Source organism: Amblyomma americanum, chromosome 11 (assembly GCF_052857255.1).
Source record: "Amblyomma americanum isolate KBUSLIRL-KWMA chromosome 11, ASM5285725v1, whole genome shotgun sequence".
In the NCBI taxonomy this organism is placed as follows: domain Eukaryota; kingdom Metazoa; phylum Arthropoda; class Arachnida; order Ixodida; family Ixodidae; genus Amblyomma; species Amblyomma americanum.
Genome location: NC_135507.1, coordinates 28,154,803 through 28,288,263, shown reverse-complemented (window position 1 = coordinate 28,288,263; position 133,461 = coordinate 28,154,803). Strand labels below are relative to the sequence as shown.

At 47.7% G+C, this 133,461-nt stretch overlaps 2 protein-coding genes across 7 annotated transcripts in view; both read right to left on the bottom strand.

Moving 5' to 3' along the window:
- Positions 1 to 12,182: 12,182 nt before the first annotated feature.
- Positions 12,183 to 110,607, bottom strand: nompA (no mechanoreceptor potential A). Of its 2 annotated transcripts, XM_077643902.1 has the most exons (17): positions 110,456 to 110,607; positions 83,052 to 83,139; positions 66,292 to 66,392; positions 60,199 to 60,469; positions 57,913 to 58,188; positions 43,326 to 43,622; positions 38,488 to 38,736; positions 23,218 to 24,088; positions 22,654 to 22,811; positions 22,245 to 22,423; positions 21,364 to 21,512; positions 20,419 to 20,564; positions 20,254 to 20,347; positions 18,971 to 19,118; positions 17,671 to 17,971; positions 16,047 to 16,180; positions 12,183 to 14,919 (listed from the first exon to the last, which is right to left on the bottom strand). In XM_077643902.1, the coding sequence occupies exons 2-17, from the start codon at positions 83,119 to 83,121 to the stop codon at positions 14,716 to 14,718; spliced, it is 3,648 nt and encodes a 1,215-aa protein (XP_077500028.1). In that variant the 5' UTR covers positions 83,122 to 83,139; positions 110,456 to 110,607; the 3' UTR covers positions 12,183 to 14,715. The 2 variants fall into 2 exon arrangements, with proteins under 2 accessions (XP_077500028.1, XP_077500029.1); XM_077643903.1 differs by lacking the exon at positions 38,488 to 38,736.
- A 10,735-nt stretch (positions 110,608 to 121,342) lies between these two features.
- Positions 121,343 to 133,461, bottom strand: part of LOC144110405 (uncharacterized) — a 44,082-nt gene continuing 31,963 nt past the window's right edge. For all 5 annotated transcript variants that reach the window (XM_077643261.1, XM_077643260.1, XM_077643259.1 and 2 more), the window contains 4 exons: positions 133,117 to 133,207; positions 130,955 to 131,027; positions 127,121 to 127,300; positions 121,343 to 126,023 (listed from right to left, as the gene is read on the bottom strand). In XM_077643261.1, coding sequence (XP_077499387.1) covers positions 124,503 to 126,023; positions 127,121 to 127,300; positions 130,955 to 131,027; positions 133,117 to 133,207 — 1,865 coding nt within the window. In that variant the 3' untranslated portion in view covers positions 121,343 to 124,502. The remainder of the gene's footprint in view (positions 126,024 to 127,120; positions 127,301 to 130,954; positions 131,028 to 133,116; positions 133,208 to 133,461) is intronic.

Genomic DNA, 133,461 nt, shown 5'->3' with positions numbered 1-133,461 from the left:
TTCGAGCGCTCTCGGGCAAGCCCCTCTTAATAATTAATAATAATTGGTTTTGGGGGGAAAGGAAATGGCGCAGTATCTGTCTCATATAACATGGACACCAGAACCGCGCAGTAAGGGAAGGTATAAAGGAGGGATTGAAAGAAGAGATGCCGTAGTGGAGGGCTCTGGAATAATTTCGACCACCTGGGGATCTTTAACGTGCACTGACATCGCACAGCAGACGGGCGCCTTAGCGTTTTTCCTCCATAAAGACGCAGCCGCCGCGGTCGGGTTCGAACCCGGGAACTCCGGATCAGTAGTCGAGCGCCCTAACCACTGAGCCACCGCGGCGGGTCCCTCTTCAATGCACTTTCTCACGTGCGTTTCTCGCCGAGAAACACCACGTTTGTTTGCGCTGTCGTGAGAAGTCTGAGTGGCTGGCACCATTCCAATGCGGTGTGGAGCTGTGGTGTGCCCCAACACGCGGCGCCAGCGGTCATTCTCCATTGCCTTCCGAAGTGCGACCAGGCTCGTACACCCTAAACACGAATACGCCTATCTACACTCTAAACAAAAGGAGTAAAAAGGGAGTAAAACTGTCCTCTAACCCTTTTATACAAGGGTGTGCGCTAGAAGACAGTTTACACCCTTTTTTACTCCCATATAGGTGTATTTGTGTTTAGAGTGTAGGAGTAAAAAGAGTAAGCTGTCCTCTAGAGCAAAAATTACGAGACACTTTGGCAACTAAAGTGTTAAGAGGCGAAAGCCGACCATTCTGTGACAATCTTCACTAAACCGTGACGACTTCCGGTGGATGTGACGTCACACCGTTCCTGTGGCTATGTCAATAACCAAATTATAAATTTCTAGGAGATCTTAAGCGTTAATTACGCTTAATTACACATTTTTCTATCTTATCCGGCAAAAATCCGACGTTTTCCGACCATTCTGTGACAGTTTTCACTATGCCGTGACGAATTCCGGTGGATGTGACGTCACACCGTTTCCGTGGCTATATTTATGCCCAAATTATACATCTTTCGGAGATCTTCAGTTATTATTACGCTTAATTACACATTTCCCATCTAATTCGACACAAACCCGACGTTTTTCCTACCATTCTGTGACAATTTTCACTATGCCGTGACGACCTTCGTTGGATGTGACGTCACACCATTCCCGTGGCTATATCGACGTCCGCGCTATTTCGACGCAATTTCGACATTTTTGCAGATAATTAATTAATTAATTACCCTACAGTCATCAAACTTGGCTTCTGAGTTCATTTTTCCCTCCTCTATCCGTAGCTACCATTTTTTTTCTCCTATCTTTTTCAGTTCGAGTTAAATGTGTGACACCCTCTGCGAGCGGACGACAGTATGAGCCATTAAAAGCTTTCGACTTAATAAATTTTATAGACTGGACTGCGGTAGAGGACACGTTACTCCTTTTTATACTCCTTTGTGTTTAGGGGGTAATGTGTGACGCGGGTGAAAGATGTTCGACGCCTGCATCCTTTCTTAGGCGCACTTCAGTGCTCAGGGCTTTGTACGTGACGCATGTGCCGCTGCACATGTTCGAAATTCACAGGGACATCTCATTTAATTACGCGTTGGCAATGTTCTACCATTGGCAGATGTTGGTTACTTTATTGGAAGTTTGGTCGTTTATCGGGTTTTAACGTTACAAAGCAACTCAGACTGTGAGGGACGCCGCAGTGGATTGGTCCGGATAATTTCGACCACCTGGGGTTCTTTAACGAGCATTGACATCGCACAGTACACCGGCCTCTAGAATTTTGCCTCCGTCGAAACGCGGCTACCACGGCCGTGATCGAACCCGCGTCTTTCGGGACTCTAGCCGAGCACCATTAACACTGGACAACAGCGGCGGAGCTTTTTTGGCGTCACTTCCCTGTCTGGTGACGTCAGTTCCTTGATTTTATCTTTATATTAAAGTTTTTTCTAGCGTTTAGCTCCTTTTTTTTTACATTGGCTTTAAGCCCGTTAAACGTTGCTGGTCCGGGCTCTCTCTCTGTTTCATTTATGTTTTTTTTGTATTTTTTTCTGAGAGGACCAATAAAAGGGAATAGAGTTGAACCCCGTTACAACGAAATTCACGGGCCCAGCGAAAAATTTCATTAAAGCGGAAATTTCGTTATGGCGAGAGACACCCCAAAACACTAAGATCTGACTGCGCTGTTCAAAAATATCATTTATTTCCAAAAAATTCGGTCATCTTTGCTTGCGTCCTTTTAGTGGACATGAACATCGTGTTGCGAGTATCGCACTCAGCCAACAACTGCATCGCGATGTCGTCGTCATGTGCACCAATGAAATCACGAATGGCGTTAAATGCGCCCATCACATGCATTGCAGACGGCAGGGCTGGTGCATCTTGCAAGTCGCTCTCATCTTCGAAACCACGTGTAGAGAGCCTTCTCAAGGTCCTCGTGAGCCGCTTGCGTCAGCTTTTTACGCTTTGCGGATGTCCCCGATGAAAGAGCTTGGGCTATCGCGTCTTTCGACTTCAGGGTGGTTGACAGCGTGCTCTGCGAGATGCCCATTGGATTGGATTGGATTGGAAAACATTTAATTCGTCAGAAAAGGCAGAATGCAGACGATCTGTGCTAGGTGGCTATCAGTCCACGGCTGACAGCGACCTGGGTAGCCCATTCAATGACCCTGGTTTGAACTCCCAAGTCTGAGCTGACCAACACGGCCTCCCACTGCTCGAGAGTAGGAACCTGTATTAGAGATTTCGGGGGCGGCTCCTCTTTACAATTCCACAATAGGTGATCATAAGTGGCTAAATCACCACATAATGTACATGCAGGGTCGTATTCACCGGGGTAGAATTTTGACAACAGGTAAGGCGTCATGAAGGATCGCGTCTGGAGTCGCCTCCAAGTGGTCTCCTGCTCCTTATTAAAGGCTTTGTCTGGATTTAAAATGATTAGTAATATCGTGAAAAGATGATAGGCCGTCCTTCGAAAAACTCTCAGCAACGACAGCGTCCCCTGCTGGGCTGACGAATCCTCGAGCTGTTATGTGTGCCGCTTCGTTACCAGGGTTCCCCGAGTGAGCCGGGACCCATATCAATTCTATAATTCTTCTTCCTGCGAGATGCCCAAGTCCGCTGCAATATCTCTCCTTTTCCTACCGCTGGATGCCGCGCTGATGATTCGTGCCTTCTCTTCAGGAGAAAGGAACTTCTGCTTCCTAGAAAAAGTCGCCATGCTCGTGTCAACTGCAGCGCACAAGCACTGGTGAAAAAAACTAGGGCAATCGCGCTGCTGTTGTTGCCAGGCTGCTACGTCCTTTGGCAACGGATTGGTTGCGGCTCTGGCTTGGAAGAAATCGGGAGCTTGCACCCGCGCCTTGTCGCCAGGCAGACAGCCCGATTGTCATCACCACCAAGCAATGGCGGTCTTCATGTGCATTTGAATGAGTGGATCAATTGGTTCCAGCGAAAGTTTAGTGAAACAAAGCAGCGTGGACCTACGGAAGTACAAAGATGGGTGGCAATATGCTTCTTTTATTGTTTGATAGATTTTTAAACCCAGCTTCGCATAGCAAGAATTTGGTCGAAGCGGAAACGCGCCCCAAAAATGGTTCGTTGTGATGAGAAATTGGTTCCATTACTTTCTATGGCGAGCTGACGGGGAATTGGAAATACTTCGATGAAGCGGCGTTGGTTGTGCATTCTGGCCCCATGGGGATTCACATTTAAAAAAAAATCTATTCTATTGCTTGCTACAATTTAAGCTCATTGTACTTCCACATAGCCCTGTTTTCAAGAAGTGTGCAATAACAGAAGCACTCTGACCAGACATCCAAGATGGTTGCTTTGTAAAAATCAGCTTTCTGCGCCAGGCAGCCAAATGACTCCAATGTTTCCAGCACTTAACCATGAGGTTTATTTGTAACTTTTCTTTACATAAGTATTCAGTCACATATGTATTTCAATAAATATCCGTCTTAAGACTTCGCTGCATGTCTGTGAGGGCATGAAGACCCTAAGTACGGAGCACAGAGAAAGGTCATAAATAAAGGAACAACTGCTGGACCTAACAACTGCAAAGGTTGTGTAACATTCATGGGAACATCTAAACTTTAAACAATTATTTTCATCAACTCGTCAAAATCAAACATTTGCTCAAGTCTTAAGAGGACACAACGCTATATACTGAGCAGAGCACAGCGGAACTACCGCTAGCAGCACTGTGAATGAACCGCGTGGAACAAATGCTCTTGCGACATGTTCCAATCTGCGTCACTTGCAGCGAAGTGTGACGACAACCGTTCCTATTTTTCGGCCCTAAAAATTATCATTATAGAGGGTTGTGCTATATCTGCTAAAAATCGGAAAGGGGCATTTTGTACGCAGCATTCTCATATATGGCGCATCCTTTTAAAAGCCTTTGTACGGTGCAGAATATTCCTTTCAAATCGGCTTTTGGGAATTTACACGAAGCGACACGTAGCTGGCCAATCTGTCGAAAACGTCCATACTGCGAAGGCTGGTTGTCTTTCTGCTCGCATTTTCTGTATGCTCAAAATCTGTCCACCATTGTTAAGGATAACAATGACGCTAGTGGTATTTCCTTGGCTAGTCGCTAGAGTGCATGTATTCCTCGAGACCATTTGCGGAATATAGAAATCCACCGCTGAACATACGCAGCTCGGAGAAAACATGAACTTTATGTCGGCATGTCATTCTGAGAAAGAAATCAAAGCTCTCGCCAGCAGCTGTGATAGAAGCGGTGTTCCATGAACCGAAAAGTTCGCTGTCAGAAATGAATCGATTAACTAGGCTACATAGGAGAATCAAGCAGGCCTTGCTGGTCGCTGTGATGATGGGATGACTTTCACTCATTGCCTTTTTGCGTTTCGCGGACAGTGAGGGAGAGGGTATGGAGATGGAAAGAAGAGAGCTGACGCTCTTTCCTTCAAGTTTAGTTGGCGTCAGCATTTTCAAGGATAATCCGACACGCCGCGGTGACTCAGTGGTTAGGGCGCTCGACTACTGAGTCGGAGTACCCGCGGGTTCGAACCCGACCGCGACGGCCGCGCTTCGGTGGACGCGAAACGCAAAAGGCGCCCGTGTGCTGTGCGATGTCAGTGCACGTTAAAGATCCCCAGATGACCGAAATTATTCCGGAGCCCTCCACTACGGCATCTTTTTCTCCTTTCCCTCCCACCTTCCTGCCTTCCCTTACGGTGCGGTTCGTGTTTCCACCGCGATGAGGCAATTACTTCACCGTTTCGTTCCCTCGAAAATCAAGAAAACCAACTAATAATAATAATAATAATTGGTTTTGGGGGGAAAGGAAATGGCGCAGTATATGTCTCATATATCGTTGGACACCTGAACCGCGCCGTAAGAGAAGGGATAAAGCAGGGAGTGAAAGAAAAAAGGAAGAGAGAGGTGCCGTAGTGGAGGGCTCCGGAATAATTTCGACCACCTGGGGATCTTAAACGTGCACTGACATCGCACAGCACATGGGCGCCTTAGCGTTTTTTCTCCATAAAAACGCAGCCGCCGCGGTCGGGTTCGAACCCGGGAACTCCGGATCAGTAGTCGAGCGCCCTAACCACTGAGCCACCGCGGTGGGGCAAGAAAGCGAACTACTGACACGAAAAAAAAGTCACAAACAACGAACGCTTTAAACAGCGAGATAACACTCGAAGGACCCTGCTGACGGCTCACTTTTTGAAGAAAGTACGGCGCTACTCTCGCCATTTAGTTTCATCGGGTGGCCGAAATTTACCCGAGGCCAACTCTGAAGTGAACCTCCAGCGTTGTTATCGACACGTTTCTTTCTTCTTTTTCTTGCCACAGCTAATGACAGGGCGGACCGTGACCCTTTCCACAGATTGCGCGTTTCCATCGGCGAGTAAGAATGCGGTTTCACAGCTCGGAAAACTGAGCGAGCGAAGAGCGGGCTTGTTGCGTCGCGAACGGCGCGCTCATAACCCGGATAGCGCCGGAGCTACCAGCGAGCGACGGCGCTTGACGTAGTTGGGCGAGCTTTTGGATGCGCGCTCTGTGTAAACTACGCGCGGCATAGGCCGAACACGTGGCGAGTGTATAGCAGGTACCGCAGTGGCAGTTGTGTAAGCAGGCAAGAGCGCGCGGGGAGGGGGGGGGGGGCGCACGACAGTTGCTTGTAGGTGCCTTGAATTTCGAAACACAGTCAATAGAACAGACGTTTCGCGTCGACCATACGTCGGGTGGTGTAATAAAACGGCAATTACGGGAACTGAATTCTCAGCGCACCTGTCGAAAAATATGCTTTCGCTGCGGTACAGATACTATATGGCAAGCCGTTCTGACAAGTGTTATCAGCACAGAGAGCATTGGAATTAGGGACAAATAGGATTTTTTCTTTTGAGTAATTTTTCTTCGCAAGCGCGATCGGTATTCAGCTGTGGTCCTAAAAATCTACCATGAGTTTTACCCCTGCGTCGTATTGATAAAAATGCTGGTCAGGTTACGCAGCATGTTGCAGCCTCTAAGGTATTTGTATAAAAGTAAACTTGTTAAAAGTAGTTTTTCTCTTTTTCCCGTATCGTGCTGCACTGTTTTCTGCCAGTGAAGAACATTGTCAGATCCTTACCAAAAAAGCAGAAATGTTCTTGAGGGAGGGGGGGGGGGGGGGTACTCGGAGCAGTTCGCTGACCAGTGTGCTATGCTAAGAAAATGCTCAGCGTTGACTTCAAGCCAATCGTGCCACACGAAACGGCTTGTATTCGGCAAAGAAACTTTACAATGCCCCACTGTAAATCAGAAATTTTATACGCCTTTTAAGTGTCTTGAAGGCCTGGAGGCACTGCACTGGGAACTATAACATGATATGAATATAATATGAATATTTGAAAATCAAAATTGCCAAAAAATAACGAAGGAAAAATGTCACGCAACCATCAAACAAGCTGGAAGTGTCAGCACTTGATTGGTGCTTGACACCACCTCACTGTGACACTGCTAGTGAATGAGGCGGTGCAAGCATACAGCTTCCACTGAAATTTGGAGGAGTTCTGAGTGTTTTTCGCATACTGAACACGTAAAGCCGAGTGGCACTATCATGGCTGCTCAATTGAACTGAACTGAACCGATCCAAGGTGCACCTAACTGAACCGAACTGAAATGAACCGAACAGATCTCATCGGCGGCTTAGTGGTTCCAGCGGGAGTTGCGGGGTTCGATCCCGGGCGCCGATGGATACACACCGGTGATACAATGGGCACAAGCTTTACCCTCGCCTGATGTTCGACTTTTGAGGGGTGAAGCGCTTGGAAAATGGATATTTGGCCCCATCTTGTGTACCAGAAACATCTTGTGTTATGGCGCAAATTGGCCACGTCCTTGCGCCATTAAAGCAGACAATCATCAACAATGGAACTAATTGAAGTGAGATGAACTGGACTGAGCTGAGCTCAGTCACTTCTGAATGGAATTACGAATATAGGTATGTCAAACTCAACTGAATTCTGTATACCGATGTCCCAGGTAAATGTAACGAAGTTTTTAAAAATACAAAGCGTGCTGATCAAGCCAAGCCATTCCTGTGCTGTTGAGAATTGTGGGACCTAGTCTGTAATGTTGGTTAATTAGTTAAAACTAACAAATTAACTTTTTAAATACTGGCTTCGGATAAACACTGTCGGTTCGAAAGTTGCAGATCACCTCGAAAAATAGCCCACTGAAATATATCCAACAAGGTACCATTTACGATTTTTTTCTTTACCGGTCCTCAAAGAAATCGCGTGAAGTTAAAAACCGACCACTTAACAGCCAAGCTACTTGAGAGCCCTAAACGCGACGTGAAGAGATAAAAGCACGCTTATCTGCGGTGCTCGTAGAGTGATACGAGGCCCTAGTAAAACTACATGCGTATCAAGGACGTAACACGGAAAATCAGACAAGTTATCATTAATCCATTGACGCCGGAACATCAAACTAGCAGCGTGGACATTTGCTTACCATTCGTAGACTAGCAGTGTCGTCCTCACGGGCAGGTACCTCAGAAAACAACGTGCCATAAGGGCTCAGTTTTCGTAGCACTGCGACGGCAGCAGTGCGGGAAATTGTTGTAGACAGTGGTCAACGCACAGAACGAAGTCACAAAGTAGGCAGGGCAAAACACTTGTATAGAAAGCACGAACGGCGTGCTCCCGGCTACTCGTGGCTACACGCTCGCGACATCTAGCGATAACGCCTGGTTGAGACGGACCGCGACTGAGCGTGAGCGGCCAGGCTGCTAGCACTGCCCGTCTTCTTGAAGCTTGCTGGCTATATCCTAGACGCCGTCGGCTTGCCACCTCTTTTCGTCGTCAAAAGCGCTGTGTGCGGTGCCGGCTGCGAAAGGAAAATCAAGAGGCTGTAAGCGCACAATGCTTGGCTTCTGTGTTCTTTCGTTGTTGATTTTTTTTTAGTGCGTGGAACTGCGCCCTACGTTCCATCGCGTCATCACCATGACTAGCGCCTCTGACGACGGAAGATGGTAGCAAAGCTGCGTCAGTCAGCGAGCCGCGAAAAGACAGGCAATGCTATCAGTTTGGCCGCTCGTGCTCACACCCGAGCTGTCTTGAACCCAACGTTATCGACCCGCCGCGGTGGCTCAGCGGTTAGGGCGCTCGACTACTGATCCGGAGTTCCCGGGTTCGAACCTGACCGCGGCGGCTGCGTTTTTACGGAGGAAAAACGCTAAGGCGCCCGTGTGCTGTGCGATGTCAGTGTACGTTAAAGATACGCAGGTGGTAGAAATTATTCCGGAGCCCTCCACTACGGTACCTCTTTCTTCCCTTCTTGTTTCACTCCCTCCTGTATCCCTTCCCTTCCCTTACGGCGCGGTTCAGGTGTCCAACGATATATGAGACAGATACTGCCCCATTTCCTTTACCCAAAAACCAATTATTAACCGAACGTTATCGCTGGATGCTGCCATATGTCGCGCGCGTATCCTGGAGCGGCTCGGAGCATGTTGTTCGGGAGTTCAAGACAAACATCGTGCCCTCTGTACACTGCATAACTGCAGAAGTTTGGCGCTATCTGTGAAGGCTCATTGATTTACCATCTAGAGGAAACCTAAGCTGGTTCACTTCAAACTCGTTGCAAGTCATAATGCGGCAGAACGTTAGCGTGTTGTCACCAGCCGCGGTAACCTGTGACACCCTTGCACCCCAGGGTGTTTCGTCTCGTTGGTGACGCTTCTATCTCACTTTACGAGCGCTAACTGGCTGGAATGTGGCGCTCGGCTGCTGACCCGAAAGACACGGGTTCGATCCCGGCTGCGGCGGTCGAATTTCGATGGAGGCGAAATTCTAGAGGCCCGTGTGCTGTGCGATGTCAGTGCACGTTAAAGATGCGCAGGTGGTCGAAATTATTCCGGAGCCCTCCACTACGACACCTCTTTCTTCCTTTATTCTCTCAGTCCCTCCTTTATCCCTTCCCTTAAGGAGTGGCTCAGGAGTCCGCCGACATTCGAGACAGATACTGCGCCATTTCCTTTCGCCATAATAATAATTGTTTTTTGGGGGGAAAGGAAATGGCGCAGTATCTGACTCATATATCGTTGGACACCTGAACCGCGCCGTAAGGGAAGGGACAAAGGAGGGAGTGAAAGACAAAGGAAGGAAGAGGCGCCCGTAGTGGAGGACTCCGGAATAATTTCGACCACCTGGGGATCTTTAACGTGCACTGACATCGCACAGCACACGGGCGCCTTAGCGTTTTGCCTCCATAAAACGCAGCCGCCGCGGTCGGGTTCGAACTCCGGACCAGTAGCCGAGCGCTCTAACCACTGAGCCACCGCGGCGGGTAGTTCCTTTCGCCAATAATAATAATAATAATAATAATAATAATAATAATAATAATAATAATAATAATAATAATAATAATAATAATAATAATAATAATAGTAATAGTAATTGGTTTGGGGGGAAAGGAAATGGCGCAAAAACCAATTTTCAGGAGCGAGTGAAAGAAGAAAGGAAGAAAGAGGTGCCGTAGTGGAGGGCTCCGGGGATAATTTCGACCACCTGGGGATCTTTAACGTGCACTGACATCGCACAGCACACGGGCGCCTTGGCGTTTTTCCTCCATAAAAACGCAGAAACCCGACTGCGGCTGCTGCGTTTTTATGGAGGAAAAATGCTAAGGCGCCCGTATGCTGTGCGATGTCAGTGCACGTTAAAGATCCCCAGATGGTCGAAATTATTCCGGAGCCCTCCACTACGGCACCTCTTTCTTCCTTCACTCCCTCCTTTCCCACTTCCCTTACGGCGCGGTTCAGGTGTCCAACAATATATGAGACAGATACTGCACCATTTTTTTCCCCAAAAACCAATTATTATTATTATTTTCTGTGCGATGTCGGTGGACGTTAAAGATCTCCAGGTGGTCAGGAATTATTCCGGAGCCCTCCACTACGACACCTCTTTCTCTCTTTTTTCTTTCACTCCCTCCTCTCTTTCTTCCGCGATGCGAGACATTTACTGCGCCATTTCCTTTCCCCAACAACCAATTTTCAATTGCTTCTAGTAATTACACTAATAATTAGTGGTCCAGGCAGAGCGGCTTCACTCTATTTAGTGGGCACGAAAGGAATGCGCTTTAACTGTTTCTGGCTGCAGGGCATATGAAATGTGCGTGTTCGTTTTAAAGCGTATTCAGGAACACCAGAATACCTGGGCTGAGCACGTCTGAAGCGTAATAACGAGGGAGGTGCCCGCTATAAGACCTGCTGCGTATTTCGGCAGGTGTTTCCTCTGCGTACTGCCGGCGCACCTGTTACTCCCCAACGCGGAGCTTTCCGTTTACGCAAGAGCATGGAATGTCTGTGCGCTCTCTTTGTGATCGCTGATCTTTGCTTAATTCCTAGTTTTCTTTTTAATGTGCGCGTGCGAGAGGCGGCAGATTTGTTGTAAATACAATGGTAATAAGTGGAGAGTAGCGGTTGTAAGAAGGGATATACGAATGCTTATAGTCACAATGTGTCACCGGGACAATCCTGAAATGCCCCGCCGCGGTGGCTCATTGGGTAGGGCGCTCGACTATTGATCCGGAGTTCCCGGGTTCGAACCCGACCGCGGCGGCTGCGTTTTTATGGAGGAAAAACGCTAAGGCGCCCGTGTGCTGTGCGATGTCAGTGCACGTTAAAGATCCCCAGGTGGTCGAAATTATTCCGGAGCCCTCCACTACGGCACCTCTTCTTCCTTTCTTCTTTCACTCCCTCCTTTATCCCTTCCCTTACGGCGCGGTTCAGGTGTCCAACGATATATGAGACAGATACTGCGCCATTTCCTTCCCCCAAAACCAATTATTATTATTATTAATCCTGAAAGGAATACCTGATGTCATATTGTCACATGTATATAGTCGTTCATACATCTCAGACACCAGACTTCGGAGCGAGCTAGGGCCAGTAAAGCTTCTTACAGTTGCGAATCTCCATCAGATGGCACAAATAGTGTCGAGAAGGTATTATGTAATGAAAGCTCAGCAACAACAAAATAACATAGAGTTAAAATTTGCTTTTGGTAGCGGCCTGCGCTTCAGAACACCTGCCTTTAATGAAGTTCACATGATCAGCCCTCGTACCAAAACTACATTCACATCACTTGCGTGTCTCGAGCTATATCATACCCAAATACTCTAGACGAAAGTATTTTTGAACGCAAAAGAGTTATGGGCTCAATTTTTCCATATATTGTAAGATTTCACTGTAACACTCAATATATCCGCAGATCTCCCGTCGGCAGGCTTGCATTTTTTTTTCTGTTAGTGTTATTGCTACCGTGAAAAGCGTTTCTCATTGGTTTTTTATGACAGTTATAGATGCTTGATGCGAGCGATGGACTGGCTAAAAAAAAAAGAAATTGCTACACATCAGAATAATGGACCACTACTTTAAATATTTCCATAACAGTACCTTACAGTTGTCCAATTTTCAAAATTTTTGTCCGGGAATCTTGAACATGCCAAAGTTACGCTATTCTCGCCGCCTAGCGTAAGTGACAAGCTGCTTCTTCCCGAAAACGCTTCAAAGTGCTTGCGCAGAAATTGACCATTCCAGTGTGCCAGTTGTTGACACTGGCGCGCATCATAGGGTGCAAACGAAAAAAAAAACAGAACAAACACTGCTGAAAGCATTGTTAAGAAAAAGTGGCGAAAAAATGTAAACGCGAAGACGAAATGCTTTGTCAGAAAAAATTTATTCGATTACATCAAACAGTATTTCTCCATGCTCGTATAAAAAGAACGTATACGTCGAAGTAGGCCACGCTTCCGCCAGGTGCTCAGGGGAACAAATCAGTCCGTGCGAAAATTTACGTTCGAAGCAGACACGCTCACGTTGACACCGATTTGAACAATGGCTTGTTTCTCGTCACACGTGAAGCGCACTCCACAGCGGTCGAATGCAATCACACGGTACGTCCAGATACGAAACAAAATGAGAGACGCATGTCAGCAGTCCGGTACAGATAAGGGAGGTTGGGCACATATGAATGGTTCATGAAGTTTCGGGCGTCAATAGATTTCAGTTTCCGTTGTCAGTGAGTATTGTAGCCCGCTTCGCTTAATGGCAGAACGCCGCCGCAAACCGCTGAAAGCAAGTACTTGTCCCTCGTATGGGTCCACATTTCACACCTACGATCATACACAAAATAATAAAAGAATAATGCAGTAACGCGAAAAGCAGCAAAACGTACTCCTGAAACTATGTGGCTTTTAAGTGACGATTTATGTTCTGGACATTAACCCTTCTCAGTAGTGAAAAACATACAATAAATGTAGAGCCAAGCTTACCGCCTCAGTTCATGAATCAGCGAAAGCTGTTGCAGGTTTGGTTTAGCCGTTTAGGTTAACCCCGCCCTCTCTCTCGTCCATCTCACACCTACTCTTTCTCTCTCCTCTCATCAAATCTTGGAGAGATTTTCCTCTCTACAATTTGCCTCCTGCCAATGGCGGCGGCTATTCAATTTAATTGAATTAGGTTAAGTTAAATTATTCCATGAAGTAATTAAGGTCTCGGGGCTTACGCTGTAGGTTCCACGGAAGAAGGCAGGACTGTTAGGCTAATCCAAATCTATAACACCTTTTGCTTAAAAAAAAACGCTTTGGAGGTAAACATTACAGCAACGTTGGTCGTTAAGCTGTCTACAAGCGCTCCAGCAGTACGCTGACAACAACGACAACAACTGCGTCGACAACTGCTGTGTTTTCTTTACTGCGTTTATGTACAAACTACAACGGCAATGCATTCACCTTCCCCGCAAAAAGTACGAAAAGTGCCTAAAAACGAACATATTAAGAAAGCAGCGCGTCGACACAGTAGGTGTTACTCAACGGCGCCCGCGAAAAGCACTTCGAATGCAAAACCTTCAAATGTAGAATAAGTCACGCACTATGCTTATCTCTGCCGTCACTCGCCAACGGTGCCCCAGACGCACTGCACTCAATGCGCACGCATCATCGTGAATAAAAAAATAAAAGACCAAGGCCGGACGTTGTGGGCCGTTATTCTAATCAGCATGAGAACTCTGTGCCAGTGTGTATCTTATCGCCGACTTGGCCTACTCGTCTAATCAAATTGGGCGTGTCCTTTGAGTACTTCCGCTACATCCGCCCCTGTACTCTTTCACATTACTGAGTAGTCAGTCAAAGCATTCAGAACGCATGTGTAAGGTATTCGCCTTCTTTCTCGACCGCAGCTGGGCACGAGTCAGCAGTCAGATATAGGTATTGTCTACAAGACAGCCCAGTACTCCAGCTTTCGGGCTAAGAAAGTTATAAGTGCACTCCGACTAATCTATATACTATATAAAAAAGCGCGAGGAAACCTTACGGAATACGCCAACACTGATATTATTTTGCACAAACAGGATCACGCTAGATGAAGGTGCTTGCGAACGGTGTAGAATAAGCGTGAATTTAATCGATCAACAGCACCTTTCATCTAAAGAAGTGTCTAAGTAATTCGTAAGCCACACGTGATGTTACCCTTTTAATGTACAGAAAACTACCTACACAGACAAATGCAAAATAGCAGGTGCAGAAAGCATGGTAGAAACAACACATTCACCCTTATTAGACCGAAACACCGTGCGAGGGCCAACGACAGATGACAGTCCAATTCATATTCGAGACACCGGTAACACATGTGTTCTGAATATCGAAGGGTCGTGCTATTCTAATCGTACGGAAGTTCAAAGTAGGTCAAGCGGGGCTTGATTACCTCAGCCATGGTAATACATTGAGCTAAGGGCTTTCGAGTATTTGTCGAATGAGCACCGATTCGTAAACAAGTAAATTTATAAGGCTGAGGGCCTGAGTTCTCTGATTACTAATAATTGCGTGTAATTTTCTCAGTCAAGTGCAAGAGTTGACGCATCAGGCCTACGGGAAACAGAGGCACGTCTTAATGCGCGACGTCGCTTTACACAGATTCGCACGTATACATTTGCATAGAATATATTATTACTTTGTACAACACAAGCGTAGCGTTAGAAAACAAAGCGAATGCCACTGAAGCTGGTGCAAAATGCACTTCGTCCCGTCCATCTGGGCTTCTGGTATTGCACGTCCTTTACAGAAAGACATCTTCGCAATATAGCATACTCGCTTAGGTTATGACTCGGCGCTCTCAGCGTTTAGTCTCAGTGTCATCTCAAAAGCTGCCGTATTCTCTCAGGAAGCCAGCAGGTCATGTCACCGTCGCAGCCCCGTTCAGTCAAAGTCGCCCTTCAGTTTTCCGACATGCGACACGGTCAGGCTTCGCAGAGAACGAGAACGCTCGAAGAGGGACGGGTCGGTGTAGATGGGTTCACTGGGGTCCTCGAACTTGGAGACCGCGGGAGGCGCCGCCTGGAACTGGGACACGTACATACTGCAAGGACTGGGCGACGTCAGTCCGGCCTGGACGTCCTTCATCTTTGGGGAGAGAAGGAAAAGGTAATGCGAGAAGTCACTTTGACACTCGAATCGCTCACAAAGTGCGCTGTGGACAAACAATGCGTCACTGTTACGTCACAGTGCAGACTCTTCCAAGCAACCGCACCATTATTGCTCATGAGGCTCAATAGTTTGAAATCACTTGAGCATACTGCCATGTCCCTAGTACAGCGCTAAAGGGCTCCATTAAGAGTATGAAAGAAAATCGCACTGCTTAAGTATCAAATTCAAGCAGATGATATCGTAACTGAAATTTAGAGGAATAGTTGTAAGTCGTGAAGAGGGTTTCAAGGGAGGTGAACGTGTAGACGATTTTATCGGTTAGTGACGTAATTTAGGTACGAAAGTGAACGGCACAGGAATATGGCGCTGTGTCAATATTTTCGTTCCTCTTGCGTGTCCATTTAAATTTCAGAACGTATCATGGCAATCGTTGCGTAACCTACACTCAAACGGAAGCGCGATAGACCTAACAGACGCTCGTACAATCCTAAATGCTGCATCCACATTTGGTTCGAAGCTATTTCCGCACGACTAGAACCATCTATCACATTCAGTGGAACCTTAGAAATGATAAAAATAAATCCACAGAATGAGAAAGACCCTGGCAGGGCTTGCGTTCTACTCGGACAACTAGGTTCTGAGCGCTTCTGTGCACTTTGCGATAGCTTCGAAGTCATCCTGCAGCTGAATTTCCTTCATGTGAACCGAATTTGAGACGCTATCTCTGGCAATTTAAGTCGTTGCAGAGCCGCCGCGGTGGCTGAGTGGTTATGGCGCTCGGCTACTGGCCCGAAAGACACGGGTTCGATCCCGGCTGCGGCGGTCGGATTTCGATGGAGGCGAAATTCTAGATGCCCGTGTACAGTGCGATGTCAATGCACGTCAAAGAACCCCAGGTGGTCGAAATTTCCGGAGCCCTCCGCTACGACGTCCCTCATAGCCTGAGTCGCTTTGGAACGTTAAACCCCCATAAACCATGAAGTTGTTAGAGAAGGGACTCTGTGTACATGGGGGAAAGGATACCTCGTCAGAAGGGATAACTTTATACAAATTATAAGCTAAGACGGGAAGAAGTCGCGCAGGTAAGCGTTCAAAACGGTTACCTGGAGCTTGATTCTGCGCACGTAGAACGTGGCTCCCATGGCGATTCCGACGAGGGCGCAGATGAGGAGCGCCAGGACCACCACGAGGGCGTAGTAGCCAGACTGGGCGACGCACACGGTCGGCTTCTTGTACACTGGGGAAGACAATGCAAAGGATGCAAAATAAATGTACGCGAGAGCTGTGTTATTTTTCTTACATTAAATTAGTACACATGAACTTGAAAAATCTATCTGCTCAACTCTCTCTCTCGCTCTGATCGGTTCTAGAGCAAATAGCTCGTGTTCTCGGACACCGCTAAGGTACTGCCAATGGGCTCACCCGTATTGGCTTTCAACTGCACGACATTGGATCGTCTTTCGTCGCACTTCATTGCTCCTTCACCTTTATACCTCCTCTTCCCTTTCACCCAGTGCAGGGTAGAAAACCGGCACCTTCTCCTGTTTAGCCCTCTCACCTCTTCCCTCTCTCTCACTGCACCGTGATCGAAGTAGTTCACACAGCCGGTGGAAATGACAGAAAAGTGCGTCTGAACACAGTGCGCAGCACTTCTTTCGCGCTTCATGGCAGCGTGCGGTACCGTACTTTTAGTACTTTGAGTTGAACACACAGGATCTTCTATACAGACCGGAAAATTTGCTTGTATCAAGATATTAACTTAGCACCTATCCAAATGGCCTTGTACCTGGGGTATTAATTGTGTTGGTTTCCCTTCTATTCTCTATGTCCAGGACCCCCTTATAGTTCAGCCTTCTTAGGAGGGCCCTCCCTAACAAGGGAGGGTTATCGCACCAACAAATCTCTCACAATCATAAAAGATTCCCAAGAAGCGTGCAGACGCTACACGGTAGGAAGAATCAACAAGAAAGCACTAAGGATTCTCTTGGAAACGCAGCGAACCAACGAAAAGATCCAACATAGGATCTACTGGGTACCAGGACACGCCGGAGTCGAAGGCAATCTGAAGGCGGACAAGCTAGCTCGCGAGCTTACTATCCGAGCTGGTGCCTCAAACGCCTCGGACGGCCCGGAGATAACGGTAGAGCTCACGTACGCAGCTATCCTCAACCTCATTAAAAGCAGAAGACGCAAATATCTCCAGCCACATCCTCTGCTAACACAATATGACACGACATGTTGGAGAAGACTCCAAACAGGAGCCTTCCACAACCTTCACAGTATACATAAGATGTATCCGGAGCAGTATAGGGATACATGTCTGTGGTGTGGGGCAACCCCCTCCGCTGTATCATATCACATGGGAATGTACACACAATGTAGCGTTCCGAAATAATAAAGAGCCAAATGCGGAGCAGTGGGAGGACCGGCTAACCAGCAGCCAGCTCAAGGTCCAAAGAGACCTAGTGAGCCACGCATGCCGGATGGCCAGGGACAGTGGTGCCTTGGACTAGGGGCGCCAACCACGCTCAGCCTGGAAGACATCGGCAATCTTCGGGCAAGCAGCAAGACTCCTTTATTAGAGCAATAAAGTTCATTCATTCATTCATTCATTCATTAATTAATTCATTCATTCATTCATTCATTCATTCATTCATTCCCTCCTGTTATCGTTCCCAAGCCAACTTCCGTGCTCAGCTACAGCGTTGCATCGCGTTGGTGTCTTACGTGCAGAAGGGCCGTCGTGCGGGATGTCAGCCCGGGAGAGGTAGACGTGCAGCAGCTCGTGGACCTCCTCGGCCTCCTCGTCGCTGGCGTTGCCCTTGGTGGCGTTCTTCGTGGGTTTCGGCAGCTGGCTGCCGCCGTCCGCCGCGGCTGCTGGCGCCGTTGAACCCGGCTTGGTGTTGTTCATCTTCATAAGGGGAAGAGCCACGGCTGCGGGCGCGGCCTCTGGGTGCGGTGGCACGGCACGCTTGCGGCGACCCCACGACGGGAAGGTGCCGGGACGACCGCGGTCGCTGCAGATCACCTGGAGAGACACAGCCATCGCATCTTCAGCTGTGTGTGCTAAGAACAGAGCTGAGGCAGGGCTGCGCCAGAGTTGAGCACAGAGTTGTGCGCTATCATTGCTGCCATCAAAGATTATAACCTATTGAAGCGCGCTTTAACTTATATTGTATAATTAGCTTTTACACTTGAACAAAAACATCGCTCTCGGTTTCTGTTGTCCCATATCTCTCTTTTTTAGTATTTTCTTGCGGCTACTCCGTGTTTAGATATCTGTAGGCACTGAACTATTGTTAAGTAAATTAAAATTAAAAAAAACTCCCTGCATGCGTTCTACTTCTCTTCGATTTGGAATCACTGGTTCAGTGTGCCAGACTATCAAGTTGCGTATTGGTGCCTATGAGGAAGCGGCACATGCAGACAATTGAAGAAAACTGTCATTCCATGAACGAGCAGTTTTACAGTGCAATAGGTATTAGTTTAAGGTGTTATGAGCGAGGCTTCAAATGTTGAGTTAAAGTTTATTATGCAGATTTTCCCTGCTTGGCAGCGATTCGCAGTGCACACGGGGCATTTCGGTGCTGCGGGCGGATGCAAAATCATGGCCTCGTGATGTTGTGCGTTTTTTTATTCCTTCACATTTTCCTTTACAGTGCGTCATCACATCACAATGGGTAGTCGGCTGCAGCTTTCCGAGGCTGAGTAGGTTGTAATTCAAAAATATGTGGAAGATAATAAAATACCAGTGGCCACATATTATATTTTGCACATTTCTACCCATTTCACTAATGCAGGCTATTTATGGCGATCAAATACGTGTCACGTGTAAGTACTGGCCCCTTATGACATCCAGTGAGTCGGGAAGTTTTCAGTCATATTAGATAAGAACAGGTAAAGCGACATCCATGCCCGCTCAGACATGTTCTTGATTGAATCTAATTTCCTCCTGGACAAGAGATCGTCACAAAAATCACAAATTTCGGAAACGTGCGAGATGTGCGAAACCAGTCCGGATACTTGCCGGCTCACATGGACCGCGACACGTGCGAACTGTGGCTTGAAACACCAGCAGGTTTGAGTCCGGTATCTTGAAGGCGTAAAACTCGGCCTCCAGGGCGCCATCCGGAGCTTTGTGGAGCTCAGGGAACACATAGAGGTCCACGGGACACCTGCAGAAGAGCCATGCGGGACATCGAAATTTATACCATTGCTTGGCATAGTGGATTCGCAGAGAAATAGAAATTGAAGCGGCATTACTTTTCATGCAAAGCCATTTTGATACATTGATGTCTTGATGCAATACAACGAAAAATATAACAAAGTAAAAGCAGGGGTGCTAGCCAAGATACGGATTCGGCTGGTCACTCTACACAAAGGGGCCGGCGTGAGGGAAGGTAAATTGTATGGTCATGCACGTGGAGGAACAAAAATAGGGTCCAGAAGCCTCATGCCTGTAGAATCCTAATATCGCAAAATATGCTCAAAGGGCTCATGGAATCGATAAAAGTTGATGTCACAGATTCAGAATCTCTGCCTGTGTTGAGTTTCAAAGGCTATTCTCAATGGACAAGGAAATATGAGTACATAGTCATGAGTAGTCATTACATGATTTATCCGGTGTTCCGCCGATAAAGCAGCCCGTACACACTATACAGAAAGGTGTAAAAAGAAAGTAAGCTGTCCACCAGCACACTCTGTTCTATAAAAGTGAGTGCGCTAAGGACAGTTTACTCCATCTTTACTCCCTTATAGGTGTATTTGTGTCTAGAGTGCACGTGAGTTGCTGCGAGTGGGATTTAGTAAAACGTGCTGTCATGCGCGGACTGCAAATAAAATACGCCGTAGTCTACTGTTTAAAAAATAGATTTTGCATAACTAGGCATACCCGCCGCGGTGTCTCAGTGGTTAGGGCGCTCGACTACTCATCCGGAGAACCCGGGTTCGAACCCGACCGCGGCGGCTGCGTTTTTATGGAGGAAAAACGCTAAGGCGCCCGTGTGCTGTGCGATGTCAGTGCACATTAAGATCCCCAGGTGGTCGAAATTATTCCGGAGCCCTCCACTACGGCACCCTTTTCTTCCTTTCTTCTTTCACTCCATCCTTTATTCCTTCCCTTACGGCGCGGTTAAGGTATCCAACGGTATATGAGACAGATACTGCACCATTTCCTTTCCCCAAAAACCAATTATTATTAATTATTATTAACTACGCATTAGCACAACACGGAAGGCATTCATTTCGTGGATTTTTAATTCACATTCATTCGCCGTTATTCGTTCATTTGTCACCTGTTACAAGACATACCCTCTGGAATCGATGAGATGCACTTGTCGGCCCGAGTAGGGGTCCTTGGCGATGACGTTGGTGGCGAAGATGTCGCTGTAGAAGTCGAACTGGTCTGGGAGGATAATGAGGATGGCCGGGTTAGAAGCTTTCCTTTTCAGAGGCCACACAAAGCTAGGAACTTACATTTTCCCCTAGCCTCCAGTCGGAACGTGAGCAGGTCCCCTACAGCGATGGTGGTTGTTGGGGTCCCTCTGTACAGGATGCGCAACTGAACATTTGACGTCAGGATGTTTTGGGCCGGAAGATGCTCGATCTGTGTCGGGTACCGCCTGTGCCCGTTTCGACAAAAAAAACCGTTCGTGGATGCCAAGGCCAACTGCCTGTCAATGCACTTTTTTTGAGCACTGCTAATGAGAGGTGGCATTCATTTACTGATATAATTTCAAAATGATCCTGTAGTAAAGATTCCAACGTTTATCACAAGTTTGTACCCTTACTTACAACAACTTACAAGTTTGTAAGTTGGCGTCAGTCCTGTCTTTTGTGTGCCTTATGTGTCCCCGTTTCTTGCGCCATTACCAGTTTTTCTTTCAACATGAACCAACTCGCCCAAACTAAAGTTTTACTTGACCATAAGCACATAATTATCTCTTATGAAAATGATTACCCTGACGACCAGGCTAAGCACAGTAAACATTGCCAGGTCTACCTTACTGGTTACAGCTGCAAATAAATTTTGCGAAGTTTTCCTCTAGCCTTAACGTAATTGGTAGCCAGATTTAACATGAACCTTTAAGGTAATCGCATATAAATCCCCGCAAGATCTTTCACGACTGACAAGAAAATCTCCTACGAAGAACTGTTACTGCTGGTACGTTTTTCAATGTTCTTAAAATATACTTTTGCCCGGTTGCATTGCTCTGACAACACTGCTCAAAAAGCTAGGTAGTTGAATTACTGGAACCTTTTACCTTCACGAGGTTGAGGCTAGTCTATCAGCTATCGGGACTTGTCTTGCACGTGCTTCCTCTTCTTATACAAATAACAGTAGAGCCTTCGTTCTATTTCCCATAATCTATTAGCGTTACCTAACGAAAGTATTTCTTCGGAGTAAGTAGCAGATCTCACCCGTCTGTCCTCGTGTCGAGGTAGTTGGAAGTGACCACTGCTTCGCCAGGGCCCGAAAAGTAGCACGTGAGATTGTACTTCTTGTCCCTGCTTGTCTGCACGTAGTCGTTGAACTGCACTACGACAATGTTGGTCATGACGTCGCCATACTGAAAATGAACAAAAATGGACATGTGAGTACCCATGTGTCTGCTTTGCCGCACACGATTTTCAATAGATGACGTAGAGGGATGCTTGGTTTTATGAGGTCGATGTCTGACGAGCTTGTGATACACAGATGAACGAGATACACACGCGGAAACCACGTTCGTGTGTATATATATAGAACATATGACACTGCGACAAGGTATTTACAAAGAAACAAAATATGTTCTGGTATTGAAGAACTCGACAGAGCGTTCAGTAAGATTCCAGGCATACGAGCACGCCTTTTTCTCGGCGTAAAGGTGCAATAAAGCCGCAATATATATATATATATATATATATATATATATATATATATATATATATATATATATATATATATATATATATATATATATATATTGTGAACTGTCATAACATGGCTGGTAGCAGCGCCATGACATGGTACTACGTTCTGCTTATATATAGCTAGAAATACGTCCTAGTGGTACTCGCCTCAATGTCTGTGTTAAAAATATAGAAGTGTACACCTTAGAGTCTTGGCAACAGTTACTTCCTTACTGAAGACGTTCATAGAGAAAAAAACACCGGCTTCGCGCCCGTTAAACTTTAAAGACGTTGCTAGCAGGACAAAACTAAGTTACAGTAGAAATGCACTGGCAGGTATAGTCCAGTTGCACCCACCTGCATGACGATGAGACCGACCGATGCCTCCAGCATACAGAATTGTTACTCACCTGCTGTGTGCCGCAGCGAGGAAATCCGTTGGCTCTGCTTATCCGAAGGACGTTGACGCTTCCTCCATTGCCGTCGTAGAAGCACGAGTCGTAGAAGCCGTACGTGTAGATTCTGCCGTAGAAGCCATCCACTGTCCTCAGGGTGAACTCCATTCCATCCGGGGTGCACGTCTGGCTAACTGCAATTCAAAATGTTTCCGTCGCCACTAGTGCTTTTAGAAAAAGCAAAAATAGCCAGCTGGTCGGACGCTAATTAAATGGCAAAGCTTCAACCTCACCTGGAAAACTGCCCTTTTCAATCACAGTGCATTCAAACCGATTTGCAGCTTTGTGCGAAGACTCCAGGTGTTCAAGCGCAGAAAGCTATTAACCCAGCTCTCTCGCTATTCTTCAATATTCTTGCGCTTACCATCTAGGCAGTCGCCTCCCGCCCCTCCAGGTCCGTGTCCGAGGTCGTCGCGTTCGTAGTAGTCAAACTGAGTGCTCTGGTCAAAGTGGGCAGGGTTGCTGAGCTGCAGCTGCCGAGAGTCGTAGTCGCTGAGCTCACAGTTGTCCGGAAAAAATGACCTGCAACGGAGAGTAAAGCATGGTACTGAGGTAAAAGTGGGTGTGAAATAAACCGCGTTTGTGGCGACAGTACAAAACGTGACTTTGCATTCAAAAATCACACTCCGTAGCTGAAAGCGCGAATACAAAACGAATATGCTGTTCCGTAAACAAATGCCTTTTACTGCAATAGAAGACTGTTATGGCATTGTGAAGAAAAGTGGCATTAGATAAAAACACCTGGTACAAGTTTCTTCAGCATCCACGATACTGCAGCCCCTATTGTTCAGCGCTGCTTATGATATTTACATATATTAACCTTCTTCTTAACGGTACATGATACAAGTAATGACCAAAATGAAGTCTCTGTCGCAAGAGCTGCGTACCACAGCAGGCCTCAAAAACGTGCTTCCCTGTAAGCCGTTACCTGAAGTTGAACGACTTGCAGTGGATGTCCTGGGCCTCGGAGCAAGCCTGCTCGCATTCTTCGAGTCGCTCGGTTCGCGCCACCCTCCTGACGTAGAAGCTCTTCAGCCTCGTCCCGTACCCGACACGCCGAAACACGGCAGACGAGAACTTGCACTTCTCCGCCAAGCCCGGAGGGAGCGGGGGCGCAAAGGGTGGCGGTGGTGGGCCCCCTGCTCCCGCCACGGGTGGCAGCGGCTGGTGAGAATGTGCAGGTGGTGGGGGTGGCGGGTGGGCAGGGAACGTCCCAGCACCACCGTGGATGGGTGGGACTACGCCGGGCGCTCCTCCAGCAGCTCCTGGACCGATGTGGACACCTCCATAGGGACTGACGCTGCCATAAGTACTTCCGTAGCCACCTCCAGAAAACCCACCGCCCACAGAACTGCCAGCATAGCCACCGCTACTGGTGCTCCACGATCCGGTCCCGTAGCCGCCGTAGCTACCCGTGGGGTAGACGGCGCCGGAACCGTAGCCACCTGCGGAGGCGCCGTAGCCGCCGCTCGCAGTACCGATAGAGGAGCCGCGTCCGGGAAGCGGGTTGAAGCTGGTCGGGGGCCAGCGGCCATGAGGGTAGCTGGGTGCATCGTAGCCACCGCCACCGGCTACGCCGTGGGAGGGGTAGCCCCGGTGGGTGCCATGTATGCCATGCCAGCTGTGGTGGTAGCCGCCGCCACCGCCCCCTCCGCCGACTCCAGCGCCGACGTGGCCACCGAAGCCTGGTGTGGGTGGAGGGGGACCGTATCCGCCGCCCCCGGCTCCGACGCCGGGGACCACGCCTCCGCCAAGCCCAGCTCCGTAGCCATGACCCCCGGCGTGGCCAGCGCTCCGGTCTGCTGGCGAAAGGAAAGCGGCAGAGGACTGAACGCGTTGAAGACTAATAGTTCAACAACTAATAGTTTGATTCTCCGACGTTAGAGTTTTCGCACTTGCCCTGAGCAAGATCTATAGCGGATGCCTGTTTTGTACGACTGTTTTACGGTGATATCAGTCACAGGCAAAAAAAACTCATAGGTACTTTTCTTAGAAGCGAGTATTCAAGGTGCAGTGCAAGAAATAAGCCAAGGTGTAGTTCCAGAGATTACCGCCTTAGACGTCATCCATATACGGTCCAATAATTGTAAAGCGACAGCCGTCAACTCCGCGATACAGGTCAACATTAGGAATGGAGATCTGCGATTGTTCATTACGGAAAGCGAATAACTTAACTTCGCCTAATCGTAGACAGCTCGTTTTCTCTTGCTTGCAGGCGCTGTTTGCCGGTCTAGTCTGCTCACTGACATCATTTTTTCTCTAGTAACTTTTCATCCTATCGGTCTCTAAGCTTCGGCATTTGGAATCTGCTTATTTGTTGTCTGTCTGATTTCATCAAACTACGCAACGCGTAAGTTTTTAATCTCCAAACTATAATGAAATAGCAGTAGTAACTAACCGTTGCGACTGTAGAACTCAAAGCAGCTTCCAGTTGTGCACAGTGAAAGGCAAGTTTTGCGAAGCAAATTGCACAAAGCAGCGAGAAACATGCCATACACAGTGAGCCCTTCCGGGCATGGAAGGCAAGGGTGACTAGCGCGTAAGGAGTTGCTGAGTCGTAGAATGGGCAACCCGAAAATCAGATATTTGATGCCGTTGTTGTGGCGAGATAGTCGCTAAACCAGCTAATAAGGGAGTTAACACGCACCTCCGCCACGACAAAAGTGATGTTCTATTCTATTCCGTCATTCGCTACTTGCTTCCGTACCATCACCATTGCGCCCTTGCAGACAGCATTATGAGCAAGCAAAATAGACCGAAAAGAAGGTGCCAGATTACAGCCGCCCTTGGCAGCCAAATGGCTGCAAAAGACGGAAAAGCTGACAACTCTCCCTTTCTCTGTAAGCAGTCACCGCTCTTATATACATTTATTCTTGGTAGACGGGCCTAAAAGGCCCCTGATAAGCCCATGGACGCCTGTTTACAATTTAATCCACAGCTGGCAATTACGCATCGACTTCTGATACAAATCGCGAAACATTCTATGCTTCCCTCAAGAATCCAGCTGATGTAACGAGTTTTCGTTCACGAGGTTGGCTAATGCGTTCACAGCAAGTTTCCGGGTGTTACGCGTTTAAAGAAAGAAAAAAAAGTTGGCAACGCATGCGGAAGTTCCCGGGCATGCTACATGAATCCTAATGTGGAGGCCGTCGGAAAGTGGGAAAATACGTGCGATGCGTGCGAATTAAGTCCTTAAAAGGCTCCCAACTGGCTACAACCGACGGAAATTTAGCAATTATGCAGCTATTGTATTGTGTCTCGGGCGCGTAGGAAAAAGAACACCAACACGTATCAAGGCCAGAACCGAACTACCGTGCCCTGGCGCTAGGTGTCATAGCCCGGCGCAGTCTTTATTCTCTTTTACGGGTGACCGCGCTTTTGGGTGCAGCCAAAGGATGCCGCTTTTTTTTAAACTTCATCTCACTATTAACTTACAAAAAGTTCTCTAGACAGTCAATAGACTGCCTATAGACTTTTGTCTATAATGTCTATAGGCTGTCTATGGACAAATGCTAGAGAAAAGTCTGCAGGCAATACTAATCCTATAGGCAGTCTATACACATTCTATATATTTATGACCATACACATTTAGTTGACTTTTATCTGTAGACAGTTTATAGACTATGAATAGACAAAAAGAAATATCTATAGGAAGGCAACAGAGTCTATAACAAGTTTATAGACTATCTATAGACCATTTTTATAATGGTTGACTGTGACCCTGAGAGGTACGAAAAATAAATGATGAATTAAATGCCATCCAACAAATAATTCCTACAGCCTTAATTAAAGCCATAGCACGGAGTACACAGTCGACGGGACCGACTGTTAGAATTTTTTTTAAATCAAAAGACGTCATAAAGGCTGCATCAGCGACACTTCAATATCAATTCATGTTGACAAAAGATATTACTTGATCTGATGCGGTAAATACTGTAATCGAGGCAGTTTGGGAACTTGTTTCGTCAATTCATCGGCAGTTTTGTCATTTTCTTCTTTTTTTTGTGGAACTCCGTGCTCTTTGTTTAGTTTTCACTGTTGCATTTTGGCATTAGAAGCGTCCGTGGTCACAGGGTCTCTACGTGCGCAGTCAACGTGTTTGGCTACGGTCCCGGTTACTACCAGTAAGTGTACCGCACCGCCAATTCCTCCAGCTTATGCAACCTTATGCGGCAATCCGTACGACGTCTGATGAAATCCACTCCGTTACCTTTAAGGACCAGCGGTTACCGTGCCTTCGCAGTACATGCCCTGCCCAAGCCCATTTCTTCCTCTTGGTTTCGACTAGGATGTCATTAACACGCTTTTGTTCCCTCACCCACTCTGCCCGTTTCCGGTCTCTTAACGTTACACCTATTATTTTCCTTTCCATGGCTCGCTGCGTTGTCCTTAACTTAAGCTGAACTCTTTTCGTTAGCCTCCACGTTTCTGCCCCGTAGGTGAGTACCGGTAAGATTATGCTGTTGTACACTTTTCTCTTGAGGGAAATTGGTAAACTGCCATTCATGATCTGAGAGAACCTGCCATATGCGGTTCACCCCATTCTTATCCTAGTTATTTCCATCTCATGCTCCGGATCAGCTGTCGCTACCTGCCCTAAGTTGACGGATCCCTTTACCCTTCCAGCCCCTCGCTGCCGATTGTGAACTGCTGTTACCTTGCTATACTGTTGAACATTACTACGTTTCCTGCATGTTAATTTTTAGACCCAGCGTTCTGCTCTGCCTGTCTAACTCATTGATCATGATTTGCAGTTCACTTCCTGAGTGGCTCAGCAAGGCAATGTCATCAGCGAATCGCAGAATATTTGGATATTCTCCATTAACTCTTATCCCCAACCGTTCCCAATTAAGGCCTCGGAATACCTTCTGTAAACAGGCGGTGAATAGCATCGGCGAGATCGTGCCTCCTTGCCTGACGCCCTTCCTTACTGGTGTTTTATTGCTGACTTTATGGAGGACTATAGAAGCTGTACAGTTGCTATATATATCATCATGTATTTTGACATATTGCTCCTCTACACCCTGATAACGCAATGCCTGTTTGACCGTTGAGATTTCCACTGAGTCGAATGCTCTCTCGCAATCAATGAAGGCTATATATAGGGGTTGGTTATATTCTGCACATTGATATATCACCTCATTGATAGTGTGAATATGATATATTGTGAAATATCCTTTACGAAAGCCTGCCTGATCATTTGGTTGATTAAAGTCGAAGGTTGCCCTGACTCTATTAGCGTTGACCTTAGTAAATACCTGCTAGGCAAAGAATAGTAAGCTCATCGGTCTGTAATTTTTCAAGTCCTTGGCGTCTCCTTTCTTATGAATTAAGATAATGTTTGCGTTCTTCCAAGCTTCTGGTACGGTCGAAGTCATAAGGCATTGCGTATACAGGGTGGATAGTTTTTCTAGCACGATCTCCTCTGCGTCCTCCAATGATCTGTTACCTGATCCTCACCAGCTGCCTAACCTTTTTGCATTTCATCCTAAGGGTTTCTTTACTTCATCTTTCGTTACTGGCGGGATGACGCATTTCTGTGCGCTACTGTCTCTCTCAGTAACGTTCTGATTACATTGGCTACTGTATAGATCTGTCTAGAACTCTTTGACTACTTTAACTATCTTATCCGTATTGCTAATGACATTACCCTCCTTGTCTCTTACCGCATACATCTGGTTTTTACCTATGCCTAGTTTACTGTTCACCACTTTTAGACTACTTCGGTTCTTAAGAGCATGCTCGATTCTCTGCATATTAAACTTCCTTATGTCGGCTACCCTTTCACTTATTTATTAACTTCGATAGCTCTGCCAGTTCTATTCCGTCGGTAGGGTTAGACGCCCTCATGCTTTGGCGTTTCTTAATCATATCTTTCGTCTCCTGAGATAGCTTGCCGGTATTTTGGAGATGAAAGGTTTCGATTAGGACGTCGTTAACTCGCGTTTGTTCCCTCACCCACTATGCCTGCTTTCGGTCTATTAACGTTACACCTATCATAACGTTACCCCCGCTGCATAACAATTACAGACATGCACCAACGATACGAACAGCGTGTTTTATCGATCCAAATTGTGTCGCTAAAGTCTTTCATGGCCTGCAGTCCCGGAGATGACTTTACAGCAAACCGGGCGCAAAGAAACGCAGTTACACCACTGCGCATGCGTCGAACGCAGCAGCGAGGACAATGCAGCTCTGCGGAGCCGCAGAAAGCGAAGATGAGGCAAAACAGACGCTGCCTCTTGCGACATTGTAAGAGTATGGGAAAAAATAAATGCAAAACTTTAAAGCGTGGACGAGTCGCAGGTGGCGGCAGGAAACTGTGTGCAAAAGGTCTCGTCGCTTTAGGAGCACGCTCAAAACCAGGCGATTGCTGAAACTCTACTTGCACATCAGCAGCAGCATGAGCTCGACAGGCGAAGTTCCATGGGCGAAGTGGACTCATTGTATCACCCCCAAAGAGCGGTTCGGTCTTAACTTAAACTTTTGAATGCCACGAGTCCTCACGCGAACGAAATGCAATACGTTCTGACTCACTGGCAACAGCACGGCCTTTTTTGAGTGTTTTTTTTTTAATATTGTCTCCGTTCACAATATTAAGTTAGAAAAGGAGTGTAGGCCCTTAATAATAATAATTGTTTTTTGAGGGGAAAGGAAATGGCGCAGTATCTGTCTCATATATCGTTGGACACCTGAACCGCGCCGTAAGGTAAGGGTAAAGGAGGGAGTGAAAGAAGAAAGGGAGAGAGAGGTGCCGTAGTGGAGGACTCCGGAATAATTTCGACCAACCCGACGGCACTTGCGGTGGGTTTGACATTCGGTTTGAAGGACAAAAAGCAAATAGCGAAGAGAGAAAGATGGGAGTATGGATGAGCGCCCTACAGCGCTGCTGTCACGCTGCCGGGTCGAAACACCGCTTTAGAAGCAAATCATTCCTGCAGACCTGTCGTCCCGATATTTTCGACACATGCAGGAGATGTGCGACCCATCGGCATATTCAAGTTTGAATAATTTAAGGAGGTAACATTCCAGTCGCAAATACCGCCAGAACTGTGTCATAAATAGGAACAAATATTTCATCGGTTAGTCTTCAACAACATACTTTTCTGTCATTTCGTAGTATTTTTGTGTAGTACTTTTCTATAGCACTTTTCTATAGGAACTAGACAAAATTCTGTTGTTACTACAAGAATTTCTGTTGTTACTACAAGAATTTCTGTTGTTACTACAAGTTCGTGGGCAAAAAAAATTACAGAAACTCTGTTGTGACGACAGAAAATTTCTTGTCGCGTCTTTTAACCGGAATTGTGGAATTATCTTTGCTCGTGTACGTTATTTGCAAGCCTCGAGGCACCCGCTTTCCAGAATTCCTGAAAGAGGCATTTTCTACACGCGTCAGATGCTCGCTTTCGCCACGTTCCTTGAAAATGAAGCACACTGCAATGACGTCACCGACCTCCCCGGCTATGATTGCATCAAGGAATGAGCATAAGGTTTTCCGGGAAATGGTTTCGCGCATCGGCAAAACGCAGCTCTTTGGCACGTGGCACTCTGCAATGCTTCCCCAGTACAATCGGAGTTCGAAAGAGTGCGAGCTCAAGGAATTTGGCTCCAAAAACAAATACAGAAGATTTTCTGTTGTCACAACAGATTTCCTGTAGTATTGAGCAGTCCCCTGTAGTAACGACAGAACCACTTCTGTCGCAACAACAGACAAATTCGCAATACTACAGAAAAACCTGTTGTAACGACAGGACGACAAAAATTCCTGTCGTATGTAGGGACCGACTCTGTCGTATTTTCTGACGTTTATCTTATGCGCCATCTTGAAACAAAGCTGTCGTATTGATACAACGCATGCGTGCCATTGCTATATACCATGCATGTTTATAGAACTATCGGAACAGCCTTTTTCGCTTTTCACAGTGCCTATACGCGGCGGAATTCTGGCCGGCGATGATCGTACAGCCTCAGATAAAGACTCGCAAGCGTATGACGGAGAAGTGAAGGCAGGTGCAGCTATTCGACATTCGCTTTCTTATGAAACTTGTCACGGCGATAGAGGACGACGGTGTGCACCGAACGGTATTTGTTTGCGGAAAAAGCGGCTGTGTTTTTGTGATTGTCTAACCCGGATCACGACTCTGAGCAGCTGCAGATTAGCAGCCGCAAAAAACGATCGCGAGGGAGTGCACGTGGCAGAGAAAAACTAGCAAAGACTGATGAAGTCGGGTTTTGCTTTTTATTGCAATGGCGTTAAGGGTTCCGTTCAGCGGTGAACCTGGCGTCGCATTTAACGTGTCTAGAGAGTAGTGACGTCACACGTGAAGTTTCGGAATTGAAAAGTGGTTGAAACATTAGACAAATTGCGTTTATTAAATTGTTAAATTAATAAGAAGTTAATACGTGATCCTAGAGTGTAAGGTAAATTAACTGCGCTCAAAAGAACATTGGAGACATTGGATGGACCCGCTGCGGTGGCTCAGTGTTAGGGCGCTCGACTACTGATCCGGAGTTCCCGGGTTCGAACCCGACCGCGGCGGCTGCGTTTTTATGGAGGAAAAACGCTAAGGTGCCCGTGTGCTGTGCGATGTCAGTGCACGTTAAAGATCCCAGGTGGTCGAAATTATTCCGGAGCCCTCCACTACGGCTCCTCTTTCTTCCTTTCTTCTTTCACTCCCTCTATCCCTTCCCTTACGGCGCGGTCCAGGTGTCCAACGATACATGAGACATACTGCGCCATTTCCTTTCCCCAAAAACCAATTATTATTATTAAATTGGATGGGAATGGAGCCTGTGAACGTTGGGTCGCGAGTCAGACACGCCACCCATAAACCATCGAGGCGCGTCTGTTAAACGCAGTTAAAGGGAGTCCTTGGGTGCTTTGTCAGACAATGTGCGTGTCTGCGAAGTGATATGCAAAGGGGACACCAGGGAGCTGAGGGAACCCATTACCGCTATCGCGTAATCCGCTAAGACAGAGTGTCACCCGATTTTGAAGCGAAAGGCTTCACTACGCTAGGTAAATCAGTCTTCGGGTAGGCAGCACAACGACTTTGAACGACCTTCAGTCTAACCAAGGATAGCCGTGTGCGACCATATGTGGTACAGTTGTGGTGTCAAACGCTTATTCGTAGCATAATACGCTATTTAACACTACATTTTCACCGGGGGCACAAGACGCCCTATTTTCTTCCTCCTTACTTTTATAGGCAATCTAGAACTAGTAGGCTTCGTCAGGAGACTTGCCAAAACGGATGCTTATTTTTGTTCTCAACTACTGTAATTTTTTGTCGTGTGCTTTGAAATCCACGTATAGAACGCTTCCTCGTCTGCGTTTGATATCCTTGCGTTCGTGCTATGCGAAAACATTCACTGAACACCTGAGTGGCCATTTTAAGGACCAAAATTACTTTCAAGTAGAACGTTGTTGGAATGAGTAACGGCGTTGCATAAAACGGTGCCAACAGCACGTCTTCCCGGTGCCTGTGTTCTGACCTCTCGCTTTTAACCTGTACTTTTCGAACTTGTACTCTGATTGAGCAACGCTATCGATGGAAAGCGTTAAAACAGGTTTAAATTCATCGGCAAATAACTGAAAACATCGCTCTAGAACAAGTACAAATCATCCGCTAGTTTCCGTGCACTCTGAACACGAATACGCCTATGCGGGAGTAAGAAGGGAGTACAGTGGTTGTGGATCAATTACTCTCTTTTTACACCTTTCTGTTAGAGTATGCTTTGCCAGCAGGGTTGCTCAGTGGCAAACTGCAGTCCTTGAAGCAAATTTTCGGGTAAAAATTCGGTTTAAGCCTGCCAGGTGTGGACACCTGGCAGGCTGGGTGAAGGCCTTCGTGATAAATACCTTCAGGGTATAAAAGCATTTAGGTCAAAGCCTTTGTGGTAAAGGCACTTGCGTCCAATGCTTTTAGGTCAAAGACCTTACGGTAAAGGCATTTAGGGTGAAGGTCTTCATGGTGAATGCCTTCCAGGTAAAGGTCTTTATGGTAGAGGTATTTAGCTGAAATGGCCTTAGCACCTAAAAACATGATGTGGCCACCATAACAAGATTCCGCGCTTAGCTATGCTAAACCATCTGAAAATTTTTCATGTGTTTTCTGTCGTGCTGACATGCTTACGTGTTCCTATTTCAGTTATGGTTTCCATGATGCACATAACACGCGTTAAACACGTGTTCACAGTTGCCGCGGGCACTGCTGCTCAACTGACAGACGCGACACGTGTTTTTTTTTTTCTATTACAATAAGGTACTCATTATTATTACCCATGGGGTTATCTTTGAAGTCTAACCTTCGGGCTACGGGATAACAGCGTCCACACTGTAAGCCAAAAAGCGCTAAAGTGCGCCGCTTCATAAAGAATCTATCTGTGACTGATGAGCGCTTTGCAGGTAGCCTCTTAGGGAATAACCGTTGCTCTTTCAAGGACTACAGCCGGATAGAAATCAAGAAAAAAACGACTTTTCCCCGACAAAAGGACCCGCTTCCAACCAATGGCGTCGGACGATTCCCGTGAACCTGCTTGCGTGAGTAGCGTGACTATGCAGGAAGGAAGCTATCCCCGACAATGCAGGGAGAGGACTATTTATTCCCTTTCACCTGCCACTCCCTGCATTGTCACGCTAGCAGGCTCATGAGAATCGGCCGACGCCACTGGCTGTAAGGGGGTACTTTGACGGGGGAAAGCCGCTTTATTTCTTGAACTGTATCCGACTATAGTGGTTGTGTCACTGCAGTCAGTTCCCAAGGGCTATCGCGTGCAGCTCTCACGCTTCCCTCTGGCTAAGAGTGCACCGGCCTCCGGTTCCAATCGAACGGCTTTGCACATCTCAACGCGCATCCTCTGATGCCGCTGGCTTGTGTCGGGCTTCAACATCGTTGGGAGGGAAAAATGACGACCGTCGTAGAGACCACGCTTCTGCAAGCAGTCAGAGGAGAAGCTACAGAAGCAGAGGTGAAGTCAGCGGCCAGGAGGCAGGGAAGGAACGCAGATGGGATTAGGTCGGTATAGCGGCGATCGAGCTCTGCGTTATCGACCGCAGACTCACTGGATGGTTTCAAGTGCTTTAAATAGTCAACGCTGAAGACCATGCATGTCAGCGCCATGAGTACGTACAAAGGACAAAAGAAGCAAGATACGGGCTCCTGTTCGTACAACGGCCAGAACACAGGACAATAGGAGTGGTTTGACAGCAGTGCCAAGAAATACGCAGATGTGTTGCGAAGTAAATAGAGCTGTGCAGAAAGCGTGGGAAGCTCGGAAACAGTCGCGTTAACTACCAGGTAATACTCTCTTTTACTCAATACACTCTTCAGCACTATTTTAAAGAGCTCGTTTTACACATAATCCGTGAAACAACCATTTTGACGTTCATTCTAATCTGAACTTATTATAGGGCACTCATGCTGTATTCATTCACTTCAAGGAAGCATTCGATAACGTGTCTCATTGTCACTCTTTCTTTAACTTAAAGCTGTCAATATAAATTCGTTAATTATGAGTTGAATAGAAAGTTTGTGTCAAACAGATATCAATACGTTGAAATAGACTGCAAATTTTCAAACGTTTCAGTTAGCTCAGGCGTTCCTTACGGAAGCGTGCTGGGGTCTATCCTTCTTTACGTTAATGACTTTTTCTCCCAATTGTCATTAACAATATCTTTTTGCAGACGATTTCGTTTTATATAACATCGTTAGACAGCAGACTGACGGTGTCTGCAGTCTGCAACTAATCAGACTTCAGGGGTATTCAGGAAGGCCTAGATAAGTTATCTTTAGGGTGTTGTAAATTGTTTATGGATATTAACAGCTCTAAGAGCACGCGCATGATCTTTTAGACTCACAAATTGCCTTTTGTAAAGAACTATATAATCGCCAGGGAGCGCCTGAAGACAGTGTCGCAATACAGGCAAATAGTTTTAAGAGCATGTACGTTATCTTTTCGGCTCGCAAGGCGCCTGCTGCATGCAACTACTCTCGCCAGCCAGACTATCACATGATTATCAAAGGGTGTTCACCAAACCCGTGTCCCTAAAAAAAACTAATAAAGCTTTTGACCTGAATAGAGTGTCACAATATAAGTAAATATTTCTAAGAGCATGTATATCAACTTCTCCACTGGCATTGGGCCAGTTACATAAAACTACACACTCGCCGGGGATTGCCTGAAGATAGTGTCTCAATATAAGTAAAGAGCTCTAAGAGCATGCACGTGATCATTTCGACTGCAAAATGCTTGTTGCATACAACTACACTGTCGCCGGCCAGTGCCTGAAAACAGTGTCACAATATAAATAGATCTAAGAGTATGCATATAATTTTTTCCCACCGGCAAAGTGCCTGTTGCATAAAATTCCTGAAGACTGCCTCAGTATAAGTACTTGGGGGTGCACATAACTGCCACTCTACCTTGGGACGTCCATCTCGACAATTAAATTCGCGGGCAAACCGTGCCTTGGATTCTTCTCCTTCGGGCTTTGCGTTCTTCTTGCACCAACACTGAACACAATATCTACAAAGCCCCTTTTTTTAACATACCACTGTTACGTCTAGACTAGAATATGCCTCTTTAATATGAACCCTCTTTCTCAAACTTTGACCAACCGCCTGGAGTCCCTGCAGAATAAAGCAGCCCAATATCAAAATAACCTTATCTCTCTCCGACCTGGCTAAAAAAACGTAATATCCAAAGTGTTATATTTTCTCACATATTTTCTATCACGCCTCACCTAAACCGCCTGCTTTGTTTGCCTCTCACCCATATTTCTGCTGGAATTCATATCTTGCAGCGTTGTTCTTGTCATGTTTCTTCCCTACCGTTACTACCATGCTAATCCATAGCTAATGCAGAAGAATTTACCTCTGCGGCCACTAACGTTTTAAGTGTCCTTAATTACCATTTTATTTAATTATGCGCTTTGTTGTCGCTGCTAATTTAGCTGCGATGAACAACCTTCTTGAACGTTCCTAGTTGTCGTTTTGTAGCGAAAGCTACATTATCCACGAACTCGCATTCTCGCCGTGCTCGCAGTCCCACCGTGGTCGCACCGCACCACGTGACCAACCACGTGACAACTAGCCAGACAATCCAGACTAACCTGGACTTGCAATCGCGATTAACCAAGGCTAACCAAGCTATGTCTTGGCTTTCGCTATGTATATCCTGGCATAGCCGAGCTAAGCCACTGTCAATTTTTTTGTTACCTTGTTTGCTTTATTTGCGAGCTGAGAACTGAGCAACGTTGGGCGACGCTCATGTGTCACCTCCTCTGTCTTACAGTATCCCCTAATGTAAGTCCCTTTCCTCCTTTAATGTTATAATAAATTATTATGCTTATGAGGAGACTCATGCGACAGCTTATATAATGGTTGGGGTGATGGTGAGGAAGAACAGAACGTTTTTCTCCAGGCAAGGTTACTTTTTGCACAATAGGCCGAAATGAATTTTTGCATATTATCAGCCCCCGCCGCGGTGGCTCAGTGGTTAGGGCGCTCGGCTACTGATCCGGAGTTCCCGCGTTCGAACCCGACCGCGGCGGCTGCGTTTTTATGGAGGCAAAACGCTAAGGCGCCCGTGTGCTGTGCGATGTCAGTGCGCGTTAAAGATCCCCAGGTGATCGAAATTATTCCGGAGCCCTCCACTACAGCACCTCTTTCTTCCTTTCTTCTTTCACTCCCCCCTTTATCCCTTCCCTTACGGCGCGGTTCAGGTGTCCAACGATATATGAGACAGATACTGCGCCATTTCCTTTCCGCAAAACCAATTATTATTATTATTATTATTATTATTATTATTATTATTATTATTATTATTATTATTATTATTATTATTATTATTATTATTATTATCAGCAAAGCTCACATGGAAGTCTTCTTTTCGCCTAATATTTAAAAAAAAACGAAAGCTGCAAGAACGATCAATGCAATACCCTCCACAGTAAGCTGAACAATTTATTCACTGTATGCTACAACTGTCGTCCACAGCCTAGAGCACCACAACCATTCAACCTTTAGAATTAAACCTTTCATACTAAGGATTACAAATGTGAGCCTACTTAAAGTATCGAAATGGTTTTTTGCTCATGACTGATGCACAATAACCGATAGCAAACAAAACCAAAATATCCTAACCAGTTCCGCCACATGGGCTACTTATATACCTAGCCCAGATATCGGTTCCTGGTGCGCACGCATTACACGGTAGAACATTCTGAGCATTCTGTAAATTGAGCCTGTACCGTACTGGCAACTTGGGACTTATACTACAAAATAATGCTTAGATTCGTGTTTTGTCCCACTTCGGTTCGGCTACACGTCATTAAAAAATGGTTCAAGCTGGCGTCATACATTGCCATAAGGACTACAGAGCGAGATGATAAGCTTCTTTTCGCACAATCTTCGGTGCACCCAAATAAAGCGCAGCATTGCGCTGACCTGACAACAGCAGCGTACGAGTTAAACATTTTAGAATAATTTCTCCTGACGCAAAGCATATCTGGCTAGCAGGCACTAGTGTACAGGTGCCGGCAGAGCGACTAGCACATTTTGTTAGACATACTTCGGGATATCAAGAACCATATTCTAGTATAGCTAGGCTTTGTTATAAGGAAATGGTTTAAATGGGAGTCACGGAAAAGAAGAATCAAAGGTAATTTTCTGCTAAAAGCTTTTAAGAAAGTTACGTATTCAACAGGTCGTCTCAACGCAGCAAAGATTTCTTCCCAATTCTACCAATTCAACCCAGTTCGCTTAATGAACAGTTCCTCTCCAAAATTACATAAAAATTGGCGATTTCGTGCGGAACAGTATTCATCCTGCACTTTCCTTACACTCAGTACTTTAAACTTTCCTTATACTTTATATTTTTAACCTTATACTTCACATCACACGAAGTTCGCACCACTTCAGAGGAAGAATGTACACATGCCGTCTCCGAATGAGTAGACGTATATTCACAAACCCTTGAAAAGGTCTGCCATTGACCGGTGCCAAGGCCTTCACGTGCAGGCTTATCATGATTGTCAAACTACAGCGCTAGCCAGAGACTAATCATTCAAAAGGGCGAGCAGCTTTCAGTATTCGGTTCCTGGTACGGGGACACCACCTATGGCTTCCGCTTAAGCGCCAGCAAGTTTTGTGACAGTATTTGTGACGGCTCGAAACGTCCGCGCCTTTCATGCCTTCTGGCAAACATTCAAGACTCGGCCAATCTCGCTGCCACCATCTAAGCACACGCGGCAACGTCTTGCTGTTGTGTCAAGGACAAATGTCCTCGCGGCTTGTCTTGTCGGCCTCACTTTGTCCATTGATAAAACGCGTGAGCCAACAAACAACACTACAGGTCAAGGACACGTACTTCATCTATCTGGAATCCTGGACAGACTGAGTCTCATAAAATATGACTTCCGGAGAAATGGTATTCTAAACCGCGCTCGCTGCCCTGCTACGCGACACAAAGTAGGCAGGATGAAGAGCCAAAATTAAATAGTTTCCAATTCGATCTTTAGATTTTTAAAGACCGAGAAGCCATTTCTGACTGCCCTTTGTGGTCGCACCAACAATCTGGACCTTCACATTCCTGGAAAAAGCAACACAATTTCTCAAAAAAAATATTGACGAGCCATCATACAGTGTGAGGGAACAAATCTGCATTAGCAAAGCTTTACTTTAACATTTGGCTTCAGGTTTACAGTTTCGCTCTTACAATGATCGCCCCCACATTGAATCTTTAAACTCAATTCCGCCGTTTCCCAAGCAGCACAAATAATCGGGCCATTATTGGAAATGCATTGGCAAAGGCCGGTCCTACAAAGCACGAGAGTTAAACCATCCATTTCCAATACTTGGCCGATTACCCGTGCTGCTTGGGTGCTTTTTCTTTCGTCTGCTCCGTCGCCTTCTAGTGGCTGGAGGCTCCTGGAGGGCGCAGGTCAGGTGAGGGTAGAGGCTGGTGGGTGGGTAGGTGGGTGGTTGGAGGGTGGGTGGAGGCTTCGGACATGCAGAGCACGGCGTTTTCACCGAATCAGTGCTATAATGCTAACGCAGTGAAACTCGGGTGAAGGGCGCAACTAGTCAATTTTCGCACTGCTCACTGTCCCATCTCCTTTTCTGCCGCCAGTACGCAAGACACAGCGCTCAACCATCCAGTGAATCTGCGGCCACGAGCGCCTCCTACTTACACCACTTGAACTCGTAAAAGTCGTAGTGGTCGTCATCGATGAGGTTGGGCCGGGGCTGGCCGTCGTATGAGCTGAAGCGGCACATTTGGTAGCGCGACGAGTACTCGACCGAGCGACAGTCCCTGGCGTAGCGGCGCATGCACTCGTCCAAGCACTCGTGGAACGAGTACGCCTTCACCTCCACCTGGTGCGAGCCGTCCAGACGCTTGCGCCGGTAGCACTCGAACGTGGCGTTGTTGAGCAGCACGTCTACGAGAGGAGGAGGCCAAAAGGCGGCCGACGTCACGGGGGCACAACACACTCGCGGCGACGCGCGCCGCTGCCGCCAGATGTCGCGCGGCGCGGTAGGGCATCTTCCATTCATTTCATCCATCCATTCAATGCATGTGCGTTCGTAATGGATAGATGAGCACTGAAGGCGAGGAAGCGAAGGATTTTTCAGCGAGAGAAGCTTGCTGCGTTGGATCCCCATGCTGAGTGGAAGGAGATGAGGAGGAGGCATTGACCGAGGAAAGAGCAAAGACAGCGAGAAGTTCGCAGTAAGGAAGCAAGAACTGAGCAGTTGCGAACACGGTCACATCAGGGCTTCGACGAATGCATGTGCGCTGAGGTGGCGAATATTGTAAAGGCAGGAAGGCAGAGACGTTTCGGATCTTTTTGCGAGGCCGTCTTGCTGTGGCAGGTCTGCTGCAGAGTTGAAAGGTGTGCTTGAGGCAGTGTCTTAAGAGATAACGAAATGTATAGAAGGGCGCGGAACTAAAGCATAAGCGCCTGCGAACAGTGCCGCGCAAGTAACTGGACGCATGTGTGAATTCAAAGGCAGCGAAGGGACTGAAAGGAGGAAAGTGGAAGGCAAAAAATTTTCGATGTTTCCCAAAATAACGCCCTCCTGTGGCACGCGGTCCCAATAATGAAAAATTTGTAATAAAAAAAGCGAAACAAGCAATGCAAGACATGGGGATTGTGAAAATCCTTCGCTTACGGATGAAGGTAGCACAGTTGCAGGAAAGCTCGAAGGGGAAAAAAAGGACTCCTATATCTGTCAACAAAAGCAGCTGCCTGTGCCGTTTCTGTCAGGAAAATTAATGATACCTGTGAGGAATTGATCCAGTAAAGAGCAATGGCCGCCGGAAGTAAGAGGAAAAGTGAAATAAGCGAAGTTAGTGAAGTTAGTGAATAGTAAAGTTAGATGATCAGGGCAACGAATACATACACCAGGTCTCAAAATGTACGAAAGCTTCAATTGTTGAGGAACGTATAGCGTTCCGGTCTTGACAGCGCAGGTGGTTCACAGAAGAAAGGCATGTTTACACTGTAGATACAGCGACACTGAAGGACAGTAAGAGGTGAAGAAAACAGTGATATTAAGAGGCACGAAAATGTTTAAGCCTGTCAATGCCACTCATACCAAGACAACAAAAACGGAAGATTATGAAAGTGTGGACTCCGCACACGATCGCCTTGCCGCGATGGTGTTTCGAATAAACTTAAAACATGAAGGCAACCATGTCCCCAGGCTTGATAGCCAATAATAGGTGTGGCTTTGAGAGACTTACTAGGGATCGCAACTGCATGATTATGGTTGCGATCCAAGTGAGAATATTCGGTACGAAAAGCACAAAAGAGATTAGGTTGAAGTGTTATCGGTGATAAGAGTCTCTAGGATGCTTGGAAAGATCTTAAGGCTCATAGGCGGCATGTTTGTCAGCAATCACACCAATTCACTGCTGCACAATAAACACAACGTGAGTTTGACTTTCACCTTCTCAAGTGTGGTCGCGATCCAGCGGTTAATAAAATCACTATCGGATTCGTTTGTGGCTCGCGCGTCCTACAGAATTTTGCGGCCGACTGTAAGTTGCAATCGAAAGATGGCTGCGAGCGAAGGAACTTTTCAGTGTTCGCAAAAAAGTATTTCTGCGACGCCGCCTACGAACCAGTGACAGATGCCGGGAAGGCACAAATGAGATAAAGGCCATTGTTGAGAAGCAGGTGGTCGATTGCGGTTCCCTGCATGTTCCTAGGGCTATAATAGAAACAGACTTGCAGGACTGAGAAAATGCAGCCGGCAGAGAAACTTGAACGCAAGGGTGTCTCACTTCAGTACGAGCCTCCTGAAATAAAACTCTTACAAGTGGCCTGAGCGCGTAAGAAATATCTGAAAGTATAAATCACCCGTACCGGTCTTAGTGTACCACTCAGAGATTGGTCCTGGTTATGAATATAAAACCGGTTAGATGGTAAACTGTCCAGTTACGAAGCTAGCTTTCGGTCTATTATTATTCGCTCTGTTTTCGAGGGGAAACAGCTCAAAAAAAGTTAGAGGACAACCATTTATGCAGAAGAAACCAGTTTTTAATCTAATCACAAAACAGCAATTTCGGCGGAATTTTCTACCTAATTTTATATATATATATATATATATATATATATATATATATATATATATATATATATATATATATATATATATATATATATATATATATATATATATATATATATATATATATAAGTATTTATAACTCTCTCTGGACACCCGTTACAGAAAAATCGCCCTGTAATAAGCGCCGGTTTATTGGGACTGCTTTGCTGATATTAGATATTTTAACATATGCAGGAAATTACACGGCCTCTCCCTCCATACACAAACTTTATTACAAAGGTAGGGTATAACGCACCTTTCGCGTTCGTACATGGACATAGTTGCATTAATTAACTAGAGTCAAGTGCTTCTCGGATATGTTGAGCCACTCCAACAAATTAGTTAGTCGGATGAGCTAGTTAAGCACATCCGAGGGTAGAGTAGATTGACCCCAAATGCACATTTATAGCCACTTGTGAAGACGTCATGCATAAGTGGACATTGTTAATTGCTTAGCCATACCACAAGTGCGACATCCCTATCGAACATTAGCTGCAATGCTCTCAATGCATAGAAAGGCTGAAATCTGAGCTAACTCGAAAACAAGCGCGGATTTCAAGCACTGGCTGTCGGACCATAGCCAGAGTCCACACGAAGAGCTCATCCTGGCCAGGGTTTCATGAAGATCAGACTACTTTTTACAACTCTGGAGCTATCTTTGATAATGTCTGTTTTTCTTCGGTCAGGTGTGGTTGCTCACTACATATCCTATACGACATTCCTCCGTCCAAAAGAAGACACATTACCTATAGCAGCGAAGTTTCAGTTGCTGACACATGTTAGGAGCCTTTAAGTGTCGAAGCAAACATTAGTTCATGATACCAGTCAAGGACATTCCTTCCACGTGATTCCGGTCCCTAATGTAGAGGGTGTGATGATACAGGGCAAAAACAAAGAGAGAAAAGCGTCACTAAAGGCTTTGTAAGCTGTTGAACCAGCCCACCAAGGTGAACGCAGAGAGAAGAGGCATTGCTCAAAGGCATTGTAAGATGGGGGAAAAGCCCGCCTGGGCAAGCGCACAAAAAAGAGGATGGCACAAAGGCATTGCAACATGGTGAACTAACCCACCCAACAAGGTGAACCGGAAATTGATTCTGGATCACTGGAAAGACAGTAACGCGAAAATATAAAAGAAAACTGCAGACGTCTCGTTACTACAAAAAACATGAAGCTCAAAAATATGAGATATGGCAGGCATTAGGTATAATGTATGACCTGTCATTTTGTTGGTTTTCAAACTCTAACTGCAGCTGTTAAATTTACTCTATGCTGCGGTGACTAGGTAGCGCACTTCAGTTCCACCGAGTCGCTGTATGATGTATACTTGTGCGCAACTTCAAAGTTCCGGGTGTCGCAGGAGCTCCATGTTGTGTGTGAAAGAGAGAAGACATTTATTTGCCAACCCTGGTCCTGGTCACCGTCTTAAGGTGGAGAGTGTGGAGAGTTATTTTGCTTTAATCTTTGCCTCACTGTTAAAGAAGGTAGAAAAAGTAGCTCATTTCGGCACACATTTTGGCGTCAGAAAAGAGCCTCAACAGCCTTCAATTTAATAAACTGATTCCAGCAGCATTACCCTCGAGGGTACACTTCTGGACAAAAAAATATAGATTAATGGCCGTGAAAATTGCTCAACGGCCACCAATTCACTCATGGAGAAGTCTGCGCTATGAAGAGGGAAAGGGAGCATGCATTCTTGCAACAGCCCCGCCCCAGTAATAGCGGACATAGGGGAAATTCTACTGCACAGGGAATAACTCAGAACAACAAGGTTTCATGCGTGGCGAGTAACCACAGTATTGTGCAGTCGTGTGCCGCTCCCTCTGGCGGTGGCACAATGCCACTGAGCATAGCTATGAACTTTTTACCCCAAACTGCATTGGAATTCTACCAGCACAGGCCGGAGGCACGAGATATATCTGGATGCACCTAAAGCAAAAGGAATTTCTGGGTTTAAATATTATACTCTCATAACGCCTTGCATTATATATATATATATATTCACACAATCGTGTAGCTATGTGCGATCGAGGATCGAGGACGAACTTAACTATCATGCAGGCAAACCGACCATAACCACCCTAGTTAACTAGGGAGGTTATGGAGGCGTTCTATATAAGTGTTCTATATGAAGAAAAAAACTAGATTGTGCGTTAGCAGCCCGTCGGTTTGCCTGCATGATAGTGAAGTTCGGTTCCTCGATCCCATATAGCTACACGTTTGTGTGCTTTGTTATCTTGTTTGATTGCGCTGTTTATATTCCTGGTTTCCTGTGAATAAACCTTCAGTTGTGAGTTAGCGCTTGTCCTGTTGTTTTCTTCACTTGTCCCCGTCTTTTGCGCTATTTTCCCTTAAACACCTCAAGATATGGGGGAGAGGGGGGTAGCCATCGTGGCGAGAGCGGGGCTCGGCCTACCGCGGTCGGAGCTTCCGCACAGCACCCGGTAGAGGTCACCCGTGCTGCTCTTGAGCGGCTTGTGGCCCTCACTGCCTTCGCCGTAGCCGAGCGGGTCCTCGTCGTACAGGGTGCAGGTGCGCGCCTTGTCGTCGAACAGGAAGGAACGGCAGAAGTAGCCGCGGTCCGGCAGGCTTCGCGTGCAGTAGTTGGAGCACTCCTGCAGGTCCCGCGTGGACACGACCTCGCGTTCAAAGGCACCGTCCAACTCCTTGCCGGCCTCCAGGATGAACGCAGTCGTGGTGCACAGCTGAGAGCCTGCGCGGAGAAGAGAAGGTCGAGACATGTACAGAACACCTCCATGTCTTGAGCGAAGGCGTATATAAGAAGCAAGGTCTTCCTTAAAAACTTAAGCTGAGGTTGAGGTGGCTGCGAGTTACAGGTGGGATTAGGCTTGAGTTATTCTGCCGGCAGTTTCTGAACCGTATCAACGTCTCAATAAAAAACTCTTAGGCGATCCCCGGTGGATTATTTGAGTGCGTTAGCATGCCCCAAGTTGTCGCACTAAAGTTCGTTATATCCAAGTTGTACACTTAGGTACATTATATCCGAGGTCAACACATGAGCCTCTTATATACTAGGTTAACACCACTAAAGTTCGTTATATTCGGGGTGGCATACTAATACCCGTGTCACACGGACACTGTAAAGGTACTTTGAACTAATGCTCCATTGCTCTAAGGACGAACGCGCGCTGCCACACGGACGCGCCAAAGGACACCTAGCTCAAAGGAGCTTCGAAACAAGGCAGCTCTAGTTCGTCCTTTGAGGCTTCAAGGGAGTACTCTCTCTCCCAGCGAGTTAACAGCATAAATAAATTGAGAAAAGAAACATTCAATTTTCATTTTATAAATTCACTTCATAAGATTAGTGGTGTTTTAAGATATAAGAGGGTCATTTGTTTTGTGGCAGTCTCACCACGCCATACTCTCGTTCGAGATATACGAGCGTCACGGTAGCCACGGTAAATATTCCGCCATGTCGGCCATGTGGTTTGTTGTTCGTTGCTTAACATAATACGGTTATAAAACTAATTTACTAAAAAAAATGTGACATTTCTGTATTTACATGTGCAGTGAGGTTTGCAATTTTAATAACGCTTTTCGCCGATGAGGGCGCTAAAAACCTCTTGCGAAGGTCGTTCCGCGACCGTGTATAGCACGGACGAACTCCCTTGAAGTAGTGCTCCTTTGGGAGCATAAAGGAGCATTAGTTCAAAGTGCCTTTAGAGTGCCCGTGTGACAGGGGTATAAGGTTCATTATGGCACGCGCCGGCGTGACAGCGGTTGCCATTTTCCCTACAAGGACACTTCTCATGCTCACGCATTGTAACTGCATGCTAGAGTTTGTAGCACAGTTCTCTGACCTACCATGCCTCTGCGACCTCCGCACAGCTCACTCTTCCAACTGTCCAGAGATCAAGGCATGCACAGAACACATTCTCTGCTCATGTAACACTCTCCTTATTTCCCCCCTCCTTCCTGGAGTGATTGGCTTCACTCGGGTTCGGCAGATTATCACAGAGCCCGGGGGGGGGGGGGAAGCGCTCTTCTTCACGGGGCCTTAGTGCTGAACTGAAATGAAGTTTTTTGCCACCTCCTCCATCCTCGGTCACCACGCACCCAAGCACCCACTAGAGTCTCCCTCTGCCACTGTCACCATATGAAGACCAGTTTAGTGTCCCTAAGAAGTCTTACAAGAAGGCAGGAGCTCTAACACCCCATACAGTTCACAGAGTCTGCTTCTGGCCAGTGCAGTGCTCTGCATATTCGGGGTTCCGAGCCTCTCGTAGGCACTCACGCCGTTACCCAACCGGAGCTGCAGGAATTCCAGGACAGCTAGAGACCCTCATCACTGCAAAACTGGCCCATGAGCAAACACCTCGCAATGTATATTTTCGACAAATGTTGCAGATTTTTGCAGTTTTTTAATTTGCAGTGTGTAAACAGCAAAGTCCGTCTGCGCCTGTTCCCTCAGTGTGAACAGGAAACTTATTATCGGTTTTTGCGGTTCACAGAATTGTTTTCCACAGTTTGCTTGCATCAGTATTTTCCGAAGCTTGTTGCCTACAGGCAATTTGCTCGTGTAACTGTATGCATAAAAGAAAGAATTCTTACACCTCAATTTCTAAAATAAATCCCCCCCCCCCCCGTCTCAGGCCATCATTGCTATAGTTTCACGACGACTTTGTTCATAAGGCGAGGGCATGCTGTCTGCCCCTTAACTTAAAAGCTAAGTGCTTGCACGCATGCGCGCTCTCTCTCCAAGTGTGTGTGTGTCAACGTGTGTCGGTATGTGTCGGTCTGTGTAACTGTGTATCTGCATGCGTGTTGCAGCGCACATGTGTGTCTGCGTGTGCGTGCGTGTGTGTGTGCGCGCGCGCGCATCACTTCCTCCAAAACAAGCGCCCTCTGTCGTTGTGTTTCTTGACTGAAATTCGCGTATTGAAGAAGATACATCGGGACACAGAAAAACTCAGTACGCTACAAATCTTGAACGAGCAAACGGGTGTTTAAGTAGTCATTCATCAATACTGCAAGGATCATAATGGGCCCGAATAACGAAAAAACAAACGAACACGTTAATTTTCGTGATTGTGACGGACGCTTGGCACTGACACGCAACTATGTGCCGCGTTCAACACGAGGGAAACGCGCCCTGAAATGCAGCTGCTGCCGCGTTCGCTCGCTTGCCCCTTAAGGCGTTGCGAAAGTCCAACTGGCATCACGGAGTTGCCCCATAGCCCTCTGGCAAATGCCGGCCCACCCCGGCGTCGAAACTAGCTGACGTTTCTAGGAAACGCCTGTTCACGCGAAACAGAAAACCCCGGCATTTGATGTTTTCTTTTTCTTTATTTGCCGGCCCCAGCAGCATTCGGAGTTTAATGTCAACTTCTTTATCTCGAGCGCTCATAACGTGGCTCCGGCGATAACATTGTTTGTGCTTGCGGGCTGTTCTTTCGATTCTCCTTGGGCGAGTGCGCAGCGACATTTCCCGCCTGCTGTTAACGGCGCCTGTGCGACCGTGCTGTCAGCCGACAAGAAAGCTCAGACATAAAAAAAAACGGTTTCAAACATGATCGATAGCTGTTTACACTTTCTGACAAATAAGCCTGCTCGAGTTAGATGGCGACACAGCTGGCGATTCAAACTGTGCACAGAAAAGGGTGTTTTTGTGCGCAGTGTTTCCTTTCTTTGAAGTCGCGAAGTAGGAATAATGCGCTTCTAATGAAATCATAAAGAGAAAGAGACAACGCGCGCTCATGTCTCTGTGCCTAGGGAGTCCTGATGTGGGCATGGTATGGCCATGGCACGGCATGGTATGGAGTGGAGTGGTATGGTATGCATGGTACGACATGGTATGGCATATATGGTATGGAATGGTATGATATGGCTTGGATGGTATGGTGTGGCGTGGTATGGTATACATGGTATGGCACGGTATGGTGTGGTATGGTTTGGAAGGTATGGTGTGTCGTGGTACGGTATGCATGGTATGGTATATACAGTTTGGCATGGTATAGCGTGGTGCGGTTGGCATACATGATATGGCGTGGTATGGTATAATTGTATGGCATGGTATGGCGCGGTATGGTATTCACGGCATGGCATGGTATATATGGCATGGCATGGTACGGCACAGTACAGCATCGTGTGGTACAGCTTGGTAACGTATGGTATGGCGTGGTATGGTATATATGGTATAGCATAGTAGATCATGGTATGGTGTGGCGCGCTATAGCGTGGTAGGACATGTTAGGTATGATATGGTATGACATAGTGTAGCATGATAAGGTATGGTGTGGCGTAGCGGGGTATGGTATGGTATGGTATGCGGGGGCTAATGTCCCGAAGCCTTATACGTGCTATGAGGCTGGAGGGCTCCGGATTAATTTATTCAACCTGGAGTGGTTCTGTAACGCGCACAGATGTTGAGCAGAACTCCGCCATGTGTTTGCATTCGCCTCTATCGAAGTGCGGCCACCGTAGCCTGGGATTCGATATCGTCACCTCGCGCTCAGCAGCCGAACACCCTCACCACGGAACCAAAGCAGCGGTTCACGTGTGCGTGTGTAAGTGTGCATGCACATGAGGAGAGGGGGAGGAGAGGAGGGGAGTAAGAACTGTATAGACGAAATAGACTAAAGAACAGAATGTGTCAACGCCTATTTCCTCTCAGTTTGGCCCCGTCAGCCGAGACGTCTACGACGAAAGACTACTACGAGGGCTACAGACTTTGTTGCTGAGCTCGTTTCTTCTACAGTGCCAAGCCCTCCGCAGACCACAAGCGCCACATTGAGCAGTGATTCTTTAAAGGTGTACGCTCACCTCATGCCGTCAGAGGAACCGCGTATAGCGGAAGGTATCAAATAATAGCGACGCCGCGAGAGCGAAGCGGTTCTTTTGTAAAGAGGCACCTGCTCGAAGATGTACATGGTAACAATCCTGCAAGTCAGCCAGGGAAATCTGGCGAATTTAGAGTACAACATGACTCGCATAAAATTCCGGGCAACATGTGTGTGTATACAGCAGCTACCGAAAGGCAGCGTCAGGGGTGTAGTCCGAGTATATTTCTAAACAATCCGAGGATGCCCAAGACAATGTTCACTCGTCCTCTTCCGCCTCCTCTCTAGGATTAGGAACTCACTATAGAAATAAGCATTAAATGTCTGGCACCTCGCTGTCTAGCATCCCACATCGCCTCTCGATTATTTTTTTTCGTCCTGCTTTGAGATGTGTTTCTACCACCTATGATAATTGAGCTACGTAGTATTTCACGCCAACTGCTGCTGTGACTGGCCGCCTATACGACGAATCAACAGTCGCTGGAAGACGAAGATTGAGCGAGATAAACTCCGAGCGTGCCCAGCCACTTAAGAGACCGAAGCGTGGCCGCATACGCGATGCGGTGAGACACGCACACTTTGGCCGAGAAGTTGTGAGGGTGGTCCGTCTCTTCCACCCTCGTGAGCGCTGTCCTGCCTAGCCTTCTACCTGCTCTTAATATGGCGCAAGAGATAAGAGTGCTGTCGTGTTTATCTTCCTCCTCCGTTATAAGACGGCATCTGAGATAAGAGCATTTCTTTTTACGCTACGTGGACAGAAAGCAGTAGGTGCTTTGTCCGCACTCAGTGTGGACTTATACCGGAGGATATACGTTTCGCCTCAGGATATACCTGAGGATATACGCCCCCCTTTCGAAAGCAGTCTAGCCTGCCTTAGGTCTTCTTGATTTTTTTGTGATGGGATATAAAGCAAGTCATCCGAATCAATACCACAATATACATGGACGATGTAGAAAACATAGAAAAGAGCTTGACTTTTCACCCCATCGGTGGTTAAGAAGCGACCACCGCTCTTCGAAAAGAGCCCAGTCTCGGGCCTGGAAACAAGATGCAATCCAAATTCCTCCCTTCTCGTCGATCGGGAGGCGGACACGACCCTGCCTAATTGAATCGGTGAAGAGTATGGTCACGTGATTTTGAAGCGCTAATTTCCACTAGCTTTCTCTCTCACGCATATAGTGCTACTATTACTATACTAGCACAGCTAGCACATCAGTAAACCCCCTAAACCCCTGGAAAGCCTGTCGCTGCAAGTGCACTGAACTGCAGTAGCCAAAACAACTAAAAAAGCGTCCAAAACTTTCGACACTGGGGAGGGGGGGGGGGGATTTTCTTAGAGCAGTTTTGTTTCACATAAGGTGGCGCAATTCTGGGATCACGGAAGATTCCGGCAGTCTAAATGCCAGAACTATCCAAAACGACAGCATAGAAGCATCCGAGACATGTGGCGCCATCTCGCCGCTACATCTGAAAGCTGCTCTCCTCTCTCCCGTCACGGAGCTTAGAGGAAGAGAGGCATTCATTGATTGGCTGCTTTGTCTTGCACAAATATCATAGTTGCCGCGTATGAACAGGCGTGGTAGTGCGTTGCGTCGCGACCTCAAACCGGTTCAACTTTGTTAACGAACTCAAAACAATCGGTTAAGCAAATAAAAATGAAACGATGTCTGAGTGTTTGAATAATGCCGTTGTGTCGCAAGCAGAATATGTCTTTAGCAAGCTGCATTCAGAGAGAGCTCAGCCGTCTGTTATTGTCCGTCGGCATTGTTAGTTAAGCGAGTTAATATGGGGTATTATTGGTCACTTCAAGAAGCTATACCATTCTATCAGCTGCCTTCATTGTGGTTTGCAGCTTTTTAGCGATGTGTATATGGGGATATATATTTTCATGCTTATAAACTATTCGTGCACATGTAATTGTTCTCATTGCGGTTTCTTCATTTACTATTGGTTTGTTTTTGTTTGCTGTAAAGTTATCAGTGCAGTAGTCTACGGTTTTGTCAAGCCGTCGACCTCCCGGTTTTTTCTACAACCTTACAGGATCATCACTATGGTAATAAACGCTCTAGTATTGCTATTATTAATATTGTGGTCGTTGTTGCTGTTGCTGTGATGCTGTGCGACTGTGTGTAGCCTGAAGAGGGCGTGCGAAGTATTGTATTTGTACTTTATTCAGGATAATATTACAGGACCAATGCCTTGATTGACGTGATTAACTGTAAAAAAATGTCTGACCAGGTTGCACTAGACTTTGGGAAAAACAGCGGTTGACACTCAAGCACAGATCAGAACAGCATAAATGTCTTATTACAAATAGAACTAATTTAAGGGGAAAAAAGAAATTACGTAAAGCAAGGCTAACTAGGGCCGTAAAATGAAATTTAGTATATAAGCGCTACTTGTAACGTATGGTGACAAAAATAACGCTTAAATGTTACTACAGTAGCACATACAGTCACCAGAAACCTGAAAGCAGATTTCTTGATTATTGCAGTGCTCAAATGTTCCTCTTAAAACAGTTTTTTCAATATTTCCCCAACTTTACGTTGTGAAGGAGCATTGTTCAATAGACGCTGAATGATTGGGTAATGATTTAATAAATCCGGCATTAAACAGCTTAATCTCTGATACCAGAACTTCATTCGAAATCTGTGCTTGGTTACATTATTCTGCCTTAATTCATAGGTACTTTTTTGTGTGCTCTTTTGTTTCAAAAGCAATACGCTATCCGACCACTTTTGGCGGTAAACTTCTCGTACGTTTATTATGAAAAAAATTTACGTAGTGCGCACAGCTTTCAGACATCTCGAAGTTACCGATAGCACGTATGGCTCTTCTTTTTTTGACAGGCAGTATAAAATCTACATTAGTTTACCACACAAGCGTCTGCGATAACCTTTCAAGAGCAGAAGCGAGTCTGGAAGTAGTGTAAGAACGACAGGAAAAGAAAGTGAAGTCGCCAGGCAGGGGTCTGCCTAAACTAACATAGCACATATCGGAGGCCATGGAGGAGGCGCTGTAAGCATAAACCTGCCCAGAGCGTAAGATAGTCTATACGCGCCATACCTGCTAGACATGCTTTCCATTAGCGCCTTACCATCACCTTTACGCATGCAAAGTGAAAAATACCAGCCGGCACAAACAACTATGCCTATCATACACGTATGTTTAATTTTTTACACGTCACTAGAAATTCGCAACTAATTGGAAACATGTATAGTTATTTCAGGTGAATGTAGCGCCAACAAGCAATACTTGAATGCAACTCAAGAACCAAGCGGCTTTTCCCAGTCAAAATAACCTCTTCCAGCCAATGGCGTCGGCCGATTGTCATGACCCTGCTAGCGTGACAATTGAGGGAGCGGTGCGACAATGCAGGGAGGGCCCTTCCAACCCCTTTCATCTGCCACTGCCTGCATTGTCGCGCTAACAGGGTCATGAGAATCGGCCGACGCCATTGGCTGGAAGGGGGTCCTTTGAAGGGGAAAAGCCATTTCGTTCTTGAGTTGTATGACTGTAGCATAGAAAGGAAACATAGCCTAAGGAAGGCATTTTGATTGCGGCGAATTTTTTTTTATCGAGTGTACTTATTTGCCTTGCATTGTTGAGCTTTTAAAAAACAGCGACACAAAACGAGAACAGCACAGAGCACGAATGCACATCCGTTTTCTACGCATGTTTCCCTTTTAAGAGCGTTAGCACTTACTCATCACGTTCCTCGATTTCTTGGGGTATGCTACCAGCCCCCTTGGGAGTGAAATATTCTAAGTCCGAGGAATTCAAGATGACGGCCCCTACAGTAAATCGATATAGCAACCCAACTGGTGATTGATTGGTGACGTCACTATTATGCCCAACTGGTTGTTGATTGGTGACGTCGCTTACAAATCATTTTCTAAGTCCGAGGAATTCAAGATGGCGGCCCCTACAGTAAATCGATATAGCAACCCAACTGGTGATTGATCGGTGACGTCATTAGTATATCGAACTGGTGATTGATTGGTGACGTCACTGTTATACCCAACTGGTTATTGATTGGTGACGTCGCTTACAAATCCAAGATGTCAAATTCGTATTTCCGTTGGTGTACCTCACTTTAATCTCATTCATATCATTTCTAATAAACCAAACAGCTAACCCTCGTTACTTCAACGTCTTCTAGACGGTGGCGGCATCTTTTTTGTGTAGAAATTTTTCAAAATCGCAACGATGCAAGACCATGCTAATGACCAATTAACCCAATCTTAACAACTATTAATGCACTTGCCTGTGTGCGTTAAATTCACCTGAGATCACAACTCAGATGTCAAAATCATGCGTAGATTGTTATTACTGTTATTACGTTATTCTATAATACTGTTATACAAATCAGCCACGCTGGACTGTCCAAAAGACAGAGGTCGCGATCTAGCAAAGGTGACTTATTTGCGTCCCGACCACTCCGCGAAGGAGCCAAAGATTTACAACCGGTAAGTGTCGAAAAAAACTGATGTAACAGCAGCGAGCAGTTGCTGGTCTTTCTCCGAACCACGTTTTACTAATATTATCTGACAGCCGCTAGTCGCGTTATGGAATTCGCGGTAGTGACCACTGATGCGCAGAGAGGAACGACACTGTCGCAGTCTGCCACTTAAATACCAGGGAAGAAAACCGAGCATCCTTAATATCGCATAATCATGAATCATGGCCTATAGCAGGCGGCGTACGTAAAGGGAGACAGCGGTTATGCTCTAAACGAACTAGCTAAGCTCATTTTTCACGCTTCCGTGCCAAGCGAAGCATCAAAGTCCGTCTAAAGCCACTTCCTGTATTTTTCTCTCATAATTATAGTCGTTAAGCGAGCAAGTCATGTGTTCTAGCGGGAAACCTCGCATGTTTCGTCGGTAATACGATGCGACTGCACTCGATTCTACAACCGTGCATCTCCAGCGGCAGCTCCAGTGAACCACTGCCGAGCTCTCTAGTGGTGACCTTTTAACAAGTATAGCGGAGCCGAAAATTCTTGACTGAGTCTCAAACTCTCGGGCATGTTGTGGTTCGCTTTCTTTCAGCCACCGCATCCGGAATTAGCTCGTGACGGCCCCCGGCTTATTGTCCTGGCAACGGTAGCACGGTGCCCTCTCTTCAGCCCTGATTTACGGTCCATCTTTGTCGTTGTCGGACACTCCTCTCCTTTCTCTCTCACCACCTTCGTTAGTGCTGACGGAGACTTACCCGGTTGGCACCCCCCCCCCCCCCCCAATCTTACTTGTGTTGTGCCCACATGCGGCGCTGTGCACAACACACACAATGCGAAGAGAAGAATGTCGCAAGTATTTGTATGCTGAATTCTTCAAGAGTGCCAACCAGGTGTGAAGGGCCTCCCTGCCCTGTTTTTGAGTGTCTGGCGAGAGATCGAGGGGGGGGGGGGGAGCAGTGGAACGTTGGGGAGCGGGATCCCAGAGCTAAATTTATGCATCTATATAAGCGTGACTGCCGGCGCGCTGGCATCGCGTACCCTTTGCTGTTTTTAGCGTTTTTGTGTAGCTGAGTGCCCAGAAAGATCACGAAGTTTGGCTCGCCGCTTCGTGTGGATATTCCTGCTATGCAATGAGCCGTAAATGCTGCAACGCAGTTGTACCTGGCTCTTTCAGCCTGCGCTAAACGCGGATACAGTTATTGGCCGCCATTTGAAGCAGTTGCGAATTGTTACTCAGTACAATTCCCGTGGCGGCCTCCAGGTTCGGATATCACTGCAGGACTGCTACTGTTGCTCTTACCAGCAGTCTTTAGGCACCTTTAGCATACCGTGTACGCGTGCTACCGTTAGCGTTACCGGAGTACCGGGATCCCGCCCACAGCCAGTGAGCACGCGTTGATTGGTGCCGATGCGGGATGAGTGCGTGCAGCTGCCGGGTACGTGGCGCCATCTGGCGCCGCCAAGGAGATCTGCGCATGCGCATTGGCGGTGGGTGGGCTCCCGGTACTCCAGTAACGCTAACGGTAACACGGTACACGGTATGCTAAAGGTGTCTATTAGTAGATATTCGAACAGATCTCTCCCCCTGGAACTTTATCTTTCCATGGAAGCCCTCTCTCTATCACCTCTATCACCATACCTGAGACACAGAACTGGTGCTGGAGAGACCAGCTCTTTCCCATTCGGTCTTTATCTGCCCTCTTTCTGTCCCTCTATCACTCTCTCCCTCACGTTACCAAAGGAGTTATGTACTCGTCTGAGCAGTTCCATTCACTCAATTCACTCTAATAATCGGTCGTCTCGAAATTATCTGCCACTCGTCCAGAGTGAAAATATCTATTTTTAGTCGGAAAATTCGACAAACATGGATGCGGTCTTGAGCCGTCATTTGTAGGAGACGCGCATAACACTTGCAACCTTTTGCGATGGTGGTCTTCAGTTTTATATATATTCAGGGAGCTGGATAGTCAGTATCGCTCTGGTGTTTCTCCTAGCATGTCACTATAGTCGGATAAAAGCCAAAAATGAAGCACCAAATGCTCCCTCAAAGGAGGCCCTCCAGTCAATGGCGGCGAAGGATTTTCGTGACTCCACGGTTTATCCGTATTTAATCTCCATAGATATGTGGTTAATCACCAGTGAGAGGGGATTAACCACGTATAAACCGCAACAACACGAAAATCGGTCGACGCCATTGGCTGGAGTGCCTCATTTGAGGAGATTTGCCGCTTCCTTCTTGGGCTGTATGCCACTGTAGAGCAATTTTTGAACCCATCTCTATTGTTCAGCGAGTATTTCTTCGCAAAACCCTTGTCTTACACCATCTTATTCGTTTTATTGCAATAAACTAAACTCCTCTGTATTAAATTCATTCGGTGCATTCGATTAAATACGTCGACTTGCAGTTATTTGCTCACGTGTTCGGCACGGTAACCAGTATTTTTAAACGAAAAAACTCGCAATTAAACGAATGAATTTGTTGTTCGTGCCGCAGCGGTCGACATCGTGACGTGAGTCATTAAGTGATTAGGCTGATTAGGATTATTAGGCTGACCGCATGCAATGACGCCACTTGGACCCCTTTTCTTTTTGTCAATTTGAAGCTATTTGCGCCTTGCACGTTATTACTAGGCACCATTCGACAAACACAGCTGGGAGCAAAAAAAGTATCTCGTTATATCGCGCTCCAAGTGTTGATGTTTATGAGTAACGATTTACGAGTCGTAGCCAATGAACTTTTCCCCGAAATGGTTACCACTCGCACATACCAGACATGTACTATACAGCATGCATCGTTCCCTATCAAAAACACAACATAAAATTTTCTGTTGTTACAACCGGTTTTGGTGCACTATTTTGGGACCTGACAACAGAAATTCTTGTAGTAACAACAGGATTTCCTGTCGTATTCAGCAGTCTCCCGTCGTAACGACAGAGCCAGTTCTCTCGCTACGACAGACTACGCAATACTGCAGAAATCAGTTCTAACGACAGGACGTCCAAAATTCGTTGTATTTTGGAACCGGCTCTGTCGTATTATATTCGATGCGTACTCCTTCCAAACGTGCGCGGTGGGCTGTCACAGGAACTTGACGTTATTAGTCACTTAGAAAAAAAACCATGTTTTGGTGAAGTCTACCTGGGTGTTTACCTGTCATCGTTTTTCATATGGAATTCGGTCGGCGAATTTGTAACGCGAGTTTTTCGTCCACATTTTCCACTCTGCGTTTTCGAACAGTTCATTTTGCACTATCTGAGAAAAACAATCATGATCTCACGATACCCTGTGTGCTTTTCTGACAAATCCTAGTGTTTTCGATGTGACATTTACTTACTAATTGCGGCATTGTGTCCAAAATTTTGTGCATGCCAGTAGGATATCAATAGTCGATGTTTCGAGCTCCAAAACTAACTATCCCTCTCATATTTTTCCCAATTGCCCAACGCCGCCCATGTTAAAGCACTTGCATTTGCGAATTGTATGGAACGAAGCTGTTACGATATAACGAACTCACCACGCCGACTAAACGCCTCCATACACTACACATGCGAGGAAAAGATGTTTCTTCTGAACACAAATGGTCATTGGCGTCTGAAAGCTTAAAAAGAAAACTTCGGTGCGGTCACCATCGAGTAACGCAAAGGTTCAGCTTTGCACAGTGTTAGGGGAATGGAGGAAATTCAGCAAACGTGGCGGTGCTTAGGGGAGATGCGGAGAGTGGGAGAGGGTGAATAACGTCCCAAAGCGAGTCAGGCTATGAGGGACGCCGTAGTGAAGGACTCCGGAAATTTCGACCACCGAGGGTTCTTTAACGTGCACGGATATCGCACAGTACACGGGCCTCTATAGTTCCGCCTCCATCGAAATTCGACCGCCGCAGCAGGGATCGAACCCGCGTCATTAGGGTCACCAGCCCAGCGCCATAACCACTGAGCCACCGCGGCAGCTGATTAAGATAAGGATGATCACGCTGACCGCATGTAATGACGTCACTTGTACCCCTTTTCTTGTACGCATCATGGTGCATTGTGTGTACAGTCGTTGCCAAATGTAACCAGGCTGCATGGTTTGCTTCTTGTTTGTATAGTAGAGCCCTTACGGCTTCCCTCCAGATCAAATAGGTCTTGGAAGATGAGAACAAGCGTTCTCCTTACCGCATAGAGATTTAGAACTTGAAGGCTGGCATAAGAGCTTCAATGCAAGAAAGCGCTTTTAGTTTCCTTGGCTGCCAGCAGGTGACGCATGGCTTCGAACATCCAAAATTTGCACTTCGACACCTTACGCTACTTAAGAAAGAAATATTGACCGAGAGGTTGCCAATGAAGCGCTATAGCTTCTAGATGATGTCAGGACGGCGCGAAAAGAACAAGGACAAAAGAGGCACAAGAACACAACAGGACAGGTGCCAATAGAGTTCTTGTGCCTCTTTTGTCCTCGTTCTTTTCGCGCCGTCCTGACATCATCTAGAAGCTATGCAGCAACTAGCCTAAACTAAAGTACCTCTTAAGCGCTATAGGCCGCTTGGCTTAGCGTCAGTGACTGGGCGCGGTCCCCAGCTCCTGGTAATGAGGAGGAATGAATTTAAAGGGACACTGAGGAGAACCCTATCAAAATTTTTTTGTTAGCAATATCTGATAGTTCGGCATTTCATGGCTTTGTTGACGCTTGTCCGGGAGCGAAAGATGCATTTATTTCAAAGAAATTTGGGTTCGAAGTTGAAAAATTTTATCCCGCCGCTCCGATTGAAACTCGAGAACTCTTATGACGACACGGAGAGCTCTTATGACGACACAGAACGGAGTGACGTGAAACGTGTAAACGGAGACTCCGTGATTTCTGGCAGGTAGCGATTGCGGTGCGCAACCTCCCTTTGCAAGCCTCAGAGATTCGTGACGTCCATTAAGGAAAATTCCTCCATGGTGGCGCCTCTTGTCCTAGGAAGACATCACGCTTGTACTTGCGAGATTGGCCTGTGGCGGCGATACCTGTATTTTGGTTCTTGCTATTTTCTACATTACAAGAGTTAACAAGAATAAAAGCGCAATAACACGACACAAAGAAGGAGGGAACCGACAGGACAGGCGCTAACTTGCAACACTTTACTGTCTTCATAAACCACCGCGTATATATCAACCACAGGGGGGGTAAAGACAGATAGGGGGGATCACAGTTGAAAGCACGTGCGTAGAAAACTCGAATGGCATAACAAGAACAGGAGATTCCGCAGAGTATCTGCGGAATCTCCTGTTCTTGTTATGCCATTCGAGTTTTCTACGCACGTGCTTTCAACTGTGATCCCCCCTATCTGTCTTTACCCCCCCTGTGGTAGTATCTGCGGAATCTCCTGTTCTTGTTATGCCATTCGAGTTTTCTACGCACGTGCTTTCAACTGTGATCCCCCCTATCTGTCTTTACCCCCCCTGTGGTTGATATATACGCGGTGGTTTATGAAGACAGTAAAGTGTTGCAAGTTAGCGCCTGTCCTGTCGGTTCCCTCCTTCTTTGTGTCGTGTTATTGCGCTTTTACTCTTGTTAGCTATGAACCAACATGCCCCGGAGAGTGTTTTACTGACATTACAAGAGCTTTGTTTTCAGGAAGAGTGGCGTTTTTGTGATCAGGAGCTGGTATTCTATGGATACAAGCCAACTTCAATTTCTCCTCAGTGTCCCTTTAAGGGCATCCTACACCGTCGAAGAGGGGTTAAGAACTGTTACCAGCAAACGCAGTAAAGCGGCTACTCACTGGGCAGGCAGAGGTTCTCGACGTACTCGGCGTTGGAGTCCGGCTTGTATCCCTTGGGGTTCATGTACCTGGTCTCGGGGCTGAGCCGGCACAGCTGGGCGGCGCGGTCGTAGGTGGCCGCCCGGCACACCAGGCCGATCTCGGACAGGCACTTGTCTTCGCATTCGGTGCGATTCGAGGCGTACACCTCCTTGTCGCCGGCGCCTTCCATCCGGTACCCGGGACTCCGGTCGAACACGTACAGACGGCTGGAGCACTCCGTGATCACCTTGGTCGCTGCAAGCGCGCGACGCACCGCGGTGGAAAAGCGGTGAGGGCGCGACAATCGATTTGCCGACGAATGGCGACGAACACGTTACGCAGCGAGAATCATCACTACCGTTCTTGTCAGTAATGCGTAAGATAAATGAACGGCGAGAAAATCACCCAGCATGATGTAGATATATTTTCACGTTAGACAGAAGAGGCAGGAGGGTAGGACCCCGCTAAAGGATGTGAAGGGGCCCCATAACACTCCCTCGAACCGCTATGGTTATGTCTCAAGGAATTGTCAATGTTCAAAAAGGAAAAACAAGTTACAGGCACTCTTTCGGTGGAGAAGGACATTTTCGTAATTAAAAACACCGTTTTGCGAGAACCTTAATTCGCAAAGAGCTTTTTCGTGTAAGCACCGCTTTGCTCCTGCTAAGAAGCACCAGCTAATGTAATGGACGAAATCGCAAACCTAGTGGGTACAGTGCTGTTTTTTTGTTTTAGCGTATTACGCATACAAGTACGAGAGACATTACGGCTTCGATGGGGTTTGCTCGCTTGTGCAATAGTTGGTTAATTATATATTTTCTCAAGTGTAAAATGGATGCAGAGAACTAAAAAGCAAAAACCTGCGGCAAAGGCAAATTTTTGGTTACCTTCAGATCATTCCAGTCTCTCATAGATTTTGAGCGCCGTAGATCGTACTGCTGCTCTAATTACGCCTTCTTCGCCTCAACTCTAAGCTTTCCTCTCTTTGTCTATCTATCTGTCTATCTCTATGCGTGAACTAAGTTTTCATTTCTCTATCTTTCTCTTTAGCTCCTTTCATTCCTCGCCTCACGTGTAGGGCAACCAACCGGTCACTGCTTGGTTAACTTCCGTGCATTTCCTTTCACCTTTCTGTCCCCCCCCCCCCCCCTCTCTCTCTCTCTCTCTATCGCTCTATGCTTGCCCTTATAACCTTCCGTCACAATACCCCAGAAGCATACAGACGCTGCGCCCGGGTGCGTCCAGCTACTGCGCATGCGCCTGACTCTTTCTTTCGCCTGCGTTTGCGTTGTTTGTTTCCGAGTCGCGCGCCGTTATGACAGGACGGAACAGCCTACTGCGCATGCGCCTGACTCTTTCGCCTGCGTTTGCGTTGTTTCCGAGTCACGCGCCGTAATGACAGGACGAAACAGCCTACTGCGCATGCGCCTGGCTCTTTCGTCTGCGTTTGCGTTGTTTGTTTTCGTGTCGAGCGCCGTAACGACAGGAAGCGACAGCCTACTGCGCATGCGCCTGACTCTTTCGCCTGCGTTTGCGTTGTTTGTTTCCGAGTCGCGCGCCGTAACGACAGGACGGAACAGCCTACTGCGCATGCGCCTGACTCTTTCGCCTGCATTTGCGTTGTTTGTTTCCGTATCGCGCTCCGTAACGACAGGACAGAACAGCCTACTGCGCATGCGCATGACTCTCGCCTGCATTTGCGTTGTTTGTTTCCGTGTCGCGCGGCGTAACGACAGGACGGAACAGCCTACTGCGCATGCGCCTGACTCATTCGCCTGCGTTTGCGTTGTTTGTTTCCGTGTCGCGCGGCGTAACGACAGGACGGAACAGCCTACTGCGCATGCGCCTGACTCTTTCGCCTGCGTTTGCGTTGTTTGTTTCCGTGTCGCGCGCCGTTATGACTAGGACGGAACAGCCTACTGCGCATGCGCCTGGCTCTTTCGTCTGCGTTTGCGTTGTTTTCGTGTCGAGCGCCGTAACGACAGGAAGGAACAGCCTACTGCGCATGCGCCTGACTCGCCTGCGTTTGCGTTGTTTGTTTCCGAGTCGCGCGCCGTAATGACAGGACGGAACAGCCTACTGCGCATGCGCCTGACTCTTTCGCCTGCGTTTGCGTTGTTTGTTTCCGTGTCGCGCGGCGTAACGACAGGACAGAACAGCCTACTGCGCATGCGCCTGACTCTTTCGCCTGCGTTTGCGTTGTTTGTTTCCGTGTCGCGCGCCGTAACGACAGGACGGAACAGCCAGCGTGCAAGCAGCGCTCACAGGAGAGGCAGACTTCGTTGAAGTGCCAGGCGTTGTTTTGGCGCACGAGGGTCTCGCCTCCGTCGGGCGACGCCCGGTCGTAGTAGAGGTAGCAGACGGACTCCTCGAACTCGACGGGCGCCGACCCCGTCGCCTGGGCAGCGGTCGCTGGCCTCCGGCGGCCCGGCATGAAGTCGAACGACAGGCACTGCGCCACGGCCGTGGTCCGGTCCTCCTGACAGCGGCGGACGCACTCTTCCAGCACCTTCACGGGTTGCTCGGCGCGCGTGATCTGAAGAGAGGGGCACGCGTCGAGACACGGTTTAAGGCTCATCGTTATCCGTCCGTCCACGAAACCTGTCACACTATGCCGTCATCAATTTCGCAATTGCTATAACCCATATACTCTTAGCAATTACTAAGTAATTGGTGATTATTAAATAGTCATAAATTAGTTAATGATAAATCAATAGTAAAAATAATTAAATAGAAAGTAAAACTATTAACAAAATAAAATAAACAAAAGTAATAACAGTAAAAATAACCCAGAAATATAAATTAAAGAAACAGACAAACTGCAATCGCTACACGCGCCGTGGAAAAAAAACTCGCGTTCTAGAAAGTTCTGTGCTTTCGCATCCCTGCACGTAAGCAGACTTAAGCGCCCTCAGAAATTCTGGGTGAGTTGATACGAGTCTGTAGTTATGGTGAAAGGCGTATCAGTATATGTCTTGGTATAAAGATCGCGACTCTTTGCAGCGCGTGGAAAGCTCGTGTGCCAGATTTCCAATATACAGGGTGTTCCCTGTATTCGATGCAACTCCATTGAAAACATTTCGTAGGAACGCAAATACAAAAGGCGTTAGACAAGTAGTATCTTGAAAAATAAAGAGCTGGTAGTCAGCGCCCGTCCTGTCTCGTGTGTTCCCTCTCTTCCGCGTTCTTTCTCGCTTTCGAACGAATAAATGGCAGCGGAAAGTAAACGAAGACATCGAAGAAACACACAGACGAGGACGATGCTGCACTGACAACTGAACGTTTATTGGAAAGGCCGCATATTTATACTTAGAGACCAGCCAGTGCTTCGAATGATATCTTATCAATTACTGCTTGCATCCCGGCACAGATATCTCACTTCTTTTTTCGATAGGCCAACCGATGGCGTGCTGACGCATTGCTCTCCGGATTCACGGATGGCCCAGGCTTCCAGGATTTCTCTTGTCAGCTTGTCTTTGCTCTTTTTCACTACCTGCACGTGGTGAAGGTCAGCAGGGCTTGTTTGTTTTTTGCAAGTTTCGCAATCTCTGCAGTGTATCGCAAGGTTGGTGCCAGACTTGCCTGCTATGGCTGTTGCGTGCTCTCTTGCTCTGTCGTTGACGCATCTCCCGGTTTGGCCTATGTAATGCTTCCCGCAGAAAAGAGGGATACGATAAACGATGCCCTGAAAGCACTGAGAATACCTCGTTCTGTGTCCGATTTGGCAATCGGATTTGTTTTTCTGCCCATTCACTCGCGCACACATGCTTTTCGCCTTGTTTGGCGCCGTGGGAATGATCTTGATGTTGTGCTTCTTCCCGATCTTTTTGAGATTGTGGGTCAGCCCATGAACGTAGGGAATAACGGAAAACTTCTTTCTTTGAGTCGATGCTTCAGGGGCACTTTCCTTTTCCCTGCCAAGCTTCTTCGGCAGCACGAGGTCTTCTGCTATGCTGCAGAGCAACGCCAAAGGATATCCGGCTTCCTGAAGCCTAGCAACTTGCCTCTGAAGGCCCTGGCTCATCTGGTGTGGACACGACTTCTTTAGAGCAGATTGCAATGCTGCCCTCACAATTCCTCTTTTGACCGTCTTAGAGTGGTTAGAGCTGAAAGGAAGAAACTGCTTCTTTGCTCGAGGCTGGTATGTCCAACATAGGTGCCCCGGCGAGAACTCAAGGCGTATGTCTAAGAAGCGTAGGACGCCGTGCTCAGGAAGCTCCCATGTGAACTTGAGACCTGGACAGCTATTCTGAAAGGTGGTCAGTGTGTTGTCTTTTAGGGTGTCCGTGTCCTCTTTTTTCTGCTCGCATAGAACCAAGTAGTCGTCGACGTACCGGACGATCCTCACGATGCGTCTGTCCTTGGTTGCTTCCTGTATTCTTTTGTCGCAGGCCGCAAGGTATAGATCACTCAGGGCTGGAGCGACTCTGGACCCGATGCACACTCCACTCTTCTGAATGTACAGGGTGCCTTCATGGGAAGCGATGGTAGACATAAGGTAGGCTCCCAACAGCTCCAGGAAGGAGTCCACTGAAACTCCTGCGGTGTTTTGAAACGACACAGCTCCCTGCTTTTCTATAGTGTCTCGTAGGACGCTCATCAATTCATCATGTGGGATGGAATAGTACATATCTTCAATGTCGAGTGAAAATCCATAAGAGATGTTCCAGTTGTTACTCTTTATCTCAGAGATTAGCTCTTCAGAGTTCTTGATTCTGAAGGGGTCATCCACGTTTACGTTGCTTAGTTGCTTGGCAAGATAAGCCGAAAGAAGCATCTGCCAAGTGTGTGCTTCTGACAGAATCGCCCGGAAAGGGATCCCAACTTTGTGCGTTTTGGCACTGAAAAACACGGACAGGGTGCTTTGTCTTGTCGCTTTTACCTTGAGGTGGAGCGGCCCTAAGTTGGCGATTTCGAGCATCGATAAAACCTTCTTTTTTGCTGTTGTGAGATGCTTTTTGTGTACTTCACGAAGAGCACGCAACAGCCATAGCAGGCAAGTCTGGCACCAACCTTGCGATACACTGCAGAGATTGCGAAACTTGCAAAAAAAAAAAAAACAAGCCCTGCTGACCTTCACCACGTGCAGGTAGTGAAAAAGAGCAAAGACAAGCTGACAAGAGAAATCCTGGAAGCCTGGGCCATCCGTGAATCCGGAGAGCAATGCGTCAGCACGCCATCGGTTGGCCTATCGAAAAAAGAAGTGAGATATCTGTGCCGGGATGCAAGCAGTAATTGATAAGATATCATTCGAAGCACTGGCTGGTCTCTAAGTATAAATATGCGGCCTTTCCAATAAACGTTCAGTTGTCAGTGCAGCATCGTCCTCGTCTGTGTGTTTCTTCGATGTCTTCGTTTACTTTCCGCTGCCATTTATTCGATCATGCACCAACTAGCTCAACAATCCACCTTATTAGCCTTAATCTCCACAAACTTGAGCCTTTCTACTTGTTACCCGCATCAACTGGAACCACAACACCTGTGCCAATACATCGCCCTCTTCACCTGCCGGGCCCGTATGTTGTCACGCTGCCTTCAGAACAATCTTCTGGCTCACGAACTAAGAGCCTTCTTCGGGATGATCTCGCCCACACAAGGGAATGCAAGAAAGATGATGAGGATACTACGTTCAGAAGTATGGAGGCAGATTCGTCTGTTCAACGAATTTCTCAAGGTGAGAGCCTCGGACGAAACCTCGTTTCGACACTATTCCGCTTCCACACGATTTTGTACCGAGCATATGTGGAATGTGTGGTTCCTCCCATTTGTAAAGGCTTGCACAGAGAAGCAGAGAACACGCGTCCAAATAAGAAAAAACCCCGTGGTCACCGTCGGGAACGTCCAGTTATCATCTTTAACCAATGACGTGTTGGAACACGGACCTAAGTTCGCGCTTCCACCTAAACTTGACGCTGCAGGGAAGCTCGCCATCGTTAGACATGTCGCCGCCAAAGCGGATGATGAAGACGCCAGCCGAATTGTGGCTGAAGGAATTGACATTTTATGTCGGTCAAATGCAGGTGAACGACGCAAGAAAAGTTTCGAACCAGTCATAAAGGAACTGAAAGGAAAAAACTTGAAGCTGTGCCTTGCGGATAAAGAAGGGGGTTTTGTGGTGTTGGATTCCTGCAGCTACAAAACGAGAGCCTTGGATGCCATGAAGAAGAATTTTCGTGAAGTACACAAAAAGCATCTCACAACAGCAAAAAAGAAGGTTTTATCGATGCTCGAAATCGCCAACTTAGGGCCGCTCCACCTCAAGGTAAAAGCGACAAGACAAAGCACCCTGTCCGTGTTTTTCAGTGCCAAAACGCACAAAGTTGGGATCCCTTTCCGGGCGATTCTGTCAGAAGCACACACTTGGCAGATGCTTCTTTCGGCTTATCTTGCAAGCAACTAAGCAACGTAAACGTGGATGACCCCTTCAGAATCAAGAACTCTGAAGAGCTAATCTCTGAGATAAAGAGTAACAACTGGAACATCTCTTATGGATTTTCACTCGACATTGAAGATATGTACTATTCCATCCCACATGATGAATTGATGAGCGTCCTACGAGACACTATAGAAAAGCAGGGAGCTGTGTCGTTTCAAAACACCGCAGGAGTTTCAGTGGACTCCTTCCTGGAGCTGTTGGGAGCCTACCTTATGTCTACCATCGCTTCCCATGAAGGCACCCTGTACATTCAGAAGAGTGGAGTGTGCATCGGGTCCAGAGTCGCTCCAGCCCTGAGTGATCTATACCTTGCGGCCTGCGACAAAAGAATACAGGAAGCAACCAAGGACAGACGCATCGTGAGGATCGTCCGGTACGTCGACGACTACTTGGTTCTATGCGAGCAGAAAAAAGAGGACACGGACACCCTAAAAGACAACACACTGACCACCTTTCAGAATAGCTGTCCAGGTCTCAAGTTCACATGGGAGCTTCCTGAGCACGGCGTCCTACGCTTCTTAGACATACGCCTTGAGTTCTCGCCGGGGCACCTATGTTGGACATACCAGCCTCGAGCAAAGAAGCAGTTTCTTCCTTTCAGCTCTAACCACTCTAAGACGGTCAAAAGAGGAATTGTGAGGGCAGCATTGCAATCTGCTCTAAAGAAGTCGTGTCCACACCAGATGAGCCAGGGCCTTCAGAGGCAAGTTGCTAGGCTTCAGGAAGCCGGATATCCTTTGGCGTTGCTCTGCAGCATAGCAGAAGACCTCGTGCTGCCGAAGAAGCTTGGCAGGGAAAAGGAAAGTGCCCCTGAAGCATCGACTCAAAGAAAGAAGTTTTCCGTTATTCCCTACGTTCATGGGCTGACCCACAATCTCAAAAAGATCGGGAAGAAGCACAACATCAAGATCATTCCCACGGCGCCAAACAAGGCGAAAAGCATGTGTGCGCGAGTGAATGGGCAGAAAAACAAATCCGATTGCCAAATCGGACACAGAACGAGGTATTCTCAGTGCTTTCAGGGCATCGTTTATCGTATCCCTCTTTTCTGCGGGAAGCATTACATAGGCCAAACCGGGAGATGCGTCAACGACAGAGCAAGAGAGCACGCAACAGCCATAGCAGGCAAGTCTGGCACCAACCTTGCGATACACTGCAGAGATTGCGAAACTTGCAAAAAACAAACAAGCCCTGCTGACCTTCACCACGTGCAGGTAGTGAAAAAGAGCAAAGACAAGCTGACAAGAGAAATCCTGGAAGCCTGGGCCATCCGTGAATCCGGAGAGCAATGCGTCAGCACGCCATCGGTTGGCCTATCGAAAAAAGAAGTGAGATATCTGTGCCGGGATGCAAGCAGTAATTGATAAGATATCATTCGAAGCACTGGCTGGTCTCTAAGTATAAATATGCGGCCTTTCCAATAAACGTTCAGTTGTCAGTGCAGCATCGTCCTCGTCTGTGTGTTTCTTCGATGTCTTCGTTTACTTTCCGCTGCCATTTAATCGATCATGCACCAACTAGCTCAACAATCCACCTTATTAGCCTTTCTCGCTTTGTTTCCGTTCAGTTAGAAATTAGGCAATTTCCAAGGACCATAAGCGAGTGATTTGTTCAAATATGTTCAAAAGGTCAAGAAGTCATTGTTCAAGAGGTCACCAATGGGGCTTCAGCGCCATACGCTTAGACTCAGGGCGCAGTCACGTGACACTAAACAACAGACGGAGGGATTTCGTTTCCTTACGCCAATTGGGTAAGGAAGGCCACCGAACGTGTTGTGTGGTCACCATTAAGCCTTTTGTTTCCGTTTTCTCGTTAGCTATTGGCCTGGACATTGCGCATTTTAGGTAAAGACTAGTATGGTATGAAGTTCAGGCGCTGTCAGTGATGCCTTCAAGCAGTTTTACCGCTCCTTGCATACTCACAAGTTCGACGCGCTGCCGCCCGCCGCCGAACCCAGCGCTCAGCTTGTAGTCGGAAATTTTTTCGTAGACTAGTTTCCCGACCCCGTTGTTGCAACTCTGAGCTGAAAGAGGATAAAAGAAAAAGCACAGTATACTTCACATCAGACAACAGTTGTAGTCTCTCATATGCGTCGAAGTATTGCTCAAAAATAGCAAATAATTTGAAAGCAATATACGGCGATTCAAAGCAATGATTCTGTGACGACGTCTCAGTGTTTGAAAACCTGCGTTGTTAGGAGCCAAATAATAATAATAATAATAATAATAATAATAATAATAATAATAATAATAATAATAATAATAATAATAATAATTGGTTTTGGGGGGAAAGGAAATGGCGCAGTATCTGTCTCATATCTTTGGACACCTGAACCGCGCCGTAAGGGAAGGGATATAGGAGGGAGTGAAAGAAGAAAGGAAGAATAGGTGCCGTAGTGGAGGGCTCCGGAATAATTTCGACCACCTGGGGTTCTTTAACGTGCACTGACATCGCAGAGCACACGGGCGCCGGAGCGTTTTTCCTCCATAAAAACGCTAAGGGTTCTTGTTTTTCTTGAGGATCACCAAAGAGGCAAGGTAGGGCATGGACATCATTCCGTGGTCAGAGTTGCAGCGTCGTTTCGCAGAATAGTCATTTGGTGCCTCCCTCTAAACATATTCGTAACAGGAGCGAGAGGCAATAAAAAAATATCACACAGATAAGACACAGGCAACAACTATACTGCGCAAGGTTGATTGACTTTCGATGACATCAGCACTCGAAATCAAACCGCCCTATAGCCCTGTTACAACACTGACACTATATCGACATCCTTACTGTTCCGCAAGGTGCCAATTCATTTAGCATTATATCTGCATTGCCGAAGGACACGTCAAATAGGTGACTGAAACGACTTTAGTAGGATACAATTTACAAAAAAAAGCATTTGCCTTCGTGTGCTGTGCGATGTCAGTGCACGTTAAAGATCCCCAGGTGGTCTAAATTATTCCGGAGCCCTCCACTACGGCACCTCTTTCTTCCTTTCTTCTTTCACTCCCTCATTTGTCCCTTCCCTTACGGCGCGGTTCAGGTGTCCAAAGATATATGAGACAGATACTGCGCCATTTCCTTTCCCCAAAAACCAATTATTATTATTAAGGATGATGATGATGATGAATTTTCATGGCGCAAGAGCAGCTTTGGCCAAAGGTAGTCATGCCACGAGGTAGTTTTCATTGCACAAGGTGAGGTCAAAGACACATTTCCCAAGCATTTCACCCTAAAGAAGCAGAGCACCAGGCAGGGGAAGGCTTGTACCCATTGTATCAACGGTGGGTACCCGGTGGCACTGGGGATCGAACCCCGGACTTCCCGAATGCGAGGCGGATGCTCAACCACGGCCACCATTTGCTAAGAACGAGCTGTGGTCTGCGGCGTTCTGTGTTACTCCGCTGACCAATCACAACAGTGAACGTAATCGGCTTTCTAATGTTTGACTCTGTTAAACAAGCCAGGGGCACCAAAATTCTTGAGCTTATAAAATAGTCTGGTGGCTATAGGTTCTTGTTTAGGGCGGAAAACTGGGCTAGTTGGAATAGATTCATGTTGAAAAAACCAGCGCAAAAAACACGGACCAAAAGACTAGATGACCAACACGGCGCTGTCTCGCAGCTGTCCTCCGGCCCCTGTTTCTAGTTTAGGTTACAAGAAAAGTTTTAACAGCGCACTACTTTTTTGTCGCGCAGTAATTTTGTGCGCCGCTCCTAAATATGGGCGGAGCTTCACTGTAGACTTACGTTGTATCCGACTATATAGAGCGTATCAGCGCACATTTTTCGCGCCAGAGCCGTCAACGACCTCGGAGCTGTCCAGTGTGAGGATCGCGTGCTGCCCGAGTCAATGGAGTTGGCGCTGATGACCACTCGCCCGCGCTCTCTCTTCATTCGGCGCGTAAAACCTCCCCCGCTGGCCAAGCCGCCCACGTTTCCAATGCAACCGGCCCCGACGGACGCAACCGGAAGACGCACTCGGCGAGTGCGACCGATGTGACCGCCGCTGTTAATCTCACCGACGCATTCCGGAAGTAAGCGCTCGTCGCGACGTCTGGTGTACGGGGTCAAAAAAAAAACAAAGAAAAGAACTCCCGAGAGCACGCCCACGTCTTTGTCGCTATCACCTTTTTCCTGCCTCGTTAGCGCACGTTTTGATGTTTCTACTTTTTATTTATATTTTTTCTCCTCTCCAACAAGACTTAGGGAACAGCGAGCGAGAAGATTAATTCTCTTTTTATTGTTGATGTTGTTGTAATGCTTTCTTTTTTTGCTGCGGCAGCAAATTCATTTCGCGCGCACTTTCCCGTTCAAACCTGCGACTCTCCGCCACGTAGCGTCGAAAGCCTCGCGGCTTCTCCCAGCTACGCGCCCTCGTCTCCTCCTTTCCCTCGCGCGTTCTGTTTGCCCCCCAGCGCCACCGTCCGATTGTCATGGAAAGCAGAACGTCCTCGCGACACGATCATTCAACTCAGGGTCGGCTAACTGCCGATGCGACACGCAGATAGCCCGGCCGCCCTGCGCGCTCTGCCGCGGTCGGAGCTGGCCCTGGGCTGCCTTAGCCTAGACTCTTCAGCTTGCTACTGCGCAGTCCCTCTGTTTGCTTTCACACTTTTCTTAGTGTTTCAAATGCAAATCGTGCTTCCGTCCCATCGCTTGACCGGAGAGGAAGTGAATGAGGTTTTGCACCTTTCGCGATGGGGCCGGCCGTTTCTGGTTCAAGGTAATCAACGTACGCGTGACGCGCGCTCGAACGCGAGCACGTCCTGCTGCGGCCTACTTCTATGGAGACACAGTTGCTCAACTTTTTTTTCCAGGCCTTGTAATGCTAACTTGGTGAAGAGTAACGCGTGTTCGTGCAGCCTGTATTTGTTTGTTTATTTTTTTCTTTTCAGGAACTTGTTCCTCACTGTCGTGTCAGGTGCTCGTCAGATTAGCTTGTGCACACACAGTTGGCAGCGACAGAACGCCTCAACTTTTACCACTTGCCACCACTTGGCCGAGTGGCTGAGCATCCGCCTCGTATGCGGGAGGTGCGGGGTTCGATCCCCAGTGTAGCCGGGCACCCACCGGTGATACAATGGGTACAAGCTTTCCCCTGGTCTGGTGCTCGGCGTATTCAGGGTGAAATGCTTGGGATATGGGTCTTTTACCTCACCTTGAGTCGAAAATAACTTGTGCCATGGCGCTTTTTGTCCATGGATGCCATAAAAAGTCATAATCACCATCCAAAAGGTGTTTTATTTAAACTGAGAGTCAAGCTGATGTTCGACACGTTAGGAAACCACGAAAACTTAGCTGCGAAAATGGCAACGATTAGTAAGTTGCAGCCACATTTTTTTTTTTACATCATGAAGTGGGGTTGAAAATCTGCGTGACTGAACATACATAATAATGCAAGGGTGAGCTTGGATCCGTTAGGCTATGTTTGCTGTAACCTTTGGGGGTTTTCGTATACAACTCATAAGCCCTAACATGCATCAACAACCACAACTGGTAATAAACGATGAAACAGTATTGAAATACACGATGCACGGGTGCTGTACACTTCCGGTGTTTGTTAACGTGATAGCGTGAAAAAACAAATCAGAGATGTCCCATGTACCTGTCCCATTATCGAGTTGCATTGTCAAGGTAAACTCATAGCTATTCTAACAGGACCCGTTATGCGACAACTTCGTCTTTGCCATTTAGCAGGCTGCATAAACGGCCGATTTTTATCCATTATAGCGTAACTGCTTTCTCAATTTATTTTTATATTTTTTTCTTCAGACTCACCTTGTTGAGCCTTTGACATATAGCAGGCTGCTTAAATGGTCGATTTTTGCCCATTATAGTGTAACTGCTTTCTCGATTTATCTTTATATTTTTTTCTGCAGACTCACCTTGCTGAGCCTGTACTAACACGCGTATACGCTTTTGCTGCTGCAAATACGAACTAAAACACTGCCTTTGGATAGTTCCTCTTTTGCAGGAGCAAGGCTGTTCTCCTGTTAAATAGGCACATTCTCGCTAGCATGTCTTTAGTGCGCATGAGAGGTCAATCCAGACAGCATAAATTACCCTAGAGAACAACGCTAGTGTGACTGGCAGTACGACTAAAACCATGTAAAGATAACTAGGAAATCACAAAAAGGGTAAACATACACGAGAATGAGGGCACTTTAAACAACCAGAGCTGGACGACAATCACGCAGAGCTGCCCTTGCCAGAGCCCCACGCTTTTCCCCTATTTAAGTTTAGGATGTAAAACAACTGATTTCATACTCGTACAACTTATTTGACTACAGAGGGACACGAAATAATAATTGGTTTTTTTGGGGGGGGGAAGGAAATGGCGTAGTATCTGTCTCATATATCGTTGGACACCTGAACCGCGCCCTAAGGGAAGGGATAAAGGAGGGAGTGAAAGAAGAAATGAAGAGAGGTATGCCGTAGTGGAGGGCTCCGGAATAATTTCGACCACATGGGGATCTTTAACGTGCACTGACATCGCACAGCACACGGGCGCCTTGGCGTTTTTCCTCCATAAAAACGCAGCCGCCGCGGTCGGGTTCGAACCCGGGAACTCCGGATCAGCAGTCGAGCGCCCTAACCACTGAGCCACCGCGGCGGGGCAAGGACACGAAATGCATTTTTCGAGTAAGCGTCGTTTCACATGCTGCGAATTTCACCGCGCGGCACTGCGAATTCGGTCCCGCCGTTGACGCCGCAATGCGATTGCCGCTCAGTCGTTACACATGCAACGCAGGACCTGCGAATTCGTTCCGTGTGACAGCAGGGTTGCTAGATGACTGCTCATGGAACTCGTGATTAACGTGGCATTGATGCAATAAGGAATGTGGTCGTGTTGTTGTAGTCATGCGTGTTTTTAGACACAAAAAAATATTTTGAATGTTTTTATTAAAGTGAACAGTTCTGAATTATTCAAAAAGTACGTTGGTGCGCTGAATGAAATCATTGTACGTGAAAACCAAAAGACACTGTGTTTGCCGCGGCGCCGCTTCAGCTGTGGCACGTGACCGCAAGTGACGTCAGACCCATGAGGCGTGAGTGCAAGGACAGCCATAGCTGGCCAAGCCAAGCCTGGCGGGGAGCCAAGCAAAGGATGCTCCCTATTGGTCAGTCGCAGAGCGAACACACCGACGCTGCGAACGAATTCCAACCGGACGGAAATCGTTCGCAAGCCGTCTGCGGCAAGAGCGGCGGCCCTCTCCGCCCCATAGCGAACGAATTCGCAGTGCCGCGCGGTGAAATTCGCAGCATGTGAAACGGCCCTTCGGGTTGCCACTCTAACCCATTGCGTTTAAGGCAAGACGGAAGGAGACGCCAAGTTAGAAATGGAAGGTGATTTGTGGCGAAAAGGATCCAGGGTCGCTGTTTAGGCAGGCCTTCCAGGCTGCTCTACGTATTTACATGTCTAATGTCTGAACTAAAATGCAGGCGCATTACATCTAAGGATCGTCGATGCATGCGTTAAAACTATGTGTCACCGTGGCTCAAAAAGGCGTACGACGAGTAACCACCGCTAAGTTCATGACCAATGACCTTCCACACCTTCCAGGCCTAACATCGCGCCGGTGGGTCAAGCAATGTCCTCATATGAGCCAAATTTCTCCGTCCCCCCATATCATTGTTACGATTTTCTCTCAAATTAATTATCTTGCTTCCCTGCCGTTGGTGAGCAGCGCACTTGACAGCAAAGCCGGCCAGGTACAGCTGCGAGTAATGTAAAAGGGAATACTATATATATATATATATATATATATATATATATATATATATATATATAAGGAATCAAAAAAGGGAAATCTTGTCAATACTGAAGAGAACAGCGCATTTTTCTTTATTTAAATTACGTAACTAGTCGAGTACTGTATTCGACTCCTTACAATCGCCAACTAACTCTATGAACTATGTCGGCTCACTTGTTTTGTTCGATTTTTGAGGAAAGGAAATGGCACAGTAACCGTCTAACATATCTCGGTGGACACCCGAACCGCGCCGTAAAGGAAGGGATAAAGGAGGGAGGGAAAAGGAAAGAGGAAACTAATAATAATAATTGGTTTTGGGGAAAGTAAATGGCGCAGTATCTGTCTCTCATATCGTTGGACACCTGAACCGCGCCGTAAAGGAAAGGATAAAGGAGGGAGTGAAAGAAGAAAGGTGAAAATTTAGACGTTGAAAGATAATGTGTTTAGAGAAATCTTGTTTGGAAGGAAAAGAAAACTGCATTGCTCGTTTATATTTGGGCAACGATCCTTGGTTTTATAATAAAAAGATAATAATAATAATTGGTTTTTTGGGGGAAAGGAAATGGCGCAGTATCTGTCTCTACATCGTTGGACACCTGAACCGCGCCGTAGGGGAAGGAATAAAGGATGGAGCGAAAGAAGAAAGGAAGAGGGAGGTGCCGTAGTGGAGGGCTCCGGAATAATTTCGACCTTCTGGGTATCTTTAACGTGCACTGTCATCGCACAGCACACGGGCGCCTTAGCGTTTTGCCTCCATAAAAACTCAGCCGCCGCGTTCGGGTTCGAACCCGGGAACTCCGGATCAGTAGCCGAGCGCCCTAACCACTGAGCCACCGCGGCGGATATAAAAAAATCGCAGGACGGTTACGCGTGTGACGCGAATATTTCAACGTTACCAATTTGGTGTGACAGCAAAGAATATTTCACAGATATGTTTTGTTCTTTTTCCATCTGGCCCAAGACTGTACTGATGATACTCTGCGGTGGATTTCGGTCGGTTTCGAACCAACCATCTTTCGCACACTAGGCGGACACGCCCAAGCCACTGATTTTCCCGTCGCCTCCTAATCTGTTTCTCTATTCCACCTCCCCTTTTCCTCTCTCCCCTGTCCACTATTTCTCCCTCTCTACTCTGCAGCCCGTCGCCTCCTGCCCACTCTCTCTCTCTCTCTTTCACTTCGCTCTTCCTTGTAAAATGGAGAGCGGAAAATCCCCTCTCCACTTTGCCACCTGCCAATCGAGGTAGGTGGCGCTGCGGACGCCGACGACGGCGTGAAGTTGAGGAACAAGCTACAAGAACTAACGCCCTAAAAAATCACGTGTTCCCTTTCACAGTGCTTCTTTTTTTCCCCAATGCTTTCTGTAGCCACCAACTCCGACTTCGCAAGCGGTTTCGACCCATGGTAGTGGGTGCAAAGGATTAATCCAGAAGGTAACTGTTGTAAAAGAAAAACAAAATCCCGAAGCCCCCAAAGTGTCCAAAACGATCCGCATCCATAGGAACCATTCCTAGGAAAACTGCGGGATGGGTATGGGGAACCTGCGCTGAAGTTTGCGGTGCCGATTGCAGCGCCATAACACACTGCCTAGCTAGAAGAGCAAGCAGTTTTGGGTAGCACTCTTAGTACTTTTCCGCGCCACCTTCAGGCGCTTATTGGCGTGAGCCTCCGCGCTCTGTCGAAGGCGCACGTGCCGTGCGTCAGCTATCTGGGCTACGCCGAGAGAAGCTAGGCAATGAATGCTGTCAGCCAAACGCGAGTATCTAATCGCGCAGAATGTGTTCTCGCGTTTGCAGCGGCCCAAGCGGCTGACAAAAGCAGTTTTGAGTCACCGAATGGAACAATTGCAGTGCCACCATGGCAGCGCAGGTTCCCCATTAGGGTACAAGACAGAAGCATATCCGGCACATATAGACCCATATGCGTATATGTATGCAAGCTCCAATAGACACCTAAGCATTCTATCAAGCCTACTTTCTTCTTCTTCTTCACCTTAGTAAACATGGCACATACCCAGGCAGGGGGATTGGCCAAGGTACAATAGAGAATGCCAATCAGGAATTTTCGCGGGGAAAAATAGACGGGAGAAGACTGAATACCGATTAAAACTGGAAAATTGAAATGAATTAAAGAAACATGAATTACCAGGAATATGAATTACCATAGTGCTAAAGTGGGCCCAGTAAATTATTCGCGCATAATGCGCGGCCTGTAGTGTTAGTTTACTGTACCCAGCAGGTGTTGTCCTTCATTTCTTCGAGCACTTTCTTCTTCAGCTACATCTTCCTTATAAACTTCTTCCTTTATCCCTTCATATTACCGAAGCTCCCAAAGAAGCCTACATCCTGTTCTTTCCAGGACAGTCTGGATAATGTGGTATTTAATAGAAAGCATACACCAGACATAGTGCTAAAGTGGCCCCAGTAAATTATTCGCACATAATGCGCGGCCTCTAGTGTTAGTTTACTGTACCCAGCAGGTGTTGCCCTTCATTTCTTCGACCACGGCAGCAACATGACGAGTGAACGTCGGGCGCGCTGGCGACTACCTGCGCCTGGTGCCGCTTCGCGGACGCGTATAACGGTTTACCGTGCACGCTTAATTGCCCCCCCCCCCCCCCCCCTCGCGTTTCCGGGCGCAGGGCGCTGTGCGGTCGCTTCCTGAAAAGAGCGCCCCGGCACTCCGGACGTCCGGCCAGTAGTCAGTCAACCCTCCGCACCCCCTCTCCCCGTCTCCACCCAGTCACTCCTCACTCTCCCCCTCCTTTCCCTTTCCCTCGCGTCGCCATACTCTGTGTGGACAGTGGCGGCATTTCGTAAGTGCATTGGTGCGCCTCCAGCGGTGCGCGGATTCTCTGTATGAAGAGCCCGCCGCTCCAATGTGCGCATGCGTGTGTGTGTGTGTAGCAGAGGCGAGCGCGTCGTCTTTTCAGCCCTTTCGGCGGCGCCAGCCTCCGGTATCTTTTTAAAGCAGATTTTTTTGTTTGACCCCAAAAGTGGAAACAGAAAAAAAAGACGAGCCTTTTGTTGTCGTAGGGCATGCCGGGACGTCACTGCAAAGGCAACCTCGCTTGGATGCGCCGAGGCTTTTTCGGCACTTTTGATATTTAACGTGCGTGTGTGGAATGCGCAACATTTCTTTGAACGCCGCAAAGTAAAAAAAAAATAAAGAGACGCGAACGGAGCGGCGGAGCTTTTCCGCTTTTTGCCGTGGCTAGAAACGGCATCTCCATGCACAGCACGGTCTCACAGCGGACGGAATATGCATGCATTCGCCAGCTTTCTCCTGTAGCGCGCTTAAGGGAAGAAATATTGTAAGCCGTGGCGGGATTTGTAATCGTCCTTATCAGTTTCACGTTGAGATAGCAAATATCTGAGACACCTCAGTTTATTTTCACCTCAGTACAGGGTTAAAGAGACATAGGAGACGCCTTTTCCCTGCAATGGGCGTAGTCAGGCTGATGATGATGGTTACTAATTAATGTGTTCGTGCGGGCGACATCTCCGGTGTGAAAAGTCTGTAGGGTCGACGCGCGCTTTAGCAGTGGTGTCGCCAGACCTTCTAGTGGGTAGTGTTCTTCTCGATGGCAATAATAATAATAATAATAATAATAATAATAATAATAATAATAATAATAATAATAATAATGCACAAGTGATCACACGGTGTAATACGACAAATCTGCGTTAGCATGTATTCGTAGCACATTTCGCTTTTACACTAACCTACTTGCCATTGCATCTTTGAATTTGCTTTTAGCGTGGGCTTCTGCAGGATGGAGGCGCGTGGTCGGGTGGATGCCTCTTGAGGTTGTACACTCTAAGCAGAGAGGAGTAAAAAGTTAGTAAGCTGTCCTTTAGTGCACTCTTTTTTATACAACGGAGAACGCTGGGTGACAGTTTACTGACTTTTTTTACTCCGTTATAGGAGTATTCGTGTTGAGAGTATAGGGGGCTGGCCGGAGGCTGGAGGCTCGTAGATGGGAGTTTCATTCTTACCGATGGATCCCCGGAAGGTGCTAGGTTCACACAGACAGACTGACAACGGGTTTTCGCCGACAGAGCTGCATACTTTCAAAGCATTAATAATGATACTGTTTAGTTGAGGGGTAAGGAAAGCCGCACTCTCACTAAAGGCGAACACCCAAACCACGCCATGTGGGAATGAGTGACGGACGGGGCGAAAGAGGGGGGGGGGGGGGGGAGAGGGAGAGAGAAAATGGGAGTCGACCGTCTGGAGTTCGCTGACCCTGTGCTTTTATCGGCGTGCACCTAAGAGTCTTTCACACGTCCTTTTCAGTATTGAAATTCTGTTCGCCGATGCCGAGATTCGACCCTGCGAACTCGCACTCAGCAGGCAATGTCGTCACGCAATGTGAAAGGAACACGTCATTTTCAAGAAACGAGTTCCCTCTACAGCGTCAGTGAAAAGTATACGTTGCAAAACGATAGCGTTTAGGGCCCTGCATCGCCGAAAAGCCGACGTCTTCTGCGGTGTTGTTGTCCATGGGAGAAAAATGCACGAAAAAAACCCCAAGGAACAACCTAGGTGGCAGTTGGGCCACCTATGCCACGCGACCTTATGACTGGCCACCGCACTGTGAACAAACTTCCCGCTGTCACAAGTGGCAATTAAATCAATGACTGATCGTGAGAGGTCGCTCGGGAAGAGCAACCTAGGTTTCACAAGCCACACCGGTGGGAGCACCCGTCGTCCTCCCATCATCGCTGAACCCCTGCACCACGGCGCTAGGACTGTTATGAGGACTCCCAGGGATCTATGAATGTAGAGAATGACTAACTCCTCTTATATGGGCATTAACCCATTAACGCTGTAGCGTCATAACCTTTAGGCGGAGCTTAAGTGTCCACTCCATTTGTTTTTCTGTAAGTACGTTTTCTTTACACGAATCCTCATTACACGAGGAGTATTTAAAACGTTTCCCCACCTGGGCCGCAATGTTTATAATAAGTGAAGAAATTTGGATATTCTTCTTTAATATGACAGTTTTGAACGTCTCTTTTTCCAGGAGCCCCAACGGCACACTGCACCACATCTCGAGCCACAGAGCTGTGTATCAAGATCGGAGAAGTTCTAAACGGTACCCGCAGTCACGTGAATTGGGCGAAGAAGCCACCGAAGTAGTTAGTGTCACCAAAATCAACCTAATCCTCCTGCGACTGAATAATAATAATAATTTTTTTTTTGGGGGGGGGGAAGGAAATGGCGCAGTATCTGTCTCATACATCGTTGGACACCTCAACCGCGCCGTAAGGGAAGGAATACAGGATGGAGCGAAAGAAGAAAGGAAGAGAGAGGTGCCGTAGTGGAGGGCTCCAGAATAATTTCGACCCCCTGGGGATCTTTAACGTGCACTGGCATCGCACAGCACACGGGCGCTTTAGCGTTTTGCCTCCATAAGAACGCAGTCACCGCGGTCGGGTTCGAACCCGGAAACTCCGGATCAGTAGCAGAGCGTGCGCCTGAATGCAGAGACCAGAACGCCGGTGGCCGATGTGGATGGAGGTGTGCCGCCTCCCGTGGCAACTATACTGAGAAGTAATCAAGTTCTTGCATAGAAGTACATTCGTGGCCGCCGTTTGAATTCGACACCTTTTGACACTACCAGTAAATAAAAAGAAAGTTTCAGCATAGTGAGCAAAACTTGCTGACACCCCTTGTTCGTCAATTTCAACGTAAGAGGTAGCAACCAATTTGGTCTTTTTGAGTGGAAGCTAAGTATTTCATTTCACATTTGCTGCAACCTGTACACAACTCAGGTTGCAACGGCCTATTCTAGATTTATACAGCGTGTACTGGTTGACTGAAAATATGCACCTGGTATTTTGATACGCGTGGCAAAGCACCAGCTCACTCATGTTTGTTGCTTCTTTATTTATTTATTTATTTATTTATTTAGTATTTCTTTCGATCTTTCTTTCTTCCTTCCTTCCCTTCTTTTTTTTCTTTCTTTCTTTCTTCCTTCCTTTCTTTCTCTCTCTCTCTTTCTTTCTTTGTGTTTCAGTGAGAAAACCCGCGGGTGCTGATGCTCGAAACCTAAAATATGAAATCTGCTGAAGGTGTAGCACGGAAATGCAGTACAAGACGGATAAAGAAAGTGTCACCTTGGGCAAAAGAGACTCCGCTCCAAGTTCCGACCCGTACCACTCTGTGTGGGGGCGCCACCTGACAAAGTAGGTCTGGTGTCTAGACGGGGCCGCTACACTGGTCTCGACAAATGATAATAATAATAAGTGGTTTTTTGGGGAAAGGAAATGGCGCAGTATCTGTCTCATATATCGTTGGACACCTGAACCACGCCGTAAGGGAAGGGATAAAGGAGGGAGTGAAAGAAGAAAGGAAGAGAGAGGCGCCGTAGTGGAGGGCTCCGGAATAATTTCGACCACCTGGGGATCTTTAACGTGCACTGACATCGCACAACACACGGGCGCCTTAGCGTTTTTCCTCCATAAAAACGCAGCCGCCGCGGTCGGGTTCGAACCCGGGAACTCCGGATCAGAAGTCGAGCGCCCAAACCACTGAGCCACCGCGGCGGGTATGGTCTCGACACCAGAAGTGCTTTTTCAGGTGGCACGCAGAGTGGCACGGGCCGGAAGTTGTAGGAAGGGTCTCTTACTCATAATAATACATAGCGAATTCTCCGAAGTCTTACTACATCTGGCACTCGTTGTATAGTTGCCGATAACATGCGTTTAAAAATGGAAAAAGGTTTATTATTTGCCTTCTAGCTACTACTATGAGGTCGTAACCACTGATATCAGACTGGTGCAAGAACTCTATGAATGCGGTTAAAATTTTCTTAACTCCTTATGACACAGCTGAAACCCAGTGGAGATTAGTACGCTCTAGCCAATCATACGCTGTATGTGCGTATATTTATACACCGATTAATAGCAATCAGAGCTCGGAAATGCTTTCTGCTCTCCTTTCCATGGTTGGTCGCAGGCATTTTTGTCTTCAATCCGAGCATTACTTGGAATGTAGAACCTTACACGAACACCTCACTACAACTAGCTGACTGTTATTTTCAGAAGTATAGAATTGAGCATTCAGATTTATTCCACAGGCGGGCACAGAACACAACCTTAGCACAGGGAGCAGCTGTATTCCCATTGGAATTCAAGGAGCGTGTGACCAAAGCTGAAGCAGTTAATGAACCTAAGCACGTTTCTTAAGAAAGGATGGTTTCTAAAGGGTTTGAGCAATAAGTGATGACAAAAGAGTCCGCTGATTCATATGCGATTCAAATTTTAATGAAAGGTCAGGATATATTTTACAACATTACACAGCGGAAAACAACTGGTAGATAAACGATGCAAAACATTTTTAACCATCTCCTGAAGTCTACGTTATCTTTTCGTGGAGTCAGGTTGATGCAATGACGCAGTTTGCCTGGGAAAGAAAGTCTGGGCATTCATGAGGAACCATGCATGCACTCCGAAAAAGCAAGTCATCGCATCGTGACGTGGTCAGTGACTGCCACCTTCAAATTTTCTTCCTTTCATGCCTGTCCACGATTACTATCATCGAGCACTTGACTATGCAGATCATAAATAAAATTAGCTATTTACATAAACCTGAAATTATCAAGGATCTAGTTATTTCGATCAATATAAATGAAATGGAAAAGATAAATCGAGTAATAGGCGCCAATACGGTCCTTATCTTATGCCTTGGGTCAGTTGGTTAGACCTTTAACATGAGCTGGGTGTCGGATAGCTTGGATACCTCAACCATCAAAACATTTGCATGAAGATAACAACCCGAAAGGACATCAAGAAAACAACCTGAGCGAATTAGACTGATCGTGAGTTCCCTGTAAAAGCATGTGCGGTTGTGAGCCCTGAGAATAGTTCCCCTTATATGTCAATAATAAGATTAAAGGACTCGCGTTGGTGTTATGGCAACGTCAGCGGCAGGAACTCCCATGTTGCATAACTTCAGACAAGCTCTATATATAGGTACAGCAAACACGTTATTTAGAACGCTACGAGGGGATGTGCCCTGACCTACACTGCACCTTCGGCCACGTACAGTGCACACAGTGCAGCGGGAATACCGTGCAAAGAGGTGAAAAAAGGCGGCAGTACGCACTCGTTTCTACAACGTGCAGTTAGGATCATTATGAAGACCATAATATTGGGCTTAACGTTCCCAGAATAAAGCGCTCTTTCGAAGTTCTTATTTTTTTTTTCAAGCGGGACAAGTAAAAAACATGTGTACGGCTGGCCCCTCTGGTTCCCTGTGCTGCCCTGTCAGTTTCATTGGAGAGCACGTGACTGGCACAGGAGGAAAGGTTTACTGGTCTTCTTCGGCTAACACTGAAGAGGACTTCTTTATATTGGTTACAACTTTACTGCGTTGCGTCTGAAGGACACTGAACAGACAAGAAAATAAACCCGAACAAGAACGCATTCCAGACCATCTGCAAGGTGCACTGAACTGTTGAAGAAAAATAAAAGGCCTAGATGTTTCACTCCTGGTCTGAGAAGCTCGCGAAGTGTACTTAAAATGATGGAGACCAGAAGCGTTGTTCTGATGGGTTCCGTTATTTAGCTACAGCCTTCAGTCGCATTGCGCGAATGAGCAAGACCAATTAACCCCAATTTCCGTGTCATGCTGCTATAGGGGACAGATTTATTTCATCCACGTTGCATTTAATCGCTCGCCGCGGGAAATACTCAGCATAGAAGAAGATAGCAGCGAGCTTGTCGCAATAGCACGTTGCCCCGTTTTAGAACCTTAAGTTCAGCTTTTAGAACACGAGAAAGGTTTACCCATTTGAGTAAGTGTCGATTACTTCTGCGTACGGAATGACAAACAAACCAGGCTATAAACTTTCTGCAAAACTATAAAATCTGCAAAAAAAACATGAAAATACCATGGACCCGTAACGCGGCAGAAAAAAGACAGGCAGGAATTCATTAGAAATCAGTGAATTCAACATCTGGCCATCATTTTCAGTACAGGTGTGTCTATAGACCACACAGTTGCCAAATAAAAATGTCTGAACCCGTATATGTGACCACAAATATCTCACCACCGCAGTGAAGAAAGGAAAATAGTTCAAAAGTGAAGAAGGAAAGAAACAGAAGTCGACTCGAGAAACCTGAAAGCGGAAACACAAGCACGGCGTTTTTTTTGTTGTTGTTTTTTCTAAGAACGCAGTGATGCATACGCTCTAGGCACTCTTTGGTGCTCTGCTAGTTTTGCTCTTTCTTTTTACTTCCTCTCTCAGCATTAAGTTCAGCTCTGTGTTTACATCTAATGCGACAGCCAGAGCCTAGGTTTCTGGAAATACCGACAGCTTCAACCTGCATTTCTGGTAAGACGACATCCTTCAGTACCGACAAAGAAGCGATAGGAGAAAGCAAAACTTTGACAATAACCCTGTATTGTCCAGGCATTGAAAACGTCGAATAAAAGTTGAGAGCATCTAGGATTTCATCACTAACGGTATCTTCATTGCAGGAATACAAAAAAAATTTGGAAGATTTTTAGGAAAAACATGACTGTTTTATATTAAAGTTAGGCTAATTTTGATGATTTCGGAATGTCTAAAGACGATAAAACTACGCGTAGACATGCAGATGCATACAGTAAATCAAGAGCAAAAATTCGAAACTGCTTCATTACCGACCAGTGCAGCAGTACAATCGCAAAAACTTTACCGTTAGGGTTAGCTTTGCATTAGTAAATCAAGTATACTGCGTTCCTAGGAGCTGATATTTTGACCTTGCTTTGATAAATGTGTTCAAAAAGGCCGCTTCTCCAATTCTGTTACCGATTCCAGTTATGCGAGAAGAAAAATAGCCCCACATTTTTTAACTCCGCATTACCGGTGATACAAAGGGCATGCATGGTTAAACAGAATAAATAGTTCACACCGCAGATACTGTTATTAAATAAATGATCGCTTAGTACGGCATGGCACACTGATCGCTGCATGACGCTACCTGCATACCGCTTTGAATGAAGGGAGATTCTTTAGAACAGGCTTTACTGTGGCTTACTCCAGCAGCATTAGATTTCACTGATTTCCCAACGGGTTGTAAACGTCGTTATCACTAGAGTTTATTCGATAAGTCTAAATTTTTATGAAGTTTGTCCTGTAGCCCGTTCATCAAACTCATGAACCTTTTTCTCTGCAACTGTCACTAATAGGCAAATGGACACCACAGGCGACTTGCGGACTGCAGAGCGCGCGCGCTCAGCGTGGTTTGTTTCCGTAGCCCGGCAGGTCTATCATACCGAACTCAAGAAACTTTTACCAAAAGCATTTAGCAACTTTTAAACAAGACAGAAATGACAGCTAACTAGTAATTCCAGCCAGGAAGTGGGTAACTGTCGAGCAACATGTTTAGTTCGCTCTGTCTTACATCATGACAACTGCAACTTCCAGATCTCTATGTTTAGGTGCAACCTAGGGTAGGAGCACTGACCTTCCATTTGAGTATCTTAGCGCAGATTGTTACAACCAATGACTTACACTGAGAGGTTCCTTCATCTGTTTTCATGCCTCGAGTCTGCTAAATTGAGGGACGTATTAGCTGCATAGAAATTGGGCTACGTTCGGAGAGCTGCTTTCCTGCCGTCCTTTCTATCTAAAGTGAAGCAGCCTGCAATATCTAATGAACACTGGCATCTAGAATGGTTATTAAAATAACGGAAAGTATGAGCGCATGTGCAACGGACGAATTAACGACATACATGAGGTAACACTGTGCTAATAGAGCAAATGATAGAAACACCGCTGACTGCTTTCACGGTTCTGACGAGATATTCAACCCAATCATAATGCTCAAACTACTGGATCACACAGTGCAACATCGCAGGTAAGTAGGTCAAGCTTCCCGTTGATAAGATCTAGGGAAATCTGCATAAGCAAGGAGGAAATGGGGGGAAAGTCGGTACTCACCTTCGGTCAAAATCCTTAGCGCGGCGAGAAACGAGACCAGGGGCACCATGGTGGACCAGCTATGGACCATCTTGGGCCGAAGCACCGTCTACGAGCAAAAAGCGTCCGTCATCCCCGGTTGTGGCTGTTCACCGCAGCCCCCCGGAGCACAGAGACACAGTCATCGAGAAGAGTCCAGTCAACCGGCGGACCAGCAAAAACGCGCCGTGCTCAGCGATCATCAACACGCGCCGGCCTTAGGCAGCTATACAGGAAGACCCGGAGGCTCTGCGGGCGCCTGTCGCCACGCGTCCTCCGCTTCCGGCCTGGCCATTGGCCCGTTGCAGAAAGCGCGCACTCTGACGTCACGGAACGCTGGCCGCTCGGGCCAATGGCGGTGCCCGCGTTCCTGGCGCGGCCGGCGGCATTCAAATGTGGGACTTCCGGTGCCAGGTCGCCCGTTCTCCCGGATCTTTCCGGGAAGCTTCGATGGACCGACTGTCCCTGCGGCTACGGTTCAGCGGCTGACGGCTCTTTTCATGCGGCCGGGACGGCTTTGTGAGCAACGCACGCCAATCTACTGTTCGATATATTGTTCCACTGCGCACACCGGGTCGCTGAGTTTTAACTTTTGTGTCGTCCGTTTTTGTATCGCTCTGTCTTTTTTTTTTGTCAATTTGAAAATTTTGGCATCCGTTTCGGCATGGTTGCGTGGCAATTATTCTTTTAGAATCATTGACGGTTCTGGTATACGTGTCAGGTCATTCTTCTGCACAGTAACGCCCAATAGGTATACCTAGCCCGGGGAAGCCGCAATGATTGTTGGCGGACTATACCGTTATGCAGGTGAATAGACATCGTAGCAAGGTCACGTGTTACATATGCCCTTTAATGATGTAAGCTGAACAATAAGTGGGGTCAGTACACGTTTCAATGACCGAGAGCGGTTGCAGGTACTTGCGACTGAGTCGTGCATGTACACATTCTCAGTTATTTTACAGAGACTACAGAGAGTACAGAGAGTTGTACTTAAGGTGTTAAGTACAGTAAGGTGTTAAGTTCATGCGAAGAGTGTTCCCGGTGTTGGAAGACTTCGAAAGAGTCAGGGACAACAAAAGAGAAAGAAATGACTAAGGGACCACGACTCGCAATTTACAGGAAATAGCAGCCATGTACTAAACTATAGCCTTCTCCTCGAAATCAACTTCAAAGTCCTTCATAACGGAGCAGACGTTTCTTACAAGTAGAGGCTGCAAAGAAAGAACGACCTGAACGGTCAACATTGTGCCAAGCTGCCGAAGGGAAATTTTCAAAAAGAAAGCTTCTCAATGAGGACAAACTCAAGCAAGAAAGCATGAAATGTAAGCAGAAAAAGTTCGGCACATACTGAGCAAAGCAGCTAGAAGTTGTGGGGGGGGGGGGGAGGGGGGGGGCAGGCTGACGGAGAGCTTGATGTCACGGCTAGTTAGTGTATGACTGCAGAAATCACTCGCTGCGCAAAGCACCAGGACCGAGCGGAGAAACAAATATAACCTATGCTGCATGCATCTCGCCGGCGCGGGCCGCGCCTCTTTCTTGCAGTGGCAATTTGCGTACTGATCAGATTCGGGAAAAATGATTTACATAAAACAGAGCTGCTCATCTCAGCTGACACCGCAGCGTATGTACATCGTGACTGGCTTCTTTCGAGTGCCCAGATGCGTAGTTGTATTTCGCGAGGGCAAGAACGGTTTTGTTCATGGTTTATGGGGGCTTAATGTCTCAAAGCGACTGAGGCTATGAGGGACGCCGTAGTGAAGGGCTAGGGAAATTTCTACCATCCGGACTTCTTTACCATGCACTGACATCGCACGGTACACGGGCTTCTGGCATTTCGCCTCCATCGAAACGTGACCGCCGCGGCCAGGATCGAACCCTCGTCTTTCGGTTCAGCAGCAGAGCGCCACAAGCACTCAGCCACCGCGGCGGCTTTACGAAGGCAGTGATGTTGGGGCCGGTAACCCATTGGGCTTTACGGCACAGCTTTAGAAGTTATGTTTTTCACAGAAATTTGAGCTGCCGATTCTGCGACATTTCCCCTCTTTAACAGCATAACATCAACAGATATTGCATAAATATATGCATAAGCAGTGCATATGCATAAATATGGTTCGCAAGAGCCGTCGACAAGTGAATCACGTAGGAACGCAACACTTTAGAAGCCACATAAGTGTGGGATGATCTCATAGGAACAGCCTGATCCTATTTATTAATGTTATTATTTGTTAATTTATTTACTTATCCACAACTTCCCGGATTGCATTGCAGTTCGGGGAGGGGGTTAGTTAAATTACATAAATGTGAAAAGAATGGAATACAAAGGAGTGAGCAAAGCGTTCACTCGCCCAAGACATTTAGCCCTCAAAAGGCGCCTCTTCGCAAAGTACTCGGCTAGCCGCTGCGTTTGAGGCTACCTCCTCCCTGCGGCTACTCCTTCGTAAGCTTGACGACACATGACTGAAGCGACGCTCGACTAAATGTCAAAAGTGGCTCTAGAACGCACAACACCCGATTGGAAAACGCAAGCTTTAGGCTTGCTGGTCAGGTGCAGTTATGTTCATACCCCATGCCCAACCATTCCGGACAAAATGATTTCTGAACGAGAACCAGTTTGTGAACGCCATTTTTTCATACATTGCAAGATTTCACTTTAACGATCAATACACCCGCAGATATGCCGACGGCACGCTTGAAATTTTTTTGCTATCAACGCTTTTGCTCTCGTCAAAAGTGTTCCCCATTGGTTTTCTATGACAGTCTTGAATGCTAGACGCAAGGGGTAGAAACATAAGTCTAAAAGAATGATTTTGCTACATATCAGAAGAATGGATCATTGCCTGCAATGCTTTAATAACAGTACCTTACAATATTCAAAATTGTTTTCCAAGAATGTTGGATACGATTGCACAGAAGGACGAGGACAACAGATAGACGGGAAAGAGGCAGCCGGTGTTCATCGTGTCTACGTCCTCCTCGTCCTTTTGGCTGTAGATATGAACATAGCCATACCTGCTACGAATCGAAGGAGCTTTTTGTCAACGACGGAGAGTAATTGGAACACAATTATAAAAACAGTAATTTGTCCAAGCAAAAAAAGCGTGAAATCATTAAACCCGGCTTCCCAATTCGGGCATAAAATATGGCGCGAAGAAGGCGCTACTCGAAGCTGGTTTTTCGCTAAAACTGGGGAGCGATATCACTGGCCAGGAGTGCAGGGCAAGTCGACGTTGACCTTATGACACGCGCAGCATTCACATAAGACTTAAAGGGACTCTAAAGGGGAATACTAAGCCTATACAGATAGATTGGAGTCACGTGACAGCAAATATGCCATTTTTACAGAAAACAAAACTTTTCGGCCGGCAGGCTAGTTCCAGTTTCCGGCCGCGTTTCAGGCATGATTGGTCGAATAGCTCCATCGCAAATGCGTCATAGAAATGACGTGACTGCGCTCATTTTTCGCGGGTGGTTTTTAATGCGGAAAGATTTCGGGGCTTTCATTTACGATTATCTCAACAACGCAGCCACATTTACGCTCAGAAAAAAACGTTGGTATATTTGTAAACAGAAATAAATAAAACGGGAGTGAGCTATCCTCTGTGCATAAAAGGATCTGCACTAGAGGACAGCTTAACCCTTATAAAAATGGTCTATAGAAAGTTTATAGGCTTCTTATAGACTCCGTTGCCTTCCTATATATACTTCTTTTTGTATATTCATAGTCTATAGACTGTCTATCGACAAAAGTCTACTAAATTGTATGGCCATAAATCTATAGATTGTCTGTAGGATTTGTATTGCCTATAGACTGTTCTGTAGGGTTTGTCTATAGAGAGTCTATATGCCCTATAGACAGAAGTCTATGGACAGTCTACAGACTGCCTGAAGAAAGTTTTGTAAGGGTTGCCCCATTTTTACTCCCACATAGGTGTGTTTGTGTTTAGAGTGCAGTGTTCCAGAAGTAGAATCCGTTATGCTTAGTTTAATATTTACCTTCGATATCTCTTTAAGCATCGTAAAAATATCAACGGCACAAAGACGAGTACCGAGTATGAGCGCACGTGGCTTACTGGCCTTACCGTCTGAACGCTTACTGAGTGTGTAACGGCACCACTTCCTTGTTGCGTTATCCCAAGTCGGAATAACTTCAATGGTTGTGACGCACGGTGAAATTCGCACGTATATACTTTCGGCAAGCACTCTTCCTCTCCGCTCCGTCACATGCTTCACACTTTCCCTCAAAGCATGACATAGATGAACGAAGTGGTTACAGCGTTCAGTTCGTCATGATCTCTTCCTTCTTCTCATGGATTGCGTTAATTGACAAATAAGCTTCATATTACACTTCATTTGGCTTTACGGAACAGTCGGCTGCAATCCTTGCAGGCGCGCAATAATAAGAGCTCGAGTAGCAGACGGCGCCTCGCGGCCGACAGCAAGCTGACACCAGCGCTAGTTTTGCTCCATAATTTTTCAGACGCACAGAGCTATGTCGGTCCGCACTGCTGCACAGGTGCTGTATCCTTACACATGCTGCTATATACAGTAGGGTGCCTTCGCGGCAGCGCCACCACGTCGGGCATCGAGACACCCTGGCTTGTACGCGTGTCACTCGCCAGCACAGCAGCGGCAATGGGTATACACGAAACGCAGCTGAAACACGGCTTTGCCGTGATTTTGCCAGGCAGTTTTTTTCCCATAGCTCTGCCAACGACTGATTTCTCCTGCCCTCCAACTTCATATAGGTTCTTATGTTATTTATCCATCTCATACCTTATGTTATCTTGGTGTTTTCCTTGACTGTCCGCTAAAATTTTATCAGCATATAAAGTTACTTCTACCCAAACTTGGCTTCAGAATTCGTAATGTGTGTGCTGATTAACAGCCGCATTTTTTTTTTGCTCTAGGAATACTGTCGACTTCACACTTTTCTTTCATACGGAATCATACCTTACATGCTGTTTAGCAAGCCCATCTGAGGGCGCCAGTATCGCCAATCTATTGCAGTCGTGCTGCTCTCCATGTATTACATAACAGTTGTCTCAAATTGGCGTCAGTAAATACACCCACGGAGAAATAATGTAGTCGTCAACTCTATACCGCGAACTCGACTAGTTGAAAAAACCCAATATACTCTAACCTAAAGTGTTGACTTGCTTTGGAAAGCGGACTGTATTATTCTCAGGCATAACAACTTAAAACTCTCTGCCTTATATTGTGAAAAAATCGCCATTCTCTATCATCATTTAAAACTGCCGTGAACCAATATTTGTTTGCACGTCTAACGTAGTAATCCCCCTAGTGTCTTTTATCCATATTTTCCTGCTCATTTCTATTGTGCTGTTATTACGTGACATCTTAACGCCGGAAATCAAGCTACATGAGGTTAATTTTCTAGTAAAGCAAATATGTTATAGTATATGTTTTATGCCTTTTTTAACCATCTAAAAGTTATATGATGTTTGACTTTCCTTGACGACATTTTGTAAGCCATACTTTTATGCATATTTCTTTCTATTTTCACGTGCCATGTATTTCCTACTAACGTTTAGTTATTCGCTAATAATTATGCTGCGTCAGTACGACGTTTGGACGATGGACTTGCCTGATACAGTCAGCATTAATTATAAATCTGAGTCGTCTGCAGCATCGGCCACAAAAACAAGTAGCTTTCACATGATTATGAAGATAGTTGGCCTTCCGTTTGAAACAGGCGGCCGCCTCAAAAAAATGTGCCCTGGCCGGATGTGGAGAAAAGAAAATAACAAAAACAATATCGAGAGCGGAGCGGAAAACACGCGCACACACTAGCAGCGACGAAAATGAAAAACTATCAGTGAAAAACAGTTGGCTAATGTCGCCCTAGCGTTCGCCCACACCTCAGACAAGCAGCGCTTCGCCGCTGCTTCTGCCGCTTTGTTTGCCGCGCCCGTTGTGCCGCCTCCGTTGGGCGAGGAGAAAACCAGCGCCTACGGGAACGTGGCGCCCTCCTGCGGTGGTGTTGGTAGCTTCTCGCCGCGCACACTGCGCGCTCCCCGCAAGACCTCCCGTGGAAGAGCACAATTTGGTCCGTTGTCGCGACCTGTGTACTGGTGGCGCCATCTGATGCCGATTCAAAGAACTGTTCTGCCACTAAAGCTGCCATGGAAAGGGAGGTTGGGGAGGAACTAGCGGTTCATTTAACGATGCTTTCTCGAAACAGACACATGGACCGACCATTTCGACTCGCCTGTCAACATTTCACTCGCTAAGTGTGCTGCATGACCTGACAGAATAGCTTCGACATCAGCGGAACCTTCCAAGGCAAGATCTTCGACAACAGAAGAACAGCCTGAACTGCGTGTCGTCATACTTCAGCCACATGCCGTTGCTCACCGTCCTGGATGACATGACAAAACACATGCATGAATACATTTCCTCAAAAACCGTTCTTTCTTTATGGCAACGAAGCACGGTTCAGCACACACGGATTCCACCGTTGGGGCAGTTTAGGCATAGCAGCAATTACACCGCTCCTTTGTTATTCTGAGCAATCCCATAAACAACGTGAGCACTGTCCATATAACTCATGTTGAGGTTTCGGCTGCCAGGAAAAAGGGAGATCATTACACGTCTACAAAGCTTACTTGCGACCACAATGAAGCCAGACCAGCGCCTTCCTTGTCAACAACGACAACAGTTAATGGCCCAAATTGCCGGATTTCAGCCGAAGCTCCGGCTAAAATCAGAGCATGTCCTCTTTGGATGTAAATCTCGGCAAAACCGAATGACATGCGCTTGTACCAGACCATGTATGTTCAATTCTCCTCCATTCGCGGCAATATTAGGGAGTTTTTGAATGGGGGACCCTATCGATTAGGGGATAGGGGAATAGCGGGTAGTCAGTGCGCATGCGCGGGACAATGAATGGCACGGTGAGTGGTGAGTGGGCACGAGAGCAGTCCTCGGATCATGGCTCCTAACCATCACCCTTTTCTTCCGACAGTGTAAAAGGTTTTCTCTGTTTACTAAACGGTCAGATGATGGTTATTTCTGCACCCGTGCCCTCGAATTTTTTTTTTTTTTGTGACACTGTGAGCGAATGTTGTTCGATGATATTGTTGCTACTACGCTCAGGGGACATGGAATCCAATCCCGACCCTTGTCATAGTACGCGTTCTCAAACCTTGCTCGATATAGAATCTTTGCCGGATGACCCTACTGCGCAAATGAATGTTTTGTTTGAGCTTTTGAAAGGTGTCCTTGCGCGTTCGCTTCAGAGCTCGAAGTGCAAAATGGAACTGGCCGCCGACGTAAGAAGCATAAAGAACGGTCACAAAACATTTGAAACTAAAATGGAAGATTTTCGAAACCGGCTTGTCGACTTGGAAGAGAGGACCAATCCCATCAGCCAGTTGCTGCTTGAAATAACCACCTTGAAACAATCTGTCACGCAACTAAATAGCTCTTATGACGAGCTCAGATAAGATCATGAACGGCAATTTATCAATATCCCACAAGAGAAAAGTATACAACATTCGTATCTTGCTCCACCTAGAGGACAGGAACGTGAACGCTAACGAAAAGGGTACCGCTTAAGTTAAGGACAACGCAGCGAGCTATGGAAAGAAAAATGATAGGTGTAACGTTAAGATACAGAAAGCGGGCAGAGTCGGTGAGGGACGTGGGTTAATGACATCCTAGTCGAAATCAAGAGGAAGAAATGGCCTTGGGCAGGGCCCGTAATGCGAAGGCAAGATAACCGCTGGTCCTTCAGGGTAACGGAGTGGATTCCAAGAGAAGGCAAGCGTAGCAGGGAGCAGCAGAAGGTTAGGTGGGCGGATGAGATTAAGAGTTTGCGGACATACGGTTGGCGCAGGTAGCAAAGGATAGGGTTAATTGGAGAGACATGGGAGAGGTCTTTTCCCTGCAGTAGTTGTAGCCCGGCTGATGATGATGATGATGATGATAATAATGATGATGATGGCGGTGGTGGTGGTGGTGGTGATGATGATGATGATGATGATGATGATGATGACGACGACGACGACGACGAGCTGCTATTTCGTTTGCACGAATTTGAACATCGGTCGCGTCGCAATAACTTGATTTTTCATGAGCGCCCTGACAATAATATCTGCTCTTGCTTCCATCATTGACAACCTTCCTACGACGCGACTAAACGTGCGCAGCGCTTAAGCACTTTTTCGCCGTTTTATACCCGCCCCATCATCGTGAAATTATAAATTATGAGACTGAAGAAACAACTCTTTTTTCGCGGAAAGAGCTGAAGGAAAATAACATATCTGCTAACAAAGAGTACGCTGTTTCTAGCGGCATGGCTCGTAAAAGACTAACTGAGTTCAGCAAACGTCAACCAGGTTTTCTTTTTTTAAACTACATTACAAAAACTTAAATCTAGACAAGAAAAGCTGCATGTACTGCCCCAACTGCAAGCTGCTAGAACATGTAATTTTTTCTCTGTTAATTAACTTCCTTGAACCAAAATCATTTTTCACCTCGTCTCAACATGGCTTCCATGAATCATATTCATGTGTAACGCAGCTTACATCCTTCCCGAGCAAACTCTAAAACATTACAAACCGTTCATCTCGTGCCGATTGTGTTTTTTTTTTATTTCTCGAAAGTTTTTAAGATTTCGACAAGGTCTCCCACGAGCTCTTTCTTTACAAATTAAAACCGTTAAATAATGACTACAGTCTTCTGAAATGGATTGAATGTTTTCTTACTGATCACTCACAATTTGTTGTAGCTAACGGCCATATATCCCCGCTAACTCATCTGCATCCTGGTTTACCACAAGGATCTGTTCTTGGGCCACTTTTTTTTTTCCTTATCTACACAAATGACATTCCCTCTACTGTGTCTTCTAATATTCACCTTTTTGCTGACTACTGTGTTATTTTCCGCTAACTAATGAACGCTAACGACACTGGTTTATGGCTTATGGAGGTTTAACGTCCCAAAACGACTAAGGCTATGAGGGGCGCCGTTGTGAAAGGCTCCGGAAATTTCGACCCCTGGGGTTCTTCAGCGTGCGCTGACATCGCACAGTACATGGGCCTCTAGAATTTCGCCTCCATCGAAATTTGACCGCCGTGGACGGGATCGAACCCGTGTGTTTCGGGTCAAAGCAGCCGAACGCCGTAACCACTGAGCCACCATGGAGGCTGTAACGACACTACTATTGCAAAGAATGACCTAACTGCTGTAGTAAACTGGAGTAATACTTGGCTCATGGAACTTAATACCAACAAATGCAAAGTCATGCACGAGTCTCGTAAATATTCCGGCCCACGACTCACTACCTAAATAACACTGCTTCAGAATCCGTTTGCGCCTACAAGTACACCGGTGTATATATTACGAATAATTTATCCTGGACCACGTCACATCAAATAAATCATCAATAATGCTAGTCGCTGGCTAGGTCACCTCCGCCATAATTTTTCCAGTGATCCGTCTTCCCTTAAATATCTGCTCTTTAAGACCCTTATACGCCCGAAACTTGAATACGCGTTATCAATATGGGATCCTGCTCATGTCACCCTAATCCATTCTCTTAAACTTGTTGAAAATAATTCCACTCGCTTCATCCTTTCTAATTACAACCGAACAGTCAGCATATCAATCATGAAAAGTAGCCTTGAGCTGCCTTCTTTGGCGTCTCGCCGTAAAATTTCCCGCTTAGCTTTATATCATAAACTATCCCACCATCCCATACTGAACACTGAACTGATTCTTGAAAAGCTCAATCGCTCCCATCGCATTGATCACATTCACAAAGTTGGTCTGGGTCGTTGTAACACAAACTTTTCTCAGTCAGCCATATATTCCGCTTACTTATCTTGAATGGCACTACCTTCTAGCTGAAATAGTATGTATCAATAATAACGAACTGTTTCGAAATGTTTAGCTAACATTGTAGGATTAGGAGAAACCTGTTTATAACGTTTAACTGCATTTCTTGTTCATTGTTGTATATATATTTTAACCACTCCCCTCTGTAATGCCCCTGGCCCTGGGGGTAAATAAATAAATAACACGGGGGGGGGGGGGGGGTATTATTTTTCTGCGCATGCGCGCTGCCGCCATCTATTCATCTGTCCACCCCTAATCGATAGCGCCCGCGTATTATAAAACTGCCCATTGTCTAAGGAAATCTGCGCTCAGTTCAACCACGCCTCCGATAGGGCGAGTGGACTCCATCTTGCGGTCATCGCAGGGACAAGCACTCTCAAAGAAGAGTTTATCAGCATCCTCCAAATTGAGAGGAAGAATGCTCCCTTCCAGAAAAGCAAAGTTTCTCGACAAAGTGTTTGCATAGAGACCCAGAAGTTTAAATGAAAGGTTTATACAAAGAAATCATTCAGCCCTGCCTATCCTTAACGGTGAACCCCTGCATTTTGTTCGTTTAGTCGGGAGCCTCATGCTTTGCCAGCTGTTTAAGAAGCTGCGGGCCATTCAAAGCTGCCATTTTTCTCTTATGCCGTAAAATTCTATCCCCCCCCCTCCCCCCTGCCACCAGCTGCAGCCATTATTGATCGATGTTCATGCCTTAGCCATGCCGATACGGCAAGCATATTATCACCTCACACACACTTAGCGCGTCCTATCTGAAATCAAGAGGATGAAATGGACGCGGACAAGAGAGAGAGGGTTTATTGATAAGAAAGGTTGGCCTGAAAAATAAATATCTGGCCTGCTACTCTGCTCTGGGGGACGGGAAGAGGAGATAAAAGAAGGTCACGATGGGGGACGATGATGATGGGAGGACACGGACACGACGACATGGACACGGACAAGACAGACAATATGGGCAACAGATGACTAGTGGTTTGGTCGGGTAATAAAGCAGACACTCAGGGAAGGAATGCGTACAGTCGGGAGCCAGGTGCGAACACCAGTTTAAGATATGATGCGAAAACCTGCTGGTATGATACTGCCGTGGCTTGCGCACCACAACGCTAACAAGGGATGAAAGAGAGAGGCCTTTGTCTTAAACTGGGCCTAGTTAGGCTAATGATGATGGTGGTGACAATAGATGGTCGTGTATGAGCAATTTATCTCCGCTTTTCTCGTCGCTTCTAAAGAGTCATTTGTGCCGAAGGCCGAGTTCAGGCAAGTCAGGCCTGATTTACTGAACGTCGGAACGTATATTACCCCTCTTGGATCTTTTCACACGAGGGAAATGAGCAGTAAACAGTTAAGCCAGTAGTAGTTATAGTTAAAAGCCTGCATGTATTCAAAGCCAAAGGGGGTGTTTGAGCTGAGGAAGCGACAAGGCACATGGGACGTTCATGGTTTCACGTCGTGATCATACATCAACAGTGACAGGCTTTAAGTATATTTCCTAATGCACTACTCGCACAACTTAACAACACCAGTGCGCTAATTACCTTTCTAGACAGCATTGTTAAGATGGTCCTCGCAATTACAGAGTCGCATCAACCAGGCAGAGAAGTTTATGAAGTTTTTTGATGCATGCAAGAAAGCGATGGTGCGGCTCGACGAATTTAGACTAATTTCTAGTTCCGAAAAGGTGCCGGCAAATAACGAAAACGACTCGTATACTATAGGCACCTATTGCTAAAATAACTGTACCAGCGCTATTATTAGTATCCGGCCCGACGTACCGCCCCTCCCCCCCTCTAATGCCCGCGGCGTCGGTGTGCCTTTTTAGAATCAACGAATAAAATACAGCAATCCTTGTTACCAGAACTCAAACTGTGAAAGTACATTTCTTTCGAGTAGCTGATATATACAAAATCAGAAATGTTTCCCACATGCACAAGTGCGATGCTTCATAAGAGAGCAGCGATTCACGTTTTTTGAGACCGCTTTAGTACTTAGTATTCAGAGGCAGTTTTTGCCCAATTAGAGCAAAGTGGTGGTTCAACGCTACTTTCAAAACGCCCTTCATGCGAAGTTACAATATCTAAGAAATAGTTCGTTGTCTTTTTTTGCAAGACAATGGAAATAGCTACTAATTAGCTATTTTAATTAATTAGCAATGTCAAGGCAGGCCGATTGCCTCCTCTTGCTGCCGACAGGTGGCTGCTCCTGTGCCATAGCGTCGCCGTAAGACCGTAACACGTCACGCCCTGACGTCACGTACAGAGAGAAAGAAGCGGCATCCAGGGCCCCGTTTCCGGTGCGTGGGACTGCTGGTGTAGGATGATGATGGGAAAGGACGCATGAAAGCGTCACTATTCACGCACGTACAAAAGGTTTCCTGCCTCAAGGTTTCTCCGTAGCCGCGAGCTTGTGCTGCCACCTGTTGCAAGCTATGTGAACGTCGCAACCTCCATATTCTTTTCCAGTAGCCGCTTGGTGGCTTGGTGTCACGACACGCGTTTACAAGAAGAGCAATGCACGGAACACAACGTGACTCGCTGTGTTCCGTACGTAGCCCGCCAGAACACTAGTTCGTACAGAGCAGATTTTGAGGTGTCGCAGCAGGCTGGACTTCGTTTTGCTGGCCTGAGTTCTCTGAACGTAGCTTAAGAATTAACGCAGTGCTACTGTGTGTATAGAGATGGCAGGAGCAGCTGCTCCTGAGCTGCCGTGCCGGAACTGGAAAACTGAACAAGAGGTGGCGCTAAATGCCACAGGGGCTTAATTGTTTACATTCTTTTTAGGCTGCCCCACCATACTTTTTGTTAGCTCTACTTGTTAGTGCTCATGACGTCACCAAAGTTTCTGCAAGTGGCTTGCATCGTACCACAAGCAACACTTTCTCCTCGCTGGTAAATAAAGAACTGAATTGAGCTGAATCCCCTTGACATCAGATCTGCCGGGTAGCGTTTGAGAGCCAGCCCGCCACACTTTCGGTGAAAAGCATCAAGATGCGGCATACAAAGAGACAAAGACCAAACATCTGAAAATAGTAAAGGCATAACGTTTGAAAATAGTAGAGACGTATCTTTCCCATTAAAGGTCGCCGGAGGGAATTAAAGTAGGCGTAATATTACGTTGATAAAGAAGTTTGTGCGCTGTTTAGAAGATGAGAGGACCACATAAAGGAAGCTCATTGGGCACTGAACTCCCTTAGACGTCCTGAAGGTCCACTGGACGTCCTGAAGGTCCGCATAACGTCCATGGGAGTTTTTATGCCCATTGCGAAGGACGAAGCAGACACAACGAAGCGCGTACCGATTTTCTGTACTTTATTTCCTCCTTTATGTTCTCCTGTTGATTTCTAAGCAACGCACAAACTTCTTCACCAGCAAAGAATCATTTCGTTACGCTTGTTCTCGAGAATTAAAAAGCTGGGAGCTACCCTCGGCTTATTTACTGGCACTGCGCGTTTCACTGTGCGCTCATACCACCTTATTACGGTTTGATCGATGTATTAATACGAACGGATGAAATATATAGGTATTTGGGGTTTAACGACCCAAAGTGGCAAGGGCTATGAGAGACGTGCTCCGGCTTAATTTCGACCACCTGGGTACTTTAACATCCACTGACATCGCGTAGCACGCGGCATACTTGCAGCTCTTGAATGTTCAAACGAGCAAGGATATTATAGCTGATTGCATCGCATTCAGGTAAGCAACAAATAGAAAAGAAGTATTCGGGGAAACTTTTCGGAAACAAGCGCGTTGACAAAGTGAATTCTGATTAATTTGAAATTAGACTTACTGCATTCGTGCAATAAATACCAAAACTTGCACAATTATTAGCATTCACTTTTCAGACTGAGTTACAGGCATTTCGGTGAACCAAGTAGCTCAGAGTTCGGCAATTAAGGCGTGCAACGGAAAGAATGACGAAAAAATGAATAAATGCAAAGACCCGGTACTGTATGGAAAAACCACAGGCGCAGCATAATGTTACGTGTTATCAATGCCAATGTGAACAAGCTAGAAGGCTGGGAAAGGTGGGTATTTGGTTACTTTCATCTGGCTTTCTTCATTTATATGCTCTCTAGTGTCGTTTTAGTGTCCCTTTAAAGTCCCTCTAGTGTACAATTGGACACTAACGTTAACACGCATTCAAGTTGTACTGAGGTATTAGTGATGCAAGATTACAAACAGAGTTTCAACCAGCCAGAAAATAATGTAAGAGCGAAAGGAGCTGTAGCGACGCCCGAGGAGAATTTCGGAACTTGCCACGATTGGCTTATCACTTTCGCCTGCAATGTTATTTCGACGGGGACCGGAAGTGCCATTGAAACAAATAAGCAGCATGGCGAATGCTCTTGAAGTCAGAAAAAGCGAAGGGTTTGAAACCTGCGTGAAGCCGTCGTGCGTAGAAGTATGGTTTGGTTTTTTTTTTTGTCACCCGCCGCGGTGGCTCAGTGGTCAGGACGCTCGATTACTGATCCGGAGTTCCCGGGTTCGAACCCGACCGCGGCGGCTGCGTTTTTATGGAGGAAAAACGCTAAGGCACCCGTGTGCTGTGCGATGTCAGTGCACGTTAAAGATCCCCAGGTGGTCGAAATTATTCCGGAGCCCTCCACTACGGCATCTCTCTCTTCCTTTCTTCTTTCACTCCCTCCTTTATCCCTTCCCTTACGGCGCGGTTCAGGTGTCCAACGATAAATGAGGCAGATACTGCGCCATTTCCTTTCCCCAAAAACCAATAATTTTTTTTTGGGGGGGGGGGGGAAGGAAATGGCGCAGTATCTGTCTCACATATCGGCGGACACCTGAACCGCGCCGTAAGGGAAGGGATAAAGGAGGGAGTGAAAGAAGAAAGCGAGAAAGAGGTACCGTAGTGGAGGGTTCCGGAATAATTTCGACCACCTGGGGATCTTTAACGTGCACTGACATCGCACAGCACACGGGCCTCTATCGAAACGCAGCCGCCGCGGTCGGGTTCGAACCCGGGAACTCCGGATCAGTAGCCGAGCGCCCTAACCACTGAGCCACCGCGGCGGGCAGAAGCGCAATCTAATAATAATAATAATTGGTTTTTAGGAAAGTAAATAGCGCAGTATCTGTGTCATATATCGTTGGACACCTGAACCGCTCCGTAAGGGAAGGGATAAAGGAGGGAGTGACAGAAAGGAAGAATAGGTGCCGTAGTGGAGGGCTCCGGAATAATTTCGACCACCTGGGGATCTTTAACGTGCACTGACATCGCACAGCACACGGGCGCCTTAGCGTTTTTCCTCCATAAAAACGCAGCCGCCGCGGTCGGGTTCGAACCCGGGAACTCCGGATCAGTAGTCGAGCGCCCTAACCACTGAGCCACCACGGCGGTGAACCAAACCATCCTTTGCGAAAAAACCGCGCGACCTTCCCGGCACACTTTCAGCAACGCCACTACAGTCGGATACAACTCAAGAGCGAAGCGTTGAACGCCCCTCAAAGGAGGTCCCCCGGCCAATGGCGTTGACCGACTGCCATGACTTCGAGGTTAATTGCATTTCACCGAAGCACGTGCCAGTCACCTGCGATTTCAAGCCAGTGGATTCACTGTGACGACATGACAAGCGGTCGACGCCATTGGCTGGAGGACCTCTTTGAGAGGTGCTCGAAGCTTCGTTCTTGAGTTGTATCCCACTATAGGATAGTTGTGGCCTCTTTATCATATCTTCGCCTTCCACAGCTCGGAGGTTAGAACGGGGGAAGAACTTGGAAACATTCATGCAGAGACTTTTGCGATTTTTTCAGAAACTCAGTCATGTATTTAAGCAGAAAAACCGCGGGTAACGTTCTGAACAGTCATCTTTCACTCAGCGTTGCTTCTTGTTCAAAATTATTTTTACCTTCACTACAATTTAACATTCGGTAGTGAGTTTATTTGTATTTGTTTCTCGCGGTTTGTTATATTTTTTGGTCGGCAGTAGGAATTGAGCAGAGGCTTACCCATATGTGCTGCTGACTTTGAGTTTATTTACTAAGGTTACTAACCCACATTCAAGGGCCGAATCTACAAGACGGTTAGTTTTGAAACCGGCCCGCGGAGAAGCAAGCATGCAGGTTCCAAAGCGAATCGTCTAGTGGATTCGGTCCGAGCAGTTTTACAGTTCACAACGGCAACAGGAATCTTGTTTTTTTCCTGGCCTTATAAATGTTGCTTTTGTGCAGCTCTTACGCTAATATTTATCTGCCCGCCTATTCTGTGATTGAATCATTTCACGTGCTTGTTTAGTGTATGAGTTGCTACAGTGCACAATCAGAGTAAACATGAATGACATCGGTCTCGCGCATGCCCAACAAAATCATTAATATTTCCTGGCTGAAAGGTCACTAGCTTTCCAATGAAAATTACGGTAAAGGATATGGGAACCAAGAGGCATGCCAAGCCCCCAAGATTTTTTCAACCTTCTCGAAAAATAAACGCCACTAGACAACCTCAATTCGAGTAGCTCAGGCCTTAATTACCTTCAGATAAAATTTATTACCAGTGTGCACACGCGAGCAAAAATAAGAAAGCTAACATACCATAAAATAACATAGCATAAGATTGCAGCCGTGCGATTCGAATGACAACAGGCGTGTGGTCGAAGGGGTACAGTTTCTATCTACACGCTTTCTCTAACTCTGCCTTGCCGCTGTTACCGTTCGTCCTGAAGCATTCGGCGCGGCGAAACACAAGGCTAAGGCATTGCGACGCTCTGTGCCGTTACAAGAGCCCAGTGGTCGAGGAATACCTTCACCTTTGAAATCTGGACACCTTCGAAAGGCGATATCATTTTTATGAAGCATTTTCTCCACGCAGAATATGCAATTGATCCAAATTCATCGAGAATCCTCGCATGATGTGCCTTTTCTCCGCTCAAGAGAACGCAAAGCAGAGAAGACCAGCTATGTCCCTGAAACCTGAAAAAAAGAGGTGAAGGGAGATTGCCGCTGTCCTTGTACTGATATGCGCTAAGGACGAGAGGCCGATCGCAGCTTCGAGTGTGGTAAGCCTAACGCGTATAACAGTAAGTAAAAACCGGTTTGCTGCTGCAGTTTTAAATGCGTTAGCATTAGAACCCCGTTAGCACGAAGTGTCTAGCGTCGGCGATGGCGAGTGAAGCCGCGGGAGGAGGAGGCAAAGTGAAGAGGGGGAAAGGGAAAGAGGGAGACGGAAGGAGAGAGATGGAAAAGGAGAAGGCAGGGGGAAATTGCAGAGAGAACGAGTCGGTGGCAGACGACGGTCTTCCTTTCGTCTTTCACTCCCTCCTTTATCCCTTCCCTTACGGCGCGGTTCAGGTGTCCAACGATATATGAGACAGATACTGCGCCATTTCCTTTCCCCAAAAACCCATTATTATTATGGCAGACGACGGATGACGAGAGGGAAACCGCGGTCAGCAAAGTCGTGGAGGGTGGAGGGAGTGGCGAGGAGGTACGGCGTGTCACACGGTGATTGATGGACTGGGTCAGGCCATCGTCAGGGGAGTACACTAATGCTAACGCGTACCCTGCGGCATGAATCACATTGATAGTGACATTGTTTCGGCAGATAGGTGCCGATCCCTAGAAGCATAGAAAATGTCTTGTCTCTAGCTGATACGTGCTACACAGTAAATCTGCCAAGCTGAAAGAATAAACAAGGCTGCAATAATATGAATATTGGTGGATCCTAGCTAGACTAATGTACCATTACCGTGGGAAAGCAGAATGCTTAGCCCCCAGCAATGTTTAGTTTCATGCAACGCTAAGCGCAGTGCGTTCATGTTCAGTCAGTTTCATACAGTACTTAGTCCACGGCAGTAAAGTGCCAAGCAGTTGACTACAGCGAGTTCTTTCGCACTTGCGCCCACTTTTGGGTGCTTTCGCGTTTGAGCACAAAACAAGATGTTACGGCCTTATGTTAACCGCTGCTTCTGTTGTACTTGAGCCCGCGAGAGAAAAGTTTGCACCATATTGCTGTCGCCGACATACTGACCGACGCGTCCGCTGCCCTCTGTTGCGCGTCGTCGCTTGACGCGGACGGTTTTTAGCAGTAACCCCCCCCCCCCCCCACTTTTTTTCGATGGGTGCAGAACTTCATCTTCAGAGCAGTAAAAGTCGTGCAGCAAATTCCGTATCCAGCGGAACCAGGTTTCATGCTACACATCTGTGCAACGACGCGCTTCAAAGACCGCCGCCGGATACAGCTGTCTGACTATGGTCGGATACAACTCAAGTACGAAGCGGCTTTTCCCGGGAAAAAGACGCCCTTCCAGCCAGTGGCGTCGGCCGATTCTCATGGGCCTCCTGGAATGACAATGCAGGAAGCGGACTACCCCATTCCATTTTCCACTCTCTGCATTGTCACGCTATAGAAGGCTCATGAGAATCGGCCGACGCCATTGGCTGGAAGGGGGTCCTCTGACGGAGAAAAGCCGCTTCGTACTTGAGTTGTATCGAACTATAGGGTGTTTTTACGCCATTCTCTCCGGCTCACATTATCGAGGCGGCTCGGAATCCGCTCATAAAGCGCCGGAAGTAAAACCATCCGCTAAAGAAATATGCAGTTTGACCTCTACACCCCTCTATAATCGCATTTTAGGAGGTCGTTTTGAGGGCTTTTTTGAATTTTTGAAATCATGTTTCAATATTCCTTTAACATAAAGGGGAGTGAGAGGGGAGGGAGGAGCTTGAGTTTGCAGGTACAGAAAGGTGGTGAAGTCGGTATCGGTGCATGATTGAAAACGGCGCAGAAGAAGACGGACCAGGAAACAAGAACCACACAGGACGGACACTAATGGTGAATTCCAATCGCAGGCCCGGAGCGGTCTGTTCGCTCTGTGACAGAGCACCTGAATCCGGCGCAGAGCGCGCGACCTGAAATTGCGATTGGAGTACATTTGCTCTGGCCACAGCATATAAGGCGCCGCTATCGCCGCTGAAAAAGAACGTCACGCAAACTTCCGGTAGGATCCGCCGATTTCGGCGGAGCAGTCCCGACTGCTCCACGGAGCAATCTCGGCTCGGCAACAGCTCCCTGTCTACGATTGGAAGAAGCAATCCGTGCCTCAGATCTGCGTCTGGAATACAGTTGCTCCGAAAAGAGCAGGAAACGTTGATCCAGAAGTGCTCCAACTCTGCGATTGGAAGTCACCATAAACCTCAACTTTCTCCGATTCATCGCCTACCTTGCTGGTTACCACCATGTACGACTTTCTTTAGAATGTGTTCGCGGTCAAAATAAAGTACAACAAACTACAGAGAGATTTTAAGTTTTTAAGGTTGACGCGCTTTATCTCTTCAAACATTGTTAACGACTCCTAAACCAGCAAACTCCTCCCGCCCCGCGTCTTTGCAGATACAGCAGAAAGAACAAAGTGTTCCGCTTTGTGTACACACGAAGTCCAGCCCCGCCCACCAGTTGTCTACGTCAGTGTTGCCAGCCGCAGCTCATTCGAGAGAGCGCTATTAAGCCGCAGTTAATTCTGCCGGGGAGACAAAAGCTCTACAGTGGCTCTCATACGCATACACGAACAGGCAAGGGGCGAGTAGGAAGACGCATCGCGATGGCTATCAGCTCAAAGCGGGAGCGGCCATATTTAGACCCCGAAACGCCCGCCAACGCCACCGCCAGACTTTCACTGTCCAAAAAACTGTGACCTCTCGTTGCGTGCGCGCCCAGTTCGGGGCGACGCACACGGCTGGAGCTCCTCTGCATAAGAATGGAGCGTCCGAGTAGCAGGGTACCGCGTGACAACGGTGCAGGAGCCTTTTCAATTTCGTGACGCGTTGCTCCCCCCCTCCCCCTCCCCCCCCCTTCCTTTTTCTTTCTCGTTTCTGTTTCACTGCCTTGTCTTCCCTGCTAGCCGTTTCTAGTTCCGGTCGCGGAACGTTCTCCCACGCTGCTGCTTGCTGCGCAAACCGCTACTGCATCCCCCCCATAACCCTCTCCATCTTCCCTCGCCACACTTTGTTCACTCCTTCCTCGGCGTCAGTCATACGCGCGGCGTTTCGTTTCCACATGAAAACGACAGCGCCGGTTGTCCGGTTGTCAGCCGGGGCGAAGCCCTGTCCGCTGCCGCTGCTGCACCCCAGGTGGCGGTGCTGCGCAAGTCATGCGGCGCGCGGTCATATCGTGGCGCATGTAATGCTACTCTGCGGCGGTGATGACGGGACAGATGAATGCCCGCGATGTATGCGTTCGACCCCTCAAACCACTGCTTAAAATTTTCAGGTTCACTGCTTTGAGCTTGAGCTATTGTGCCGAGGCAGGGACCTTTTGTAGGGGGGGGGGGGGGGTCATTCTCTACTTTGCATTCACAGATCCCTGAAAATCCTTGTTCCACTCCTGGCGCAGTGGTGCGAAGCCTAAGCGATGCGCCAGTGCCATGCGATGACAGGTGCTGCCACCGGTGTGGCTTGTACGACCCAGGTGGCTCTTTGCGAGCAATCCCGGGCAAGCTGTGTAGACGCCGTACCTCTTTCTCCCTTTCTTCTTTCACTTCCTCCTTCTTCCCTTTACCTTACGGCGCGGTTCGGGTGTCCGCCGAGATGTGAGGCAGCGCGCTCGCTCTCCCTGACTGCTTTCGCGTCTTGAGGAGCTTCCCCCCACAGCTGCTTTTTACAGCTCGACAGCCAGTTCAGATTATTTTTGGTCTTTTATTCGCCGCAGCGTCCAGTCGCATCTGTCTTGAGTGCTATTGGCAGCACCCTCAGCGGCCTTTTCTGCTTATTGCTGTGTAACGCAGCGTGGCGGTCGCCCACTTTTCACCGGCCTTAGCGACGCGTTCGGCCACCTTCTCACATTTTTGTGCAGCTGTATAAAACTGTCATTGGCGACAGAGGCATACACGGCAGTTTCTTCACGCAACGCTGCATTCCGCGGCCACGGCGGCAGGGCCACCTGCCACAGTTGGCAACGTGGACAGAGAGAAATACCCCTCTCCACTTGAAGAGGAGAGGCTGGAAGGTGGCTGACATGAGCAGAACCCAGAGGGTGGCTACCGCGGACAGAGGAGGAGGTTCTGACGCGAGTGGAGTAACGCGCAACCTGAGGGTTGTAGCCACGGGAACAACCGGGCCGGTGGCTATACGATGGAAGGTGGAAGGCCAGTCAGCCACAGCCAATCAGCTTTCGCTGGTTAATCCGCCAAGACGGGAACCTTAGCTCTACAAGGAATGAAAAGGCATAATGCTAACGCATTGTCATCGCATACGATGATAATTAAGCATTCCTGTATTCACACGTTCACACTCTGCCCTCATCATCATCATCATCATCATCATCAGCCTGACTACACCCACTGCAGGGCAAACCCAATTAACCCTGTCCTTTGTCAGCTGCGGTTCACTCTGTATCACATGTAATAACCCGGGAAATATGCATTATTTAACAGAAGCTGCAACCCAAGATGCACAACTTAACAAACCTCCTTAAACGGGCTACAGGTTAAATGAAAAATATTTCGCGGTATGAAGGGTAAAAAAAGTCTTATTACTTTATTTAGATAGAGGCAAAATGCAAGACATTTGTAAAAGGAGAAAAAGTAATATTTGTAATTTGCTAAGATGGAAAATATTTGCACCTGAAGCGCATGAATGGCACTAGAATTGAACCACGTTAAAAAGAATTTGAAGGGGCCCGGCGATTACTTCGTTATAGCTGTAGGTTCGTTATAGTCCATGCTGACCGAGTTTCCAAGGGAAATCATCCTTCCTTCGCTATATCCAATATTTCGTTATAACGAGGTTCGACTGTATAAGCTTCGACACAATCTTCGCTCGCTGTCCTTATTCCATACACTGTATATATAAAAAATTGGAAACTGTTTTCTTTTCCTGTTATTTGCAAGATTTCCGCTACACAGGACGGCTTGGATGCACTTACGCGTCGTGTTTTATTTGATTTTTTTTTGCTTCCAAATAGGTATTACTTACTTTCCTCGTGCTCTTTTCACTGTTTAACCGTTATTATTTTGTACCTCTTCTTTGGCGCTAGCCTGGTGCAACCAATGAGGAAACGGCTTATATTCGTGAGAGGAATATGTTCGTGCCATCCTCATCTAGAGCACATGATGTACGAGCTGTTTTGCGCATGCCATTATTTCGGATACAAGGCAAAGCAGGCAGGCTCGTGCAATCTACGAGTCATGGGCTGAATGCACAAAAGTCCACTTTCCCAAAAGCGGTCTACATCAATCAGACTGTCTGCAGTACCTATGAGTGCGCCAGTGAACAAGAGCCCCGTCTCAAAAAGTACAGAGAAAAAAAATCGGGGGGCCACTTAAGCTCCACCTTTAAAGGCATATGACACGTCATCGGTTCCTCTTACCCAGGCAGACACGGGCACAGATTCCTCTTTTAGAATCACAATCATTATGACAAAGACCTCACGATACACACATAAAGCTCCGCCTTAACCCAGCCGTACGAACGTGCTTGCGTGGCCTATAGGTAGACCGTCTGACCCGCAAACCAACATACTTCCATGTCCTTATGACGCTTGAGTCATGTTGCGAGCTTCCACTCACCCATTTTCTAATGTTTAATAACTTTTCAAATCCGCCAGTCCACGTGCGACGTAGCCACCTTTTCGACCAATGCGAATTTTTGGTTACGTCAACGACAACACCGGCTTTCCTGCATAACGGGACCATTACGCTATCGCGTAATAATCCCTCTGCCTGTTCCCTGTCACTGACGCGAATTCGTGCCTAAATTTGATCAAACCAAAGACAGCCTGCCATGCCAGATCTTGATATTTATTCGACTTTTTAGCACTTTGAAAGCTTTCTCCCTGTCACACTCTCTGGAGCCTCTTCGATATCTGTCGTTCCCTCGTTTAATTTGAGCTGAAAGTCTTTAGATTACGAGACAATAACCTGTTTCAGGTTTCTTCCGCCTAGCGCAAAGCAGCAAATATCGTTTAGGGCCTCCAACCTTTGCCAGCAGCATTTAATCAGCAAGCATCCAGCCGTTCACTTGAATAGAAACCTGAGACCACCAAGAATTGTCCCTTAATTTCTTGAGCCCCTCGATATATGCTCAGTGTCCTGGGCGTATATGTACATATATCTGGGCATATATGTACAGAGATACATGTCCATGTGTTTCTTACTTCATAAAGTTTCTCACCCTCGCCATTTCAATTTACGCTTATTCAAAAGTCTGTAACAGTGGCCATCCCCAACGCCATCGTGATCAGCAGCCGACCAGCTACGTCCATAACAATAGTTCCGGTACCGCAGCGGTGGCCTAGTGGTTTGAGCATTCGCCTCGCATGCAGGAGGTGCGGGGTTCGATCCCCAGTGCCGCCGGGCACCCGCCGGTAATACAATGGTATACGAGCTTTCCCCTGCCTGGTGCTCTACTTCATTAGGGTGAAATGCTTGGGAAATGGGTCTTTGACCCCATGTTGTGCAATGAAACTACCTTGTGCCATGGCGCCCTTTGGTCAAAGCTGCCCTTGCGCCATAAAAACTCATCGTCATCATTATCATACAATAGTTCCGCATACAGTAAAACTCCGCTTACAGTACAGAAAAGCACCTGTAACAGTTAAACTCTAATGCTTTGAATGGTAAAAAAAAAAAGAACCTCCCATCCAGAGAACCGTGAGGCCAGACAGTTCCGTTGCAGTAAACGTAGGGGGCGTGCGTGTCTAGTTCCGGTAGTGAAGTCAGATAACGTTCGGCTGGAATCCCGTACCGAAGGACTACTAACTGGTGCAAAACGAGGCTGGAAAGAGGAACCACAGAGAACAGCTAGGCTGTTCTCTAGCTAGAGAAAGAGGAAGCTTCCGTCCGTCCTCCTCTCCCTCCCTCCGGATAGAAAGGGAGAGACAACCACGCCCGCAGGCATGCACAAAGTGGAAACCGCGCAAGGCTGACGCGTGGGGTCATTTGAATAAGAGCTCGCGACCGACCGCTCTCTCTTTCGCGCTGTTTTGATAGCGCCTGATTATGGAAGGACGCGAGTGACCCATATTGCGTTTCCTCTCTACAGCGCGGCGTACGCGACGGGCAACCAACGCTTGGGCGACAAGTAAAGACGAAAAACGCAAAACGAAACGCCACCCTCTCGCTCTCCGGCCGTCCCGCTGGGATACGCCGACCAGGGACCCCCTCACCGTTCCGAGTGACGGTTGGCAACACTGCTCTGGCATACAGCACAGGGTCTGCCTACTAGGTGTGCGACCTGGTCGAAAGAAAAAAGGCGGCAAATATAAGGAAGGTCCTGTCCTCGCGCTTGTTTCTAAAGCATCCGCACGAAAGGAACGTGCTCGCACGCACAATAGCGATTCCTTTTGAACTGTGGCAAAAAGCAAACGTCCGGTGCCGAAAGGGTTAGCGCTCAAAGGGTAGACCACCGCTTGACCGTTGTGCCAAGACGATGACCTTGAGAAGAGTCGAGGCGCGAGCCATGGACGTCCCGCTAATTGGAACGTGGGTAGATATACGTGACTCGGGCAACGTGCTACATAGTTCAGAGATTGGACGAGCATTCCCTGGTTTGGACTCTGTGGAGTTTGGGGTCCGGACGGTGGGAAGCCTTGCACGTTGGTATTTAGCCTTCGGACGGTCCTCTTCCGGGCGTTCCCGTAGAGTAGCTACTTTATTTTTTTTTTCTGGGGGAAGTGGGGGGGGGGGGGGGGCATGTTAGGTAACGGAAAGCGGATGTCTGCTATAAATATGGCTGCTCCCGAACAAAGGAAAAGTGCCTCTGAATGAGGAGATGTTCATCAACTTTATTTCTTTTTCAAGCTCATGCTTCCTTGTTCAGTCGTAAGTGAATGTCTCATAACTACAAAGATTCTGTTGAAATCATTTTTTCGAAGCATGCTCAGTGGAGGTTTTCCCTCTTCTCCGTAGCCACATAATGTAACCGTCTCGGATTAATAGACTTGAAGAAAAAGTCTGTACTCTTTCTAGAAAAGTCTTCCTTGTCTTTGTCCTTTTGTTTTTTGGCTACAGAATTTCGCCACACTGTACCATGCATCTTGAGAGTATAATGAACAAATAATCAATTGCATATGCACAACATGTAAAGACGTATTACCCTCAGAAATTCGCAATGCATTTGTGCAACTAGGTTTCTCAAATCCATCTCAAACACTCTCTACGCATTCTGTTAAAAACTGTGACTCAGCTTAGTGCAAACTACCACACAAATCCATAAGAAGTCAGATGTCGCGATCACATTTCCAAACCTCGAAACGATGAGTTGACACGCAGTAATTTGAAATCGCCACCTGGTGGCTTAAGTTCCCTCCAAACAATATTTTAAAAGGAATAACGGACCCGGCCTCAGCTCCCAGCTACGCTTCCTCACAATTCACGTAGCGTATACTGCTGTAAACCAACATAAGGAACACCATTTAACATTTGATTGTCTCCAAGTTGCGCGAAAACAGTAGGAGAGCTTCCCATTACCACCCTCCATTTCCTGGTCCCAGTTTATTAGACTTAAGGACGCATCATCATCATCAGCCTGACTGCACCCACTGCAGGGCAAAGGCCTCTCCCATGTCTCTGAAATTAACCCTGTCCTTTGCCAGCTGCTCCCACCCTATTCCTGCGAACTTCCCTAATCTCATCCACCCACCTAACCTTCTGCCGCTCCCTGCTACGCTTGCCTTCTCTTGGAATCCACTCCGTTACCCTTATGGTCCAACGGTTACCTGGCCTTCGCAGTACATGCCCTGCCCAAGCCCATTTCTTCCTCTTGATTTCGACTAGGATCTCATTAACCTGCGTTTGTTCCCTGACCTACTCTGCCCGCTTCCGGTCTCTTAACGTTACACCTATCATTTTTTTTATATTTTCATAGCTCACTGCGTTGTCCTTAACTTGAACTGAACCCTTTTCGTTAGCCTCGACGTTTCTGCCCCGTAGGTGAGTACCGGTAAGATACAGCTGTTTTTTTTTAATTTCATTTTAATTGGTTTTGGGGGGAAAGGAAATGACGCAGTATCTGTCTCATATATCGTTGGACACCTGAACCGCGCCGTAAGGGAAGGGATAAAGGCGGGGGTGAAAGAAGAAAGGAAGAGAGAGGTGCCGTAGTGGAGGGTTCCGGAATAATTTCGACCACCTGGGGATCTTTAACGTGCACTGACATCGCACAGCACACGGGCGCCTTAGCGTTTTTCCTCCATAAAGACGCAGCCGGCGCGGTCGGGTTCGAACCCGGGAACTCCGGATCAGTAGCCGAGCGCCCTAACCACTGAGCCACCGCGGCGGGGCCTACAGCTGTACGCAAAACTGTTGTACGCATAAAGCTAAACAAAAGTTACAGAAACGGTGCCCAGAGGGCGCCAAGTGTCAACCGAGAAAAACTGTGTTTTGTGAACGCACCCGCAGCATTATGCCATTCCTCGCATTTCGTCTTACTGAACTTCCCCAAAAGTTCGCCGCTAACGCCTTCCATATATTCGGCATCGCTGTCTTTAGCGCGAGCTCTAAAAACGAGCTGGGCGCCTCCTCCTCTTACGACGAGCGACTTCAATGCGCAGTCGGGAACAGCGGCGGACGTCCCGCCATTCGCCACTCAACAAAGCGCTGCCCTGCAGGGGGATTCCGACGAACGGTATCGACACGCAAGCGCGCTCCATAACAGATCACGTCCAGGGTCGCGCCGCGCGGACGCTCAGGCAAGCCACGAGCTATGGCGCCTCTCGCGACAGACAGGATGACGTTCTTTATTTTCGAGTCCCGTCCTCGCAGAGTCACGGTATGCCGGCCGGTGTTCGGTTTTGTGAACACGCGTGGCCTACTTTCAAACGCTGGTGCCGCCCGGCCGACTCTCGCATTCCACACTGTGCTGTGTGTGGGTGGGCATTCGTGGTTTCGAGCGAGCGCATCAAGCTGGCACGCTGCACCCAAAAGGGCATCGTCATAGAACGAGACGACGAATCAAATCTTGCGCCCCGCACTGCAAATGGAAGCGTCGCTTTATGGCATATTCCAACCGGCAATCCGAATCACGTTTTATTGCTACGCTAACCGAAAAGCGTGGTTCAGTGGATGATTTGGATTCAAATCCGATTTCTTTTGGCCTGGACGAGTTTTATGCTCCTTCGCGGATTCAGTGCTCTGCTCTAGATTACAGACTGTAATGCGCAATTAGTACACTTACAAGATGAAGGGTTACCTGCTGTGTGCTGCAGACGATTCAAGAGGCCAATTATGTTGCAGTCAAGCGTATTCAAGCGCAGAGCTTTTCGTAAAATGGAGTCTTTATCCGTAGGCGACGGCTTGTCAATTCTGCTTAGGTGCACCATGTGAACGTGCCGTTTGAAACACTTTACAACAAATCCTTAATAAAAAACGGACTGTTCGGAAATGCTTATTGATAGTAAACTAATATATCTTTCTGACCAGATAGAAACCTTAACTCATTACCACTTTCGGCTGACGGTACTGGTTGGTGTTCAGAAACAACTGTATCCATGGTTCTGCAACGACACTCCACTAGTAGCTATCATTCATCCAGCACACACAGTAACAACTGCTCTCCAGTTTCGGACTTAAAATAACCGCTACGTACCTCAGCGACTGAGACGAACTCCACGAAGAATGATGTGCCAAAAGGCAGACTCCGCCTCGGGCGCCCAGAAGCGCTTGGTCCCTCGTGGTTCAGAATCCCGCCTTCGCGCAGAAGCACCTCATGGCATCACTTCACTACGGTTCATAATAAGTGGAGCGCATGCGCCGGCCGCATCATTTACCCCTCTGACAGCGGGAAGCGCTCTCTCCCCCGCCACCTGGACGTGACGTCAGGCGGACGTCACATCCGGATGGGCGATTCTGTCCAGCGGCGGCCGACGCATCGTCCCGCTCGTGTCTGCCGGATCCGCCTCCGTTCTCTGACCGATATATACAATTGTGCCGCGTCGCTGCAACGTGATGACGCGCGCATACCGAAAGCGGCACAATGAAAGAGTACAGAGAATTCGTATGAAAGAAGAGTTGTCAGGAAGCCCGGCGCATATGTGGCCAGTTAATGGTGGTGTCAATGGTAGCCGGCGACAACCAACCCATAGAGACAGTGCCGTGGTCAATGGCGTCTCTTCTCGCCTCGCGTAGAGGAAGCAGACACCTTTGAAAGCAGTGCTGCGAATTGTGATCGTGTGCAGACATGTGTTCTCGTCCCGACTCACAGCACCTTATCGCTCACAGCTCAGTGCGGGTGCTGGTGTACTGCGCGAAACTTAATGGTATTTTTTTCCCGTTGCCTTTTTACTGTACACGGACGTAGTCTTCTGAATGCAGCCCCCACAGCGAGGCCAAGCGGGGAGTGAGGACGCAGTCGAACATTAATGATCGTTCGTGATCTTAATGTAGCAATACAAAAGACCAAGGTCCGCACAGACGTCGGTTTTCTATCGCCCAAAATGCACCTAACGCTTCGGTTCACAGAGCAGTGGTCAGTGGTGATAGGACACTGAGCAGTACAACGACTTCGGAAGCAACGTTAACCGAAACTCTCTCAACGAACGTACGGATATCTGGCACCTGTTGCGCATGCGCAGAAAAGACGGCCTCAGCTCCAGGAGCGGGTGGCCGCAGAACTGGGCTCTGAGTACCTGACAAAAAAAAAAAGCCCTGGTTAAATGCGACAAGGCTTCGCTTTCTTTGCACCTTGTACATTTGATACGCGACGGCGACAGAATGGGCGTGCATAGACAGCTCGATCGATTGGCTTCTTCTCAGTCTAGACTTTTTCCCTAGGGCTTTAGAGAGCGCACGTCGGAGTCCGCAGTAAGGCCAATGATGTTTTCCGAGATAACAATAATAATAATTGGTTTTTGGGGAAAGGAAATGGCGCAGTATCTGTCCCGTATACCGTTGGACACCTGAACCGCGCCGTAAGGGAAGGGATAAAGGAGGGAGTGAAAGAAGAAAGGAAGGAAGAGGTGCTGTAGTGGAGGGCTCCGGAATAATTTCGACCACCTGGGGATCTTTAGCGTGCACTGACATCGCACAGCACACGGGCGCCTTAGCGTTTTGCCTCCATAAAAACGCAGCCGCCGCGATCGGGTTCGAACCCGAAAACTCCGGATCAGTAGTCGAGCGCCCTATCCACTGAGCCACCGCGGCGGGCATTTTCCGAGATCCTCGAGAGCAGCTCTCGCACAAATCACGCCGGGATAAAAGCGAATGTGAAGACCCCACTTGATGACCCGGTAGACAGTTGGAAAACGTGAATTAATATCTGGCTGGCAACCAGATGCCATCCGCCGCATGGCATCCAGCATACGCCAGTCTTATGACGACTTAGACTTGTTCGTAACGAAATGCGTTGCCTGTGGGCGCTTTAAGATGAGCACGTTTTTAATGTAGCGTGATACACATTCGTCTAAGCTCTCTGGCACGTGGTCTACAATGCTTCTGGATTCGAAGAGTACAACGTTTATCTTGCTGCTACGTTCAAGTACCTGATTTTTGGCAACGGCGTTCAGATGGGCCTTTAGGTAGGCCTGGGCTTTCTCGAATAGTTTGGAATAGAAATACTGATTCGACATAATGGCAACGTTGCAGCTTCTAGACTCGCATACCTGATCGGAAAGAGTGCTGAGGACCCCAGTGCAGCTGACATAGACCAAGTTGACTCATTGCTCGAAGTCCGCGTAGCGCTCGTAGTATTCGTAACTTCCGACGTGAGCAAGATGAGTATGTACTTACATTGACACAAGTTCAGAGCCCTATCCTGACAGAGTCGAAAAGTGTCCCGCAGACCAGCAGTTCTCTTGATGGAGACTGGTGTTGACGACAGTGAAGCGCCCATAGAAATGTCACCGACGCCACGCCCCGATTTCGTCTGGGAATCCTTCCATATTAAGCTGGTCCGGAGTGATAATGGTTTCATTGATTCCCGGGACCTTGGTCGTCTCATGTACTCTCGGCGCAAGTGAAATGTGAACAGCGGAGCGCGTGGCCAGAGGTCCAGTTCACGCCGTCTACCTGTCGCCGTCAGAGACAGGCGTGCTCATGCGGTTTGCGATAGTTCTGCTCTGTTTTCTTTGAGGTTTGTTTTCTCACTTTGCCACTGGAGCGCGCCGCATATTCATGCTTTCCACCCTTCGCCAGTTGCGCACCGCGGCTTCGCTGGTGGCAAAGGCTGTGGCCCCCGTGGGTGAAGCGAGCGCTCTTAGCTCTCTGGCCTGTAAGTGTTTCTATTTCGCTTCGTCAGCATTCTGTTATCAGCGTCTGGTTGCGAAGCGAAAAGTGATAAATACTGATTCGGTTGCGGTCGCTGTCCAATAACTTTGCCGTTGCTGAATCACTTGTTTCTGGCATTGCGTAGAACTTTATCGCCGCACAGCCACCAAAATGTGGCGCTCCAGTGGCAAAGCTAGAAAACGAGCGTCGAAGAAAACAGAAGCAAATATATAGCAAACCAGAGTCGCAAGCTTATCTCTCATGAAAACAGGCAGACGCCGTAAAACCAACCTTCGACCACGCGCTCCTTTGTTCGCATTTCATTTAACGCCGGCAGCACTCCTTCGGCTAAGCCAGAACACGCAGAGGTTCATATCGGGGAGATGTCATAATGATGGCAGCGGTCATCGTTTCGACGAAACAGTATATCCTCTCTACACGGAGCGCCGACAGGTTACGCACCGCCTCTCCTTCGGGTCATGTGCAATAACGCCAATCGTGGTTCAGAGGTCATTGCGAAGAACAAGCCCACCACAAACACCTTTGTCGTGCGACAAAACCCACGACACGAGGCTCTGTCGCACGACACAACGCACGACAAGATCGCTTGTCGCACGACACAGAGTTGCGTCGCACGGCTGAAATACGACAGAAAATTCTGTCTCGTTTTGATCGTGAGTGGAGTTCGTGAAGCAGCGGTAACTTAGCGAGAAGTCTACGAGTCGCGGCAGAACACACAGACGAGCTTAGGCTTTCGGCACTGGTGAATCCGGATGTTCTGGTTGTGCAGAGCTTCGCCGCGATCGAGTTCAGGGAGAAGCGTAGCAGTTGCAGACCAACGCCATGGAAGCGGCCAGAAATTCCGGTCAGCTTTTCTGTGGGTACGAGTGGCGAGGAGGTTACGATACCTCACTGAAAGGGTCCTTCTTGGGTACTTCAGCAGCCCCTGCGTTTGGTAACTGTTTACGTGCGACATGGGGACGGGACAGGAAATCTAGCGAATAGCTGTGGCCCATATAGGGGATCACACTGACACAGAAAAAGTGGGACAACTGACTTCTTTTCGTGCTTATATATGCTACGAAAAACAACAGGGATTTTCTTTAATGATGAGGTTCTACACCAGCTCGACGGTGAAGAATTTTAGGGCAATACCAGACACTAGTGATGCTTCGTGTACAGGTACGATGATTAATCGAAAGGAAACCTCAATTCGCACCCAAAATTTGTGAAAAAGAACGAAAACTATGCTACCTGGTTATATGGTAGTAGGAGACTAAATTCTGATGCACTGTAGTGAAAATGCACAGCCTGAAGTTTGATGAAATAGTATTCAACGAAGTTAGAGTTCATTGCTTGCGTCAGGCCAAAACTGCTCACTTGAGAGACTACTTCGAGGACCGGAACTGTTTGTTGATTGTCTTCTAAAATAGCGATTCTCAATCCCAGGACTCTATCCCATGTCCACTGTGCACTGTAACTATGTTTCTTGTCATCACTACAACCGGATTGGACGAATGAAGAGACGAACCAAGAGACAAACTCGAGTCGCTTGAGGCTGCATTTCTGAAACAGGAATTCCTTCCGTAGGCTAGACTCAGACGACGTCAGCCTTGTTATTAACCCTTTATAAGGTGCAAGCTCAGTGCCTGTATTACGTGGGTACAAATAGCAAAAAATCACTCACAATCACAATCGAAATTGAATGACATCACAGTCAAGCCGTTTCGACCAATGGTTTTTTTTTTAGAATAAGGGGATACACGCCTGCGCCAATCACTTCGTAAGAAGACCTCAAGTGCGGTACGTTTGTGTATTTTAAGTATCTTGCACGTTTAAGGCATAAGGTGTGCATTATAGCTGAAAATTGCTTCAGGAAGTATTACTGGGCAATTGGCTGACTGAAAAGGCTATGACCGAACCAATTCAATGATTTTTTTCCTCGCTGAATTGAGCCACGTTGAACTGCACAGCTGCGCGCATGAAAGCACACAGAACACCAAGAAGACCTGGCAATGGATGGAAACATTTTTATTGCGAAGCAATACTACTTTAGGTCGCACTTCAGCCCGTTCCGTGGCGAGGAGGTGGTAGGCACCATTGACCTTTAGCGTGACCTCGCTGCGTGACGTCACACCACGTGACCTAGAGTGACGTCACACCAGCTGTGTAAAAACGGGGCCCCATCTCACGCCGTCGCGAGGCGAGGCGGTAGCCACCAACGCCGGCCTAACTCCCGCTCCTCTCACCAGGGGCGCTACGGTCGGCGTGACGTCACACCAGCTGTGTAAAAACGGGGCCCCATCTCACGCCGTCGCGAGGCGGTAGCCACCAACGCCGGCCTAACTCCCGCTCCTCTCACCAGGGGCGCTACGGTCAGAGTGACGTCACACCAGCTGTATAAAACAGCTCCGCTCCTCTCGCCAAGGCAGTGAGGCAGGTGAGGGAAATGTTTGCCGGCATACACCGATTCGACGGATGACTTCCTCTTAGATGATTCACTGTAAGCCGTAACACTAGCATAACCCAAGACTACCACCAGCCATACTACCAGCTGATCCGAGAATAACACACTATTGCTTCGCAATCACCAGGCTTAACCAAGCTAAGCCACGGCCGTTTTTTCTATATATACAGTGTGTTTCACCCAAGATTTTATACACTTTTTAAAAATAGACTTCTTGAGCTAATTAAAAGAGCGCTTTTTTCGGCATAGCATTGTCAGCTGTGTAGTAAATCAGTGTGCAGCTAAGATGTGCTTGCTAGCGGGCCGCTTAACGAATATTGAATAGTCAACTTTTCAGCTATTACCGTTAGGCTCCATGATTATTGAGAGGTGTCACGGTAGCCCACCATAGGTAATACCATATCAGTTTTTAAGAATTTCGAAAACACGGTTACCCTCGGTACTGTGGCCCAACAAACTTTGGTTATTTCGACGAGGTACGTGTACTGGAGAGGCTGCTTGCCTAGAAGCTTCTCGAAAGCGGCCGCGTTTCGATGGAAGCGAAACGCAAAAGACGCCCGTGTGCTGTGCGATGTCAGTGCACACTAAAGATGCCCAGGTGTTCGAAATTATTCCGGAGTCCTCCACTACGGCACCTCTTTTAGATCGAAAAGCTCTACCCCTCCCATACCGATCCTGAAGGTCATCTGGTTCTTGGATTTGACCTCTAACGGGAGGCGCGCCGCATGTGCAAAATCACGCGTGGCACGTGCATCGATTTTCATCGACGCCATAGCTTCGCGCTGGGCAGTCCCGTCCGCCGCTGCACTGGCTGCTGCTCGGCCGCTCCTCCTCGCCAGCTGTGCCACGTGATGTGTCACGTGTGTGAAGGGCCGCATACGGGAGGCCCCGGCATTGTTGAAAAGAACTAACCAGCGACCAGTGCCCAAGACATTTTCCCTGCCTTCAAATTTATCGACCCAGACATGTCGGCGAAGACGGTGGTGGGGAATGCGGCGGGCGATGCAGAAGACAGATGTGCACAGACAGCCAGGCGGCTAAAGAGGAGAGGCTGCGCACGGTGCCCTAGGCAACCGCAGTCTTCCCTGCGGTTTGCGCCGTGCTGCCCCCCCCCCCCCCCCCCCCCCTCACCGGCGCGCGAAGACGGGTTCGTTTGAGCGTTTGTGTGTACAGGCCGACAGGCGACCTTACTAGCAGCGGACACGACGGGCTGCGTAATGGCTCGAGGTGGCGGAGGAGGTCGGCGGCTGGCACCATACGGCCTGACTGTAGAGAAGCGTCGCCCTCTGAGGGACACCTGATCCTCTTCGACCCATCCCCAACCAGGCCATCGGCCTTCCCGTCGTAACGGCCGCGGATTCCTAGAAGTTTGGCGGGTGCCTTTGGTCGGCTGTGTGAGCAGCGACGACGAAAAACCGTTGGGCGAAGATTACCCAGAGAGAGAGAGAAAGAGAAAGGGAATCTCCGGAGAGACGCGGCGGGGGCAACGGAGACAAAGAGAAGTCGAGCAGAGACGGGCGAGGCGAACGGACGCAAGATATCGCGCTGGTCTATAGTCAGCGAAACCAGACCTCAGCGTCCGCAGCAAAATGACCGCCAGCCGAAACGCCCAAGAGTCATGTGGCCTCGACCCGTCACAGCACCGCCAGCCGAAACGCCCAAGAGTCCTGTGGCCTCGACCCATCACAGCACCGCCAGCCGAAACGTCCAAGAGCCCTGTGGCCTCGACCCGTCACAGCACTGCCAGCCGAGAGATGCCGGGAAGAGAGGCAGACCCCGGGAGAGCCGAAGCAGCCGCGGCCCGCCGACGCGAGACGATTGGAGTGGAGCCCCGATCTGCCGGACCTACAACCAGAGGCTCCTGAAAGCCAGCGGTGAGCGGACCACCAGTTTCGCCTTCAGGCACAGAAGAATAAATATTGTTTTGCCGGTTTACCGCCTTGTTGGCTCATTTCTCCTCGCTTCAGCAGGACCAGTTGATTCTGTGACTGACCCCCGACAGGTCGGAACGTCACACGTAATTCGTTCTTGCGCTAGTATAGTGCCTAGAATATATGGCACTAGGCAGTCACGTCCGCCGCTGGGCTGGCTGCTGCTCGGCCGCTTCTCCTCACTATTTGTGGCACGTGATGTGTCACGTGATTCGATCTTGCGCTAGTATAGTATGTAGAATATACTAGGCACTATAGCGCTAGGCAGTCCCGTCCGCCGCTGCGCTGGCTGCTCGGCCGCTCCTCCTCACTATTTGTGGCACGTGATTCGATCTTGCGCTAGTATGGTATCTAGAATATACTGGGCACTATGGCGCTAGGCAGTCCCGTCCGCCGCTGCACTGGCTGCTGCTCGGCCGCTCCTCCTCACAATTTCTGGCACGTGATTCGATCTTGCGCGCTAGTATAGTATCTAGAATATACTAGGCACTATAGCGCTAGGCAGTCCCGTCCGCCGCTGCGCTGGCTGCTCGGCCGCTCCTCCTCACTATTTGTGGCACGTGATTCGATCTTGCGCTAGTATGGTATCTAGAATATACTAGCACTATAGAGCTAGGCAGTCACGTCCGCCGCAACGCCGACCGCCGGCGCGCGGTACGAGCCGCACGGCGTACTCATTCCCCTACCTCCCCCTAAAGCAGAAGGAGCGGGACCGCATCAACGCGCTCCTCAGGAGCTGCACGAAGGTTGCCCCCCGCCTACTCCCCAGCACCTCTACTACCCGGCTCCTCAACCTCGGCACCCACAACACGTTTGAGGAGCTGACAGAGTTCACCCAAACAGCACAGCGGACTCGCCTGTCGAGTACCGCGGCAGGCCGCATTCTACTCTGTTAGCTAGGCATCGCCCCGATTACCCATCCTACCGAGGGGGTTCCCCTGCCTCCAGACCTACGCTTCCATCTCCTCATCCTTCCAATCCCCTAAGAACATGCACCCCGAGCACGACGGAGAACGCAGGGCAGCCCGGGCAAAAGCCGTGCACAAACGGCCACAGTTCCGAGGTGGTCTACGTGGACGCGGCAGCGTACTCGTCGGGCTCCCGCATGGTTCTCGCTGTCGCTAATTCTCAGTCCCGACTAATCGCATCAGGATAAGCCACCACAGACTCATCGCAAACTGCAGAGGAAGCGGCCATTGCACTCGCTCTCATTTCCACCTCTGCCACCAAAATTCTCTCCGACTCAAAATCAGCCCTATCCAATTTCGGCAAAGGCCTGATATCCGGCACCGCGACTCGGCTCCTACGCTTCTGGAACCCCACCCACCCCGTAACCTTTATCTGGACCCCCGCACACGCAGGCCTCCTGGGTAACGAGGAGGTACACTCCTTCGGCCGAGGTCTCACTTTCCGGGACAGAGTTGGACCTCTTCCACCATCCCAGGAGCGTCTGCTTACGTTCAAAGATATTATTACCTACCACCGAGATATTCGGCGCGTTTACGCACCGCCGGCTACCTCCCTAGCCTTAACCCATGCCTCCCACTGGCGCCGACTCCAGACCCGCACTGCTCCCTACACTATTCTCCTTCATGCCCGCTACACCGATCAATTCCTCTCTTCCTGTAAGCTCTGCGGGAAACCGGGAGACTTTCTTCACGTCCTCCTCACATGTCCTACCTTCCCACACCCTCCACCCCCACCACGGCGGTCATACTGGGAGACTTTCATGGCCAGCTCCGCTGCTGCTGACCAGCGCCGGATAATTACCTACGCCCTGAAGCGAATAGCCTTCCAAGGGCTGTCCTTTGCCCTGTAAGGGCAGCCCCCTAAGTGTTGCCTCGTGGCATGTTAGGGGGTCAGCCAGTCAGCACTGCGTTGATGAACGTTCTGATCTGACGTGCTCCGCAAGAAAGTGCCAGGTGGGACAGTGCGAAAGAACCTGCTGACGTCAAGTGCGTGATCTTACCAGGTATGCAACCGTAATGAAGGACTACCGTAGACAGGAATGCCGCCCCGATGCGCTACATCAGGTTTGGTCACCCAGACCGTCTGAGCTTTCCTGAAAGCCTCCCTGACACAGTCCACGTGCAGCGCACTGGGGATGACGTGCTAATCAGCCCAAAGCTCGACGAAAGCGTTCTCCATGTACAGACGTTGGTCCAAGCTCAAAAGGCCCGCGAGCCCGCCCAGCGTCCTGTAGGGCATCCAGCATGGGAACGGCCCAGCGCTCCGCAGCTGCCGGAAGCCTGGCTGGAGAACATGAAGTTCATGGGCGAAGACGGTGTGCACGAGCGCATGCTGCGGGACGCGTATACTATCGGCGCTTCGGCATGTCGTTCGAAATTGAGCAGTACGGCTTCGCCTCACTGGAAGACTGCCTGGTGCGGATCTAATTGGCGGCAGAGAATGAGAGGCCTGCCACAAGCTATCGTCGCCTTGTTCTCGCAGTACCCGGAGGCACATATGCATGTACGTGAGCGGGGCCGGCCTCAAGAAGCAAACAGCTGGTGCGCTGCTGGCTCAGACTGTTACGCGTTCGACTTCATCCTCCAGCCTGCCGTCTATTCAGCCGCCGTGTTACACCGTGGCTCTGCTGGCCCCGGAGAGCGAGTCGCCTCTGTCCCTTCTGAGGGCGGCCATGAACCACTTCTACGGGCCGGTGTAATTCGGGCCACTGCTCGATGCGGAACCCGGCCGCCCCTGTGCCGCGTTGTGAGCGAAGACTTGGCACCGCTTTCTATCATTCCGCGTCGACGTTGAACTCACTGAAAAGATTATAGCGTATCCTTTAATTTCGAGACGTTCCGGGCAGCAGTCCAAATAGAAAATGTTCGTTCATAATTTTTGTCGCCTGAGTAAAATGCAACTAAAGCAGGGACCAGAAGAATGAATAAAAAAGCCTTGAGTAACCTCATCCCTGTCGCTTCTATAGCATGCCCCAAGCGTACTTCACCGCACAATAATGAATGAAAGGCCGGACACAGGCCCTCTATGTAGGAGCATGAGCCACGCCTGCAGGCCCGGCGAAACAGAGCATTTTTTGGCTCGCCTCGAGCCTGTGCAGTAGTGCTGTTACATCGCAGATCACTTCCAGATGGTGATCATTCAGTCCTTCTCGTTGCGTTTGTCATAAAAATCACCAATTGGTCAAGGAGGTGTGACGTCACAATTACGGCACCAGACAAAGTGACGTCACCAGGTCGCAAGGGTGATGCCGTTACTTCCGGTAAAAGCATCAACAGGTCGTAATGCTATCACGTTTTCAACACACAATCTAATTATACGTTCAAAAATTGTCCACCACAAAAAAGAAACAAATGCATAAAACAATCTGCCCACTCTTCTCGGCAATAAACTCCAGCAAGCCCACGGCCCAGACGCAGCTCAAGACTGAAGCAGAAAGTGGCCCACGAAGGAGGCCTTCCAACCAATGGAATCAACCTGTTGTCGTGATATCTCTTGCCTCTGCCAAGACTGCAAGCAGCAGAAAAGGTGCTACACTAAGACACCATGACAACATATCAACACCATTGTTTGGAATGCCTCCTCCTACAGGCATTTCCAGTTCGCCCTCGATCTGCATAAGACCACAGGACAGTAGCCTAAGAGCATACATCCTAGACCACCACTGTTCGTGTGTCTGCCATTACAGTACTTGTACAGTACTCTAGACCTATGCAGCGGAAAAACCAATGCGAAGAATAGTGGCAAATCTGTGACCCAAAATAGGAGGATGTCTGAAACAAGTATGCTGCGAGCACAATAGGAAGAAATTCTGCTGTTGTCATAGCTAAGGGCACCAGTGTGACTAGCTCCATTTGCTGGGCCATGTTACTGGCCCCGGCAATGCAAGCACTGAAAAACAATGGAGGAGGGCATGTAACAGATTTTATTTATCATTTTCTCAAATACTAGGCAAATGTGCCAGGCACCTGTCGCAAGTTTTATATCTCTGCGCTATCGTGAACCGCCTCTGCAGGCGCACGACAGCGTTATATTATGCCATACACAACATGATATACACGCACACAACAAACACACAAGACTCAAGAAATGGTTGCCAGGCTCTTGATGAGCCTTGCCAACACAATAAAGAAGTTAATCATCTGGCGTGAGATGGGGGGGGGGGGGGGGCTGGGGTAGAAAAAAAAAAACAGGAGCAAACAGGTGAAACAAATAATAGTGGCTCTGTAAGGGAAGACCCCTGTCATCGACTCGTGTGGTTTTGTACTTTCGTTGACATCAACATATGCCGTACGGGGGCAAGAAACAATACAGCGCGGGCTTCACAAGAGTTGTGGTGGCCCCTTTTGCTGCAACTGTTGCTGTGAAAAATGTGAGAGCAGCAGCAGCAGTTAATATGGTTAACCGGAAGTTAACCGATATGGTGCGCCAGTACGTCGGCCCGACACTGACCAAGTGCCGCATCAATAGGTGGGGAGGCGTCAAGCGCAAGCTTGGTCCAGGTTGCGAGCAGCTGTCGTTTTGCCGCAGAGTCAAAACAGAGGCACTGCTATATAAATCTGGGAGGATTGCCTAAATTCCCGTCCTGACGTTAAAGGTCTCGCTACTTCCTGAACTGGCATACGGTAAGAGTCCAAGTTGTGTCTCTCGGGGCGTTCGGCGGAAAAGCGACTGCACTCTTCCAAAGCTAGAACATGAGAAAACAAAGACAAGGGACGTTTTTGTACATGTAAGCTGCTGACTTCGCCACTCATTGAAAATTGGCTTCGTAACCAGAAGTGATCATCGCGAGACACCCTCGGAGCAAGAAACAGCCTCGACGCATACTACAGACCAAGCAGTGTCTAGCGGTGTTGTCCAACAAGTGCCATACCGCTTGCCCTCGCAGTAAACACTAAAGTTGACAAGTGTCGACGAAGTATGCTGCTTCATAACGCTAGCTAGCAGTCAAATGTCGGCAAGTTGCGCCTAAAACAAAAAACACGGGCTTTATAGCACTGGCAGGTAATGCACAATTTAACGGCTGTGACTGATGCAATAAGCATTCACACATGCGCGACGTCGAAGTCAGCCAGCTCAGCAGCACGGTATTCCAACTTGTGAAGGTCACAATTGTTCATGTACAGAGTGTAATGCCTCTTCACAAATGCCAAGTGCGCGGGGAACATACCAAAGAAGCACTCAGTGAGCATTCTTTCACTGCCACCAGTGACACCTTAGCACCAAAGCCAACGCAGTGGTGTGGGTGCTGACAGGACACCCTACACCCCTTTCTAAAGCGAGCGGCGCACCATACATATGCATCATATATGCGCCAGATATGCAGATGGGTTATTCACAGATGAATGCCTATGAGTAAGGAAATGATGTGCTAGCTATCACTGCAGCAGTTGGCAGAAGAAGGTATTCAGTACAGTACGACACGGTAGGCATGTGCAAATATTTGACTATTTTTAACATCCAACGGAATAGTAAAACATTTGGACTGGCATTAAAAATCTGGAGGCATTATCATGAATGAATAAAGCTTCTGGAGCACCCGCTTCTATCTCTACTCTTGTGTTGGCAAAAAAGGCAAACATTTCACATGGATTCAAATGCTCTGTTTGAAAATTTAGCAGTTACGTTTTAAAGCTTATCCACTCGTTTTTTTTCTCATAAAATTTTTATAAAGTAAATGTTTCCGAGAATGCCAACCTATGTGGTGCAACCCTTTATTACACACCAAATGTAGTCTAATTATCAAAGTAAATTATGCAACAAAAAAGTTTTTCACATTAATAAAAACATTATTTGCACATGCCTACACCATGGCGCTAGAAGCAGCACCTTCAATACAGGGTTATGAAGAAAGTGCTTTCAGTACAAAAATTTAACCTTACAAAAGGTTCATGAACCCTTTTTTTTTTTCTTTTTAGAAAAATAATGCTGCAGTGAAGACATTGGGACACTTCCAATATTAGCTTCATTCAACACACGGTGCTATTTCAGCACATCTGTGGCTGCTTCAATGTAAAGAGTGAGGTTTGTTGGGAACTCTGTGAAGCAAAACATATTGCACAAACACGATGAACACTATGGAGAGTTAACCACTCCAAAGAATGAAACGCTATACACAAACTCAGTGCCTGTACAATACCAAAAAAAAAGGGGGGGGGGGGGGGGGGGGAGTTTTTGCACAAGATGTTGTTCTCACAGCTTGTGACATAATTAACTGCGCAGTTTACAGAGAAACAAGCTCAGCAACAATAAACTTAGGCTATGTCCCAGTTTGGCACAAATAAAAAGCTAATCCAGACTCAACGAGCCAGACAACGTGACCATCAGCCTTCACTTGTTCCTCGCCCTAATAACATTATGACAAACATTGATCGAAGCCAAAATGTGTTCACAAAAAGTAGAAACTGGCCAATTTGCGAATTTGTACAAGTGGCTCAAAATCTAAAAAATGTCAGATAACAAGAAACAGAGAGGCAAAGATGCCCCACAATGCAAAAAAAAAAAGTTTTTTTTTACCATTTAGCACATTCTCACACCTGTGTCCGCACACCACCAGAAACCAACTCTGGTTAAGATGAGGATAATGACAATGAACTGACAGACAGCTCTGGTGATAGGCTTTCCTTCCTTCGGCACTAGCCAAGACATTCTTTGTCCCTGAATAGACCACGGTAGCAATGTAAAGCGTTCTGCCTTTTCCGCATCACACAGCTCAAGGCCGCGTTTCCCAGTCGTCACTGTCCTGAGAGGCGAGTTCGTAATGTAAAAAAGCACTCCCGCTCATGACTAGAGTCTCGCGTGTCGGGAACCGCGCCCCGTACAATTCCCCTGAGAGAGTTATAACCAGGCTACTGCAGGGCAGATAATAAAAATAATAGAGGGGAAAAAAACATGGAGAGAGAATGCAACAAGGCAAGTCGCGGGGCAAGTCTCCAGGCCATCAGGTGGTGGCGGCATCGGCGCAACAATAACACCTTCACGCATACAGCAGCAGAGCCCGCAAAAAAGCGCAAGCTGCCGGCAGCACTAAATTAAACAGTGGTGTCCTCCAGTGGGCCTCATATAAGTCACACCGAGCAGTCCACATGGGAGGACGACGACCCTGGTTTGACACCCGGCACGAAACCCACGGTCGCCGGTGTCCTCGAACCAACAGCGTCCACCGTTGTGGGCAGCATAACATATCCATTTGTTGTTGCCCCAGACACCGGCGGAGTCAGCGCACCACTTTCGTCCATGTCCACCTCACTGTCCGCTGGCACAGGACGTCCCCAATCAAAAGCGGCGGTGTGTGTCACGTAGTCCCCAACTGCTCCCCGAGCATCGCCAGGAGACGTGGAGGGCAGAGGAACGTAGCCGTTAGACGTTATCCGCGGCTCACCCGACAGGTCAAGTGGAGATGGCTTCGCAGGCACGACCGTAGCGGCCACATAGCCAGGAGTCGGCTGCTGTCCCACCGTGGTGCGCTTTGGCGAAAGGGAAGCGCCGGCCAGTTCGTCCGCACTAGGCCCGGAGGCACTTGAAAAGGAAAAGTCCTCGAGTGAAGCATTGTTGCTGTTGTCGTCACCCACGATAGCCACGTCATCGGATGAAGAGTCAGCGTCGCGAAAGTGGTCGCGAGGACCAGGTTCCTCCTCGTCGGCGACCGATGTTGCCGGCGGCAGAGGGACCTGATGAACACTAATGACGTCTTGGACGGGAACATAGCCGGATGAGCCCTGGGGCCTGGTCAGTGGCTTGGGTGGCTGGATGCTGAACTTGGAGTAACCCTGTCCCGACTGCGGCTCAGCTGCTGGCTGTGGCTTCATGGCTTGCCCCACGGTGACATAACCACTGGGCGGGGGCTTTGGGAAGAATGGCACCTGTGGCGAGTTCTTCAGGTGGGGTAGGAATCTTGGCTGTTCCAGAGCCAAGCCAACGGTGACGTCTGTGCCGGCAAATGCCGGAGGCACCATACCGCTCGTGCCAGGTTCCCGCCGAAGCGCAAGCTGAGAGTACGGAAGTGCTGGTGGCCCTTCCCGAAGCCGTCTGCTATCGGGAGAAGACCGGCACGCTGTTGTGTATGGGGCGACCGATATTTCCTCGGTGCTCCTCGCCAACCCAAATTTGCTGTATGGTGGAATGGGCTCAATGGGCTCCGGAGCACTTTCGGGACCCTCAAATAATGATGGCTCGCTCGTGGCCAGAGCTTGACTTTGCAGCAGAGGGGCTTGCGTGTCTGGCGAAGTCGCTCCGAGCTTGCTGTACGTCGGTTCCGACAATGCATCTGATGAAGGGATCGTGACAGGAGGCGTGACTTCAGCGTCAAGTCCGGAGTCTTGGCTTTCGCGGACCCGGTCCTCATCGAGCTTGGGAAGGTTGGGTCGACAGCGTGCAAGTGGCGTGTGGCTGCCACCAAGGAGAAGACAGTCGGGTGAGGGCGGTGCGGCCGGGTCGCTTTCGGCACCGGAGTCGCACGAAGAATTCGCACCCGTGCGTGCCGTGCTGGCAGACACAACACTGTCCTGGCCGTTGGTGCTGCCACCGCTGCTGTCACCGCTGGGGTTGCGGCCAAAGGTGTCGGCGCGCCGCGTCTTTTTGTACAGCAACTAGAAATAAACAAAAACAGATGCTTCCTGTAAGCCATGCAAAGCCTTGAAATTCAACTAACAACAATGAGACACAATGATTAACGCACCAGGACGCTATGACCAGATTTGTTTAATCTAGCAACTGTGGAACCCAGTTTGAAAATAATTACGGGCTGATCCTCTCCGATTGATTTTTCTGGAAGCTGAGAATTTCAGGCCATGGCTACAACTCAGGCATGCATCGGCTATTGGTGGAACCCTGCACTAAAGAACTGCAAAGATTTGCTACATGCCCTTTTATTTTTGTTTGTAGTTTGACAAATAGCAAAGTGTGCTCGATATAAAAGAATAAGACCCAAGAAGAATTTTTTGGCTGGTACCTTACTAGCAGAGGAAGACTGAAGACAATTTCATTCGATTTTTGCTCTTTATAAAGTTCAAATGTTGGACATTTTGTAGCTCTGCTGACATCCAGCCAGAAACCACTTATTTATTGCCGAGAAATTTGGAACTGAAGAGCAATGTTTTGTTCCCACCACTCAATGCTGACTTACACGATACAGATGACGACTTCAAGAGAACTATAGAAGTGGCTAGCAGTGTGGTCTAGCCTTTATAAAGATTTGCGAGCTAAGTAGTAGATGTCACCGTAGTTTCCTCGTGAAAATGGTCAGTGGCCATGACAGCTATGTTTTATTTTATTTTTGTTTTGCCTTTTCTAATCTAGAGGGGTTACAAGAATGCCCTGTTTGCAGTGAAAGTAGCTTTTCTGTCTATTGTTGTTCCATGCCATGACCGATAATTCCCCCAGTCAGACCCAAAAATCCCTATTTCAATCGACTTTACCCTGCAAAAGCTTGATAACTAACGCAATCTGGTAAAAAGGAAACAATTCCAGTCGTCAAAATTGACCGAGAGTCTAAAAAATCCCGTTTTCACTCAATTTTACCCACAAAATTTCCTTTAAAAGGGAAATTCCCCATATAAAACATTACCGCCTTTCTCAAGGGAGTACAGCAATCAAACGAGACAGGCAAGTTTCAATATCCTTGCGTGTCCCTTTTAAGCTTGGCAGTAAAATAAGCCATGAATAAAACGAGGCACATGTTGCTTACCTCGTCTGTCGACGAGCTGCTGCCCTGAGAATGCCCCGAGTCGTGGCGCTTCTTAGGACCAGCACTGTCAGCGGCAGAAAAGCAGCCCATGCGGCCGTAGGCAATGTGGGGACTGCGGTTGGTTTCGCTTGCCTTCCCGGCAGAGCCATTCTTGCTGTTCTTGTAGCTGTGCATCTGGTTCTGATGGAAAAAACACATCCCAAACAATGTAGCCTTATGCGAATGTATGTAGGAGTATGCAAAATCCAACACTGAAAACTTCAAGCAAAAATCTAAACGTATGTACTGTCAGCTTTGAAGGAAAAGAATTGGGATGACTGAAACTCAAAAACAAGACCATAAAAATAATGCCTGTTGGGCAAGAAATACAGGTACAGTCATTAACACTTCCGTACACTGGTCTCTATGACATCGAAGTACTGTATTTACTCAATTCTAATGCACCCTCAATTGTAGACGCACCTGTTTTTCATGGTCAGAAAAGAAAAAACTGCAATCCTTTCGATTGTGACGCGCCGCAGATTTTCATCCTTAGATAAAGAAATGAATTTTTCCCTCACTTGGAACAAGCCACCTTCATAGAAACCGCTCTTATGTCACAAAGAAGTAAACGGTGCCACCACCTCTACTGCCTTTCTGGCAGGTGCCTGTTTGCCTCGGAAACGAAAATCCATGTCCTTTCATAAAGTTCGTAATCAAGCACCTGCTGGCCTAGAGCTCCGTCCGTGTTCAGCCGTTGCACCCGCTGCACAGCTATAACTCCGCAGCCACAGGCTGGTGGTCTGCTGGCTGTTGTTGCACAAAGTCAGCAAGCTCTTTTTCTATCTCTGGAATCCAGCCCTTCTCAGGCCCGCTGAAACCCTTCCGAGTCAACTTGCTGACGAATATCCTGTCCCACTGCTTCTGCCAATCATGCACACAAGTTTCAAAAACCTCAAACACAAATAAGGCCACCTGATTCCCACTTGCCTCCGCACAAATGATCAATTTTTTTTACAACCAACGTCATAATGGTCGTAGCCTTGCTGACAGGACACTTCAGGTGCTTGCAAGGCCTACTGGTATCCAGGACTGCGATAGTCTTATGGCTGTGCAAAAAATACCAAGCTGCTATTTCTTGAGGTCAGCGAGTACAGGGTGCTGCTGGCATAGTTTCATTTTTCTCTGGAAAAAATCTATTAGGAATGGCATGCACATTAGAATTGAGTATAAAAATTGAGTACAGCAACACCCTACTGTCGGCATCACAATATGGCGGGCTTGGTATATTTTGCGCATCGATACTGATATTGCCTACGCAACAGTTGTGGGTACCAAAAGGCCTTGCAAGCATCTGAAGTGTCCCGTCAACAAGGCACCGACCTGGACCTAAGCCAACATGGAAATGTCAGTTGTGAAGACCTCAAGTGCATTTGGTGTTCCTGAAAAAATTGACTGGCGGATGTAGCTGGCGAGGAAGAAAGGCCTAATGCAGACAAGAGTTCAAAGCCAGTATGTGCTTAATTACAAATTGTTAATTTTCGATTCAAAGGCGAACAGGTGTCTGCCAGAAATGTGATTGAGACAATGGCGCCATTTGCTTTAACCTGACATTAGAACAGTTGCAACAAAGTTGGTTGTTCCAAGTGAAAAGAATAGTCTCTTTGTCGAAGCATGAAAATTCAGTGCGCATTACAATTGAAGGCACTGCACTTTCTTGTTGACCTTGAAACACATAGAATCGAGTAAATATAGCAAGTGCTGACGCTGACTGTGGACATTTCTCACAACAACAAGATGTGCTGCAAATAACATGAAACAGCGACGAAGCAAAACAAGTGTGCAAAACAAGTGCGTTAGAATCAGACCAATTGTGATATGTTATTTACCCATAGATTATCATTAAAGGGACTATGCAATAAAATAATTGAGTTTACATAAAGCAGACGAGAGTTTGGCATTATTCGATCACTTGTCAGCCCAGCGCAAGTATTTTTGAGCTAGTATCAATAACACCCAAGATATAGACGATCAAAAATTATGCTCCTCCTCTCCCCCCTCAACTCGTACACGCGGGGCACCAGAAAAAAATTAAGAAAACAGGTTCGGGATTGGGCCCCGCCTATGAACACATCATCTGCTGGCGTTCAGTTTGCAAATTCCGGGTGTCGCACCCAGTGGCCCAGCAGCAGCATCGGCAGCGTCTCCGCGGTCTCTCTTCGCCTTTCTGGATTGCGGTGTGCTTCGGATTCTTTTTGCTTGACGTCTGTGACACTGTGGGTGGCCCCGCAACTCTTGACAGGAAGAGGCGGCAGAGGTAAATTGAAACCATATGCGCGAAGGCAGTGACCTGGCTCACGCTTGCCCGAGGGGCTCACGCAGCAGCACAAGCAGACGACTTTCACGGCTACTGGAAGTGTGCCTGTGACATCATGGCTGCCGTGGCTCCAGTGAATGACAGTGTGTGGTGGCCTGCCGACATCACTGAACTAGTGACGTCTATTTTCACGATTTTAGTTGCAAAATTCGTCACTACGAGAACACCAATCAGCCCGCGAATTTCGAAAACACGTTTTAAAAATGCATAATAAATTGCCAGCTCAGTTCCGAAGACACATGCTTAGTGTAAATGCTCCTTAGCATCATTTCTAAGCATTGAAAACATTTACAAGTGACTTTTAATCCATTGCATAGTCCCTTTAAGGTTTTGTTTTTGCAATCCTTTTATTCACTTCTGTACTTTTCATCTCAATGTATTGGTCCTCTGTCTTTAGCATTTTCCGATATTGTTCGCACAGTCGAGCCCGCTTATAACGAACATCGTCGCCGGGCTGGTCATCTTCCAAAGCATCAGGCTCGGCATCGGACACTGTGTCGACGGAGCCGGTCTTGTGGAAGCAGCTCCTCTCTCTCCAGTGGCCGTCACCTCCCCCAAGCCGCTTTCATCATCTCTAGCGCTGAATACAATGGAAATGGGCACGACGTTCTCGTCCGCCATCCCGAATTACAAGCAGGGCGGGGATTTGAACGAAGCCATCGAAACGTCACCACCGCAACAAGAGTGACAAAAGCGCGCGATCAAATCCAATCAAGCTAAAGATACAGATAAAGATCAAAAAGCCAATCAAGCTAAAGATACAGACGCACAGCGCCAGCAGAGAGACCAATGAGGGGCGTCCGTGAGCGTCAGTACAGCCACCTCTTGGCTCCCACGGAAGCCCTGCTTCACGGAGCGGCGTGGCCTCTGCGATCGGCACCGGTGGCGGTGCGGTTAATCGCAGAGGCCACGCACGGATTTGCAAGAGAGTGAGGAGAGGGGAGCGGAGTTGCGAGGAGGGGCGGGAGGGCGATGTTGGAAGGCGCGTCGGCGGGGAAGGGTAGCCTGCTCGAGAGCGCGAAACGGGGCGGGCAGTTGGCCTGTGATGAGTCTCGGGAAAACATACCGCGCACCGGGCACACAAAGGGGTCGGAGACAGATTATCTCATATCGTGGCACTGTGTTTACGCCGTCCGTTCGCTGTAACCGATCAGCAGGGCTTAATGACGTTCGTTATACATGTTATTTTGTGCCATTGAAACAATGTACATTTTGACGGTCGTGCAGGTCTCGTTCGTTATAAGCGAAAGTTTGTCTTAAGTGGGGCCGTTATATGTGGGCTCGACTGTATATATAGCGCTCTTTTTGATCTATGTATTGTTAGTATTTTTTTTCACTGCCCCACACCCTCTGTAACGCAAAAAGCCATGAGGGTGAAATAAATGAAACGAAATTAAATACGTGCCCGCCAAATTCGACAAAGGAAAACAAGAAAAGAAAAACCCTGCTTCCAGCGGTGTGGCGGTTCATCAACTCACCGCGTCTGAAGAGTCCAGTCCGTCGGGAAGCTGAATCTTGATCTCTTTGATAATGTCCACTTTCTTCTTCATCCTGAATCGGGTCAAACATGAACAATGTTAAATCTCAATTCAGACATTCGATTGTCTTGAGATTTCAAAAATCAACGAATGAGAATTGTAAAGAAAGGAAAAAAAAACTGTGGAAACACACACAGAACGTTGCAATCCATGACCTCTGACCCAAACACAAAGACCCATGTGAAAGTATGAACAACATTAGAACCCCCTCCACCTCCACATTTTAGCCACAAATCCTCCAGCCATACTTCCCTAGTTCAACGCCATGGGCACATTCCTTCAATTCCACAGCCTCAGAAATGTTAATGAGGGCTGCATCTACACCTGCAGACAGTGCTAAAAAAACACGTTCCATCGTTACACTGCCAATTTCCACATGAAATATACTCTTAAAAACTTATGTCACGTAGCACCAGGTTCTCACAAAGTACCATGCTGAAAACAGTGAGCCACTACCCTTCAAACTATAGCATAAAACCTTTTTTTTCAAATTTTATTCATTACCCTTTGAAAGAGTTTTTCGATAAGATTTTTTTACAGCACATCTTTCCAGTTAGCTATCTATGCATCCATGACACCCCGTTTCAATTTCTTCCAGATGCCCGCCTTTTACAAAGGGAGGCAGATACATTAGCGCCACTTGGTGGCAAAGAATACAACAAGAGCTGCACCTAGCCGCACAGCCTGCTTCCAGGAAAAGCATCTGCAGCATATACTCAAAAATCATAAACACTGTGCTGTCAAGGGTAGCTCCATACAAGGCCTAACTACATAGCATGCAACGCTGACAAAGCTAGCAAGCCTGTTCACGCGTGCCAAGTTCGCACCAAAAAAGGAGTTCATCATACAACCAAAGAGAACACAAGCATATTTTGTTGCGATAACCGTTAAGTGCCATGACAGGCACCTTCTGGACTTTGCTTTACCTCTTGCCACATTTTCGTCCTGTGAATCATTCAGGCTTCGCAAAGCTAGTTTTACATCTGCAGGTGTCATACGCTGTTGGTAGGAAGGATCACTTCTACTCAATCCACGAGCAAAAAGTAGTTCAAAATCACTGAAAATTGTAGACAGAGGACCTGAACACTGAACGCCTCAAAGCTCTGACTGTGATTTTCAATGCTACAACATTGTTTTATACCGCTCTTTGTTTTCCTCCCAACATTGACCAGAGTTTAAAGAGGAACAAATGATATGAAGGAGGAGAAAATGAAAACTGGTTTTCGGGGAATGGAAATGGCCCAGTATCTGTCTCGAATATCTGCAGGCACCTGATGATGCACTGTAAGGGAAGGGGTAAAGGAGGGAGTGAAAGAAGAAAGGAAGAAAGAGGTGCCTCTGGAATAATTTTGACCACCTGGGGCTCTTTAATGTGCACTGACATCGCACAGCACACGGGCGCCTATGCGTTTCGCCTCCATTTAAACGCTGCCGCCGCGGTCGGGTTCAAACCCGGGAACTCCGCATCAGTAGCCGAGTGCCCTAACCACTGAGCCACCGCGGCGCGGTACGAAGGAGGAGTAATATGGTTTCGCGGATGCACTAGTTCCGCAGCCTCTGGAGCGTTGCCTGCTATGTATGAAACCGAGTATAGTATGATTAGACTGCTGTCCTTCCAGCAACAAGGTACAATCAGAATGAGAGTGGGTCTCCAGGGCATTCGAAGTACTCCCAACATTACCCCGTGATGCTGAAAAATGAGTTCCCCTTCACACAATCTCTGCCTTCATGCAAGTGGCCCCCGAAAATCACTAGATGTTACCCTTGTGGCAATGCAAATTTCTGCAACAACAAAGGTGATGCCAGTCGAAGTGTTTAAAAAAATTCTGAATAGGGCTGGGGGGAGGGTTGGGAGGAGGTAGAGGTGTAATGCAGGCATGCATCAGGCATGATCGCCAAACTATCCAAATAATACTGGAGCTGGTGTGATATCACTGAATTCTGTCCAATCAGTGTGGCGTGTTGCTTCTTTTCTCCCACCCCTTTGTACTCCTTTATGTTACACCGACATCGACGCTATGCAGCCAAGAAATGTGGCTTTAACAGCTATCGCTGCAAAATAAAACGAGGAAGCACAGTGCAGACATAAAGGCAAGCCTCACCATCGTGCCAGCAGGTAGAGGACGAAGACAAGCACAGTAAGGCCCACAGCTCCTCCAACGGCGAATCCGATCACAATACCTATGGCCAGCTCTGAAACAGGGCAAGAGGAGAAACATAAACTTAGCTGCAGCACTGCAAGGAGAATGCAAGATGAGGGTATTCTAGCCAATGCGCACAAAAAGACTGTCAGGAAGTTGAGGAAAGAGTCAGTCAATTTGAGCCAGACAAAGGCCTCACTTTTGGCTGCCCTATGTACAGATTATGAATGGGTCAAGTCATCAGTGCAAGTGACATGTGAACTCGACATTTACGATACACCTATCATGGACAGAGGCCACCCTCTC

Coding starts and splice junctions, on each gene's coding strand:
- nompA (XM_077643902.1), bottom strand. CDS start 83,121: ATGGTCCATAGCTGGTCCACCATGGTGCCCCTGGTCTCGTTTCTCGCC. Junction 24,089..38,487: donor CTTTTACGAGTTCAAGTGGT/GTAAGTAGGAGG, acceptor TTTCGCCAGCAG/ACCGGAGCGCTGGCCACGCC. Junction 19,119..20,253: donor CATCTCATCGATTCCAGAGG/GTATGTCTTGTA, acceptor GCTCTTCTGCAG/GTGTCCCGTGGACCTCTATG.